This window comes from Tamandua tetradactyla, chromosome 2, assembly GCF_023851605.1.
Source record: "Tamandua tetradactyla isolate mTamTet1 chromosome 2, mTamTet1.pri, whole genome shotgun sequence".
NCBI lineage: Eukaryota > Metazoa > Chordata > Mammalia > Pilosa > Myrmecophagidae > Tamandua > Tamandua tetradactyla.
Window position 1 is genome coordinate 190,698,041 of NC_135328.1, and position 143,578 is coordinate 190,841,618.

General features: G+C 44.5%; 2 protein-coding genes across 6 annotated transcripts; both read left to right on the forward strand.

Annotated features, from left to right (window-relative positions):
* Positions 1 to 36,491: 36,491 nt before the first annotated feature.
* DLGAP3 (DLG associated protein 3) lies at positions 36,492 to 86,736 on the forward strand. Its single transcript, XM_077137168.1, has 12 exons — positions 36,492 to 36,588; positions 47,034 to 47,116; positions 48,656 to 49,810; positions 54,103 to 54,308; positions 54,660 to 54,732; positions 67,335 to 67,548; positions 67,895 to 68,208; positions 68,610 to 68,695; positions 83,888 to 84,372; positions 85,296 to 85,387; positions 85,675 to 85,818; positions 86,455 to 86,736. Exons 3-12 carry the CDS (start codon positions 48,707 to 48,709, stop codon positions 86,671 to 86,673), a joined length of 2,937 nt encoding a protein of 978 aa, XP_076993283.1. The 5' UTR covers positions 36,492 to 36,588; positions 47,034 to 47,116; positions 48,656 to 48,706; the 3' UTR covers positions 86,674 to 86,736.
* Positions 86,737 to 91,659: 4,923 nt separating this feature from the next.
* Positions 91,660 to 95,580, forward strand: SMIM12 (small integral membrane protein 12). 5 transcript variants are annotated; one of them, XM_077150376.1, is made up of 4 exons: positions 91,687 to 91,761; positions 93,736 to 93,790; positions 94,468 to 94,553; positions 94,641 to 95,580. In XM_077150376.1, the coding sequence occupies exons 2-4, from the start codon at positions 93,765 to 93,767 to the stop codon at positions 94,922 to 94,924; spliced, it is 396 nt and encodes a 131-aa protein (XP_077006491.1). In that variant the 5' UTR covers positions 91,687 to 91,761; positions 93,736 to 93,764; the 3' UTR covers positions 94,925 to 95,580. The 5 variants fall into 5 exon arrangements, with proteins under 5 accessions (XP_077006493.1, XP_077006491.1, XP_077006495.1 ...); XM_077150380.1 differs by lacking the exon at positions 94,468 to 94,553 and having other exon boundaries at positions 91,696 to 91,761; XM_077150381.1 differs by lacking the exons at positions 91,687 to 91,761; positions 93,736 to 93,790 and adding an exon at positions 91,785 to 92,008.
* Positions 95,581 to 143,578: the final 47,998 nt, after the last annotated feature.

Genomic DNA, 143,578 nt, shown 5'->3' on the forward strand with positions numbered 1-143,578 from the left:
TAGGCTTTGGTATTAGAGTGATGGTTTTATAGTACGTGTTAAGTAGTGTTCCCTCTTGTTCCATTTTCTGGAAGAGTTTGAGCAAGAATTGTATTAATTCTTCTTGGAACATTTGGCAGAATTCCACTGTGAAGTCATCTGGTCCTGGGCCTTTCTTTGTAGGAAGGTTTTTGATAACTGATTGACTCTCTTTACTTGTGATTGGTTTGTTGAGTTCTTCTATTTCTTCTCAAATCAGCATAGGTTGTTCATATATTTCTAAGAAATTGTCCATTTCATCTAAGTTGTCAAGTTTGTTGGCAAACAGTTGTTCATAGCATTCTCTTGTGATCTTTTTTTATTTCTTTGGGATCCATGGTAATGATTCTCCTCATTTCTGATTTTATTGTTTTGCATCCCCTCTCTTTTTGACTTTGTCAGTCCAAGTAAGGGTTTGCCAATTTTATTGATCTTTTCAAAGATCTGACGTTGCTTTTATTGAATCCATTTTTTTCTCCAGTTCATTCACTTCCACTTTAATTTTGTTATTTCTTTCCTTCTGCTTGCTTTGGTATTAGTTTTTTATTTCTCTAGTTTCTCCAGTTATCCAGTTAAGTCTTTGGTTTTAGCTCTTTTTTCCTTTTTAATGTAGACATTTTTAGGGCTATAAATTTCCCTCTTGGCACCACCTTCACTGCAGCCCATTAGTTTTGATATATTGTATTCTCATTTTCATTTGTCTTGAGATATTGACTGATCTCTCTTGCAATTTCTGCTTTGACCCATTGCTTTCTTAAAAGCATTTTTCTTTAACCTCCAAATATTTGTGAAATTTCTGGTTTTCTGGTTGTTACTGATTTCCAGCTTCATTTCATTGTGATAAGAGAAAGTGCTTTGTATAATTTCAATCTTTAAAAATTTACTAAGAGCTGTTTTATGCCTCAGCATATGGTCTGCCTGGATAATGTTCCATGAGCATTAAGGAAGTATGTATATCCTGCTGTTTTGGGTTGCAATGTCCTATATAAGTTTGCTGGGTCTAGATCATTTATTTAGAATCTCTATTTACTTACTGATTTTCTGTCTAGATGGTCTATTGAAGAGAGTTGGTGTGTTGAAATCTCCCACTATTATTGTAGAGACATCTATTGCTCCCTTCAATTTTGCTAGTGTTTGCCTCATGTTCTTTGGAATACCTTGATTAGGTGCATAAATATTTATGATTGTTATTTCTTCCTGATGAATTGCCCCCTTTATTAAAATATAGTGTCCTTCTTTGTCTCATAGCATTTATGCATTTAAAGTCTATTTTGTTTGATATTAGTATATCTACCCTAGCTTCTTTTTGGTTATTGCTTGCATGGAATATCTTTTTCCATCCTTTCACTTTCAACCTATTCGTATCTTTGAATCTAAAATGAGTTTCTTGTAAACAGTGTATAGATGGCTCATATTTTTAATTCATTCTGCCAATCTATCTATTCTTCCTCTAGTTCTTCCAAGTGAACTGTTAATTTTTCAAATTTTGCCTTCCTCTTTTTAAACATAGGCATTTAAGGTAATACAGTTCCTTCATAGCACAACCTTTGCTGCATCCCATAAATTTTGATATGTTGTGTTTTCATTTTCATTTGCCTCAAGATATTTACTGATTTCTCTTGTAATTTCTTCCTTGACCCACTGGTTGTTTAAGAATGTGTTGTTGAGTCTCCATAGATTTGTGAATTTTCTGGCACTCTGCCTATTATTGATTTTCAGCTTCATTCCTTTATGATCTGAGAAAGTGTTTTGTATGAGTTCAATCTTTTAAAATTTATTGAGACTTGCTTTGTGACCCAGCATATGCTATATCTCTGAGAATGTATATCCTGCTGTTGTGGGGTATAATGTTCTATAAATGTGTATTAAGTCTAGCTCACTTATTGTATTATTCAACTTCTCTGTTTCTTTATTGATCCTCTATCTAGATGTTCTGTCCATTGATGAGAGTGGGGAATTGAAGTCTCCAACTATTATGGTAGATATGTCTATTTCTCTTTACAGTGTTTTCAGTATTTGTCTCATGTATTTTGGAGCATTCTGGCTTGGTGCATGAATATTTATGATTTTTATGTCTTCTTGTTGAATTGTTCCTTTTATTAATACATAGTGTCATTTGTCTCTTTTAACTGTTTTACATTTGAAGTCTACTTTGTTGTATATTAGTATAGCTACTTCTGCTGTTTTCTGGTTGTTATTTGCATTAAATATCTTTTCCCAACCTTTCACTTTCAGCCTATGTTTATCCTTGGGTCTAAGATGCATTTCCTGCAGACAGCATATAGATGGATCCTTTTTTTAAATCCATTTTGTGAGTCTCTGTCTTTTGATCAGGAATTTTAATCCATTAATATTTAATGTTATTACTGTAAAGGCAGAACTTTCTTCTACCATTTTGTGTTTTGGATTTTATATGTCAGATCTAATTTTTTTTCTCTTTTTACTTTTATGATAATCCTCATTTATATACTCTTCTCCAGACCTCTCTCTCCTGCCTTTTCCTATCTGCCCATAGTGGTCCTGTTAGTATTTCTTGCAGAGCTAGTTTCTTAGTCACAAATTCTCTCAGTGATTATTTGTCTGAAAATATTTTAATCTCTTCCTCATTTTTGAGGGACAGTTTTGCTGGATATAACATTCTTTTTTTTGTTATTAATTTAAAAAAAAAGAAAAGAAATTAACACAACATTTAGAAATCATTCCATTCTACATATGCACTCAGTAATTCTTAGTATCATCGCATAGATGTATGATCATCATTTCTTAGTACATTTGCATCGATTTAGGAAAAGAACTAGCAAAACAGCAGAAAAAGATATAGAATGCTAATATAGAGAAGAAAATTAAAATAATAATAATAATAAAAATATATATATATAAAAAGGAAAAAGAAAAAAACAAAAACAAAAGATGCAAACAAACAAACAAACAAAAAAACTACAGTTCAGGTGCAGCTTCATTCAGTGTTTTGACATAGTTACATTACAGTTAGGTATTATTGTGCTGTCCATTTTTGAGTTTTTGTATCTAGTCCTGTTGCACAGTCTGTATCCCTTCAGCTCCAATTACCCATTATCTTACCCTGTTTCTAACTCCTGCTGGTCTCTGTTACCAATGATATATTCCAAGTTGATTCTCGAATGTCGGTTCACATCAGTGGGACCATACTGTATTTGTCCTTTAGTTTTTGGCTAGACTTACTCAGCATAATGTTCTCTAGGTTCATCCATGTTATTACATGCTTCATAAGTTTAGTCTGTCTTAAAGCTGCATAATATTCTATCATAGGTATACACCACAGTTTGTTTAGCCACTCGTCTGTTGATGGACATTTTGGCTGTTTCCATCTCTTTGCAATTGTAAATAATGCTGCTATAAACATTGGTGTGCAAATGTCCATTTGTGTCTTTGGCCTTAAGTCCTTTGAGTAGATACCTAGCAGTGGTATTGCTGGGTCATAATCCATTCTGCCAGTCTATGTCTTTTGATTGGGGAATTCAGTCCATTAACTTTTAGTGTTATTACTGTTTGGATAATATTTTCCTCTACCATTTTGGCTTTTGTATTATATATATCATATCTGATTTTCCTTCTTTCTACACTTTACTCCATACCTCTCTCTTCTGTCTTTTCGTATCTGACTCTAGTGCTCCCTTTAGTATTTCTTGCAGAGCTGGTCTCTTGGTCACAAATTCTCTCAGTGACTTTTTGTCTATAAATGTTTTAATTTCTCCTTCATTTTTGAAAGACAATTTTGCTGGATATAGAAGTCTTGGTTGGCAGTTTTTCTCTTTTAGTAATTTAAATATATCATCCCATTGTCTTCTAGCTTCCATGGTTTCTGCTGAGAAATCTACACATAGTCTTATTGGGTTTCCCTTGTATGTGACAGCTTGTTTTTCTCTTGCTGCTTTCAAGATCCTCTCTTTCTCTTTGACCTCTGACATTCTAACTAGTAAGTGTCTTGGAGAACGCCTATTTGGGTCTATTCTCTTTGGGGTGCGCTGCACTTCTTAGATCTGTAATTTTAGGTCTTTCATAAGAGTTGGGAAATTTTCAGTGATAATTTCTTCCATTAGTTTTTTCTCCTCCTTTTCCCTTCTCTTCTCCTTCTGGGACACCCACAACACATATATTTGTGCGCTTCATATTGTCCTTCAGTTCCCTGATTCCCTGCTCAAGTTTTTCCATTCTTTTCCCTATAGTTTCTGTTTCTTTTTGGAATTCAGATGTTCCATCCTCCAGTTCACTAATTGTAGCTTCTGTCTCTTTAAATCTACCATTGTAGGTATCCATTGTTTTTTCCATTTTTTCTTCTTTGTCCTTCACTCCCATAAGTTCTGTGATTTGTTTTTTCAGATTTTCTATTTCTTCTTTTTGTTCAGCCCATGTCTTCTTCATGTCCTCCCTCAATTTATTGATTTGGTTTTTGAAGAGTTTTTCCATTTCTGTTCGTATATTCAGCATTAGTTGTCTCAGCTCCTGTATCTCATTTGAACTATTGGTTTGTTCCTTTGACTGCGCCATATCTTCGATTTTCCGAGCGTGATCCATTATTTTCTGCTGGTGTCTGGGCATTTGATCAGATTTCCCTGGGTGTGGGACCCGGCTGGTTGATAGGTTTTTCTGTGAAATCTCTGGGTTCTGTTTTTCTTTTCCTTCCCAGTAGGTGGCGCTCGTGGCACTCGTCTGTCTGCGGGTCCCACCAGTAAAAGATGCTGTGGCTCCTTTAACTTGCCAATCCGAATCTCATAGTCGGCCCGGAAACCGCGCGTGGAGGGTGTTCGCCGGCCACCGCGGCTTGGGGGAGTGCCGGTCCAAATTGCCCAGCTGGCCCGAGACGCCAAGCGTGGCGGGAGGGCCCCGCTATCCAACGTTCCCAGTTGGACCGGGAAGCCACGTGTGTGGAAGGGACCCTGGTCGCCAGCTGCCCTGGCCTGGGAAAGCGCACGCCCCTCGGGTATCTCACCACAGCGGATTCTCCCTGCCCGTTCAGCCGTTCCAGAATGGGGTACGCTGTCTTTTTGGTCTCTGTCGTGGCTCCGGGAGCTGTTTCGTATTGTTTCTCTTTCTTTAGTTGCTGTTCTGGAGGAGGAACTAAGACCCGCGCGTCTTACTAAGCCGCCATCTTCTCCAGAAGTCCTGGATATAACATTCTTTTTTTTTTTTTTTTTTTTTTTTTTTTTTTTTTTTTTTTTATTAACGGAAAGAAAAAAAAGAAATTAACACAACATTTAGAAATCATACCATTCTACATATGCACTCAGTAATTCTTAACATCATCACATAGATGCATGATCATTGTTTCTTAGTACATTTGCATCAGTTTAGAGGAACTAGCAACACAACAGAAAAAGCTATAAAATGTTAATATAAAGAAAAGAAATAAAAGTAGTAGTAATAGTAAAAAACAACAACAACAAACAAACCAACAAGCAAACAAAAACAAAAAAAACCCTATAGCTCAGATGCAGCTTCATTCAGTATTTTAACATGATTACTTTACAATTAGGTATTATTGTGCTGTCCATTTTTGAGTTTTTGTATCTAGTCCTGTTGCACAATCTGTATCCCTTCAGCTTCAATTACCCATTGTCTTACCCTGTTTCTAACTCCTGCTGAACTCTGTTACCAATGACATATTTCAAGTTTATTCTCGAATGTCCGTTCACCACAGTGGGACCATACAGTATTTGTCCTTTAGTTTTTGGCTGGATTCACTCAGCATAATATTCTCTAGGTCCATCCATGTTATTACATGGTTCACAAGTTTATCTTGTCTTAAAGCTGCATAATATTCCATCGTATGTATATACCACAGTTTGTTTAGCCACTCTTCTGTTGATGGAGATTTTGGCTGTTTCCATCTCTTTGCAATTGTAAATAACGCTGCTATAAACATTGGTGTGCAAATGTCCGTTTGTGTCTTTGCCCTTAAGTCCTTTGAGTAGATACCTAGCAATGGTATTGCTGGGTCGTATGGCAATTCTATATTCAGCTTTTTGAGGAACCGCCAAACTGCCTTCCACAGTGGTTGCACCCTTTGACATTCCCACCAACAGTGAATAAGTGTGCCTCTTTCTCCGCATCCTCTCCAGCACTTGTCATTTTCTGTTTTGTTGATAATGGCCATTCTGGTGGGTGTGAGATGATATCTCATTGTGGTTTTGATTTGCATTTCTCTAATGGCCAGGGACATTGAGCATCTCTTCATGTGCCTCTTGGCCATCCGTATTTCTTCTTCTGGTAGGTGTCTGTTTAAGTCTTTTTCCCATTTTGTAATTGGGTTGGCTGTCTTTTTGTTGTTGAGTTGAATAATCTCTTTATAAATTCTGGATACTAGACCCTTATCTGATATGTCATTTCCAAATATTGTCTCCCATTGTGTAGGCTGTCTTTCTACTTTCTTGATGAAGTTCTCTGATGCACAAAAGTGTTTAATTTTGAGAAGCTCCCATTTATTTATTTCCTTCTTCAGTGTTCTTGCTTTAGGTTTAAGGTCCATAAAACCACCTCCAGTTGTAAGATCCATAAGATATCTCCCAACATTTTCCTCTAACTGTTTTATGGTCCCAGACCTAATGTTTAGATCTTTGATCCATTTTGAGTTAACTTTTGTATAGGGTGTGAGAGATGGGTCTTCTTTCATTCTTTTGCATATGGATATCCAGTTCTCTAGGCACCATTTATTGAAGAGACTGTTCTGTCCCAGGTGAGTTGGCTTGACTGCCTTATCAAAGATCAAATGTCCATAGATGAGAGGGTCTATATCTGAGCACTCTATTCGATTCCATTGGTCGACATATCTATCTTTATGCCAATACCATGCTGTTTTGACCACTGTGGCTTCATAATATGCCTTAAAGTCAGGCAGCGCGAGACCTCCAGCTTCGTTTTTTTTCCTCAAGATGTTTTTAGCAATTCGGGGTACCCTGCCCTTCCAGATAAATTTGCTTATTGGTTTTTCTATTTCTGAAAAATATGTCGTTGGGATTTTGATTGGTATTGCATTGAATCTGTAAATCAATTTAGGTAGGATTGACATCTTAACTATATTTAGTCTTCCAATCCATGAACACGGTACGCCCTTCCATCTATTTAGGTCTTCTGTGATTTCTTTTAACAGTTTTTTGTAGTTTTCTTTATATAGGTTTTTTGTCTCTTTGGTTAAATTTATTCCTAGGTATTTTATTCTTTTAGTTGCGATTGTAAATGGGATTCGTTTCTTGATTTCTACCTCAGCTTGTTCATTACTAGTGTATAGAAAAGCTACAGATTTTTGAATGTTGATCTTGTAGCCTGCTACTTTGCTGTACTCATTTATTAGCTCTAGTAATTTTGTTGTGGATTTTTCTGGGTTTTCTACATATAGTATCATATCGTCTGCAAACAGTGATAGTTTTACTTCTTCCTTTCCTATTTTGATGCCTTGTATTTCTTTCTCCTGCCTAATTGCTCTGGCTAGAACTTCCAACACAATGTTGAATAATAGTGGTGACAGTGGACATCCCTGTCTTGTTCCTGATCTTAGGGGGAAAGTTTTCAATTTTTCCCCATTGAGGATGATATTAGCTGTGGGTTTTTCATATATTCCCTCTATCATTTTAAGGAAGTTCCCTTGTATTCCTATCTTTTGAAGTGTTTTCAGCAGGAAAGGATGTTGAATCTTGTCAAATGCCTTCTCTGCATCAATTGAGATGATCATGTGATTTTTCTGCTTTGATTTGTTGATATGGTGTATTACATTAATTGATTTTCTTATGTTGAACCATCCTTGCATACCTGGGATGAATCCTACTTGGTCATGATGTATAATTCTTTTAATGTGTTGTTGGATACGATTTGCTAGAATTTTATTGAGGATTTTTGCATCTGTATTCATTAGAGAGATTGGTCTGTAGTTTTCTTTTTTTGTAATATCTTTGCCTGGTTTTGGTATGAGGGTGATGTTGGCTTCATAGAATGAATTAGGTAGTTTTCCCTCCACTTCGATTATGTTGAAGAGTTTGAGGAGAGTAGGTACTAATTCTTTCTGGAATGTTTGATAGAATTCACATGTGAAGCCGTCTGGTCCTGGACTTTTCTTTTTAGGGAGGTTTTGAATAACTAATTCAATCTCTTTACTTGTGATTGGTTTGTTGAGGTCGTCTATTTCTTCTTGAGTCAAAGTTGGTTGTTCCTGTCTTTCCAGGAACCTGTCCATTTCTTCTAAATTGTTGTATTTATTAGCGTAAAGTTGTTCATAGTATCCTGTTATTACCTCCTTTATTTCTGTGAGGTCAGTAGTTATGTCTCCTCTTTCATTTCTAATCTTATTTATTTGCATCCTCTCTCTTCTTCTTTTTGTCAATCTTGCTAAGGGCCCATCAATCTTGTTGATTTTCTCATAGAACCAACTTCTGGTCTTATTGATTTTCTCTATTGTTTTCATGTTTTCAATTTCATTTATTTCTGCTCTAATCTTTGTTATTTCTTTCCTTTTGCTTGCTTTGGGATTAGTTTGCTGTTCTTTCTCCAGTTCTTCCAAGTGGACAGTTAATTCCTGCATTTTTGCCTTTTCTTCTTTTTTGATAAAGGCATTTAGGGCAATAAATTTCCCTCTTAGCACTGCCTTTGCTGCGTCCCATAAGTTTTGATATGTTGTGTCTTCATTTTCATTTGCCTCTAGGTATTTACTAATTTCTCTTGCAATTTCTTCTTTGACCCACTTGTTGTTTAAGAGTGTGTTGTTGAGCCTCCATGTATTTATGAATTTTCTGGCACTCCGCCTATTATTGATTTCCAACTTCATTCCTTTATGATCCGAGAAAGTGTTGTGTATGATTTCAATCTTTTTAAATTTGTTAAGACTTGCTTTGTGACCCAGCATATGGTCTATCTTTGAGAATGATCCATGAGCACTTGAAAAAAAGGTGTATCCTGCTGTTGTGGGATGTAATGTCCTATAAATGTCTGTTAAGTCAAGTTCATTTATAGTAATATTCAGGTTCTCTATTTCTTTATTGATCCTCTGTGTAGATGTTCTGTCCATTGATGAGAGTGGTGAATTGAAGTCTCCAACTATTATGGTATATGTGTCTATTTCCCTTTTCAGTGTTTGCAGTGTATTCCTCACGTATTTTGGGGCATTCTGGTTCGGTGCGTAAATATTTATGATTGTTATGTCTTCTTGTTTAATTGTTCCTTTTATTAGTATATAGTGTCCTTCTTTGTCTCTTTTAACTGTTTTACATTTGAAGTCTAATTTGTTGGATATTAGTATAGCCACTCCTGCTCTTTTCTGGTTGTTGTTTGCATGAAATATCTTTTCCCAACCTTTCACTTTCAACCTATATTTATCTTTGGGTCTAAGATGTGTTTCCTGTAGACAGCATATAGAAGGATCCTGTTTTTTAATCCATTCTGCCAGTCTATGTCTTTTAATTGGGGAATTCAGTCCATTGACATTTAGAGTTATTACTGTTTGGATAATATTTTCCTCTACCATTTTGCCTTTTGTATTATATATATCATATCTCTCTTTCCTTCTTTCTACACTTTTCTCCATGTCTCTCTCTTCTGTCTTTTTGTATCTGACTCTAGTGCTTCCTTTAGTATTTCTTGCAAAGCTGGTCTCTTGGTCACAAATTCTCTTAGTGACTTTTTGTCTGAGAATGTTTTAAATTCTCCCTCATTTTTGAAGGACAATTTTGCTGGATATAGGAGTCTTGGCTGGCAGTTTTTCTCTTTTAGTAACTTAAATATATCATCCCACTGTCTTCTAGCTTCCATGGTTTCTGCTGAGAAATCTACACATAGTCTTATTGGGTTTCCCTTGTATGTGATGGATTGTTTTTCTCTCGCTGCCTTCAAGATCCTCTCTTTCTCTTTGACCTCTGACATTCTAACTAGTAAGTGTCTTGGGGAACGCCTATTTGTGTCTAATCTCTTTGGGGTGCGCTGCACTTCTTGGATCTGTAATTTTAGGTCTTTCATAAGAGTTGGGAAATTTTCAGTGATAATTTCTTCCATTAGTTTTTCTCCTCCTTTTCCCTTCTCTTCTCCTTCTGGGATACCCACTACACGTATATTTGTACGGTTCACATTGTCCTTGAGTTCCCTGATACCTTGTTCAAATTTTTCCATTCTTTTCCGGATAGTTTCTGTTTCTTTTTGGAGTTCAGATGTTTCATCCTCCAAATCACTAATTCTATCTTCTGTTTCTTTAAATCTGTCATTGTAGGTATCCATTGTTTTTTCCATCTTTTCTACTTTATCTTTCACTTCCATAAGTTCTGTGATTTGTTTTTTCAGTTTTTCTATTTCTTCTTTATGTTCAGCCCATGTCTTCTTCATGTCCTCCCTCAATTTATCGATTTCGTTTTTGAAGAGGTTTTCCATTTCTGTTCGTATATTCAGCATTAGTTGTTTCAGCTCCTGTATCTCATTTGAACTATTGGTTTCTTCGTTTGACTGGGCCATATGTTCAATTTTCTGAGCGTGATCCGTTATCTTCTGCTGGCGTCTGGGCATTTAGTCAGATTTCCCCGGGTGTTCGACCCCACAGGTTGAAAGATTTTTCTGCGCAGTCTCTGGGTTCTGTTCTTCCTATCCTGCCCAGTAGGTGGCGCACGTGGCACACGCCTGTCTGTGGGTTCCACCAGCGAAAGTTGCTGTGGGTCCCTCAACTCTGGAAAACTCTCGCCGTAGGGGAGGTTCGGCAACCGAAGCGTCTTGGAAGAATGCCAGCCGGCCCGGGGTTCCAAACGCGGGGAGGGTCGCCGGCTGTCGCAGCACAGGAGAGCGTCCGGCCAAATTAGCTAGTCGGCCCGGGGCACCAAGCGTGGCGGGAGGGCGCCAGCTGTCGCAGCCCGGGAGAGTGCACTGCTCCCAGCCGACGGGGGAGTCACGTGTTTGGAAGGGATCCCCCGGTCACTGTTCTCCGCAGTCTGGGGATTTCCGACCCAACTATCTCAGTTGTTCCGGGGGGCCTCGTGTGGTGGGGGCACCAGCCGCCGCGACCTAAGGGGACCGCCTGTCCAATTCTACCAGCTGGCCTGGGAAGGTGGAAGGGAGGGACTCCGGTCGCTTGCTGTCCCACCCAGGAAAGCCCGTGCCCCTTGGTGATCTCACCGGAGCTGGTTCTCCCAGATAGTCAGCCGTTCCAGGATGGGGTACGCTGTCCCTTTGATCTCCCTCGTGGCTCCGGGAGCTGCTCTGTATTATCTCCACTCCCCCAAGATTGTTCTGGAGGAGGAAAGGTGAGGGCGGCAAGGCTGTCGAGGCTGGTGGCGGAGGAGCACGGTGAAGGCGGGGAAAGAGGGCACCGTGTTGGTTGGAGAGCAGCCGGGGCAGGAGGGGGAGGAGGGGGGTAGGGAGGTCGGGCGGCTCGGCTGCTGCGGGGCGCGTGCGCCGCGCGGCGGTCCGGGGGAGAAAGAGAGGGGGTAGGGAGGTCGGGCGGCTCGGCTGCTGCGGGGCGCGTGCGCCGCGCGGCGGTCCGGGGGAGAAAGAGAGGGGGTAGGGAGGTCGGGCGGCTCGGCTGCTGCGGGGCGCGTGCGCCGCGCGGCGGTCCGGGGGAGAAAGAGAGGGGGTAGGGAGGTCGGGCGGCTCGGCTGCTGCGGGGCGCGTGCGCCGCGCGGCGGTCCGGGGGAGAAAGAGAGGGGGTAGGGAGGTCGGGCGGCTCGGCTGCTGCGGGGCGCGTGCGCCGCGCGGCGGTCCGGGGGAGAAAGAGAGGGGGTAGGGAGGTCGGGCGGCTCGGCTGCTGCGGGGCGCGTGCGCCGCGCGGCGGTCCGGGGGAGAAAGAGAGGGGGTAGGGAGGTCGGGCGGCTCGGCTGCTGCGGGGCGCGTGCGCCGCGCGGCGGTCCGGGGGAGAAAGCGAGGGGGTAGGGAGGTCGGGCGGCTCGGCTGCTGCGGGGCGCGTGCGCCGCGCGGCGGTCCGGGGGAGAAAGAGAGGGGGTAGGGAGGTCGGGCGGCTCGGCTGCTGCGGGGCGCGTGCGCCGCGCGGCGGTCCGGGGGAGAAAGAGAGGGGGTAGGGAGGTCGGGCGGCTCGGCTGCTGCGGGGCGCGTGCGCCGCGCGGCGGTCCGGGGGAGAAAGAGAGCTGGATATAACATTCTTGATTGGCAGTTTTTCTCTTTCAGTGTCTTAAATACATCCTACCACTGCCTTCTCACCTCCCTAGTTTCTGCTGAGATAGTCACACATAGTTTTATTGAGCTTCCTTTGTATGTGGTGGATTACTTTTCTCTTGCTGCTTTCAAAATTCTCTCTTTGTTACTGACATTTGACAATCTGATTAGTAAGTGTCTTGGAGTATGTCTATTTGGATCTATTCTATTTGGGGTACACTGCTCTTCTTGGATCTGCAATTTTGTGTCTTTTATAAGAGATGGGAAATTTTCAGTGACTATTTCCTCCAATAGTCTTTCTCTTCCTTTTCCTTTTCCTTTTTCTTCTCCTTTTGAGATGCCCAAAACACATATATTTGTGCACTTCATGTTGTCATTCAATTTCCTGAGACTCTGCTCATATTTTTCCATTCTTTTCCCTATATTTTCTATTGTGTGTCAGATTTCAGATGCCCAGCCCTCTAGTTCACTAATCCTTTCTTCTGCCTCTTCAAATCTATTGTTGTAGGTTTCCATTGTTTTTCATCTCTTTTATTGTGACTTTTATTCCCATAAGTTCTGCAATATGTTCTTTCAAACTTTTGAGGAGTTCTTTATGTTCTCTCAATGTCTTCTTTATATCCTCCTTCAACTTATTGATTTGATTTTTGATGAGATTTTTGTATGTCTATTTGAACATCCTGAATTGGTTGTTTTAACTCTGTATCTCGTTTGAACTTTTGGTTTGTTCCTTTGACTGGGCTTTATCTTCGATTTTCTAGTATGACTGGTTATTTTTTATTGGAATCTGGGTATTTGATTTCCTTAATTTGTCTATTCTAGAGGTTGTTTTCACTCTTTTACCTGTTTTTCTTGCTGGATGGCTTTATTCTCTATCTGTTCTTTGACATTCATTTTGACTTATGCTAAACCTTTAGCATAGATTCTGTTTAACTGATCAGAATTTTTCAACTTCTTATTTTTCTGTTTCTTGTCCTGCCTATATGAAGCCTTTTTTGAGGAGGGTCTCCTCAGATATTATACATCCAAGTCAGATTTTCCAAGACCAAACAGGCCAACATCTCAGGAGGAGAGAATAGCCAGCATCAGTTTCCCCTGAAAGTGAGACTCAGTAGGCTGTCAGACTTTCCTATGGAGGCTCTATACTCTGTGCTTTTCCTATCCTGCCCAGCTTGTGGTGCTTGTTTGCCCATGGCTTTCCACCAGCTTAAAGTGATGTGGTGCCTCTAATTTCAGAATACTCTCTCTGCCAGGGGCATGGTTGAGACAGAGGTGAGGCAGTAGATGGGCTTTGATTGCTTCCATTTTCAAGCCCCTGGGACCTGAATTCCTTGAATGAGGGAGTCCACTTGAGCTCAGCCCCACTTCCTTTTCTTGAGGAAGATAGGCCAAGGGAATTAACCCCTTTCACTTGACTCATTACTTTGTTTCTTAGAGATGCCTTAGTTCAGCCCTTGCTTGGGACAGTGCTGGAGACTGAGAGTGCTTGCAGTTCTGTTAATGAACTGTTTAAGAAGTCAAAGAAAGCAAAAATGCCTTTTCAGAGTTGGATCTCTGCTTCTCAGGTTTGCCAATCAAGGGCTTGTGTTGGTTCATGGCTCAATGTATTGCCAGGCTCTATGTGCCCCCCTTTTGGGAGATTTAGCACTTTTCCAGTATTTTGTGCTGTTCAACTAAAAAACCCTCTTCCCCCCACCCCCCTTGAGCCCTGCCCCCTCTCTTTTGGGGCAAAAACTCCTAGTTCCTATAGTGCTTATTCCAGGTTTATCTGTGTTGGGTACCTGTTTTCAGTAGTTAGAATTTGCTGATTAATTCTGCAATTGGGGCTTGGTTGAACTAAGACTTGCTATTAGTGAAGTCTATTTACCCTTCCCTCAGGGAACCAAACTGCTGTGCCCATGGGAGAGGGTCACTAGCCTCCAGGGCTTTGGGGGACTTACAGTTCTGTGTGGGATCTCAGCTGTTCCACTTGGCCTAGATTGATGTATGTCACATGTTTCATCACTGATGTTCCCCCAGCAATTGTTCTATACCATTCCTGGCTATTTACTAGCTACTCTGGAGGACAAACTAAATTCCACACCTCGCTATGCTGTTATCTTCTCCCCCTCACTTTTGAAGGACACTTTTGGGGACAATTTTTCTCTTTCAAAATCTTAAACATATTGTACCACTGCCTTTTGGCCTCCACAGTGCCAGATGAGTAGTCAGTGCTTTGCCGTATGTGGCTTCCCTTGTATGTGGTGAATTGCTTTTCTCTAGCTGCTTTCAGGATACTCTCCTCTTTGGCATTTGACTGTCTGAACAGTATGTATCTTTGAATGGGTCTACTTGGATTTACTATATTTATGGTATGTTGGGCTTCCTTAATTTGCATATTTATGTCTTTTGTAAGGGTTGGGAAATTTTCTGCAATTATTTCCCCAAATATTCTTCTTTGCCCTTTACTCTTCTCTTTTCTTTCTGAGACACTTCTGATTTATGTATTGTGCACTTCATGTTGTCAGTCATTTGCCTAAGATCCATTTCAAACTTTTCCATTTTTTTCTCCATTTATTCTTTTGTGCATTAGATTTTTTCCCTTTTTTTATTAATTAAAAAAAAATTAACTAACACAACATTTAGAAATCATTTCATTCTACATATGCAATCAGTAATTCTTAATATCATCACATAGATGTATGATCATCATTTCTTAGTACATTTGCATCGATTTAGAAAAAGAAATAGTAAGACAACAGAAAAAGAAATAAAATGATAATATAGAGAAAAAATAAAAATAAAAAATACAAAAAATATATATAAAAAACAAACAAACAAAAAAAACTATAGCTCAGATGCAGCTTCATTCAGTGTTTTAACATAATTACATTACAATTAGGTAGTATTGTGCTGTCCATTTTTGAGTTTTTGTATCTAGTCCTGTTTGTGCATTAGATTTTGTTTGCTCCATCTTCTAGTTTGCCTTGCTTTTCTTCTGCTTCTTCAAATCTGCTTACAGATTTCATTTCTGTAAGATCTGATATTTTCTATTATTCTTTCAAAATTTTCTTTATATTTTTCTAGTGTTTTCTTGATATCCTCTATCTCTTTAACCATCTCATTGAAGTTATTTAGGAGATTTGTTTGAACATCTTTGATTAGTTGTTCCAAATTCTGTGTCTCCTCCAACTTTTTAAATTGATTATTTGACTTGGCCATATCTTTTTGTGTCTTCATGTGACTTGTGATTTTTTTGCTGGTTTTTGGGCATCTCATTAACTTGATAAGACTGTTTTGAAAGTTGATTTCCCTCTCTTGTCTAAGATTTTATTTTTGCTTCAGTTTGCATTGAAGGCCTCCTTTGGCCCTTCATTTGTCAGTATTTGCTAGCCAAACCAAAGCCAAAATCTCATACAGGGGTTCAATCCATTTTGGAAGGCTCTTAGAGGATAGGCAGAAAAACAGCTTGCTAGATTGTATTTTCTGAACCTTCCAAGCAAATGGCAATCTTGGGCCACCTATTCCCCACAACCCCACCTCTTCCATACTGCAGAAGCCTGCTGGGCAGGGTCCAGACCAGGTCAAATTCTGGTTCAAGGCTGCAGGACTCAGAGAGTCACCCTTTCTAGCCAACTGTTAGGATCAGGACTATTCTATGTCTCCCTCTTTTCCTGAGGGGTGGACCTCCCTGTCTCTACCAGGTCCAGGGACACCTGAAGCCACCAGCCTTGGGGATGGGAGATTGGTACTGGGTGCCATGGTGAGGACTCTCTGTGGTTACAGTGGAGCTGGTGGTCCCCAGACTCCCATGTAAAAGACTCTAGGCTGTGGGACTGACAGGATTAACTTCACCCCAGTGGTTGAACCAGGAGTGTACTGTTTCACCAACTGGCAAAACCCAGGCCAACACATAGTCACCAGCCTCAGAGTGGGGAAAGGATTCCTGGTGTCCCGGTGGACTCCCTCACCCCCATCTCTCCATTAGTGGAATCAGTCAAGCCCTGAGTGTCCTGATCCCCTGCACAGAAAGGATCAAGGCTGCGGGACCCAGATGATCTCCCTCACTGGCCAACTATCAGATCAGTACTGGGCTGCATCCCCTCACCTCCCAAGAGGAAGACCTCCCTGTCTCTCCCAAATTTGGGTGCCCAAAACAGCCAGTTTTGAGGATGGGGTGGACACCAAGGAACATGATATGTGGATATAATGGATCTGCTCGCTCCCAGACTCCTGCATGGAAAGACTCTAGGCTGTGAGCTGAGAGGGTTAACTTCACCAGCCAGCAGCTGAACCAGAAGTGTGCCTCATTTCACCAGCTGCAAGACCCAGGCTGATGCACAGCTGCCAGCCTTGGTGGTGGGTGCATTTGAGTTCATTCATCTCTATTTCTCAATCATAGTTTCTCTGCTTTTCCACCCAGCTTTTCCTTACATGTTACAGTGTTCCTTTTCTGTTCTCCTGAGCCCAGAATTGCTGCTCTGAATAGTTTCTGCCTGTTATTTAGTTGTTTTTGGTGGAGGAATGAGTTCTGCCTGTCCTTATTCTGCCATCTTCTTGGAAGTTTTCTGAAGTTTCTTTTTGATCTGATGAAAATGTTCTACAATAGACTGTGGTGTTGGTTACAAATTTCCAAATTAGTGGAAGGTGGGAGGCAAGAGACAGGCCAAGAATGAGGACAGGAGGTTCTCCCTCATTTCTGAAAGACAATTTTGATGGATTTACAATTCTTGGATGGCAGTTTTTGTTTTCAGCAGTTTAAGTATGTCATCTTATTGCCGTCTTGCCTCCATGGGTTTTGGATGAGAAGTAGACACTTAATCTTATCGAGGCTCCCTTTTATGTGATGCATTGTTTTTTTGTGTGTGTGGCTTTCAGAATTCTCTCTTTATCTTTTGCATTTGACTGCTTGATGATAATATGTTGCGATCTGCATCTATTTGGGTTTATTCTTGTGCTGGTTTGAAAGGATGTATGTACCCTAGAAAAGCCATGTTTTAATCCTAATCCCATTTTGTAAAGGCAGCTGTTTCTTCTAATCCTTATTCAGTATTGTGTGCCCGAAACTGTAATTAGATCATCTCTCCCGGAGGTGTGATTCAATCAAGAGTGGTTGTTAAACTGGATTAGGTGACGACATGTCTCCACCCATTTGGGTGGATCTTGATTAGTTTCTGGAGTCCTATAAAAGAGGAAACATTTTGGAGAATGAAAGTGATTCAGGGAGAGCAGAACAGAATGACATAGCCATGAGAAGCAGAGTCCACCAGCCAGTGACCTTTAGAGATGAAGGAAAGTGTCTCCCCAGGAGTTTCATGAAACAGGAAGCCAGGAGAAGAAGCTAGCAGATGACGCTGTGTTCACCATGTACCCTTCCAGATGAGAGAGGAACTCTGACCATGTTCACTATGTGCCTTTCTGAGATGAGAGAGAAACTGTGACTGTGTTCGCCATGTGCCTTCTTGAGAGAGAAACCCTGAACTTCATCAGCCTTGTTGAACCAAGGTATCTTTCCTGGATGCCTTTGATTGGACAGTTCTATAGACTTGTTGTAATTAGAACATTTTCTTGGCCTTAGAGCTGTAAACTAGCAATTTATTAAATTCCCCTTTAAAAGTCATTCTGTTTCTGGTATCTTGCATTCCAGCAGCTAGCAAACTAGAACAATTCTGTTTGGAGTTTATTGAGCATCATTGGTGTGTATATTCGTATCTTTCATTAAATTTGGGAAGAACCTTTCAACCACTATTTCTTTTAATATGGTCTCTACCCCTTTCTCTCATCTCTGTCTGAGACATCCAAAACACGTATACTGATACTTTTATTTATTTATTTATTTATTTATTTATTTATTTATTATCTTTTAAATAACAAAAACACACCAAACAAACGTAAATATTCATAAATTTTGATCATTCCGTTCTACATATAAATAATCAGTAATTCACAATATCATCACATAATTGCATATTCATCATCATGATCATTTCTTGGGACATTTGCATCTATTCAGAAAAAGAAATAAAAAGAAAACAGAAAAAGATTCATACATACCATACCCCCCATCCCTCCCCATCACTGATCACCAGCATTTCACTCTAAATTTATTTTAACATTTGTTCCCCCTATTTTTCATCTTAATTCCATATGTTTTACTCGTCTGTTGATAAGGTAGATAAAAGGAACATCAGCCACAAGATTTTCACAATCACGCAGTCACGCTGTGAAAGCTATATCATTATACAATCATCTTCAAGAAACATGGCTACTGGAACATAGCTCCTCATTTTCAGGCACTTCCCTCCAGCCTCTCCATCACATCTTGACTAACAAGGTAATATCTATTTAATGTGTAAGAATAACCTCCAAGATAATCTCTCAACTCTGTTTGGAATCTCTCAGCCATTGACACTTTATTTTGTCTCATTTCACTCTTCCCCCTTTTGGTTGAGAAGGTTTTCGCAATCCCCTGGTGCTGCGTCTCAGCTCATTCTGGGGTTTTTCTCAATCCCTTGATGCTGAGTCTCAGCTTATTCCAGGATTTCTGTCCCATGTTGCCAGGAAAGTCCACACCCCTGGGAGTCATGTCCCATATAGACAGGGGGAGGGTGGTGAGTTTGCTTGTTGTGTTGGCTGGAGAGAGAGGCCACATCTGAGCAACAAAAGAGGTTCTCTTGGGGGTAACTCTTAGGCCTAATTTTAAGTAGGCTTGACCTATCCTTTGACATATACTGATACTCTTGATGGTGTCCCACAGTTTCTTCAGGCTATGTTCACTTTTCTTCATTATTTTTCCTTCTCCTCAGACTGGGTGATTTCAATATTCTTATCTTCATGTTCACTGTTGGTTTCTTCTCTCAGCTTCATTCTGCTGTGGAATCACTCTAGGGAATTTTCAATTTCTGTTTTTGGAGTCTTCAGCTCTTCTGTTTCCTTTTCATAATTTCCATCTATTGACATTCTCTTTGTGTTCATCTATCATTTTCATGAATTCTTTTAGCTTTTTGAGCATATTTAGGACCTTTTAAAAAGTCTTTATCTAGCATATCCCTCATTGATGGTTTCTAATGCTTTAAGCTTCTTATTTGCCTGGACCATTTCTTCTTGTTTCCTTATATGTTCTGTGATCTTTTGTTGCAATCTGGACATTTTGGTATTTTAATATATTGTTGCTGGAATTTAGACGCTAAGGAATATTTTCCTTAATGTTGTATCTAGCTAGTGTTATTAAAGAACTTTTCCCAGAATGCCAGTGGTTAACAGAGAAAAATAAAACACCTTTCCCATTCTGTGCAGATTGACCTGCACAAATGCTGTTCTTCAGAGCATATCCATACAATGAGTATAGAGATTAGCTCAAGGCCAAAATGTAGGGGCTGCCCTGATCCTTTCTGCACATGCAGCTTGTCTTGGGCAGGTGCATGTGGCCCTAGGAATTCTGTTTTCATGGATATAAATGTCCCTTCTTTCCTAGGAGACAGTTTCCTTATAGTCCCTTATGAATCTGAATTGTATGTCCTATATCCAGCAATCCCTTACCTCAGACTTCCTTCAAAACACAGGGCATGTTCTAAGATGATGATTTTATGACAAATTTCCTGGTTCAGTCCCTCAGGCCACCAGACAGATTGGGCCAGGCATATAAGCTCCCTGTATGTGCACAAAGATTACTCTATTCTCTGGAACCAGGACCAGGTATCCACACTTGGAGCATGACCTGGATCTACATCAAACTGGTGAGGGGTGGGGTAGCGGCCAGCTAGGGTACCATGAGATCCTGCTACTTTAAGTAGTCTTTTTTTTGATTTGGCACTCATCCTGTTACTGAAGTCCTTTAACTGTTTTCTGGAGCTTTGAGAAAGAAGCTTCTGCTAGTTCTTGCTGGTTGTTCAAAGTTTCTGTGGGGGGATGGAGTCCTGACGTGTAAAGATCCTCTTTTGAGAAGTGCTCATTCAGGTTTTATTGCCCATTAATATTTTTGTTTTGTTGGATTAGTATTGATTTGTAGGAATTCTTTACATATTCCGTATATGAGTTTTTATGGATGCAGGTGTTGAAAGCATCTTCTCCAGATTTGTTATTTGCCTTTCATTCTCTTAATGGTGGATTATTATGAACCTAAGTTTTTAATTTTAAATGATTACATCATGTGAAAAGAATGATGGTCTTATTTTTTCATTTTTAATCCTATGTACCTAGCAAAGTAGGATTAAAATACATAAATAAAATGTGATAGAACTACAGGGAGAAAAATGCAGACTCACTATCACAATGAGAGATTTGAATACATTTCCTTACCTTGTTGATAGGTTGAGCAAACAAAAATCCAGCAAATATTGAAGATTTTAACAATAAAATTGAACAACAGAGCCCTAACTTATACATAGTTCTGCTTCCTACAATTGAAAAGTACAAAATATCCTCTAGAAGTATTTTAGTTAACTACTGTTGCACAAACTCAGGTATAAAACAAAAATAACTATTTATTATTTCTCAGGTTCTGTGTTTCAGGAATTCAGGAGCAGCCTGACTGGGGGATTTTGGCTCAAGGTTTCTCATGCTAGTAAGAGAGATGTTGTCAGAAGTTACAGTCCTCCAATGACTTGATTGGAGCTGGAAGGTCTGCTTCCAAATTAGTTCATTCATATGACTAGCAATTTGTGCTGGTGATTTGAAGGAAGCGTCAATTCCTCCCCATACAGGTCTCTCCACATGGCTACTTGCGTAGCCTCACGTTCACTCTGGGGGAAGCAGCTGGTTTCCCCCAGAGTGAACAATCTAGGTGGAAGGTGCAATGAGTTTTATGACCTAATCTAAGAAGTCACACACTATCATTTGTGCAATGTCCTATTGGTTGTACATATCAGCCCTGTTATTTTATATGAAGCGGGACTACTAAAGGACAAAAATACATGGAAGTGAGGATAATTGGGGGCCACCTTGGAGACTGGCTACCACGAGCATACTTGGGACATTTACAAACATTGATTATATCATAGTCACAGAGCTTACTTCAATAAATTCCAAAGAATAAGTACCACAAAGGCCAGATTCTTTTTTTTTGACATAGGCAGGCTCTGGGAATCGAACTTGGGTCTCCGGCATCACAGGTGAGGATTCTGACACTGAACCACCATTGCACCGCCCAAAGCAGTGCAATTAGGTTTGAAATTAATAACAAAAATATAAACTAGATATTGCTACTTGGAAATTTAAAAACACACAAATACTCATGGGTCAAGGCAGAAATCATAATGGAAAATTTTAAGTACTTAGAACTAAGTGATTGTGAAAACATGAGATGCGGTAAATATTTCTTCAAGATAATTTATAGTCTCAAATATTTACATTAAAAAAGAAGAAAATATGAAAATTAAGGAACTGAGTTTCCCACTTAAGCAATAATTTGAGGAAACACTCCAAATACAAAGAAAGTAGAAGGAAGTAGATGATAAAGATAAGAGCAGAAATCAATAAAGTAGAAAAGATACAACAGAGACAAACAAGGCTAAGAAGTTGATTTTTGGAGTGGTTAAAAAAGGGACAAACCTCTGGCAATGCAAATTGAGAAAAAAAGGCTACAATTAAATATTATGTTTGAAAAGAGGAACACAACTAAAGATGAGACAGAGATTAAAATGATAATAGGAAACTTTTTTTGACAACTTTATGGCAATGCATAAGAAAACTTAGATAAAAAATATATATCTAGAAAAATACAACTAAGAAAAATTGACTCAGAGAGAAGTAGAAAGCCTGAATTAGTCTTTTAAATAGTTCTTATAAGGAAACAGAAGCGATAGTGAAAAATCATTCCACAAAGAAAACATCAGTTTCTGATGATTTTACTAATGTGTTCCACCAAATTTACAAATACCATGTCATTCCAATCGTATACAGACTTTCAGAGGGGAAAAAAAAAAAAAAAGAAATGATACTCCCCAACTCATTCTATGGGGCTAGAATAACCTAGATCCCAAATCATAAATAACAAAGACAGGCCCATTTTATTCATTAATATAGAGGCAAAAATCCAAAACAAAATATTAGCAGATTAATGCCATGATACTCCATGAGTAAGATGGGTTTATCCCAGTATAGCAAAATCTCTAAATATTTATCACATCAACAGATTAAAGGAGAAAAACCTTATGATCATGTCAAAAGATGCAGAAAAAGTCTTTCATAAAATTCAACATATTTATGATGAAAAAACTCTTGATAAATTAGAAATTAAATGAAATTTACCTTACCTGATCAAGAAGAGACTCCAAAGATCCTACAATAAACATAATCCTAAAGAAGAAATATCAGAAGCATAAAAATCATGAGCAAGAAAAACATACCCACTATAGGTAGAATGACTATAGTCATTTCTATCTAACAATGTGCTCTAACCAGCACAAAAGTAACCAAATGGAAAAAATTATTGTATTTCCCTAACTATATTAAACATAGTTATTTTATTCTGTGTCTGGTAATTCTAATAGTTGAGTTCTTTGCAGGTGTGTTTCTGCTATTTATGGTTTTTGCTGGTTCTTATTCATGGTGTCATGTTTATTTATGTGCTTAGTGATATCTGACAGTGAACTGTTGATTTTCTTTGGACCTTTATCTGTGGAAATCATTCGAGGCCTGAGATGAAGGTGAATTTCTCTAACAAAGGTTTACATTTGCTTCTGCCAGGCATCTGGGGGCACTACCACTCTGAGATTAGTTTATTCTAAAGTCTTCGTTTGAGCTTTTTTTTTTTTTTTTCAGATCACTTAGGTAAGTGAATTTGATTGCAGCTGGTATGAGGCCGAGCATGTAGTTATGGATTCTTGGAGGTAATTTTCCCCCTACATTCATTGTCATTGCTGTGGTTTAACACAGGCGATTTTCCTTACAGTTTCATGGGTGTTGGATGGGGTGAGTTTTTTCTAATTCACCTAAACGCTAAGAAGACACTCCTTTGGGGGTCATAAACTTATGTAAGGGGTATCTGCCCACTTTGGGCAGACCCTGAACTTTATCTTCTTTCCCTCTTGCCGTGAGAGATCATGAAAACTGAAGTTCAAGTTCATCTGTCAGAAAATGCCCCTGAATCAGTTATTTGTTTGCTACAATATTGTGTCATAACACACCATTCCAAAATGCGTTGGCTTAAATTAATAGCACTTATTATTTTTGAGTCCTCAATTGGCCTGATGGTTCTTTTTATTCAATTGGGTTCACTTATGTTTCTGTAGTCAGTTATGGTCAGGTAGGCAGCTCCGCTGCTCTTAGCTGGACCCTTTTCCATGTTTGGAAGGCAGCTGACTATTGGCTGACCTAGGATGGTCTTGGATAGGGTGGTTGGGAAGGCATGGTTCTCTTCCACCTTGTCTCGTTCTCCAACAGGCTGTCCCAGTCTTGTTCTCATAATGGAGGGAGAGACCAAGAAAGGGAATAGAAATATGCAAGCCTCTTAAGGCCTAGGCCTGGAGCTAACACCTAGTAACTCCCACATTCTATAGACCAAAGCAAGTCACAAGTTCAGTCCAGATAAGGAGTGAAAATAGAGTTCACTTTGGTCACATGACAAAGGGCATGGACTTAGAGAGAGGTGGACAATTGGTGCCATTTTGCAATCCATCACAGTCCCCAAGGCTAAAGATGGCTTCAGTGCTCTGCTAGCTTCTCTGGTTCTGTGTTCACTTAGTTTTAGGGCAGAGTGATTCTTTCTTTCTTGCCAGCTCATTGATGCATTTAAGAAGATTTAAAAAAAAAAGTATCTATCATTTTAATTAGCTTGCAGTGAGGGGCTCACCCAAGGCACCTTCTCTGCTATACTGTTTGATTGATGTTTTGGTGACTCTGCTTTTGCACATGTGGTCTCTACCTGCAATTATCTCTTGTGATCTTTGGCACTCTGATCAAATGCCTCTCTCCACTCAATCAGAGCTGACTATTCCAAAAGCATTCTGGACTAAGGGATAATTCCTTATGTAGCAATTAAGAGCAGCCACAAATTTGTGGAGTCCAATTTAAAATGAAAATTCAGTGTCTCTTTGTTCAAAAATTTCAAGACAGTGACAGCAGAGCAATAAAGCAGAGCAGAACCCTTCTAAGTGTGGGGCCCTGTGTGATTGTACAGGTCACGATCCCATGAAGCTCATTCTGATAGTAATTATTGGTTTGTTTCCACCCCTGGGTGAGTGTGAGAGAGCACTGTCTAAGGTAAGCCTGCCTGATTAATCTTTATGCCACAAGAGGCTAGCAAGATGCCAGGTACAATCAGTAAATGATTGTTAAATGAACAAATGAAAACTACAATATGCTTTCAATTCTAAAACATGCCAGCTCTTCGAGAACTCTTAGGAGAAAAGCAGGAAACCCGTATTAAATGTCCCCTTCCATTGTAAGATGATTTTCAATGTCAGAACAGTTAACAAAAATACACACCTTAGAACTGAGCAAACCAGTGCTTTTTAGCATCCTACATGATGACTGTGCTCTTGCACCACGGAAAGTGAGATACTTCTTACAGTTTTAAAGTGGGTTCCTGGGACCAACTTTCTATTTTGTTTTCTCTAACATCTATTCTTGGCTGAAACCTGAGCTGGGAATTGTCTGCAACCTTAGCTCACGATTGAAGGGACAATGAACTGACTGGTCTTGTATGCAGCAGGATAAGTAATCAGTCTGCCTATCTCCCACCATACTGTTTGCCTTCCTCTGGGGAAGGATGTTCCAAGCCCTTTTAGATCATCTATGTAATGTGTCATCCTTAAACATCTTCTAGGGCAAGAAAAGAGGACTTGGCTCCCAGTTCTAGTCCGCTGCTTTCTGTGCCTCAGTTTCCTCCCTAATATGGGGAGGCCCCAAGAAAGTACAGAACCAAGGGAGTTGTTGAGTGAGTTCTGAGTCAGAACAATTGTCGAATCTATTCCTAGAGACCTGGACAGCGAGTTTCCCGAGCCTGGGGTATGGGTTTCCCATACCTCTCTTTAACCCCAAAGCTTTCAAGACCAGAAAAGTAGGAGGGAAGGGTAAGGTTGAACATACCCTACACCCAACTTTTAGCTCCTGAGGCAATGTTTCCTCACATCCAGAAGTCAGAATCCTGAACCATTCCCCTTTCCCCATATTAAGCCCCTCTCCCTGCGGCTTCCCCAACACCGCCCCCTTCCCCCCCCCCCCCCCCCCCCCCCCCACAGCACCACTCTGAGAGCCAAGACGGATTCAAGCCAAGGACTGCTGCAGTCAGCTCTCCTCCGCCTTTCCCGGTTCCTGCAGCCTGAGTCCTGGCTCTGCAGCCTCTGGCTGTGCTTCGGACAGTCCACCTCCCTCCTCTCCCCACGTCCCCGCCCTGGCACAGCCCCTGGCCCAGGGTCCACAGATGGGCGAGCACAGTGGGCACGTGTGGGGTACCCAGCAAAGACGGCAGGGATAGCGGGGTTCTCCTTCCACATTGGGGAGTCCTCGGCTGTGCCAACAGGGGTTGGGGGAACGCCTGCCAGTGGCTCTGAGACCCAGCACAGCGCCCCAATCTGGCAGGGGCTGGGGCAGAGGAGGGCCGTTCCTAGATTCGAGGCCAGCAGCTGAAGCCGGAGAGCAGACTAGAAAAACCGAAGGAGAATCTCCTAAGGCGATGTGCCTGGAGGGGCTGTGTGTGACATTGAGGGTATGCCTGTGTTTCAGTGGGGCGTGAGACCGTGACTCTAAAGCTGTGTGACTGTCACTCTTCTGGTCTTGGGTCTCTGTGCCTGGGTCAGCTGTGCGTAGCCGCAACAGTGTGCCAGTTCCTGGGTCCCCAGCGGACACTGACCCGCTGGTCCCCGGGGAGGGGGATCTCATTCGCAGCTCCAAGCTGGGCCTCCCCAGCGCTGTCCGCGAAGCGGGTGCTCCTCGGGGACCCCGGCAGTCGTCCGCCGGCTGCGACCTCGGCCCTCCCCCGGCCGGTGCGGGGGCGGAGAGCTCGGTCCCCCTCCCTCTCACGACTCCAAGCTCGGCAGTCCTGCGCGGGGGCGGGGGCGGGGGCGGAGCGCGCGGGCGGGATCCCCCCGCCTCCCCTTCCTGGTCCCCGGGAAATCCAGCCTCCGTGGCTTGGCCGCCTCCCGCTCCCGCGCCCGCTGCTGCCAGGCGCTCGCTCCGGGCTCCGCAGCCGGCGCGGCCCCTTCGCTGGGGTCTCCGCAGTGCCGGGCCCCGGTCCCTGCTCGCCAGCCGGCCGCCGCAGAGCCCCCGGCCCGGGCCGCCGGCACCATGTAACCCGGCCGGAGCCCGAGCCGGGCCAGGTAAGCCGTGGGGAGTGGTAGGGATGGGCCCGCGCTCGCCGCGCCCTCTGCAGCGCCCCCCAGGCTCGGCCTGGCTGCGGCCCGGGCGCCGCCCACGCCCGGGGGCTCGTGCGGCCTCGGCTTGGAGCCCCTGGAAGGGGGAGGGGCTGGGCCTCCTCCACTGCCCCCGCCCCCGCCCTCGCCCTCGCCCTGGCCTGGCGGTCCGCGGGCCTGACCCACGGGGAGGGAGGTGGGGACCACGCGGAGGACCGGCTTTCCCGGGAAGGGCCGCTGGCAGGCCAGCCCCGGCCCAGCCCTCTTGGGCTGGGGGCTTGGATGTGAAAGGGGTAGTGAGCTGGGTTGGAGGTGGGGTGGGGGAGTGGTGATGTTGGGAGATCCGGAGAGAAGTTTCCTCTGCAGGTGTGTGAGCGTGAGTGCGTGTCTCCGTGTGTGTCTGATGAGTGTGTGTGTCACCGTGTGGGTCTGTGGGTGATCGTGTGTACCTGTAAGTGTATGCAATGTGTGCGTGCCACTGTGGACGAGCAAACGAGTGTCAGTGAGTGTGTGTGTGACTGTGTGTCTGTGGACATGTGTGAATGTGTGTGTGTGTCTTGGCACCATGTGTGCCTCTACAGGTCTGTGAGTGTGTATGTGAATGGATGTGTGCGGTGTGACTATGTCTCTGTGGCCTGTGCCGGTGAATGTGTGTGTGTGAATGTATCTGAACAGGGTTCACTCTGAATCACTGAAACCTGGGCTTTGTTCCTCCTCTCCCAGGGGATTCCTGGTGGTGGGAGGGCATCTGACAAGAAAACCAGACTTTTCAGAGGCCAGAATATCTCCCCACCAGGGGCTCCTCAGCCCTGACTTGTACAAGAACTGCATAAGCGCCCCACCCCCACTTTCTCACCCCCTTTTCCCTCCCCCAAGGAGTACCCTCTGTGATGCTACTGCTGTGTCCTTCTTGGCATGTGGGTGCCCCTCAGGGAGGTGGGGCCTGGGATGGACTGGAGTGTATGTGCTTGAATGTGCTCCTTCTCCTTCTTGGGACCTGGGAACTTGTGTTATCCCAGGAATGTTTCACTGAGGGCCCTTCAGGGCCAGAAGCTGAGATCAGGTGGAAACTTCTGCCCTATTCTTAGTTATCAGAGCAGGTGGCTCTGTCCCAGACTTCCAAGCCCCACAGCTCCCAAGCTTTGGGTCATTGGTTCAGCCCACTGTCTCTTGATGGGTCTGTGCTAAAACTCTTTGAAGTAATAATAATGATAATAAGTAATGCCTTTATAGTAGTCCGTGCTTTTTAAAGAAAGCTCCCCTCACAATTCTTTTTTTGTAACTCTCCAGCAGCTTCTGGAGGCAGGCAAGGCAGTTATCAGGTTAGGTCATGTGAAATTGACAGTATTTAGTTGTTTTGTTTTTTGTTTTTGACTTACAGAACAGCAATTTCATGTGATTCAACCTAAAATAATCCCAACTTACAGATGGGAATGTTGAGGCTCAAGAGGTGAATTGCATTTCTCACAATCACTCACTGTTTTTCAGTGATACCATAATTCTCCAACTCAGCCTGAACTGGGCAAGGATTGGAGAGTAGTACTTCCAAGTGTGACTCCCGTGACTCTGGGGACGCTGCCCTCCACCTCCTCCCAGCATACCCTGAATGTTGGGGCTACTTCTACACCCAGCTGTCAAAGCCTGAGAGGGAAAGAGAGAAGGAGAGGAGGGAGGGGAGAGGGAGGCTTCGTGAGTTGGCAGTGAATCAGGGTCTAAAAAGGGAGCTGAGAGGGCTAGGGTGGCAGGTGTTTCTAAAAAGAACATGAACATAGGATGAACAGCCTCAAATACAACCCCCACATCTCCCACTCCGCACTGCCCCACTGATCTGGCAGGCATGGCCTATTGCGTTTTGTGCCAGGGGGCTCATGTCCAAGAAGTGAGCTTCTATGTAGTTATAGAATGATGGCCAGGGGAGGCACCTTAGAATTGACTTGGTCCAACCTCTTAATTACAAAGTGGGAACACTGAAGCCTAGAGAAAGGAAGGCACTTACACAAGGTTACAGCAAACTTTTGGGTTCCCAGGCTAGTCTTAGCCCAGGAACTTTCAACCCCTTCATGTTGCCTTCCATTTCAGGAACCACCAACACCTCCCACAACCGGAGCTGAGAAGAGGGGATTTTGGGAAAAGAAACGAAGACTTTATAAACCTAAGGCTGTAGATTTTTCAACCTAAGGCTCCTTTCTAAGGGGTAGGGAGGCAGGTCCAGATGTTTTTGGAGATGGTGATTTTCAACTATACCCACCACCAAGGTAGGCTATGGGCTTGTCTTGGTATCTGCCCAGATTTTTTTCTGTGACGGTGCCTGCTTTCAGCTGCTGCCTAGCACTTCATCTCATCTCTCTCCAACTGATGTTGGGGCTTGAGCTGGATAAGCTCCATTCTCCTTCAACCCATCCAGTTTCTGATGCCTTTTGCCTCTAGCCAGACTGACAATTCCTGGGTTCCTCATAGGCAGAGAAACTTCTGGGGTTTGTCTGATTTTAGAAGGATCTGTAGTTATCCCACACCATTCCTAATTAAGCCTCCAGGTGTCTGAGGTGAATGAAAAGATGATTGTCCCCATTTTAGAAGTGGGGAGCCTAAGATTCAGAGAAGGGTCTCCTATTTGGTTGGTTTTTCTTTTAATGTACTCTACTCAGATTAGTAGAAAAGGTTCCTGGAGTGAGGGGATGAAGGGAACAAATGAAAATAGAGGTTTTATATAGAGGGGCGTCCAACCCCCCACGTCCAATGTCTTACAATTCCCATGGTCAGGAGACCTTCCCAGAATCTGATTTCATTCCTACCTAGTGGAGATACAGCTTTGTCTCCCAGTGGGAGTTGGAAGACCAGCTGGATACCCTCCATTATTGCAAGCATTGTGTCTGGATTCCCTCCTTATCCCCCCACTCCTCCCCCTCCAATGTGAAGCCATACTGGCTCAGCAGGCCTCCTGCCGTCTGGGAAGTCTGGGTTTGAGCTGGGGTGAGGCAGTGACACCATCGTTATGGTAACGAGCTGCCACCTCATCGTTGCTAATAGTTTGTCAGGCCCCTGGGCTTAATGCAACATCCCTTCCCACCAGCCTTTCTTCCCATGTCACGGACAGAAAAAGTGAGGCTGTGAGGGACAAGACCTGTGGCTAAGGGAGCCTGGGGAGGTGGGTGGCTTTGTTCTTGGGGTCGTAGTTGGAGAGCTGGGGGCAGGTTGCTTAGAGGCTGGTTTACACATGCGGTTACATAGGTTTGCACATGATTGCATGGGCTGCTACACATGAATACACACAGGACATGCTTGTGTGAACCTGATATGCTAGCTGACATGTTTGTGTGCTTTTATACATCAACTCACATGCAAACATGCTTCCAAGCATCAGGACATTCTTGTATATGAATATTGCCTCTACCATCTGCACATAAGGCACCCAAGAAATCTGGGATTGTGGGGGTGTCCAGGTATGTGGGTGGAGATCTGATCTTTTTTCTGAAGCAGCTTCAAAGTGTCTTGTTAACAAAAGGACAGAATGGTCCCAGGGTTCTTTCTATTTCTTTCCAGTCAAGAGCTCATAGTGGGAGTGGGCTGGGGATGGTGTGGAGGGCCCAAGCTTCCAGCTCCCACAGGCCCTTGCTTCTATGCCCTTTGAGCTCAGGTAGTCTCTATCCCCCTCACCCTCTGTTCTCTCTCCTCCTCTCCTCCTCCTGTGTGTAAATATTAAAGAGCTGAGCCTGCAGGGCTGATGTAGACATGGGGAGGGAATGAAATTAAAAAGGATTCCCTCGCCCCCATCCTGACACCCCCGCCCCACAGTCCCCCACTCCTTCCTCCTGCCTTCTCCCCTCCCCTCACTCAGTGCTTCCACATGTCTCTCCTCCCCCCAGTCCAGATGGGAGCTGGCTTCTTCAGATAGGGGGCTCAGCACAGGGTGTGGTGAGCTACCTCTCTCTGCCTCCCCCACCCACTCCCCACCTCACCACATCTGCCTAGTGGGCTGGGGACCCCACGTGAGTATTTCTTTTATTTTTGGGGTGGTGGTTAAGAAGAAAAGTGGTTTATAGAACCAGCTGTGAGTGGCGTTGAGAAACTCAGGGCTGAAAGGAGGTGGGTGGGGTCCTCTCTCTAGGCTCCCTCAGGGAAGCTCCGTGTCTGGGTTTCTTTTCTCTTTCTGGACGTAGAGGGAAGAGAGAAGTCTCGGGTTCCCCCGGTGGGTGGGAGCAAGTGCGAGAGGTTCAGAGGGAGAGGGGCTTCTCTTCTGAAGAGGGTATGTGATAGGGTAAGCCTGCTTCTTCCTGGCATCCTGGGGTTTCTAGCCCAGGAGCGGGAGGGTTCCTGGGAGCTGTCCCGAGTGCTGAACAAGGACTCGGCAGCGTTGGAGCTGTCCCGAGTGCTGAACGGAGCTGCGCTCGTATTCTGGCCTGATGATGGGAAGGCTGCTAGGCAATGCAGAGGGCTCACTAAAAATTCTCCAGATGACCCACTTTTCACGGGAAGAACCCCTGGATAGAAAACTGGGGTCCTCCTTCTGGTTCTGGGCCTCACAGTTAGTGGTATATGGGAAAGGAACTCACCTTTCCCTGCTTAACATCCCCCCCACCCCCTTTCCAAAACAATTTTGCTGTTAGTGTGGGGGTTGGGATGGAGAATGATATTGTGACTGTGGGCTCTCTTCTCTTGGGATCATTTTAATGAAAAATCTTAGGGGTACTGGCACCAGCCTTTCCCTAGTGGGTCCCAGGAGTTCAGGCTCAAGGCAGTTTTGGATTAGGAGAGCTTGAGACTCCCTAGATAGGCTGGGGTGGATAGAGATCAAGAGTTCAGGATAATTTGATTGACCAGGTGATATTCCACTGCTTACCGTTCTTTGTAATTCAGGACAGGGGGTACTGAGATACTCTGTTAGCCTGTCTCATGCTCAGGTCATTTCAACCATAGATCAGACTTCTGGTGGGGAGAAAGATTTCCAAGCAAAGGATTCATGGAGTGGGTGGGGTTGTTCAGTATCTCAGAGCAGAGAAGGAGGAGGCTACTGTAGAAAGGGCAGTGGGAAAAGAGGAAGATCTGTGGGAGTAAAAATATTCAAATTGGGAGATAGAATCTGGGTTTCAGTCCTCAGTTCCTCTGGAAATCTTTTTTCTACTGACTTAGGGTCAGAATCACCTCAGTTCTGACTTCTTATGCTCTCTTTGTAACCTGAAGGGAACAGAGCAAGGAGTTCATTTCTCCCGGTCCCTTCCATTGTCATCCCAGGGGGATGAGAACCAAATGTCAGGACATGCAGATGAGACTGTGGGGGAACAACAGGCAGGAAGGGTTGATGGCAGTTTCACCTCCATTCCCCAAGAGCACAATCAAATATTCAAATGGGATCTTTCCTGAGAGGAGAGTAAGGAGAGGGTTGCCAGATGATGCTGGACAAAAATTGGGTGTGGCAGGGATTTCAAGAAAATGGGGATGTATCTAGGGAACCCAAACTAAATCTGTTCATCCCTTCCCAGATGTGACTTCTGGCTAATAAAGAGCCCTTCACCCATCATGTTTTTGATGTAACCCATCAAGATGATTTCTCCTCTTTTCTAGCTGTTTGGGAGGAGCTGAGTTTTCCTATGCTGTGGGTGCTAGGAGGTGGTGGGTGTGGGTGTGGGTGCCTGTTTGGGGAGGGGAGGTGTTTGTGCTTCACTCAGCTCCCTTGGTTACATAACACCTTTGATAAGACTTTACTTTGGAGCTGCTGCTACTGCCTGAAGCAGTCACCCCTCCACCCCCACATAGAATGCTGGATGTCCACCCCCTTCTCCCTGGCCCCTTGGAGAGTCCTGCTATTCATGATACAGTGTTCCAGCAGCTGCTTTCCTGCCAAGAGGTGTCTGTGGCTTGCTTCCTTGATCTCTACCCAGTCTCTACTTTTAAATACTTGGTTCTTTTGTTATCTTGAACCCAGGTCACCTCGCTACACTTTTTTTTTTTTTTTTGTATGCTGTATGGTGGGGTCACATTTCATTCTTTTTCCATGAGAGTAGCCCATTATTGCAGCACCATTTGTTGAATTTTTTGTTTTGTTTGTTTGGGAAGTGCATGGGCCAGGAATCGAACCTGGGTCTCCTGCATGGCAGACGAGAATTCTACCACTGAACTACCCTTGCATCCCCCTATCTATACTTTTAAGCCTCCAGGTTTAGCCTCTCCCTGGGCAGGGCCCCCGGGCTTGTCTAGGAGAGGCTCCCTGAACATCATGAAGTTGCCCTGTAGGGAAGGAGAGGGGGCATCCAAGGAGACTTTAGGGCCCAGAGATAATTCCTCATAGTTTCTTTCTCTGTTCAACAACTGTTTTGGAATTTGGGGGAAGTGGACCATACCCAGAGGTATTGAGAGTAAGAATTCTGGTCTTAACATTTTCCCTTTGAAATGAAAAGTTTGTGTTTATGGGGGAGGGCCTGCCTCTTGGGTGGACTCCAGGGTGCCTATTCCATTAGTAACCCCACCCAGGTTGTAGAGGAAATATTGTTTTTTCCAGGAATGAAACAAGGGGAAAACAGAGCCCTTCTTTAAAATGCTTTTTTTTTTTCCCTTCTGTGAATAGGTGGGAATGGGGTGTGTCCAGGAGTGGGTATGGCCTACTGATAATAGGAGCAATTATCGAAATGGAGAAGTGGGAGACTCAAGAAAGAGGAGAGAGCAAATACAAACTTGTGATGTCGCTGGGAGGAAATATGGCCTGGTTTTGTGAATGGGGTAGAAGTCAGGAGAAGGTCTGGGAATTCCTGCAGGACCTGTGATTCCAGGGCATAAGCACATGTATTTCTGCCTGTGAGTGGGTTTATGACTGTATATGTATACATAGGTATGTATGAATATGTTATATCTACATGTACAAACATATTTATAAGTTTACATATATGTGTAAACACATGCATACACATTTATACAGTATACATGTGAATATGAATTTATGTATGCCTTCATGTATATATGAATGTGAAGGCAATTGTTTAATTCAGCCTCTGTATGTATGTGGTGTGCTCGTCCAGTAATGCATATATGTGAGTTTAAGTGTTGGTATAGATGTGTGTAGGTACAGATATATACATGCATGAATTAACATATGAGTATATGTATAGCAGTGGGGACATAGCACATGAATAAATGTGTGTGTGTGAGAGGGAGAGAGAGAGCGAGCGAGAGAATGAGACTGATCATTGTGTCTCCCCAAAAGTTGTTTTCTTGACAGCTTGAACTTGATCCACCTAGTTTCTGTGGCTCTTCTCCAGAAAGCAAGCTCTTTGAGGCTCAAACTCTCATGTGCTGGGGAGCCAACGCTTCTTTTCCACCATCCATATGAGCAGTGTTTGCAAAAGAAAAACCTTGAAGTGCCTTGGGGCAGCTGAGTAAGGGAGCCAGGCCCAAGGCTGTTCACAGCCTATAGTGCTCAGGATTGCATGCATGGAAAAGGTTTGGGAGATGAAATTTTCACATTACTACAGAGGTTTAAAGAATCATACAGAGGTGGTTGGCCTTAGTGGTTGAAAGGGGCAAGGGATTTTAGGGAAGCCCAAGTGGGTGTATAAGCCTCACACATACAAGGTACATGGCAATATGTGGATACATGTATGTGTAATTACTTTGATTATTACTTGTCTGTGCTATTATTTGCACATCTCAACAGAAATGCATGTTCTAATATGTTCATACATGAACAAATCTGCATAAGTGTACATACCAATACAGGGATTTGTCAATCTGCACATACATATTAACACACATATGCTCCAGAACACAGTGTACAGAAATATGCTAACACAGACCTGAATACAACCCATGACCCCATACAAGTGCACCCCTCTCACCCAGATTAACAAGGGCCTGCAAATCTCCCTTTCCCATCACGTGTGCCTTACCCAATACATACATTTATTCAACCAATCTTTTAGTTTGCTTGTAATGCGCCATGTACTGAGTTAGACTCTGGGATGGTTCTTGACTTCATGTGGCTTGATGTTTAGAGAGGGTAAAAGACCTGGAACCAAGTAAAGAAAATGTTAAGGTAGGAGAATATAAGTGGTTCATGGGGGGCGGTAGGAATATAAAGAAAGAATGGTAAATTCTAGGGTGGTGAGAGGAGGGCTTTGGTAAAGTATCCATTGATTCTCCCATAGAATAGGAGCCTTTGTAATCAAGGTTTAACAGATGCACACGTGTTGCCCAGGTGATCAGCTGCTGGAGAGGGGGTATTTCAGGGAGAGGAAGTGTCCCAACTGGTTTCCCTAGTTCCACCTTTGCCAGCCACATCTCAATAGACTCTTCACCAAAAGCAGTCAGAGTAATATGAGATCACATCTTTCCAACAGCATGCATCTCACTTGGAGTGAGAACCAAAGTGCTTAGTGAGGCCTGAGAAACATAAATGCTACTTATAAAATAGTCCCCCATGACCACCCTGATCTGAGGTGCTTCTCTTCTCCCTCACTCTGCTCCTCCTACACAGGTGCCCTTTCTGCTCCACAAAGATGCTGAACACAGTTCCACCTCAAGACCATTGTACTCGCTGTTCCCTCTGCCTATAGTACTCTGCCCTCAGATATCCATGCAATTTGCCCCCTCACTTTTGCTCAAAAGTCACCATTTCAGAGAGGCCCTCCCCTAACAGTTTATCTTAAGTAGATCCTTGTCATTCTATCCCCTCACTCCACTTTATTATTATTATTTTATTTTATTACAGCGCTTACCATTGCCATTATTTCATGTATTTGTTTATCCTCTTCTTTTTTCCACTAGAATATAAACTTCACGAGCATGGGAGCTTTATCTGTTTTCTCACTGCTTCCAGAAGAGTGCTTGGCTCGGAATGGGCACTCAGTACATATTTGTTGACTAATCTCGTCTGCCGTTCCCCCTTCCTTTTGGGCCTTGTTACCAGCACCTGCCGGCCAGGGCTGCTGTGCAGGGACCCTCTGTTTCCATCCCTCAGTGATACAGGGTTTTTGCTTTACGGAGTAGGGGTAGGGAGCAGAGCCCTGAATAATATGAAGGACCAAGGGAGGTCAGAGCCACAAACAGAGATTGAGAGAAACGCAGTGTGTGGACCCCAAAGGAGAAGTGCTGACTGTGGAGGGTTCTGAGCTGGTAGCTCAGGCGTGGCCTAACCTTCATCAAGCCAGGTGTGGTGGGAGGCAGGACAGAGTCCTCAGGCACCGTCCACTGTCCAGCCCCTGCTTCCCTCCTTCCTCTCTTCCTTTCCCTGCTCCATTCCTGGTTCACTCTCCTGAGGGGGTGGAGCCTTGCACCCCCTGTGGTTGCCTTGGCCAAGTATGGGGTCAGGAATAAGTGATCCCCTGAGGCTGTGACGTGAGTTCAGGAATGTGGGGTGAAAGCAGGAAACTTGGACTGGATCTCAAATAGACAGGCTGGTGTTTGGTGACAGGGGAGGAATTTCTCTGAGCGCCTCAACTTTGATTGTTTCCCTCTCTCCCAAGAGAGCGTGGAGAATTGAGTTTTTGTTGCAGAGTGAGAAACTGAGGGTAGACCTCTGGCAGGACCAATCAGCTTCTAGGAAGGGACTAAGACATAATTACGTGGGAAAAGCTGCCAGGAGATCTCATGAGAAAAGGAGGAAGAGGTGGGAGTTATGGGTCAGCCCTGCCTCATGCCACTCCCTGACCTCGGATGGGGAGGGGCATCAAGGCCTAAGGATCCCCTTTGTGACTTCAGCTCTCAGACCTCCAGGCTTGGGACTGGGGTGCCTCATCCCCAAGAGACCAATGCTAGAGCCCCTTTCTGGTTCTGGGCCATAGGGGGGCCTTTTGCCTCTCTCCTCCCTTCTCTCAGGCTAGGGATGGGGGCCCTGCAGCCGCTCCCTCCCACCTGGGCTCTTTGCATGGGGGTTGGGCTGAGACAGCCGCCAGAGCCACCCACCTGCCCGCGGTGTCATGGCAACGACTCTGCCCACGTGGACGATGAGGAAAGGGAGGAGAAGAGTGGAGAGGAGGCATCACGACCGTGTTGATGGGAGGGGGCTCTCAGGGCCCTGCTTGCTGGACCCTCTGCCCCTCCAGCTGGGCCTCAGCCCTGGCATCTCTGCCCCCTGGCCCCCAGGGCAGAGTGGGGCTGGTGTTCCAGCCCTGGCCTCAGGAGGGTGCCTGTCCTTGGATGTCCTCGGCCTCCTGCACTGTGGGATGTCGGCCCCAATGGGGGTCCCAGGGGAGCTGTGACTTTGGCAGGTGTAAGCCTCTCCCTCTCTCCCCAACCCACGAGTCAGGATGGTGCCTGGGGCTGAGGGGATGAGAGCCCGACCTACTTCTCCATTTTCTCACTATTTTTCAAAAGGAAAATGACCCAATTTCCAGCCAATCGGACTGGAGCCTGTTCCCAGGCTGATTCTCTGAGCCCCCCTACCCAGGCCTCAGCCTTAGCCACGTGCAGGACCCACTTTCTGAGGGAAGCAGTTACACTTGTGAAGGGGTCTTTCCCTGACATTCCATGTCAGGCTGGGGCAGCAGCCTTCCCTGGGTGGGGCAGGGATGCACCAAAGCCCGACTGACCCTACCTCAGCCTCCCTTTGGGCAGACTCTGCTTCTTTTGGCTACTATAGACCTGGGCACCCTAAATGTCCTGTCTGCCATCCCCATACACTCCCAGGATGCATCCTACAGAGGGGCAGGAAGGGCTCTGGGCAGGGTGGGAGAAGGGAGCTGTACCCCTGGCCCTCCCTCTCACCCTGCCCTGGGTGGTGGTGGGTTGTCTTCCCAAGCTGTTCCATTTCCTCGTGAAAACCACTGGAGAACCAGTGCTGTTTGTCTTCTGTCTGTCTGCCTAGCAGCCAAAGATCCTGCCAGGGCTAGAAGGTTCTGTCTGTACCTCTCTTCCCAGGCCCCTCCTCCTCTCTAGGATATTAGTCTGGGCCACAGAGCCCCCTCCCTCCCGCAGCTATATTGGCCTGGGCTGGCTTGGGGGGTGATTAGGGATTTAATTATTTAGTTTCTCCAGCTCAGTAGATTAATTCCATCCATCACAGGCAGGCCGAGGCTTCTTCCCCTCTCAGGGCTGCCTGGCCAACCCCAGAGAGAGGGATCTTCATTGCTCAGCCGGGCCTAGTTTTGGATCTGGGAAGAATGGATGAAGTTCTCACTGGGGGAGGATCTGGGTATGTGACATTGAGCAGATGTGGGTGCCTAAGTGATGTGAAATGACAGGGCGTATACCTGTCATGTGGGGATAAACATTGAACATGTATGTAAGGTTTTGTAGCTGTGAAGGCTCGGTGTGAATAAACAGGTCTGTGCACGTAAGCATCAGTGCCCATTGGGTGAAAATTTACATGTGCATGAACTCTGGGGGATCAAGAATATGTGTGTCTGTGTACATGATGTGACAGGGACTATGTGAGTCATATAAAGTGGTGCATGGATGACTGTGTAATTTGTCTCCAGAACACATGTGTATAAATTGGGAATGAGCAGTTTGGGGAACATATATTCCCATGTGCAAGGGAGGAATGGCAGGGGTGGAGTTTTCTTGAGACTGGGCACTGGGTCAGGGCATGGTAGGGTCCTCCTGGGAGCTTCACATAGCACTGTGATCAGAGAGCCAGGCTTCTAATTGCTGAGAGTATTGGGCCCGGCCTCAGACCCATATTGAAGTCCTTCTTTCACCACTTGTGTGACTTTGGGCAGTTTCTTTATGTTTCTAAGCCTCATCTTCCTCATGTGTAAAGTGGTACTTCCTGCATAGGATAGTTTAAAGACTGCATGAGAAAATGCATATCAAGAACGTAACATAGGCATTAAAGAGCTAAACCTTAAATCTCAGAGTTGAAAATCAACTGAGGTTGTCTAGTCTGAAATGTGTTCTGTGCTTGAATTCCTTCTGTATCATCCTTGAAAGTGGTTCTCCCATCTCTGCTTGCATGCCTCCCTGGATGGGAACCTCATGGCTGTTCAGGAAACCCATGTCAAACTGGACCAGCTCTATCTGCTGGGGAGGGCTGCTTTAGCTACAGAAGGTTACTTCCCTTCAGTCTTCTCTCATTTCTTCCCCTCTCCATATGCTTCAACCCTTCTAAATAGCTCAATCACTGACTCTGAACTTCTGGGGCATCTACTGTATGCCAGATATTATCCATACAGACCTATCCATAGATCAGATGAATCCTAGACTTCTCAGAGCTCACAGCCTGCTAACAGAAGTAGGGGATCCAAGAGGAGAGAAAACTGTTGTGCCCAGGACTTAGGGTGAGGGCACTCCTAGGAAAGACTTCTTGGAAGAGAGGATACCTGAGCATTGTGAGAGGGCAGAATTGGGAGGAAAGGCTCTCCACACACAGGGACCTCACAGTCTCCTTCTTCCTTTCCCTACACCTTCCCCACTGTGTCCCTAGTTCCTGCCAACCCCAGAAATATAGAGAGGATGCTCAGACACCCCTCAGGTTTGAGCAGAGCTAAGTAAAATTTCAGCTTGAGCTGAAGGGTGGGAGGTGTCACCATGTGAACCAGGGAGTCAGCCAACCAATGAGGCTTTTTGGGGTCCTGGGTGTGCCCAGCCCTGTGTTTGACTTCCCTATGGGAGAGGCCCAGAAGGAGGAGATGGGCCTGGTGTTGGCAACCCTTGTTCCAGCTCAGAAGGGAGCTTATAGGATAGTGTGCTAGGCCAGAAGACAGTTCTGAGCTCTGGCTCTGGTTGGGAGACCTGACACCTGGGTCAGAGTAGGAAAGCCTGTGGGCCTGGCTTGGCAGAGAGACTCCAGTTCCATGGGCTTGAGCCCTGTTGTCCTCTGGTGACCCAGGCATGCTCGGGTCTTGCGGCATTCTTGAGGACAAGGAAGCACCAGCACAAATCTTATAAACACATACAAATGAAAGAAGGCTGTAGGGTGCAAAAGTTGGGAAATCAACCTATGGAGACATATGTGTAAGTTGTTCTGGAAGGTCAGCTTTTTTATTCATTGCCTTAAATTTAGAAGGTAGATATGATTACCCCTATTTTGCAGATGAGGAAATTGAGGCTCAAACAGATAAAACAAGTTGTTCACGTTCATGAAGGTAGGTTGTTATGTAACGACAGGTGGCAGGTAACTGTCTCTCCAACACCCAGCAATGGTTTCCCTGGACTTTTCCTTCCAGATTCTTAAAGTTGGGAGAGAGAACACCAGCCCTGGCTGCATGGGGTTCTGCAAATTAAGTACCTCGAGTTCTCTCAGATGCCACCATCTTTGACCACCAGGACTGCTCTGCTGTCTTTCACAGGCTCAGGATGTGGGAGGTCTTCAAAAGGAGCCCAGGCAAACAAACTTGTAGATATGTGAAACAAATGAGTTTCAGAGTACCCATTTCAGATCCAAACCTGACTCAGATATGACTACAGCCTTTATGCAGGGTTGTCTGAGAAGCCTCTTGGAGGCCCTGTTTCCAGATCTCAGGCACTGTGCTTGGCATTTTACCTGTGTTATCTTATTAATCCTCACAATATCACAATGAGAAAGGGGCTCTTCTTACCCCCTTTTGAAAAATGAGGAAACTGAACTTGAGAAAGCTAAAGGGACTTACCTAAGGTCACACCTCTAGTAACTGGTGGACTTGGGATTTGAACCCAAATGAACAGCTTAACTTGAGATTCAGACTCCGTAGTCTCTCTCACTAACTGTCCACGACCAGAGTCCTACAAGAGTTCTGGGCCTGGGAGTTCCTCCCTCTTAGCAGTGGGCAGGTATGATTTCATCAAAGAAGGCCCTGGAGACCATCACAAGGGGGAATGTGGACATGGTCTGAGAATTGGTTCAGCTGTCAGAAAAGAGGAGGTAGCTGAGAATGGGCAGAAAGTAGTTTGCCAAGGCTGTGATTGGGGGCATCATGGGGTAAGGCCTGTTTAGCATGGGGTGCCACCTGAATTGCATCTCAGTGTGCCCTTAGCAAGAGGAAGTATGGACTTCGCTGCTGATGCATCTTGGCCACACGGCCCCAGCTGGGAGAGGATCTGAGGCCCAGCGAGTCTGAAGAGACCTGCTGGGGGCTGGGTGGTGGACTCTGCACCCTTCTCCTGAAGCTCAGCCTTGGAGCCCCTCCTCTCAGCTGCACTTTTCTTCCTTTTACCATCCCTGACTCCACCGGCTGCTTTGAACTACATAAAGGGGCACACCTGCCAGTTGAGAGGGGCTAGATAAGCAAAATGAGCAGGATTGGGTTTAGAGTTGGATTTCTAAAACCAAATCCTCCAGATGCTCTGCAAAGCCTTAAGAGGGAAAGGAGTGGAGGTCCTTTCTGTGGGCTGTTGTGTCAGCAGTAAAGTGCATATGGGTGGCAAGTGAGTAATAAGCATGTTTTGAGCAACTGTTACATGCTAAGTTTTGTTCTAGACATTCAGGATTCTGCAGCAAATGAGACAGACCTAGTGCCTGCCCTCTTGGAGCTTATGTTCTACTCTTGGGACACATATTATAAACATGTAATAGACAAAGAAAATAATTTCACGGAGCAATAAGTGCTATGAGGGCAGTGAAACAGGCTGATGTATAACATACCTGGGGGATGGGCTCGATTTTGGTTAGAATGAGTGGTCAGGGAAGGCCTCTCTGAAATGAAGGAGGAAGACATGGGAATATCTGGGGCAGAGCGTTCCAGCAGAGAGAACATCAAGTGCAAAGCCCCCTGAGGTGGGATTTTCAAAGAGATTATAGGTGGTATGGGTTTTTCACAGACTGAACACTATGCTATAGGTCAGAAGATGGATTTAGACTTGGAACTGCCTAAATGTCTTCAGTGTTTGAGGACAGTAAATCTGCTTTTTGGTAAAATTTCTACCCTAAGCTCCTAAGAAGAGTTAATTACATAAAATAAAGTAATAAAGGTGAATGAAAGAGACCCCAACCTCCATCCTTCCATTCTCGTTCTCTTTCCTTCTCTGTTCTCTAGGTCAGTGGGAGTAGGAGAAGGAGTATTTTTCCTGGGGTCCTAAGGAGTAGGTATGGGTATAAGGCATGCTGAGCCTTCAGTAGGGCTAGATGGTGGGTTTGGGGGAGGCCAGCGCGGCCCAGTTGCAGGGGTCTTGCCTAGAGTAACTGGGCAAAGTCAGCATCAAAATGGTCAGAGAGGCTCAGGTAGAACTGGATGCAGGAGCAGGCCGGCAGAGGGTGGGGGCAGGGAGTGCCTACCTATGGCAAAGGTGAACAATCAGGAGTGTGAGTGTGGGCTGCAGGGCAGAGGCTCTGGGTTAGGATACACAGTGACCAGCCCTTTCACAATGGACATATAGCCCCAGCCACCCAAGCTACTGTCCAGACAGGGGATGGTGGGTGGCTTGGCAGGCAAACAGGCAGAATCCTGGCCATACTGGTTAGTTCAGCACAGCACAAGGGAGTGGGTGGGGGAAGCTGGAACTTTGGGATTCCAGGGGCACACATGGCTCACCCATAGGCATAGTGGAGCCCAGCCTACATCAGCAAAATGAATGCTAGACCTCACTTGCTGTATGTTCTGCATTGTCAGAAGTGGTGTGTGGTTGACCTCAAGGGCTCAGTGTGGGGAGATAGGATAGAGCTGACCCCCTCAGCACGAAAGCACCTGTATCCCCTTACTGCTGCCTGGACCATGATGTCTAGCTTGTAGCCTTCCCAAATAGCTTCCCGAGGGAGAAGTCAATCAGATATTTGAATTTGGAAATCTTCATCTTTGCTCAAGGCATCATTTCATGTCAACTACTGAGATACTGGCCCTTGTCAAACACATCTGCAGTCAGATGTGGACAGTCTTGAGTAAGAGCGTCTTATTTTTTTTCCTAGCAGAGTACCTTTGGTCTGCTATGGCTGGCCCAGAGAAATTGAGTGACCTATCCTAGATTGTGTTATAAACTGATGGAGAAAGAAATAAAAATAAATAAATATTCAGCATGTGCCAGGTATGGTGGTAAGGGATTTATATGCTTTGCCTCATTAACCATTACATCATTAACGCCTTTAATATGGTTCTAATGTTATTCCCATTTTACAGATGGGAAAATAGGTTATAAGAGGGGCATCACCTGCCCAAGTATATACAGCTAGTAAGTGAGTGAAGAGGGATTTGAATCCAGATAGCCTGACAATAAGAGTCCGCACTGAAAACTGCTTTAATCCAGAGAGTGCAAAGTGCCTAGGTCTTAAGAAAGAAAAATCAACGATTTGCCTGGGTGCTGGGGAAGAGATAGAGAAAACAGTTCTTCTTCTGCAGTCCTCTTCCTTCCCCCATTTTCCATTCTTTTTCTGGAAGGTAATTGCTTGGGGCAGTGACAACCTCCTGGTGAATTACACAGCTGGCTTCCCAGTGAGATTTGTAACAACAACCCCGCCAGCCTGGCAGCCCCCAGCAAGTTCCGGTTTAAGAAACTAATTGCTGGGTTGTGTAGTTGGTGCTAAATTGGGTAATTTCTTGGTGACGGCATGTGTGCCACTTCTTCCATTCCCACATAGATTTGAACTACATCAGAGCAGAATTTCTTATGCATGGCAGCTTCCCAGACTCCTTTGCTTCCCACCTTCCAGCCAGCCACAGGTAAATTGCCAAAGCCGCTGCTTCTCTCTGTGTCCTGGGACAGTAGGTGGGTGACATGATGCAGTAAAATGGGGGAAAATAACACCCAGCACCCAGATTTGTTGTCATAGGACTTCAAGAAGCTTCCTTTATTTTGTGCTTATCCAACCTTGACCTTGAAACAAACTCAGTACCTTCATAAATTGGAAAAGGCTAAACCACACTCTGGTTAGCTCTAAAGTATGTGGGTTTTGTGAGGCCTTTATGTTTGTTTATTTGTTTTACCAGATTCATTTTCATTAACATGTTTACCTCAGAATGGTGTTTAATAGTTTGACTTCTCTGAGCTGGGATCACAGGTAGGAGAAAAGTTGAGGCTTTGGTCAGGCAGCGCTGAATGCTCTTGGGCAAGCCGATTACCTCTCCAAATCTCAGTTTCTTCATCTGTAAATTGGGTGGGGAGGATAATATCTATCCTTTGAAATAGTTGTGGGGATCAAATAATATACCATAAGTGGAAGGATCTTGTTCCTTGGTAGTTTTGCATTCAATTACCAAGCACCTGCCTTATGCCAAGCATTGCTCCAGGGGTTTAGGATAATGCAGTGAAGAAGAGGAATAAAATCCCTGCTCTTACATGGAGTTTACCTTCCAATGAGAGAGACTTACAACCTCAGAATTGCACAGATTTAAAATGGTAACAACGGTGAGAGCTATACAGGTATGTGGTCCTTGAGAGAAAATAGCAGGGAGATCTGACCTAGTCAGGGGAGCCAGAGAAAGTTTCCCTGCGAAAGTGACAACTGGGCTGAGATCTGAAGGGTGTGTAGGAGTTAGCAAGGCAGAGGTGGGAGGAAAAGGCTTTCTGGACAGGGAAATAGGCCCCATGATGTAGGGGTGCATGGGACTGAAAAAAGACTGGCCTGGTTGGAGCAGAGAGAGCAAGGGGAGCCTGTTGTGAGAGGATGTTGGAAAAGTAGGAAAAGCCAGATCTTTCAGGCCTTGTGGAACAGGTTAAGGTTTTTTATCCCAAGCACCACAATAAGTCAAGGAAGAGTTTTAAGCAGAGAAGTGACATGATCATATTTTTTTCAAAATGATCGTTTGGATTGGAGCAGGGTGAGAATGGAAGCAAAGAGACTAATCAGAAGACCCTTGCAGAAGTTGAGGCTGCCTATGATATTCTGAGGTGGTTGGATTATTAGCAAGGATCTTGGTTGCAAGTACAGAAAACCTGACTGACAGTGGCTTCAATAAAGATGAATTTATTCTTAATCACATATAGGCCTGGAGGAAGGTAAATGGCTATATTGGTTCCATGGCTCAGTGATGCCAGGACTAGTTTCTCTGCAATTCTCTAGGTCTTTCCCTCATGGTGGGAAGAGAGCTGCCATAGCTCCAGGTATCATGATTGTAGTCATGCCAAGGAGAGGAGGAGTGGCATTTGCAATCTTCACCCTTTTTAACATGAAGTCAAAATATTTCCCAAGCACACTCATCAGAACTTTATGTATATTTTAATAGCCAAAATGAAATCATATGGCCTCTGGTTACAGGCAAGGCTGAGAAAGAGAAAAGGAGGTTGGGAATGAGTTTTAGCTAGTCATCCAACAATGATTTGGTGGATATGGTAATAAGTGGGTAATCTGAGATATTTTTAGGAGGCAAGCTCCATAAGACTTGATGAATTATTAGTCTCCTCCTCACTTGTTTTTCCTAAGCACATCAATAAGTCCCTCGCATTGATTATTTTTAGTAGTGGGGTGGGGACAGGGTGTGTGAAGGAATGTGATCCTAAAAACATAATATATAGGACAAACCCAGGTACTGATTAAATCTTTTTGCTAGGAAATCCATAAATTGGATACCCCCTTCCAGTAATTTGGATTTGACTATATTGCCTACTATTTGGACATTGTGGATTTGGAAATCCAAAATAAAGGCTTTACATGAAGGATTGCATTGTATAATCTTTTAAAGTTTATAAAGTGATTTCATATGGATTTGATATTCCATCATTTGATATTCTGATCTAATTTTCATAGGTGAGATAGGTGAGCAGGTGTCATTAGAGAGGTTGTCCAGTGTTACACCCTTCTGATCTCAGGCTTGTGCTTTCTCCACTAGATAATACTGCCTTATAGGACATGGGAGCCTAAGGTTATGGAGTCTATTGGTGGTTTGTCAGGAGAGGGGCAATTACAGGGCCCAGTTCCTTTGAGACTGGATTATCAAGAACATGGATTGTTGCCAAACAGACTGAGGTGTGATAGAATCTTGAAAGCTCAGCAGCTTGGCAGCAGCGCCTGTACAGGAGTTGGGGTGGGGAGCACCTGAAGTGTCCATTATTGGAAAGCTCACTGTGAGGTCCAGCTCGATATGTCCACCAGCAAAGCAAGTGGGCTGGTCTTGGCTTCTGCCAAAGTGGCCCTTATTTCTTGTGAGTCTCAGACCCAGGTCCTGCCTGGGACAAGAAGAGGAAAAGCATGCCAAGGAGGAAGGATCAGGCAATCAAAGCTTCTTTCCAAAGCGAGGGTATGCTTGGCCAGATGCTTTTCCAGTGGCTGCTTGAGAGGCCGTTTTGGTCTGACATCACCTCTGTTTCCCCAGAGAAGGGCACTGGAGGAAAAGGATTGTTATCTACAGCAAGGCAGTTGGTATCTGTGAGGTCACCGCAGTCTCTCTCCAGGCAACATATCCAGCAGCTTCTCCAGTGCAGACCACAGGGTGGGCCAGGGGCTGGGCATGTTTCATCCTTGCCTCTATGAAGATTCCCAAGAGACTCCACAATCTTCTTCATTGTCTCACATCTCTGAGTCAGGAAGTTCTTTCTGCTGTCTAACTGCATCTCTTCCTCTACTATTTCTCATGCCTGCAAAGCTAGCTCATCTTCCTGACATCCTGTGTCTAATAATGGTATCATTAGTCTTCCAGTCACTGCTGTGGAAAACTTCAGAGTCGTCTTCCTTTCAGACTTTCTTTTCTTCCCAGTATTTGCCAAACCCTAACTGCTGGAACTCTCCCAGCCCACCCCTCAGAGTTTCTTATCTGAGCACTTTTGTGCCTGCTGTTTCCTCTGCTTGGAATGATCCCCTCCTCCTGCCACTTTTATCTGCAGAACACACAACCATTTATTATTCTATCTTGAACATCCTCTCCTCTGGGAAGCTTTCCTTGACTTCTCCTTATTGAATATGGTCTTGCACACATTTAAACTAGCCTAATACTTTGGTACCTCTTTCAAGCATGGCCATTCATTCATCTACTTAGTAAACACTTATTAAGGATCTTCTTGGACAAAGGCCTGCACTAGGTGCTGGAGATCAAGAGATGAATAGGATTCTGAAACAGACCATTTCAATGCTGAAACAGAAACTGAAACAGGCCGTTTCAATGCAGTGTGATGGTTGCTTTCAGAGGGGTGGGGGTAGGGAGGGTGCAGAATGGAGGGTGTTATGGAAGCCCAACAAAGGGGCATAACCTAGAATAAGAATACAGAAAATACTTGAGGGAAGGTGAAGATTAATATGAGTAAGTGTTAACCAAGAGAAAGGTATGGGGTCAGGGAAAGGAGATTCTGGAGAAAGGGGCAGCTGTACAAAAATACAGGGGGCTAAAGAAACTCTGAGGGGTGGGCTGGGAGAGTTCCAGCAGTTAGGGTTTGGCAAATACTGGGAAGAAAAGAAAGTCTGAAAGGAAGACGACTCTGAAGTTTTCCACAGCAGTGACTGGAAGACTAATGATACCATTATTAGACACAGGATGTCAGGAAGATGACATCTGTTAGACTATAAGTCCCTTGAAGACGGGGACTGCATTTGAATTACCTCTGTACACCTCTCACTCAAAGTCTTGCTTGTGATAGCTGCTCAAAAAATGTTTGTAGAATGGAATCACATTTAAGGGCGATGAAAATGCAATGGCTCAGCACCATAGACAGATCACACAGACACCTGCAGTTGGAGGTAGTCCAACCTGTGAGCTCATTTGCATGTATTTGCATAATGAAGCCAGCTTCATTTCCCTGGGGGTCCAAAGGCTCTGCATCAAGAGGGATCCAATCAGTCCTGGTTTGGGGGGCTGGGAAGGAAGACTCTCAGGGCCCAAGATTAGTCCTCTGAGCACTGTGGAAGAACTTTTGCTTACCATCCTTTTTTTTTTTTTCCATCAGGAGCCAGTGGTCCTGAGCCTTCTGAAATTAGGATTCTGCCTGGTGGTGGGGACCCTGACACTAAGGATGGGACACCCTAGATGGTGAGTGGTAAGAAAATCTGAGAGATGGGGAAAAAAATCAGGTTCTCAAGTCATAACAACTCAATATTTGAATCTAAATTCAGAGTGACTCACCCACTTACAGGCTTTGTGACCTTACCATTTTAAGCCTTAATTTTTTCATGGGCAAAAAGTGGATAATACTTACATTCCAGGATTTCAGAGGGGTTAGAAAATATTAGGTATGCATAGTACCTGCTACATAACAAGTGCCCGGAATTATTGGGAGTTGAGCTGAGCAAGATCTGGAAGATGCCTGAAATGGGGTGGGTCTGAGGACATGGTGGTGGGGAGGGAGGGAGGATGGGAGGACGAGTTCTTGGAGGTGCTGCTGTCTGGAGTCTTTGAGGCTGCCATCCCTTCCTAATCAGCAGATGGCTCAGGAGCCTGGTCTGGGATGCGGGAGGGAGCTGTCTGCCAGCTCCTCAGTCCCTGTCCTTCCTGCTGACACCCCCTCCTGCTGTAGCTCCTGTCCTGGCAGCTTATGGAGCCCTGACCGGTGGCAGCTCTTGCTGAGAGCTGACCTCTCTGTCCTGTAGCCTTGGCAAGCCTGGGAGGGGGACCAGGGTACTGGTTTCAAAGCTTTCTCTCCATTATCTCATTGCCCTCCCACCTCACTATTCCTGGGAGGCAGAGACTCCTGGGCTCCAATCCTAGGTTAGGATTTTTTTTGGGTGGGGGCAGGGGCTCATGGTCTGGGAATCGAACCCGGGTCTCCCACATGTCAGGCGTGCATTTTACCACTGAACTACCCGTGCACCCCTTGGTTAGGATTTTAATGCTGCCTCATATAGCCAACTTTCCCTCCACGACTCCATCCAGGGGAAGTGAATTCTTCCCGGGCAGGGTTGGTGTGAGGGTGGGTGGAGGTAAAAGGTGAAAGGACAAGTTTCATTGCGGGAATGTTTGGAACCCAGAGGAAGAGTCATTTCAGGTTTTTCTTCCTTGTTCAGTAATGGGAGAAGGAAGAGTGAGCCTGCAGCCAAATGGAAGGAACAGGATATAGAAGGAAGGGGAGGGATTTTTCCTGCTAAATGGTCCTGGATATGTGGATTTGGATCCAGTGTTCTCTTTGGTCATGGCTGCTGGGAGCTGTGACCCTGAGTCCTGGCTCTTTGCAGCAGTGGCAAGTGGGGGCAAGGAAGTACATCTCAGAAAGCTAACTCACCTAATGACGAGTTTCTTTGAACATTTTTGTGTGTGTTTGGGTATCTTTTCAATTTTGCTAATCTAAAAATTGTTAAAAACCCATTTGGCTGAGGGCTTTACCCTTGTGAATAAGAATTCACCAAATTTGCCGCATTTGATGAATAATGGAATTATTTTTGTGCTTTTGTGAGTGTCTTTTTCTATTATGACTATTTTAAAGATTTTGGGGCCTTTTGTGGAAAGATGGTACAATTAATTGCAGTAAATTGACATGCATTATCTAAAGGTATACAGTTAATACCTAATAAAAGATGGTTCTCGGTGAAGTGGCTTGTGGCTTAGTCCAAATTCCTTTTCTCCCTGTATTCCCAGGAGGTTCCTGGGGCCTGGCCCCCAACATTATGAAGAGCCTTTGCTGAGGCCATGAGGGGTTACCATGGCAACCGAGGCAGCCATCCCCGCCCAGCCCGCTTTGCTGACCAGCAGCATATGGACGTGGGCCCAGCTGCCAGGGCCCCATACCTGCTGGGCTCTGGGGAGGCCTTCTCCACTGAGCCCCGCTTTTGTGCCCCGAGAGCTGGCCTGGGACACCTTTCTCCTGAAGGGCCCCTGAGTCTGAGTGAGGGGCCATCAGTAGTTCCTGAAGGAGGGCCAGGGGGGGTTGGGGGGGGTAGTAGCACCTTCCCCAGGATGTACCCTGGCCAGGGCCCCTTCGACACCTGTGAAGACTGTGTGGGCCACCCACAGGGCAAGGGGGCCCCCCGCCTGCCTCCCACACTCTTGGACCAGTTTGAAAAGCAATTGCCGGTTCAACAAGATGGCTTCCACACCCTACCATACCAGCGAGGTCCGGCAGCGGCAGGGCCTGGGCCAGCGCCAGGGTCTGGCACTGCCCCAGAGCCCCGCAGCGAGAGCCCCAGTCGCATCCGGCACCTGGTTCACTCTGTGCAGAAGCTTTTTGCCAAGTCCCACTCTTTGGAGGCACCAGGAAAGCGGGACTATAATGGGCCCAAGGCCGAGGGAAGAGGTGGCTCTGGGGGAGACAGCTACCCCGGCCCGGGCTCTGGAGGCCCCCACTCCTCCCACCACCACCATCATCACCACCACCATCACCACCACCACCAGTCTCGTCACGGCAAGAGGAGCAAGAGCAAGGACCGCAAGGGGGATGGGCGGCACCAGGCCAAGGCGGCGGGTTGGTGGAGCTCTGATGACAACTTGGACAGTGATAGTGGCTTCCTGGCGAGTGGGCGGCCTCCTGGGGAGCCTGGTGGTCCCTTCTGCCTGGAGGCTCCAGATGGGTCCTACCGGGACTTGAGCTTCAAGGGGCGCTCAGGCGGGTCAGAAGGCCGCTGTCTTGCCTGCACTGGCATGTCCATGTCACTGGATGGACAATCAGTCAAGCGAAGTGCCTGGCATACCATGATGGTCAGCCAGGGCCGGGATGGATACCCAGGGGCCGGGCCAGGCAAGGGGCTCCTGGGTCCGGAGGCCAAGGCCAAAGCCAGGACTTATCACTATCTGCAGGTGAGGCTTTGGTGGGAATGGGGGTATAGGGTCCTTGGCTCTAACTGGTGTTGTCACCCAGGGAGCAGTGGGAAGGGTTGGTGGGAACCCGCTGTCCCAGTAATGGAGGCCCTGAATGCAGGCAGACTCTGCATTGCTTCACTGTGTCTCCCTGAACAAAGCTCTTCCTCTTTTGGAACCTAAGTTTCCTCATTTGTGCAATGAAGGGAGCCTTCTATTCTGACATTGTATGTCAGTGCCAGGAAGATGTCCCTTTGGCGCTGTTTTGGACAATCTGTGCTGGTCTGTTTTATGGGGATGAAGGGAGAATGAAGTCGAGGGGAAGCCAGGACAGGACAGCATGGTACCGCCTGGCTGTAGCTTCCCTCGAGATTGGAGGTTGGCAATTAGAAAGTGGTTCTCCTGCCCCAAGGCCTTTCCAGAGCTCTTTCTGCTGAAATCTGGGAGGTCCAGATGTTGTTTGAATATAAAGGTCAGTTATTTCCAAAATAGCTGTTGGGGTTTGTCATCCTATGGAACGTATGTTGGGACAACCCATGAGGCTGTAGGGGAGACCCGGGAGTCCTGTTCTATGGGTTTTCTTAGGCTTGGGGCCACACTGAAACCTGAGTCCAGATATAATGCCTCGGCAGAGCCTCCTGGGGATAGATGGAATGCTGTCCATGTCTTGTCCCACTACCTCTATCGTGTCTGCAGGGGAGGTTAGGAGCTCTGATCCCTTCTTCTCATGGATCTTTCGTCCCAACTCATCCATCGCAATTGTCCCCTCTCCATCTTCTTATTGAGGTCAGGTCAGGGGCTTTTTTCACCATCAGCCTTCTTCCTCTCTGCCTTAGGTCACTCATGTTCCTGACATGTTTTCTTGTGTCCTCCCATAGTTTTAAGAGGAAAAGTTGATACAAGTCTGGAGGTCCAGCAGACATAGGGTTATCACTAAAACTTACATTCCACAAAGTTAATCTGTATTAATTCATTCAATGAGCATTTCCGGGGGCTGTAGATACAAAGGTGGAAACAAAGATGCTGCTTGTGAGGCATTTAGAGGGGAGATAGACAACTAAAGAGAATACAGCATGATGAGGCTGCAATAGGAGAGAACCCCTAGTCATTGTGGGAGCACTGAGGAGACATGTCACCCACCTGGGTGAAGGTGGCTGGTGGGGGGTTAGGAATGGCTTCTAGGAGGTATGTCCCCTGAACTGAATTTCAGGGGAGGAGTTGGAGTTAGTCAATGCAAAAGTAGATTAAGGATGTTCCAGGAAGAGAATACAGCATATTCAAAGCTATGGAGAATTAAGACTGCATGTACTTGTTGCTATCTTTTGTCACTTGTCACTGGCCTTGCTGGTAAGTTGTTCTCATGTTAGGGCTCTCCTGGGGGTAACCCATGAAAGCCCAAGGGGGCAAGTAGGAGCACACTGAAAAGTGGGAGGGAGTGGCAGACAGGAGGATGGAGACTTTGGAGATTCTGGACATTTGGGTTGGCCTTTGAATGACACTCCCTGACTGGGAATTGAAGGGTACAGCTAAAGAGGTCAGGGGATGGACTACCCACTCCTCTACTCCCATCACTGAGCCCTTTCCATCTCAGAGCCTTGCTGCTACTCTGCTGTTCCCTTTTGCTTCTCCAGGGCAGCCCTGACTTCCCTAGGGGCTTCCTTTTTAACATGCACCTCACAGTGTCCTGCAGAGGAGCAGGGAGCTCTGCAGTGGCTGTGGAGTGGGAATCCTGCAGTGTGACAGAACATGCCCCGGTGTCCCATCTGCTGGCCATGACTCTCCACCTGCTTTGTAGTTCCTCTCTGTAGAGTATGGGGTTAGGGAATGTTATATCCAGGATCTGGGGTTCTGGTGCATTTTAATACTGGGAGACCTGGGCCTATATTGGGGAGGACCAAGGGACTGCAGGAACCCTACAGACAGCCTCCTGCTCTTCTGCAGCATGGGGGACTGGTCCCATAATACTAGGCCTCCTTGTTGGATTCCCAACCCCTTGTTGAGACTCTGCTTTGCTCACTCCAATCCACCCTTCAACCCTCTTCCATAATCCCCATTTCTATCCTGAGCCCTTTTTCCTTCATGGAGCGCTCTTCTCCCTGTGCCCTTGTTTTCTCCCTGTACTTCTGTCTTCTGACCAGGTCTTGTTCCTCACTCCAGATTCCTTTATGGAACACAGTTATTGTAAAGAACAGGGTACATGGGGTAGAGATGGGAACTCTGAGGGGGCAAGGGCTCAGGGTGGGTATAAAGGTTTGGGGAGGGATAGAGCCTCTGGGAATGGGGCAAGGCAGTGGGACAGAGAACAATGTGAGACCAGGGACCTAAGGATGAGAGAGGCTGCTATGAAGCAATCCTAAAGCGAAGGGACAGAGACCATTCATTCCTGGGTCTTTGTTCTCACACTGATCCCTGTCCCTCACCTAGCCCCATCCACAGGCATATTGAAATCTTTGCCACCACCCCACGCCCTCTTCCCAAGCCTGTACCTCATTTTTCACAGTGCAGACCAACCCTCATGGACTCCCTTGGCTTCCTGTTACCATGACTGTAGCTCATCTAGATCCCAAGCTACCCTCATCCCCTTCCCTCCTGGCTCAGAGGAAAAGACAGGGGTCTTGAGTCCATCTTCTTTGGTCCCCCTCCTTCCATGATCTGTCTTCTCTTTGCAGCAACCCCCTCCATATGTAAAAATTATCTTTATATTTAGTGGCTCTTTTCCTCACCTTGAAAACATGCGAAAACCTCTCCCATTCTAAAATGCCATGACTCCTTCCACCTCCTTTCTTCCCTTCGTACCCAAGTTGTTAGATTATAGACTTTACTTCCCCTTCATTCTCCCCCTCACTGTGGTCTGGCTTCCACACCCACTCTCTGAAATGCCTCTCTGAAGGGCCTCTCCAGAGCTATCCTCAAAAGGTACCTTTCAATGCTAATAATAATAATAATAATAAAACATTGATTGACTACTTACTCTGTGCTGTGCACTCTGTATCGACTCATTTGTCTCTCCTATCAACCCTATGATGCAGGCATAACTATCATTACCAATTCACAAACCAGGAAACTGAGGCTTAGAGAGTAATCAGTTTTGCTCAAGAGATGGTGCCAGAATTTGAACATTTATCTGTTTAACTCCTAATCCTGAGTTACTAACCTCTGAATGCACTGTGGCATTTGACATTATTGACTCCTTTATTCTTGAAATGTGTCCTGTTTCTATGACATGGCATTCTCCTGATTTCCCTCCTACCCTTCTGCCCACTCCTTCTCAGGTAACTTCACAGGCTTCTCTTTCTATGGCAGTCCCTTTTTAAATGTCAGTGGATCCCTCCCCACCCCTTTTCTCCTTCCCCTTGGGCCATCTCATTCATTCTGATGGATTCAGTGACCATCCATGACTCCCACATCTCTGCCTCTAGTGCAGATCTTCTCACTGAGCTCCAGAACCAAATATCCAGCCATCTGCTTGGCAGATTTATGTGAAGCTCAAGATGCTCAACCCTGAACCCATCACCTCCTTTCCAAACCAGTTTCTCTGGGATTCTGTGGCTCAGTGAGCAACGGCACCATCCCCCAGGTCCTCAGCCAGAAACTTCCCAATCATCCTTGACTCCTCCCCACCCCCTCAGCCCCCACGTCTAATCAGGCTCACTGATGCTCCTGAACATCTCTCATTTCCATCTCCTCCACTTCCCCCTCATTGTCATTGTCTTAATTTAGGCCTCATCATCTCTTGCCTGGAAAACAGCATCGACCTAATTGCTCTCCCTGCCACCACTTGAGCCCTTGCCCGGCCCCTGGTCTTCTGCAATTCATTCTCTACTTGGACTGTTGAGTGCTCATTCTGAAACACAAATCTGATGTCACGCCCCTGCTTAAAATCCTCTGTGCCTCCTCGCAGAAGGGAGGGATGGGTTGGAGGATTGGGAATGTAGGCATGTTGAGGAGATGAAGGAGAAGGAGGGGCAAAAGGTGACTGAGGGCAGGTGATGCTTCAATTCTGGGGATCAGATTGACACGGCCACCATGGCCTCTGATTTTCAACCTCTTGGCCCTGCCCTGCTCACCCCACAGACTAGGTAACCTTTTGAGTGACAAGCAGTCCAAGGAAGATGAGGAGGTGAGGGAGGGTTACGGCTGAGACCTCAACTCCTGCCCTGCCTGCATTCACAGCGGGGTGTGGCGTACTCGAGCTGGGGCAGAGAGTATCCTGCTGGCTAGAGGGAAAGAGGATCCTGGCGTCTAGACTTAGTAGGGACCAATTTGAGAGACAGAGACCCCTGTCCCTGCAGGTGCCACAAGATGACTGGGGGGGTTACCCAACTGGAGGCAAGGATGGGGAGATCCCCTGCCGCAGGATGCGGAGTGGCAGCTACATCAAAGCCATGGGGGACGAGGAGAGTGGAGACTCAGATGGCAGCCCCAAGACATCTCCCAAGGCAGTTGCCCGGCGCTTCACCTCTCGCCGCTCCTCCAGCGTGGACCAGGCCCGGATCAAGTAAGGGAAAAGAGGACTGGGGCCACGGTGGGAGGTGGTAGGGCGGGGCCTGGGAAGTTGATACCTGGTCCCTGCAGGAGATGTGTGTACAGTGGAAATCAGTGGGCACCTAGCCCTGCTTAGGGTTTCAGTGGGGTGCCTCACTCTGCCCCAGGTATAGGAGGAGTCTTTGGTGATAGTCCCTTTTGGAATGCCTCTTTGGGGAAGTCTCTTTATCAGGCTTCTGGGGGGGATCTCTGCCTGGGGACTTTTGGGGAACAGAACCTGTTCAGGGGCCCCAGTGCTATTATTCCCCCTCCCCCATCTCCTAGCTGAGTTCTATTCTGACTCTGAAATCTTGACCTTTCCCAGCTGCTGTGTCCCACCCCGGATCCACCCCCGGAGCTCCATCCCTGGCTACACCCGTTCTCTCACCACTGGACAGGTAGGGAGAGGCCCAGGACAACTAAAGGAAAGGGTGGGAATGGAGATTCAATCCCATGCTGAGCCCAAGCCTTAAAAATCAGAGGATCTGCCCTTGGAGAAAGCTCAGAATCTGGTTCCAGGGAAGCTGGGATTCCTGGAGCAGACTCTGGGGATGGAAATCTCAGAGAATCTCATCCTTAAAACTTACCAAGGATCCTCAAAGTGATGAGCTTGTAAGGGCAACACCGGTTTTCTGAGGTTCCCCAGCCTTATCCTGGCATCCTGGCTTCCCACCCACCTCCATGCAGAAGGTGGGATTGATCTGTACAGACAAGCCTTAGGCAAAGCTGAGGTCTCGGGATCTGAGTGATTTAGGCTTGAATTCTGCCTCTACCACCTCCACCCAGCACGACCACCAGCAAGACACCTTACCTCAAAACACTTCTATTTTCTCATCCTAAAAGCAGAATGGTAGTAATAAGAGGAGTTTTTTGAGGGTTCAGTGAGAAAATGTATGGGAACACAAGGTGCCTGGCCCAAACTGGTATTTTATGAATGTGGGTTCCATATTTATCTACCTTAGTTTACACTTAGAAATTCATATCTACCTTTGTCTGCACTTAGAAAACCTTTTTCCTCTTAACTAAACTGGGGCAACTGCAGTTTAGTAATTGAACAGGAGATTGGTTTGAATTCCAGCTCAGCTACTTACCAGCTGAGTGACCTGGGGCAAGATACTTCACTTTTTTGAGCCCCACTTTCCCTATTTAAAAATAGGCATCATAATGGTGTTCTTGGCACACAGCCAACACTCAGTAATGGTTAGCTATTTTTACTGCTTGCTGAGGGGGGAAAAGGCAATGCAAAAAAGCAATGCTAAAGACTGTCCACACTGGCATCTATTGTTTTGCTTGTTGCAGTCTCTGGGTAGTCCTTTGTTCTATTTCCTGAATCAGGGAATCTTATTGGCTCAGCCCTTTCTTCACATCACACCAGCCAATGCTGTTAAACCCATTAGTTAATGCTCTGTCCTCATTTTACTTGGCCAGCAGCAACATCTCACATAGCTGGTGATTCTCTCTTACCTGGGACACTTGGCTTCTAGGATACCACACCCTATAGAACCCCAAGTTCTCTCCCTGGCTGTTCAGTTTCAATCTCTATCATTGGATGCTCCTCAATGCCCCAGGGTATAATGCTGGAGTTTTCCAGGGCTCGGTCCTTGGATTTCTCTCTACACTCACTCCTTAGGTGATTTCATCCAATTTCATGGCTTTGAATACTATCTAGAGCCTGATGACTTCCACATGTATGTCTTCGGTCCAGACCCTCCCATGAACACCAGGCATGTCTATCTAACTCACCTGGATGTTTCATAGACCCCACAAGCTTAAGATGTTTGCTGATACCTATCCCCCCCCCCACCCCCAAAAGAAGTCCCAGCTCCAACCCACTGTCTTCTCTATTTCAGAGAATGCCAACTTTATCTTTCCAGAAGCTCAAGTCAAAAATTTAAAGTCAATTTTGACTCCTTTCTTGCTCTCACATCCCACGTCCAATTCTTTAGCAAATCCTATTGGTCCCATCTTCAAAATGTGTCCAGAATCCAACCACTCCTCACCACCTCCACTGCCACCACCAGGTCTGAGTCACCATTGTCTTTTTTTTTTTTTTTTTTAACTTTTTTATTGTCTAGTATAACACGTATACAAAGCAAAGAAATATAAAAAAGCAATAGTTTTCAAAGCACTCTTTCGCAAGTGGTTACAGGACATATCCTAGAGTTTGTCATGGGCTACCATACCATCGTCTCATATTTTTCCTTCTAGCTGCTCCAGAATATAGGAGGCTAGAGAGCTTAAATATTTTTTTATCATCACAATTGACTTTTTTCCTTCTTTTCTTTGTGAAAAATAAACATATATACAAAAAAGCTATGAATTTCAAAACACAGCAACCACAATTAGTTGTAGAACATATTTCAGACTTTGACATGGGTTACAATTTCATAATTTTAGGTCTTTACTTCTAGCTGATCTAAACAACTGGAGACTAAAAGAGATATCAATTTAATGATTCAGCAATCGCATTTTTGTTAAATCCTATCTTCTCTATATAACTCCACCATTACCTTTGATCATTCCATACCTCTCTTTAGGGTTGTTCGGGCTGTGGCAATTCTAAATTTTTGATATTGAAAGAGTCTGTCACTAATATGGGGTAGGGAGATGGAACTATCTGATGTTCTGTAGAGGCTGAGCTAGGTTTCAGGACTTCTCTGAACCAGGGACCATCTGGAGGTTATAGGTTTCTGGAAAGTTACTCTAGTACATGGAGCCCTTGTGGAATCTTATATATTGCCCTAGGTGTTCTTTAGAATTGGCTGGAATGGTCCTGGTTGGGGGTTGGCAGGTTATGATAGGTAACAAGGTCTACCTGAAGCTTGCATAAGAGCAACCTCCAGAGTAGCCTCTCGATTCTATTTGAACTCTCTATACCACTGATACTTTATTAATTACACTTCTTTTCCCCTTTTTGGTCAGCATGGAGGTGTTGATCCCATGGTGCCTGATATGGATTCATCCCTGGGAGCCATCTCCCACATCTCCAGGGAGACTTTTACCCCTGGATATCATGTCCCACGTCGGGGGGGGGGGCAGTAATTTCACTTGCAGAGATGGGCTTAGAGAGACTGAGGCCACATCTAAGCAACAACAGAGGTCCTCCAGAAGTAACTCTTATGCATGCCTATAGGTAGTTTAAGCTTCTCTGCTACCTACATAAGCTTTACAAGAGTAAGCCTCCTGATCGAGGGCATGGCCTATTGATTTGGGTGTCCCCAAAAGTTTGACCCAGTATCAGGGGATTCCTGGATGGTAAGGTTTAATAGTTCTGTATTCCTTCTCCCCTCTCTTAGGGGACTTTGTCAATACTTTTTGATTATCCGCTTAATATGCTCTAGGTTGTGTCCAGGCATTACAATAATCCATACAAGATTAAAAGGCCTCTTTCTTATTCTGTGCTCCTTGTGTTTCAGTTGTTAAAATGAGCTATACAGATAGGTTGAATCAGATTATGCACTACAGAAAATTTCACCATTGTCTTCTGTCTGGATGATTACACTACCTTTTAGTTGCCCTCCTACTTTTGCCCTTGCTCCACTTTATTTTCTCTCGAGATAGCCTGTCTTAGTTTTCCAGAGCTGCTATCAAAAATACCACCCAAGGGGGTGGCTTAAACATTGGGAATTTATGGTCTCACAGTTTTGAGGTTAAAAGAAGTCCGAAATGAAGATATTGGCAAGGCTTCCTTTCTCCCCAAAGACTAGCGTTCTCGTGCTGGCTGCTTCCAGTTCTTGGGGTTCCTTGGCTTTCCCATCGCAATGTCCTTTACTCTCTGTTTTCTGTGACTTCTGGGTTCTCTTTATAAGGCCTCCAGTGATCCAGATTAAGACTCACCCTCATTCAGTTGGGCCATACCTTAATTTTAAATAACATCTTTAAGAGGTCCCGTGAACCCTCAGGAATGTAGACTAAGATTAAAAACATGTATTAGTTGGGGTACATAAATCAACATACCACACAGCTACAGTAATCATTTTAAAGTATAATTTCATTCACCTTACTCATCTGTTCAAATCCCTCATTGAACTCAGAGTAAAAGTCAGGGACTTACTATGACTTACAAGGCCAGCATGATTTGGCCCCAGCTTCCTCCCTGAGTTTCTCTTCTAACACTGTTCACCTCCCTCCACCCTGTTCTTGCTGCACCTCAAACAAACCAGGCATGTTCCAACTTGAGAACACATAAATTTAATCAGCTCTTCCCTTCTTACATGTACCTATTTCCCAGTATTTTAGTCTCACCTTATTTTTGCCACTCCAAATCAATCCTTATTATTATTGTTATAGTACTTGATTATATTTACTCACATATTTACCTTTCCCCCTCATTATACCTTTCCTTGGTAATTTTTTTCTGTGAATGTTTGTTAGTAGTAAACTTCGTTTTTAAGTGTCTTTATTTTACCCTCACTATTTAGTACAGTTTAACTTATTATGCAATTCTAGATCAACATTTATTTTCTTTCAATATTCTGAAGATATTCTTTTGTCATGTCTTCTGTTGTTGCTGCTGAGAAGTCTATCAGTCTAATTGTCTTGCTGTGTAAGTAATCTTAATTTCTCTCTAGTTCTAGTTTCTCTTTGCTTTTAGTGTTTTTCAGTTACAATGATGTGTGTGTGTGTGTGCTCTCTGAATCTGAGGATTCTTGTTTTTCATCAGTTTTGGGAAATTCTCTCATGATTACTGTTTGCATAGTATATATATTTTTCCATTTTTTTACTTTCAGCCTATTTGTGCATGTATGTGTGTGTTTGGTGCACAGTCTGGGACTTGAACCTGGGTCTCCCGCATGGAAGGCAAGCATTCTACCACTGAACCACCCATGCACCCTCCCTTTTTGTGTTTTGCATCTAAGATTTGTCTCTTGTAGTATGTAGTTGGGATGTGCTTTATTTAAAATCCAGTCTGTCAATCTCTACCTTTTGAAAGGGGTCCATTCATAACAAGAGAAAAACAATTCATCACATTTATCTGAAAATGTCTTTATTTTGACTTCATTTTTTTTTTTTTTTTTTTTTTAAGAGAGAGGGAGGAAGGGAAGGAAAGACAGAGAGAAGGAAGGAAGGATGGAAGGAAGGGAAACATCTTTAAACATTTTCTTGTTTTATTGTATTTTGTTTGTTTGTTTGTTTTTTACATGGGCTGGGGCCGGGAATCGAATCGAGGTCCTCCGGCATGGCAGGCAAGCACTTTTGCCCGCTGAGCCACCGCGGCCCGCCCCTTGACTTCATTTTTGAAGGATAGTTTTGCTGTATCTAGAATTCTTGATTGACTTTTTTTTTTTTTGGCACTTGGAATATAGCATTTCACTGCCTTCTGGCCTTCACTATTTCTGATGAGAAACCAGCCATTAATCATATTGTTATTCCCTGTATTCGAAGAATTGGTTTTCTCTTGCTGCTTTTAAGATTTTTGTCTTTGAGCATTCTGACTATAATGTGTCCGGGTGTGGATCACTTTGTGTTACCTATTTTGGGTTCATTTTGCTTCTCTGATCTGTAGATTATTTTTCATCAAATTTGGAAAGTTTTTGGCCATTATTTCTTCAAATATTTTTTTCTGTCACTTTCTCTCCTCACTTCTTCTGGAACTTCCATTACATGTGTGTTGGTAGCTTGATGTTGTCCTGTAGGCCTCTGAGATTTTCATTTTTTTAGAGGAGTTATGGGTTTGCAGAAAAATCATGCATAAAATGCAGGGTTCCCGTATACCACCTTATTATTAACAATTGCATATGTGTGGTACATTTGTTACAGTTGATGTAAAAACATTTTTACAATTGTGCTATTATCTGTAGTCCATGGTTTAATTTAAGGGTACACTATTGTGCAGTTCCATGGATTTTTAAAAAATTTATCCTAGTAACATATATACAATGTAATTTCCCCTTTTAACTGCATTCAAAAATATAATTTGGTGCCATTAATTAAGTTCACCATGTTGTGCTACCATTACCACCATCTGTTACCAAAACTTTTCCATCATCCCAAATTTTTCAATTTTTTTCTCCCCTGTTCTTTATACTGGATAATTTCTACTGATAACTTCAGTTTACTGGTTATTTATTCTGCTTAGCTGTCTTGTGGATTTTTCAGCTCATTTAAGGTATATTTCAACTCCAGAATTTCCATTTGGTTCTTTTTTATAATTTCTATCTCTGTTGAGATTTTGTTTTCATGAAGTCACAGTTATGCTTTCCTTTACATCTGTAAACATCATTTCCTTTAGTTCTTTTTTTTTTTTTTTTTTTTAGAGGAAAGGAAGGAAAGACAGAGAAGGAAGGAAGGGAGGAAGAAAGGGAAACATTTTTAAACATTTTCTTGTTTTTTATTATATTTCGTTTGTTTGTTTATTTTTTACATGGGCTGGGGCCGGGAATCGAACCGGGGTCCTCCGGCACGGCAGGCAAGCACTCTTGCCCGCTGAGCCACCGCGGCCCGCCCTCCTTTAGTTCTTTGAACATATTTATGATAACGCCTTTGTAGTCTTTGTCTATTAAATCCAACATTTGGAGATATTCACAGTGTCTTATTTATTTACATGTCTTGTAAATTTTTTTGTTGATCACTGAACATTTTAGATAGTATAATGTAGCAACTCCAAATTCTGACTCTTCCCTCCTGAAAACTGTTGGTGTTGTTTTGTTTGTTTGTTTAGCAACTTGCCAGAATTAAATCTGTAAAGTCTTTCTTCTTCATAGTATGCAGCCTCTGTGGCCTCTTTTTAGTTTTTTTTTCCTTGTTTTTATTTTTAAGTCTGGCTTCCTAGGGGTCACCTCTGTGTCTGCATAATTTAGTGTTCAGCTAAAGATTGGTCAGAGGTTGTGCTTAAAATCCTGGAGACTGTAAAACTTCCTCTCTTTGCTTATGAATCTATGTGTGGGATGGGAGTACACGTTTCAGGCTGTTTTCACACCTTCCTTGGCTTTTAATTTTGCTAGGCTCTCTTGTGTCTTTGCATGTTCACACAGGTCCCATTATCCAGGTATGTGTGGATGGCTCAGGGTCTGTCTGGTGTTTGATGTTCATGCACACAGTGTTTCATCAACTTGGAACATGTGTAGAGTTTATCAACCCCCCCCCCCCCCATGGCTTTCTTTCCTCCTAGAGATCACCATTAAATCCCCAGTTAGCCTGCCTGTTAGTGGTTTGCCCAAATAATACTTCACCTTCAGGCTAACTGAGCTGATGGCTCTCTGCCCTGACACTATAACTTAGAATGTTCCAAATCAAAGGATTCCTGTCCAGCAATAGCATTAAAGCAGCTGAGTTTCATAGCTTGCCCCACCTGGTTGAACTATTGCACTGATAGAGCTGGGGTATTGGGAATGGAGAAGCTCCAGGCAAGGACATCACACACTCATGTTAGTCTTGCCTAAGATTCAGTAATTTTTATGAATTTTTGTTGTTGTTGTTATTTTATGCTTTTGGTCGATTTTCAGAGTGATGAAATGGTCATTTTTGACAGTTTTGCTCAGCTTTGTGGTTGTCTTGGGCTATAGGATTTGGTCTCCTCTTCACTCTATAATGCTGGAAGTCACCAGTCTGGAAAATTTTCAACTACCATCGTTATTCAAATATTACTTCTTCCACAAGCTATTTAGTCTTTCCTTCTGGGACACCTATGAATTGTATGTGAGACCTTCTCATTCTTTCCTCTGTGCATTCTGACTGCTCTACTATATTCTCCATTTCTTTGCCTCTTTATGCTGTCTTCTGAGTAATTTTCTTATATCTACTTTCCAGTTCACTAATTTTCTCTTCAACTGCATCTCATATGCTATTTAAATCATTATTTGTGGTTTTTATTTTGACTATTATTTTCATTTCTAGAAGTATTATTTGTTTCCTTTTCAAATATTTCCAGTCTTTTTTTAAAAAAATTTTAGTTCTCTTCTTATGCTTTCAATTTTATCCTTTAGGACTTAGAAGTTTTAAGCATAGTTTAAAAACTACTAGATTTTAGTTAAGATAATACTGGTTGCTATAACAGATAAACTCTGAATTCTCAGTGGTTTAACTCAATAAAAATTATTCTAGCATATGTCTGCCTTAGCTATCTATTGCTACATGATAAATTACCAGGAATGTAGTAGATTAAATATCTGTCTTGAAACAACAGGTATTTATTATCTCATGGTTTCTGTTATTCAGGAAGCTGAGTGTAGTGTAGTTGGGTGCCACCTGGCCCAGGGGTCTCATATGGTTGCAGTCAAGGTGTTGGCTGAGGTTGCAGTCATTTTAAGGCATGTTTGGAGGAAGATCTGCTTCCAACCTCACCACATGTAACTGTTGGCAGGCCTCAGATTCTTGCTGGCTGTTGACCAGAAACATCAGTTTCTTGATACTTGGAACTCACCATAAGGCTCTGCAGTATAGCAGTTTGTTTCCCCCAGAGTGAGGGCTCTAAGAGACAGGGCTTCCCAGATGGAAGTCACAGTTTTTTTTTTGTAACCTGATCTCATAAGTGACATCCATTGCATCTGCAATATTTTATTTATTAGAAACGGGCCAGTAAGCCCAGTCCACACTCAGGAGAAGGGGATTACACAGGGTATGAATGCCAAGAGGTTGAAAATCCTTGGGGGCCATTTATTTACTATATAGTCCAATATTAGCTCATCTTCAGCAGGGCTTTATCTGTGAGAATCTTGAGCAGCCTACATTAGGAGTGAGACCCCCCAGGAAATATTATGTAACTGCTTCTTTTAGACACCCCAGGTATCCCTAGTCTGGGAACATCTTAATAATTTTTAATTATGGGGGTCTGACCTGCACAGGCTGTATAAATTGACTCCTGTGTCTACATGAGGGCCAGCTTGTGATTACAAATTTTTAGGAGAGTTGGCTTCCCTCCAACCAGTACCTATGCTATAGAATTCCTTGTCATCGATTTTTTTTAGTCTACTTTTTTTTTTGAGTTTTTTCTTTTTTATATATATGTATTTTAAAAATATAACAACAGACACAAACATTCTTAACTTATGATCATTCCGTTCACATATATAATCATTAATTCTCAATGTCATCACGTAGTCGCATATTCATCATCATGATCATTTCTTAGAACATTTGCATTTATTCAGAAAAAGAAATAAAAAGACAACAGAAAAAAATTCATACATACCATACCCCCTCCCTTTCATTGATCACTAGCATGTCAATCTAAATTTATTTTAACATTTGTTCCCCCTATTATTTATTTTTATTCCATATGTTTTACTCATCTGTTGATAAGGTAGATAAAAGGAGCATCAGATACAAGGTTTTCCCACAATCACACACTCATATTGCGAAAACTATATCATTGTACAATCATCTTCAAGAAACATGGCTACTGGAACACAGCTCTACATTTTCAGGCAATTCCCTCCAGCCTCTCCATTACATCTTGTTAGTCTACCTTTTCATCAAAGGTTTCCCCTTTCCTAGCTTTATGCAGATTTTCATTTCCAATTCCCAGCCTCACATGGACCCAATCCTTACTCCTGTGCCTGAGTGGGTGTTAAAGCCTGAGCTCATTTGTTACTGAGACCAGCACCTCCCACTCCCACCTCCCACCTTCACTGGACTGTTTGCAACATTGGCTCAGTTGGTTAATATTCTGATTCTCAGTCTCCTCTTTGCTTTTGTCCCCTGGAGACTTATCTTGCTTTCTTGTGAGCTCAGCTATGCATATAAAACAATGTTTGTTATATTTTATCCAATGTTTTAAAGTGTTCTGAAATGGGAGCGATTTCAAAAGGTTATCTAAACTAAATAACATATGTAAAGTGTAAAAAATGTTTCCTGGTCCAGATCCACCAACTCTGGCATGGATACTTTTCAATTAGACCCAAACAAAGTATTTTCTTCTAAATATCCTGCACCCTTGGAAATGACTGCTGATGCTGAATTCTGGTTTGGAGAAAGACTAAGGTTCTCATTCCCCAGGAGGGTTATTTAACTTGTATCAACCCATTAGAGGGGTCTGGGGTAAGCAGTGTGGAAGGTGATGGAAGACAATGGAATTCACACCACAGTGCTATGATTCCATAATTGCAATACAGTAAACATCAACTCATGTGCAATGTTCTTCTCAGAGTCTCTGTGAGGTCTGGATTTCTCTTGAGTTTGGTCCCTTGTTGGAAACCTGAAACTCCTCTTGGCCAGACGAGATGGGAAGTGTGTGGCATGATAGAATTCCATGATACCAGGGAATTGCCCACCCTCCATCTGTCTTGGATAGAGTTGGTTAAGGTTATAGCTTATGGGAGGTATTTCAGGAGATTCAGAACCTCTGGGAAAGAGAAGAGGACTGCTCATTCTGAGAGGTATTCTGTGATTTAACAAACTCTTGCCACTATTAATAGTAGCTAATGTTTATTGAGCATCTACTATATGCCAGATATCATCCCTAGTTCTTTTTTTTTAACTTTTAACTTTTAAAATTGTATAATATAACATACATACAAAGCAAAGAAAGAAAAAAGCAATAGTTTTCAAAGCATTCTTCAACAAGTAGTTACAGGACAGATCCCAGAGTTTCTCTTGGGCCACCATACCGTCATCTCAGATTTTTCTTTCTAGCTGCTCCAGATCATTGGAGGCTAGAAGGAATATATATTTTTTTATTATCACTTTTTTCTTTTTTTGCATGAAAAATAACATATATACTAAAAAAACAATAAATTTCAGAGCATAGCACAACAATTAGTTATAGAACAGATTTCAGAGTTTGGATAGGTTATGGTTCTACAACTTTAGGTTTTTACTCCTAGCTGGAGACTAAAAGAAATATCAATACACTGATTCAGCAATCATACTCGTTTGTTAAACCCTATCTTCTCTGTATAACGCCATCATCACCTTTGATCTTTCTGTCCCACTTTTAGGGGTATTTGAGCTATGGCCATTCTAAGTTTTTCATGTTGGAAGGGACTGTCAATAATATGGGGTAGGGAGATGGAACAAGCTGATGTTCTGGAGAGGCTGGGCCCTCTAGGTTTCAGGACTTATGTGGTCTAGGGACCCATCTGGAGGTTGTATGTTTCTGGAAAGTTATCCCAGTGCATGGAACCTTTGTAGAATCTTATATTTTGCCCTAGGTGTTCTTTAGGATTGGCTGGAATGGTTTTGGTTGGGATTTGGCAAGTTAAGATAGGTAGCAATGTCTAACTGCATACCTAGTTCTTTTAAAACACAAAAGAGGTTGGGGGTTATGGAGGTGTGCTGCAGAGTGAGATTCCTTCCATCCCATCTGGTATCCAGACTTGAGACCAGAATGCTCTCTATTGGGATTAGATCAGATTCCTTGTACTTCAGGAGGTACCTCTGAGCTGGATTGGTTCTAGCTGGGGAGTGTTCCAGTTTGTAAACTGCCAGAATGCAGTATACCTGTAACGGAACGGCTTTTAAAAGGGGGAGTTTATTAAGTTTCAAGTTTATAGTTCTAAGGCTGTGAAAATGTCCAAATTAAGGCATCCAGGGAGAGATACCTTGGTTTAAGAAGAACGATGATGTTGAAGGTTTCTCTCTCAGGTAGAAAGGCACATGGTAACATCTGCTAGCTTTTTCTCCAGGAATCTTCAAGGCTTCCTTGGGGCACCATTGGTTCTGTTGGCTCTGTCAGTTCTGACGACTCTAAAGCTTTTTCCCAAATGGTTCCCTCTTAAAGGGCTCCAGTAAGCAACCCCACCTTGAATGGGAAAACCTGGGATTTAATTTTGGTTTTACTGCTTACCAGTTGGGCATCCTTGGACAATTCATTTGCCCTCTCTGAGTCTCAGTTTTCCCATTAGTAGAATGAAATGCAAACTCTTGGTCTATCTGAGGTGGGAACTAATGAAATCATGTTATACTTCAGAGGCTGTATCATGGAAACATTGAGTTGTATTTTACACATGGATCAGACCATGTGTTGGGCCTCTGTTGACTGCACATAAATATGATGCCATGAATCTTTCCTGGGGAATGTCACAAGATGCAGCCATGGAACACTTGCTGTCACATTCATTGTACAGATGCAGCTGAGGACCTTGTCCATGATGTCATCCAATGCCCTTTACATAATCATCCACAGGAGGGATTTCTCTTGGGCTCAGCCGGGCTGTACTCCTCCCTGCTTTGACTGCTTTGAAGTGCACCCATTTTGAGCAATGTGTAGGACTTCATCACGGGTGATTCTTACCTATGCAGAGCTTATCTATGGCCCTACCTACTTTTCATACCTTTGCTTTTTCTTTGAGCTAGTTTTCTCATGTAATGCAAATGAAGCTGCCACTTCTGTGGCAGATTTAGCCTTAGTGCAGTGTTCTGAGACACAGTTTTGTGAACACAATTTTTGCTTTGGTTCTTACTTACTTTCACTTTTTTAACATCATGGATTCTCCACCACAGAATATTAAAAACAAAAACAAAAACCTCATCTGACAAAAGCTGAGCTTCCCTCAGTGGTTGAGCACAAAGAAGGAAGCAGCAGGCCAAGCCAGCACTTTCCTTAGTGGGCAGGGGGTGGGGGAAGGCTCGAAAACTCGTAGGCTGATAAATTTTTGCTCCATCACTTACCCATTAATTTCTACCCTGCCGCATAGTATAAATCTCTATAGGTTGATTTCAATAAATTTGTAATGTAGTGGATTATAAATAATAAAATAAAAGTGGCTTCCCCTGCATAGCTGGCAGAGGGTGGATGCCAGGTCCCTAATCTCGAGAGGCTGGGACTTAGTGGAGAGAAGAAGATGGAGTGATTTGGAGCCTGGGCTAGGGAGACACACAGGTGGGGTGGGATATTTAGAGGAAAGACGGCCCCAAGATAGACCCGGGAGGCAGCACAGGGCTGAGGTGCCCCCATCTTTCTTTGCAGAGAGCTGGGGTTGCTTTTAGTCCAAATGCAGAAGAGGTACAGCCTCTGCAGATCGACATATGTTCCTAAGGCGAACCAGCGCAGAGCCCCACCCTCCACCCCCGAATCCACCCCAGCACCCCAGTAACTGTCCTCCCTGCCCCCTTTCCCCAGCTCAGCGACGAGCTGAGCCAGCAGCTGGAGGCCGTGTGCGGGTCCGTGTTTGGGGAGCTCGAGTCCCAGGCCGTGGACGCCCTGGATCTGCCGGGCTGCTTCCGCATGCGGAGCCACAGCTACCTCCGGGCCATCCAGGCCGGCTGCTCTCAAGACGACGACTGCCTGCCCCTCCTTGCTGCTCCTGCCTCTGTCTCAGGGAGGCCCGGCTCTTGTGAGTACGCCCTTCTCTGCCCCTGGCCCTAAATTGGAGAGCGCCCTGAGTTCTGGTTCTGATTCCCCTTCTCTGCCCCTGACCCTGGCTCTAGGCTGGACAGCGCCCTGACTTCTGGTTCTGATTCCCCCACTCCGCCCAATTGAGCTGTGTGACATTGGGCAGACCGCTTGCCTCTCTGGGCTTGATGATGGGGAGAATAATCCTTGGCCCTGTACGTAGCAGCACGTGGACTATGCGTGGCCGCAGAGTCCTGTAAAACCTCGTGGGTGGGTGGGGTAGTCCGCTACAGACCGCTGCGGTTAACGCGTTTCTGAACTGCGGCGTCTCTGCTGCCTGTACACAGCCTTCAACTTCAGAAAGGCCCCGCCCCCCACCCCGCCGGGAAGCCAGGCCCCACCCCGCATCTCCATCACCGCCCAGAGCAGCACCGACTCCGCCCACGAGAGCTTCACGGCGGCGGAGGGCCCCGCCCGGCGCTGCAGCTCCGCCGACGGGCTGGATGGCCCCGCCATGGGCGCGCGTACCTTGGAGTTGGCACCGGTCCCGCCCCGGGCCAGCCCCAAGCCCCCCACACTCATCATCAAGACCATCCCTGGCAGGGAGGAGCTGCGGAGTCTGGCGCGGCAGCGGAAGTGGCGGCCGTCCATTGGGGTGCAGGTATGGGAGGAGGGGCGCCAACGAAGGCTCAGACCCCGGCCGGCTGGGATGGGTTGAAGGGAGTACAAGAACCTTTTGGTTGCACAGACTTTCCCCTTGGCTTACTATGAGCTTCACATCAACCCTTTGTCTAGTCTGCTCCAACCAGTTCCAGCCCATTGCCTTGACCCTTTTCCTTGCGCCCATGTCCATAGTGGCAAGTGGAGAGCATGCCTAGTGGTTCCCACCCTAATGCTTCCTTTCTACTGGAGGTCTCATTTTGTTCAGGCAGATTGTCCTTGTAGGATCTGCCTGCTGGCTTAGGGCTCAGCCATTGCTGGCTCTTCTGCCTGGGAGGGGCTTATGGGGCAGTAGGTCCCCTTGGCTTTCCCCAGCCACTGACACCCCCACCTTGCCACCAGGTGGAGACTATTTCAGACTCCGACACAGAGAACAGAAGCCGAAGAGAGTTCCACTCCATAGGCGTCCAAGTGGAAGATGACAAGAGGTAGGTTAGAGTGGGGGCATCACTGGCCTCCTTGGGGAAGAAGAGGTGAGAGAGTTGCATGATATCCTCAATGCTCTCTCTTCCTGGAAGTGAGACTAAGAAGGGAAGGAGGGGGAGAAGTCAGAACAGCCGCAGAGGTTATCCACAGAGGTATCACCGGGCCAGCCCTTAAATCTAAAGCAAGTCTTCGTTGTACCCTCAGGTAGACAGGAGATGTACAGTGTGTTGGGGTATGGTGGGGCAGACATAACAAGGAGGTGCTGAGCAGGCTCCAACAATTGTCCTTTCCAGGGCATAACAGAATTCTGCTAGTCCCTTGTTTCATCCTGTGGTGTACAAGCATGAGAGCTCAAAAAGAAACAAATAAACACCAAGATTGCCTCTCAAGGGTCCCTGGCAGTTATAACACTCCTCCTCACTTGGCTTACGCAAGCACTTAACCAGTCGGGGGTGCTTATTATATCTGAGTCTGTGGCATAGCAGAGATAGTAGCATTACCAGCAACCACTATTCTGGCATTAGAATAGTGCTCAGAGACGTTGCTTCCTTAATTTCCAACTGAAAAATTAGTGCTGCAAACTTTAGAGGGAATCCTGGGAAGGGTCCCTCTGTTGTTGGGTTCTTGTGAGAAGATAGTTTTCTAATGACCATGTGACAGTGCTACAGTGGCCCATCTGTTCTCCTTGCTGCAATGTCCCCAGGCCCCTTGGCCCTAGGTGTGTCTAGGAACCCACCTGGGCTGGCTTTAAGGGTTTCATGGTAATCTGTGCTTCCCAGGCCATACCCACTGGAGGAATAATACTAAAGTCACAATAGCAGTCCCATGCAACTGCTCTCAGTTGTCATTGTGGGACGTCCAGAAAGCCTTCAAGATCCCTCCAACCATTTCTTGGGAACACTTGTGAGTGCATTGCTTGTGTGCCTGATCAAGTCCTTTTGGGATTCCTGTGGGATTCACCATTTTTTGCCACTCCTTCTTTGGCTTCCTGTGGTTCCATCTGCTCTTGAGGCTGTAAACGCCTCCCACAAGGGCGCCAAAAAGCCACCCTTTGTTTCCCTATCACTTCTGAAGCTTCTGTCCTCCAAACTCCTGGTGGTCCACACAGATCACAGAAAAGTGACTCTTTACAGCAAACCGAATCCCACAAATCCATGACTTAAGTTCTTTTTTTTCTTTTTTTAAATTAATTTTTAAATTTTTAAAAAATATAACAACAAATAAACCCAAACATTCTTAACATATGACCATTCCGTTCTACATATATAATCAGTAACTCACAATATCATCACATAGTTACATATTCATCATCATGATCATTTCTTAGAACATTTGCATCAATTCAGAAAAAGGAACAAAAAGAAAACAGAAAAAAAATGAATGTATATCATACCCCTTACCCCTCCCTTTCGTTGATCACTAGCATTTCAGTCTACTAAATTTATTTTAACATTTGTTCCCCCTATTATTTATTTTTATTCCTTATGTTTTACTCGTCTGTTGATAAGGTAGATAAAAGGAGCATCAGACACAAAGTTTTCACAATCACAGTCACATTGTGAAAGCTCTATCAGTATACGATCTTCTTCAAGAAACATGGCTACTGGAGCACAGCTCTACATTTTCAGGCAGTTCCCTTCAGCCTCTCTATTACATCTTGACTAACAAGGTGATATCTATTTAATGTGTAAGAATAACCTCCAGGATAACCTCTCGACTCTGTTTGCAATCTCTTAGCCATTGACACTTTATTTTGTCTCATTTTGCTCTTCCCCCTTTTGGTTGAGAAGTTTTCTCAATCCCTTGATGCTGAGTCCCAGTTCATTCTAGAATTTCTATAACTTGAGTTCTTGAGAAACAGGATGAGAGCCATGGATGGAAACCCCTCTGTGTTTAGAATCCTGCCCCCAACTCTAGTGCTGCCCCACAGACCATAAATCAAACGCATATGCTCCTACTTGTTTCTTCAGGAGGGTTCTTGGTCCCTCATCCAGACAGGCTGTTGGGGTTTCCCCCATTCCTCCTGAGAAGCCTGAATTTTGGGAGATGTACAGCAGGCACTCTAGCTGAGACTTCTGCTAAATCAACAAACTCTGTAATTCGTTTATCAATGACAAATATTTATTAAGAATCTATTAAATGACAGCTCTTGTGCACTGTGTTAAATGTTTGGGTATACATCACAGACCTGACTCTTGCCCTTATGAAGCTCATGGTCTAGAGGGAAATCAAGGTTTGAATAAACAATCCATGAATAAAATATAATTCCATGTTATGGTATAATATGTAATAGAATATTGCTTCACATTGTGGTGGGAATATGTAAGGAAAAAAGAGGAATTAAAAGAGTAGGGACTTTATTTAGATTGAGTGAGTGACATTTACACTGAGGCTTGAAGGAGGACAAGGAACTCTCAGGAGACGATTTGGGGGGAAAGTGTTCCAGGAAGACAGAATGGCATATGTCAAGGCCCTGGGGCAGGAAAGAGTTTAGCGTACAGCAGGAACCGAAAGAAGTTTGTGTGGCTGGTGTGGAGTGAATAAGGGAATGGGGCAGTGTGAGGAGCTGGACTGGAAAATAGACAGGGACCAGGTCATACAGAGCATGGGCATTATAAAAGAACTGGTATTTGTCTATAAGTAATGAATAGCCAATAAAAGGTTGAAGAAGGAAATGATGTGATCTAATTTGTGTTTACAAAAGATCACTAGCTCCTGAGTGGAGAATGGATCTGAGGGAAGTAAGAGTGGAAATGAAGAGCCTTATAAGAATTTTTTATCATCCAGAAGAATGAACTAGAGTGGATATTGTAATGTAGTTTATAATTGGCTGCTACTATTAAGTTATGTATATTAATGTATATTAATTTTGTGTTCAGCAGCCTTGCCACTCTTTTTATTGGGTCTCATCATTTATCTGAAGCTCATAATAGATTTTTAAAATATGGTCAGTTATATTTTACATGAATGATGATAATTCTTTTCAATCTATATTCTTTTAGTTTCTTTTTTGTGATGCATTTAATGGGACTTCTGTTTCATTATTGAGTTGAAGTATGTTTATCCCATTCCTGACTTCAATGGATATGTTTCTTAAGTCCCACTGATAAATGTGATGTTTGCTATAGATTTTGATGGATACTTTTTATCAGGTTACAGAAATTTCTTTCTATTCTTAGTTGACTAAGAGATTTTTAAAAAATAGGAAATGAGACTGAAATGTTTTTGAATGCTTTTGCAGAATCTACTTAGATAATCATAGATTTTTCTCCTTTGACCTGTGATGTGACCCATTCTTTTATTCCTGGGCTGTACCCTGCTTGGTTGCATTATCAGTTTGGGTTGAGTTTGGCTGTAACAAAGCTTCAACAGTGTCCTAAACAGGATAAAAATTTGTTCCTTAGGCTTCTTCCACATTTCTGTTCCACCCCCTTTGGGTGCTACCTCATGTCTAAGAAGGTGAAGTTTAAGCTCCAGTCTCCATGTCTGTATTTTAAGCAGTGGGAAGGAGAAGGGTTCTTCCCCTTCCTTTTTACAAAGACTCCCTGAAATCTGCGATACTTTCAGTTGCATCACCTTGACTCGAACTTTGTCACATTGCTGCACTAGCTGCAAGGGAGGTTGGGAAATGTCAAGGGACATACCTAACAAGGGAGCTGGGAAATATGTGCGATGTGTGTGAAGTATGTAGCTCAAAGTCAGGACTTTATGGTGAAGAGAAGAATGGATATAGGGAGCCCTAGCAGTTTTTGCTACAGACTTGCTGTATTGTGTTTATAGACATTGCTTAATTTGAATACTTGCAATTTAAAAAATTTTGTATCTGTATTTGTAAATCATATTGATGTATAATTTTGTCCTTATTGTTGTCAGTCAGTTCAGGTATTAAGGTCATGCTAGACTTCTAAAATGAGTTGGGTAGTTTTCTCTGGGTTTCTGTTCTTTGAAACAATGTGTGTATAATAGGAATTATTAATTTCTTAAAGGCTTTGTAAAGGGTGTCTATAAAACTATCTGGGCCTGATGCCTTTTTGGAATAAGAGAAACTTTTTAAACTGGGAAAGTTTCTTTATTATTGATCTATGCTAGTTTCCTTTTACATCTTGAGTCAATTTTGGTGATTTATATTTTTCTAAAAATTGATCATTTTACAAAGATTGACAAGGTTTCAAAATTATTAGCACAAAATATTCTTTCTCATAGTAATGTAATTCTATAAATTTTACCCTCCCTCTCAGTCCTAATACCACGTATTTGTGCCTTTCCTCTCTTTCATGATCAGTCTTGCCTGACATTTGTATACTTTATCATTTTAATAGATTTTATAAATTCTAGTTTATTAGTCTTTTAAAAACTAGCTTTTGGTGAACATCTCAGTTTTTTCTTTGTCTTTCATTTTTAATATTTCCTTTCTTGTACTAGTTTTCTGTTTATTATTTATTTTTACCATATTTGTCTTTTTTCCCAGCTTCTTGAGTCGGTCATTAACTTTCATTGTTTCTTATTTTCTAATATATGTTTCTAAGGCTATAAATTCCCTTCTAACTATATGATGTAGCTGTGTCTTATACATTCTGAGATGTAGTATTTTGATTGCTCAATTCTACATTGCTCGGAACTTTAATCATAATTTCCTTTTTAACCCATGAATTATTTAGACGAGTTTTTTTTGTTTTGTTTTTTTATTAGTTTCAAAGTTTTTTTTTTGTTTGTTTGTTTATGGAGAGGCTATCTTTTAACTATTAATTTCCAAATTTCCTACATTGTAGACATGGTGTGTGGTCTATGTGAGTTTACTTCTTAGAATCTGTTGAGGCTTCTTCCATGTCATTTATATGACCAACTTATAAATTATCTTTTTCAAATGTTTATCTGTGATTATTTTGGGGGCACTTGATCTACCAGTTCTGAGAGAAATTTGTTAAAAATCTCCCACTGTGATTATGGATGATTCATCTTCCCTGGTAATTTTATTAATTTTACTTTCATTTGAGTGTGTGCTGTTTAGGAGCCCTCAGACTTGACGATTATTATATCTTTTCACCGAGTTGATCCTCTTCTCATTAAATAGGCTATTCTTCATCCTTACTAATGTTTTTTGCCTTAAAATCTATTTTGAAAAAAATCTATTTTGTCTAATTTTATTGTCATAGCTGCTCTTTTTTGATTAATTACCCAGTATATCTTTTTCCAGCTCCTTATTTTCAATCTTCCTATATCCTTATGTTTTAAATGTGTTGCTTGAATATCAGTATGTAGCTAGAATTAAAATTTTTTTTAAGGATCTCTGCCCCTTGGTAGACAGATTTAATCCATTTCTATATATTTTGATTACTGATTATTTCATCTTATTTCTACCTCTCTTTAAAATTTTTCTGTATGACATGGTTTTTCTTTGCTTTCCTCCTCCTCTACTTTTTTTGCCTTGTGTGGAATCAATCAAGTATATTTCCTTTTCCCTCCCTTGGTTTGGAAGTTTACATTTTAGTTATGATCTCCCTGAATTTTTTTTTTCACATGGGCAGGCACCAGGAAGCAAACCCGGGTCTCTGGCATGGCAGGCGAGAACTCTGCCCCTGAGCCACCATGGCCCACCCTCCCTGAATTTTTTTAAAAAATATATTTCATTCCATATTTTTCAAATAAAGTCTAAAATTAACCAGTACTTCTACTCTTCTCTGGAACAAAACAAGGACCTTGGAACACTTTAATTTTCATCTTAACTCCCTTCCATGTTATATTTATCTAGTATTTGGATTCTAATCCTATGAAAGTTCAGCTAAATTGTTAAAACTCTGCTAAATGATGTAATTGCTATATCATTTATGGTTTGATATTTCAGATTTACAAACATATTTTAACAATTTATGTGTTCACTGTTGCTTGGTACTGCCTACACCTTTTTCCAGCGTTCAGTTTCCTTCATGCCGAAGTACTGTTCAAGCTTGGGAAGTTTTAAAGTTAGTCTCTCAGCTTGTGGTTTCTGTATTTCCCTGGTAGTTCTCATTTGAAACCCTTCCCTCGCACCCTCCAGCACATGCACAAAGCTGCCTTGATATAATTTCTCAGTGTCCACTTTCCTGAATCTCTGGTATGGGCTTTTTTCAGTCCAAGTTTGTAAACAAAGAGGGCTTTCTTGGTTGCTGCCTTTCTGCAGGGGACCTCTTTCGAGCTCCTTGTGATGCACAGGTTTAGGTCTGTCCTCTCATCCTTCCATGGCATTACCTTCTAGCTTCTAGCATTTGTCTGACCCTGTATTCCTGAGGATCGTTTGACTTAGAGTTCTTCTCACTTTCTGGCTTTGCATCTCCTTTTTGTATCTGGTAGCTGAGAATTTCTCTTTTCTACTTCCAAGCTTGGCATTGTAGTCAAAACACCTTTTTGATTTTATTTTATACAGCATTTCTGTGTGTTTCAGGTGAAATGGGAACTTCCCAATTGGCTCAGTCCGTTGTATTGATGGATTGTCTGGACTTAGGCTGATAATAACAGAAATGGATGGATTTGAGAAGCATTTTAGAGTGGAAGTCAGGGAAGGGCAGGAGCAGGCAGAGGATACAATTTTCCTTGCTCTCGTGTAGGTGCTTGGTGAAGTCTTGGTGGGGTGGGGTGGCAGGGAGGTGGTGTTTAATAAGTCTAAAGAACCGAATTGCCTGGGACAGGTTATCACAGTGGGAATTCAGAGGGACTGACAGGTGGGGAGAAGAGCAATCTGGCACGTCCCTCTGGCCAAGCTCCCTTGCTTGTCTGCTGAAGGCATCCTTAGGTATGCACAAGCACTATCCTTTCTGTCCCTTATGTCCCTGGCACTTTAAGTCTGACTCACCACACACCATGCCCCAACTGGTACATAACAGCGAGCCATGCATGCCAGCAGCCTTTCTAGGCAAACATCCAGGACTAGTCTTCTACCCATTGCTGCCCCATTTTCCTGGACTCTGTTGTCTTTACTTCTGTCTCCATGGTCCCATTGTCTGCTTCTCTCTATTCTTTTGTTGTAAACATTGCTGGGAAGGAAAAGACACCCATTTTCTGTCCTTCTGGGCGTCCTTTGCTAACCTATTGGGTGAGGAATTTGGACTTAATGTGCTTATGCTGGGGAGCTGTCTCTGGGTCCTTCCAGATGCTTATTGTCAGAGTTGACTTGGCCTAGAAATATGCAGGGGTGGTCCTGTCAGCTCCATCTCCACTCAGACCCCCACTTGAGATTCATCTGCCCAGAGATATTTATTGGATCATTATCATTTGTCCAGTACTATACTGGGTACTGAGGATACAAAGGTGAGTAGAACCAGACCCGGTCCCTGCTGTCGTGAAGCTCACTGCCATGTTCATCTAAGAATCTCATAGATGATGTAGAACTGCAGGTGTGACAGGTGCTACAAGAGAGAGGAATGTGCACCACGAGAATGTATAATAGGGGGCTTTAACTCAGTCAGAGGGTTCAGGCCTGGCTTCCCTGAGGAAGTGACACTTGGACAGAGATCTAAAAATCAGAAATTAGCTAAGTTAAAAAGGTAGATGAGTGTTCCGTTTAGAAGGATCAGGATGTGCTAAGGCCCTGTGGTAGGAGGGAACATACTTAAGAAACAGTTACAGTCTTGTCTCAGGGTGTCTTTCCTCACCTGCCTTCCAGCACGGTCTGGGTCATGATTTAAAAAAATGCATCAAGTGCTCTTGCTGAAAATTAAAAGACTGCTCCTGTGGCCCTCTGAGGTCATAAAATCATGTTATTTTTATCTCCAACTCTCTCTAACCATGGGGATTCACCTGTGCTTTCCACTACTGGATCCCTCCCACTAAGATGATATATTTCCAGATTTAGCAAAGCAAAATAGCAGGGTGCCCAGCTAAATTTGATTATCAGATAAGCAATGAATAACTTTAAGTATGTTAAATATTTGAGACACACTTATACTAAAAAAATTGGTAATTTATCTGAAATTCAAACGTAAAATCCTGTATTTTCTTTGACAACCCTCCCCATACACACTTGTACCCATCCAGCGCAACCTGAAGAGCTCTGCATAGGAAGGCCTCACCTCCTTCTGGTCCCACCTTCACCCTACAGCATGGTCACTTTTAGTTTTGGGACCTTAGTAAGGGCCTGTGCTGGAAGAACAGAGTCCCTTGTGCCCTGGAAAGGAAGCTTTCATCCTCATGAAGGTCAAGAAAGTCCTGCAAAAGCACTGAGGAGCTGAGTGCCTTGGGTGTGGATGCTGCCTCCATTGCCCAGCACTCAACTCCAAGGACAGTTCTTGAGCTTCATGACTCCTCCTAAATCTCCTACCCAGTCTCTCCTCAGCACCACTGCATGAATCCCAGGCTGGGGTGATGGACTCTTGTACCCCTGCTTGGTTATACGTTCAAGCTTTTAAGTGCTTTCTCAAATAGGGGCTTCTGCAGAAACTGATACCATGCCTGTGCTTTCCTGAAATGTCACTGCCCACTCTCCCTCCCACCCCTTCCACCTGTGGCCAAATGCCCCTGGCAAGACCGCTTGACAACACCTGATGTTGAGCATTCCTTAGACATTGTGGCTCTTGTGATAATCCAGTTTTTCCCAAGGTTTTTGTGCTATCCTCTAGAAATCACAGCAGAAACGTCTCCCTGAAGTAACCATAATAACAACTCCCAGAATCATCAGGAATGTGCTCGAGTCACCCTGAAGGAACTTGAAGTGAGGAGGGTTCCTCAGCCCTGTTTCAGAGCTTTGAGAGAAAATATTGTAACCAGTGTTGTTTTGAATTAGCCATAATTCACAGATGAAGCCAGTTCCCATCCTGTGCTTACAACATTTGGTGAAGACCAAAGCAAATACTGCCAAATCTGGAACTAAATATGAGCATAAACCCTGAACTTCACTCATCTGTAAATTTGTCTGTTATAGTTAGGATTAGGTTTAGCTGTGAGTTACCAAAAAACCCCAATGGCAGTGACTTAAAACAAGGCAAAAATTTATTTCTCTCATGCTTAGAGGCAGTCCATAGGAAACCCATAGGGAGCCCAAATTTGAGGATTGGTAGACGTCACAGTGACAGAATCCAGATTCCTCCTATTTTATTACTCCACCATCTTTAGCACTTGGATTTTTCCTCATGCTCCAAGATGGCTGCTTGAGATCCAGCCATCATATCTTATATTCTAGTCAGCAGAAAGGAGGAAGAGACTAAGAAGAGCATGACACCTTCTTTTAAGAACACTTCCGGGAGGTTTCACATATCACTTTTGCTTATGTCTTATTGGCTAGAATGAAAACACATGGCTACGTCCAGCTGCAAGGGAGAGGGGTAAAATAATCTTTATTCTATGTGGCCATGCCTTTAGTTAAAAACTATGAGGGCCTCTTAAGCTAAAAAAGAAAGAGAAAATGGATATTGGGGGAAAACTAGTGGTCTCTATTATCCTTCCTTCCATCCAACTAGCCAGTGTTTATGTGTGCGGAACTGCCCTGTTTAGTGAGGGAACAGATATGCAAATAACTATAATACAGTGTGATATAGAGTATAAAAGAGGTTTTGTTCAGAGTGCTGAACAGATGGAAGTGATCAACAGCAATCATAGTAATAAATAGCTACAATGCCTGAGCTGGGTCCTCAGTGCTACATTCTGATCATTTTCTTTGTCTAGCTTCTTTTCTTTTTGGTGAGAGCTCCAAACCTTCCTACATCTCCATAACTGCTGACACTTACAGTGGCAGGCCAGGTGCTGACCTAAGTTCTTTATGTAGATTGCCTCACAGTAATCCTGGGAGCAGGTATTATTCTCATTTCCAGATGAGGACACAGAGAAACAAAGAGGTGAGGAAACTGAGGCACAGGCCATAGGGCTGAGTTTTGGATTCAGGCAGTCTGACTCCTGGTTATATGTGCTTGTAACCAGTCTGCTTTGCTGCCTCCCTTAAGGCTGCTCACCCACCCCTCACAAAGCGCCAGCAGATAATCCCTCCAGTCCCTTTATTGTGAAGATTGAGGACATCTGGTGGGACCTCTCGCCACTTCCATACCTTCTCCAAGTTTATTTGCATCTCTTCCCTTGCCTCCTTCATCAGCCTCGCCTCAGAGGTTAGAGGCACCTGTTGTCCAGAAGAAGCTGCCCCTCTTGCTTAATCCTAGGGAGGCAGTAGAGTGTTATGGTTTAAGAGCTGACCTCTGCTTCCAGCTGCACTAATCTGATAACTCTAGGTTCTAGGGGAGAATCCATTTCCTTGCCTTTTCAGCTTCTAGAGGCTGCCTAGGTTCCCTGGGTCAGGGCTCCCTTCTGTCTTCAGAGCCAGCAGTGGCAGCTTGAGTCCTCACACTGCATCACTCCAACCTTGCTTATGTCATCACATCTCCTGCTCTGACTCTGACCTTTCTGCCTTCCTTTTTTCACTAATGAGGACACTTGTGGGTCCAATTTTGGGCCCAATTGGAAAATCCAGTGCTCTAGGTTGCTAGCTGCTGGAATACAATATACCAGGAACAGATGGCTTTTGAAAAGAATTTAATAAGTTGCTGGTTTACAGTTCTAAGGCTGAGAAAATGTCCCAGTTAAAACAAGTCGATAGAAATGTCCAATCTAAGGCATCCAGGGAAAGATACCTTGGTTCAAGAAGGCTGATGAAGTTCAGGGTTTCTCTCTCAAGTGAGAAGGCACATGGCGAACACAGTCAGGGTTTCTCTCTCAGCTGGAAGGGCACATGGCGAGCATGGAGTCATCTGTTAGCTCTCTCCTGGCTTCTGGTTTCATGAAGCTCCCTGGGAGGTGTTTTCCTTCTTCATCTCCAAAAGTCGCTGGCTCGTAAACTCTCTGCTTTGTGGTGCTGCAGCATTCACTGCTCTCTCTGAATCTCTCTCATTCTGCAAAATGTTTCCTCTTTTATAGGACTTCAGAAACTAATCAAGACCTACCCAAGTGGGTGGAGACACGCCTCCAGCTAATCCAGTTTAACAACCACTCTTGACTAAATCATATCTCCAGGGAGATGATCTAATTACAGTTTCAAACATACAATACTGAATAGGGATTAGAAGAAACGGCTGCCTTTACAAAATGGGATTAGGATTAAAACATGGCTTTTCTAGGGTACATACATCCTTACAAATCAGCACATCCAGGATAATCTCCCCATCTCAAGATCCTTAACTCACATCTTTAAAGTCCCTTTTTCCATGTAAGGTAACATGTTCACAGGTTCCAGGAATAAGAATGTGGACATCTTTGGGGGGCCATTATTTTACCTACCCCATGTTCTCTCTCCTCCAGATGTGGCATGCAGGAACCATCTTAAATTAAACACCCCCCCCCGAATGATATATTCCTTTCTCTCTTCTTCGCTTCTCTACCAAACTCCTTGAAAGAGTTGTCTTTTGTAATTTTATCCATTTCCTTATAATCCATGGGAGTCTGCATTTTCCCTCACCAGTCCACCAAAGCTGCTCTTGCCCTGATCATCAGTGGCTATCCTATTGCCAAATCAGTGGACAACCATTCACTCTCAACTGGTTGCATTTCCCATGTTGGCTGTTCTAGCTTGCAAGCTGCTGGAATGCAGTATACCAGAAATGAAACGGCTTTTAAAAAGGGGAATTTAATAAGTTGCAAGTTTACAGTTCTAAGACTATGAAAATGTCCAGATTAAAGCAAGACTATAGAAATGTCCAATCTAAGGCATCCAGGGAAAGATACCTTGATTCAAGATGGCTGATGACATTCAGGGTTTCTCTCTCAACTGAAAGGCACATGGCGAACATGGCGACATCTGCTAGCTTTCTCTCCAGGCTTCTTGTTTCATAAGGCTACTCCGGGGGTATTTTCCTTCTTCATCTCCAAAGGTCTCTGGCTGCATGAGCTCTGAAGCTTTTTCCAAAATGGTTCTCTCTTAAAGGGCTCCAGTAAACAACCCCACCTTGAATGGGTGGAGACACAGGTCCATGGAAAACATCTAATCAAAAGTTACCACCCACAATTGGGTGGGTCACATCTCCATGGACACAATAAAGAAACTCCCACCCAGCAATGTTGAATGAGGATTAAAGGATATGGCTTTTTATAGGGTACACAACGGATTCAAACTGGTACAGCTGTTCATTTCTTCTTGAGCTCCTCCTCTCCCCTCTCTGCCTTTAGGTCACTTTCTCCTCATCTTCTTCCTCTTCCCCTCTGGCTGAGACTCTTCTGTGGGCTGTACCATCTCTGCCTGCCCCTGAAATGTCCGTGTTCCTCAGGGCTTTGGGTCTTTGATCTGTTGCTTTTTCTCACCGGTGTTGCTTTTTTCTTTGTTCGTGGGTGATCTTGTCCAACACTGCTGGTTTTAAATACCAATTGCGCAAGGATGACTGCCTCCTGTTTGTGCTGTGCAAACATCTGATCCCTGGTTGAGAGTGTTCATGAGGACTGTGCTTCCAGTAATCCCATAAGCTCCTCCACTTCTTTGGCCCTCCTTGAAGCAGACACAGTGAGAGAGCTCAATGGGGCGCTGACTTGAGAACCATAAAAACCCCTGGGGCACTTGTGCTTCTATTCCAGACTGTGTGGCCTGTTTCCATTAAGTCCAGGATCTGATTCTTTCAAGACCCCCTGAAGGACAGGATGAAAGTCAGCAAACCCAGTGGTGCCAAAGGACAGATCCATGTTTAGTGGGGGTAGCAGGAAAGCGAGCAGCGATGGTAGATCTTCAATCGTGAATTTACTGGGGCAAACCCTACCCTTACCTTTGCCATTTGCAACTGCTGGAGCGCCAAAGGAGCTAAAGGCTTACTGGAGCTCAAAGGCCCAGAAATATTCAAAGGGAGCCAGGGTGCATCCTGACAGTTCAGTAAGAGGAACAAGACTTTCATCAGACACAGAGAATAATATAGGCAAATGGTGGCACTGCCTCCAAGTGCGAGAAAATTGCTGAAGGAGATGCAGCATTTAGGAGTGATCTTGGGAACAGTCAGGAAAGTTTACAGAGGAAGAGAGGACTTGAACAGGGAGTGAGGAAGAGAAAGGTAATTCAGGCAGGGGAATAGCATATGCGAGGGCGTAGAGTCAGGAACAAGTATATCTACTTGGGGACAAGGAGAATGCAGGGGAGATGAGAGGAGGAGAGGCTAAGAAGTCTAAACTTTATTTTATTGGCAGTGGGGAGCTATGGCTTGGGCAGAGCTCAGATTTTGGAAGCCTACTCTGCTCTCAGTGTTCTGGAGTTCATAAGGAATTGTGGGGCCCCAGATCTTTAAAAATGCAAAGTATAGTTATAGAAAAGGGAGGGACTTTGGCAATGACTGGTCCATTCTATAATTTTCATATATATGTAACAATTTTATATAATGTCTCTATTTAACAGATGTCCTACATGGAGGGCTAATGACTTCCCAAAGCCAGTATTAGACTTCTAAACCAGCAGCAGAACTCGGGTCTGACTCTTAGTCCAGTGTTCTTCTGTGCTGTACTGAGTGAGACAGAGGTTTTGGAAAGGAGGCTGATCCAATAGTCAGGGCACATGTGGGTCTTGACCAAGGCAGGATAGGGCAGACACCAAGGTGAAAGCATGTGGGAGGCCATGGGCATATATTCTCTCTGTCTCTGTCTCTCTCTGTGGGTGGGGGTTGGGACATAGGGCTCTTTGGAGACTGCACATCAGTGCATCTTTCTTTCCTGGGTCCTGCAGCATCCTTCTGGGCCTGGTTACTATGGTAACAGGCTCCCAGCAGGCAGCCCACCAGCTGGAGGAAAGCATGCAGGCAGGCCGGGAGAGAAGGCCTGGGCAGGAAAAGGAGAGCTGAAGTTGTTGGGGGTGGGGGAGTCTCCTCAAAAGCTGACCTTCCAAGTCCATCTCTCATCTGACCTTAGCCCATAAGGGGTAGTGGTGACTCAGGAGACATGGGCTTTTCTTTTGTGGCCCTTGAATTTCCAGACCTCACACTTCTTTTTGCCACCCCTTCCCCTTCTTCTGACTCCCACTTCTTTAAGTATTGTCTGGTCCCAGCTCCATGCATCTCAGGGACCACTGCTTTCTAGAATAGTGCCCCCACTCTGAACTTGGGGGGAGGGAGGAAGAAGATCAACTGATTCTCTGTTTTGCATAGACTTTGCATATTATTAAGTCAAAGATGGGAAATTTCCAGGCCCTGTGTCATTCCTGCCAACAACTTAATTCAGTTCTGCTGGCACTGGCTGGCTGTGTCTGGCCAGCCTATGGGCTGAGCCATGGGGGTCCCTAGAGGAGAAGCCCATCCAGCCACAGGCCTTCCCACCCCCAGCCGCCCCAAGGCATCCTGTGCTGTTTCTAACAGCGGGTATAGTCAGAAATGTTTGGGCTGTGGAGCCCAGCAGACCTGTGTCCAAATCCTGGCTCTGCTACTTTGTAGCCGGGTGCCTGTGAGCCTTTCTGGGCCTTAGTTGACTTACCTCTTGGCAGTACCGAGGATATGCTAGTATAGCTGGTATAGACTCACAGAGCCATTCCATTTGTTAAAATATTGAAATATTTCTGTATTCACTGGTAAATAGCCACCTTCCTGGACCCTCCCTGGGAACTCTGGTCCACTCCACAGTCCAGCTTCTACCGGAGAGCACAGACCAGTTCTATAGCACTGTGGTCTGTGTCAGTTCTGATGGGTGCGTGCCAGCATCGGTTCTGCCTCTGTAGTGCTGGTTGTTAAATATTTTGAAGATCACTGCTGTCTAGAGATTATGCAACAGGAAGGTATATTATTGTTTTAATTTCCTGGGCTGCTCAAGCAAATACTGTGAAATGGGTTCGGTTAAACAAGGGGAATTTACTCTCTCGTGGTTTTGTGGCTGAGATAGAAGTCCAATTCATGGTTATCATCAGGGTGATGCTTTCTCCTCCAGGACGGTGGTGTTCTGGCTCTGGGTCTGGCGATCCTCAGTCCTTAGCTTGTCACATGGCAAGGCACGTGGCAGCATCCCCTGGTCTGTCCCTTCTCTTCCAGGTTCCGCTGATGTTCAGCTTCTGACTGCTCCCTCTGTGGTTTTCTTTCTCTCTCTCTGAATTTCATTCGGTTTATAAAGGACTCCAGTAATGGGATTAAGATTAAGTAATGGGCAGTCCTATTACAAGGAATGATATATTTATGGTGCATGGATTAATGTCCGTCACTTTGTAGGTTCCCTTCCTCATACTTTTCCCTTTTGGTCTGGGGTGGGGCAAGGGCTGGGATGAGACTGGCCTGGGCAGAGATGACAGCCACTTCTCTCATCAGGCGTGCAAGGTTCAAGCGCTCCAACAGTGTGACGGCTGGCGTGCAGGCAGACCTGGAACTGGAGGGCCTGGCAGGCCTGGCCACAGTGGCCACAGAAGACAAGGCCCTGCAGTTTGGACGCTCCTTCCAGAGGCATGCCTCTGAGCCCCAGCCCGGGCCCCGGGCCCCCACCTACTCAGTCTTCCGCACGGTCCACACGCAGGGCCAGTGGGCCTACCGCGAGGGCTACCCACTGCCGTATGAGCCGCCGGCCACCGATGGGCCGCCTGGCCCTGCCCCCGCCCCCACCCCGGGCCCTGGGTCCGGCCGCCGTGATTCCTGGATGGAGCGCGGTTCACGTAGCCTCCCCGACTCAGGCCACACGTCCCCCTGTCCCCGGGATGGCGAGTGGTTCATCAAGATGTTGCGGGCAGAGGTGGAGAAGCTAGAGCGCTGGTGCCAGCAGATGGAGCGTGAGGCGGAGGACTATGAACTGCCCGAGGAGAGTGAGTGACGGGACGCCGCATGCCACTGGCCTCTTGTGTGCAGGGAGGGACCATGGCTGGGTCAGAGGCCACTGAGAGCTCCGGGACAGCAGCAACATAATAGGAGATCCCATTGGTCGAGCATGAGTTTGCCCTCCTTACTATTGGGTTCTTTAGCACCAGAGCTTATTTGGTCACCATTGACAGCAGAGCATGCTGGGCATTCTTGGAAGGAAGTAAGGTGCAGTGTCAGAGGCCAGGGCTAGGATTGGGGAAACCAACCAGGCAGAAGGGGTGGGCCTTCTGGGAAATGGCTGCCAGTCCAGTCACCAAGTCCATAGGGGCAAAGGAGACTGTCCAGATCTGGGCTGGCATGGGGACCAGCAGTAGGACTTCAAGGCAGAGGGGGAGGCAGTTCAAATATCAGGTCATGTACACAGTGATGTCATGTGTATGAAATTATGTAATAATTTTTTTTTTTTAAATGGGCAGGCACCAGGAATCGAACCCTGGTCCTCTGGCATGGCAGGCAAGCATTCTTGCCTGTGAGCCACCGTGGCCCTATGTAATAATTCTTAATGACCCAAGTCATCACTCACTGATGGTTGATAGAGTTCAGCCAGTGGGTGGTTCTGTGGCTAGTGCCCTGGCTAAGGCTAGAACTGGTTTCTTCTCTGACATGGAAGGGAGGAAGGATTCAGGAGGACAATTGCTCAGTAAATGTCAGACATACGAAGGAAGGAACATCAGGGTGAACTGCCTTCTTGGGGAAATAAGATAGGAGCTGCTTTTTGGGAACCTGAGGACAGGGTGGGAAGGGGCTGGAGGAGAGAGGATGGACTTAGATCCACATCACTGAGCGGTCAGTCATTCACGGTAGACTTCTTGGAGGCTGGGGAAGGAGGTGCATCATTCCCCTCCCTGAATCTCCTTCTGCTCTCTAGTCCTGGAGAAGATCCGCAGTGCCGTGGGCAGCACACAACTTCTCCTGTCCCAGAAGGTTCAGCAGTTCTTCCGACTGTGTCAGCAAAGCATGGTGAGTGTCCCCTGTGAGTAGAACTTACCAGTTAACCCAGAGTGGAGATGACACCAGGTCTTGGTGCCCGTAGAGGGGGCTCTCAGTATTGTGTTTGGAGATGGGAACAAGTGTTTGTGCCCAAGAAGGAGAGGCCTGGGTTCTTTCTTGTCCTTTCTCTTGGTCCCCACCCAGCTCTCCCAGATTGAGCTTCCTGACAAATGAGGATGGGTATGGTTTTTTCTGTTCCTGTCTGGGGCTCAGACCTCCCTGACCTACTGCCTCCCCTCTGACTCTCTCTGCTGTAGGACCCCACTGCATTCCCCGTGCCCACCTTCCAGGACCTGGCGGGTTTCTGGGACCTCCTACAGCTCTCCATAGAGGATGTGACCCTCAAGTTCCTGGAGCTACAGCAACTCAAGGCCAACAGCTGGAAACTCCTGGAGCCTAAGGTAGAGGGGAGGGCTCCTTGCAGGCCCAGAGGCCAAACTCTGGAAAGTGCCCTTCTTCAGAGAGGTTTGGGGGGAGTACTCATCACTCACTGCCTGAGCTTCCAAAACCTGGAGGCTGCCCCAGCTACCTTGGGTCAGCTGTGATTTGATGGAGCAAAGATAGAGCTTCCAGAGGGGTAGACTGCCTCCTACTCAGGTCCAAACACACAGGGGCAGGGCCTCGAGGGTCCCCTCGACCCTCAGTTTCGGGGCTGATGGGGCCCAGAGGTCTGGTGTGTGAACCCCCATTATCTGGCCTCGGGTGGGGGCTCCCCTCTCCCAGACCTGGAGTGAAAACCTTCACACTTCTCGGGAGCTAACATTCTGATTAGAGTTGAGAACGGCTCCACCAGGGGGCGCTCGAATCCATCATCGTTCCGGAGGAAAAATATAGTAGGGCTTTGACCTTGTCAGAACAAATAGCTCCCGGTCAGGGCGTGTGTGGCCGATTCTAGACGCCATCACATGTCAGATCCGTATGAGTTTTAATCCCGCTGGGACGCGGGATCGTACACTGGAATCGTTGGTGTGGCCCTCCCCCCTCCCCTCAAACGAAGTTCCCAGGTCCAAATCAGCAGCCGACCTCTTTCCCGGCAGGAGGAGAAGAAGGTCCCTCCGCCGATACCAAAGAAGCCCTCGCGGGGACGGGGCGTGCCGGTGAAGGAGCGCTCCCTGGACTCCGTGGACCGGCAGCGGCAGGAAGCGCGCAAGCGGCTCCTGGCGGCCAAGCGCGCCGCCTCCTTCCGCCACAGCTCAGCCACCGAGAGCGCCGACAGCATCGAAATCTACATCCCCGAGGCCCAGACCAGGCTGTGACCGGCCCGGCCCGCCCAGCCCGGGCCCGGCCCCGCCGTTTTCTACCCGTACTGTACACCCAGCGTCGAGGTCACTGTGAACGCGGGCCGCCCCGTGCGCCCGCCCGCCGGCTCCGCACGCCCCGGCCCCACCTGCCCGCCACTCTCTCGTGGGTTTTTTACCTTCCTGACCCCACGCGATGGCGCCCGGGCTGGGCTGGGGGCCGTGCCTCTCCGCCCTGCGCCTCCCACCTGGAACACCCTTCCTACTGGTCCGACGCTTTATCCCCACCTCCTACCCATGGGCACCATCTCTGCCATTATTTCCCCCCCACGGGCCAGGCCGGGCCGGGTCCCCCATCTGGGCTCTGCGTCACCCCCCCACCCCACCCCCCCACCCCGCGGGGCTGGGCTTCGTGGGGATCAAGCTTCGTGGCTTTTTATGAAGAATCCCGAACCCTGTCTAGGAGCCAGCCCCATCCCCCCCGGGGCTTCACCCTCAGCCCTCAGCCCGCAGGGCCCAGGGACCACAGTGGCTGGACCAACCCAGGACCAGGGCGCCTGGGCCTTTCCCCTTTCCCGATTGCTGGGGAGGGGAGATGGGGGCTTCCCCTCACCACACCTGTGGCTGTTCCCACATCCCCTTGAGTATCCCAGGAAAAATAAAACGGCAGAACTGCACTCGAACCAGCTGCTCTCTCCAGAAGAGGCCACCTTTGCCCCATGTCTGGGGAAGTGGGATGAAGGGAGGGAGGAATGAGGAGCGCATGCTCTTGGAATGGGGAAAGCAAAGGGTGCCTGAGCTCCTTCCAGGATTGACCAGCTGGGAAAAAGAGGATTCAGCCGCTTGGTGGCCACAATAAGGATCTGGGCCCTGGATGGGCCAGAGCAGAGTGAGGACGGAAGAGCTTCAATCACTGCCCCCTGGTTTCTGTCTCTTTCCCTCTCCCCTCTCAGTGCTCTGATTCCCCTCTCAGGTTGGTCCTGCTCTGGCTGCTCTACTTGTTCTGCCACCAAGGGAGCACGGAGCTCAATGACTGGCTAAGAGCATATCCTCAATGAACAGAGTGGCCACCACTATTATTAAGTGGTTAGCAAGTATTGGTTTCCCATCCCTTAAGGGCACAGTGTCATTCCCTCTCCTCCAGTTAGTCATTTCTGATCAGCAGCAGAAAAACTGTTTGATATAGTGCAGTCACAATTCCAGAGCCTGTTATGGTAGAGGAAGTGGGGTGGAGACTAAGAACAACTTTCTTGTAAAGCTGAATGCAATCAAAATCCAGTAGTGGTGGCTAACATTTATTGAATGCTGACTGCATGTCAGACAAGGGGTGAGTGATTTATATGAATTAGCTCAGATCATCGTTACAAACTGAAATTCAGGAGAGACTAAGTGACCTATCCAAAGTCACAGGGCTAAAAATGGTGGAGCCAGATCTGTCTAGTGTAGAATCATGAGTTTTTAGATTCTGCAGCCCTCCCAGCCCAGAAGGAGCTGCTGAGCCAAACTTGACTGCAAGTCCCCCACTTGAGAAGCCCCCTTTCCAGACTTCTGGAATCCCTCTCCTCTGGGATTGATGTGTCACCTTGAGGCAGGGAGGCAAGAACAGCCTTCCAGGAATTTGGCTACTCTTCTGGTCCACACTAGACCAGCCAATTCTTCTTATTCATTTCTTCAGCAAACATTGATCAGGAGCCACTGTGCAGCACTGTCAGGCACCAGAGAGAAAACCCCAAACAAGATATAGTCTCTACTTTTAAGGAGCTTACGGTCTTATGGGGAAAACAGACAAGAACACAGGTAGTTAAAATACAGGGGGAAGTACAGAAAAGATGACTAGGAGGGCTGGGGCTTGGAATAGTGTTCCAAGCTGAGGGAACAGCTTATGCAAAGGCTTGGAGAAGAAAGAGGTATTGGGAGTGCAGGGTTGTGATCATGCAGGGCTTTGGGGGTGTATTGAAGAAAGTGGACCTGGGTCCTGTTCACCACGGGGATCAGTGGAAGGGTTTTAAGCAGGAAAGTGGCATGAATAGATATTTTATAGGCTGGTTTGGGAGACCACTTCTGAGAAGCAAGAGGTCATACACATATACTTCTATGAGACAAATGAAAGGTGAAGACTGCCATGTGAGCCATGCTCCCCAAAGCCAATCTTCTTGGACCTGACCCCGTACAGATTCCTGGGCCCCAGTGAAGACATGGTGAATAAGCTCTGCCTTCAAGTGAGATTTTTAGCAAGTGCTCCAGTTGATTCTGATGGGCAGCCAGGTTTGGGAACACCTAAATTGGGTAATAGTCCAAAGATTTCCACTAGAAATGTCATTTGTCTTTATTTCCTGTAGATTTGCCAAGCGACACATTGATTGGGCCATTTGACCTATCTGAGATTCTGTTTTCTCATCTGTAAAATTAGGGCCTGGCTGAGATTTGAACCAATATTCAGAGCAACCTTATGAAGCAGGTAGTGTTGCCATCTCCACTTTACAGATGAGAAAACTGACGCTTGGGGAGGTTAAACAACTTACCCCAGATCATAATGCTGGGCAATGGCTGAACCTGAGTTTAGCCCTCTACATAATACAGCTTTGTTATGGGGTCTATGGCTTTTCTCAGAAACCGGGCCATGTTTTCTGGGATCTTGAAGTATGTGGGAATGGGCACAGAGGAACAGGTCAGCGCTTGGAATTGTTTGGCCATCCTGCTAGGGACATGATGCCTAAAGTCTCCGCGGGTGGGGGTGATGTGAGGGAGTCTTCTTTGTGTGTTGCATCAAGGATATGGCGCTGGGCCCCATGGATAATTGAAGAATCAGATCCAGTTCTTGCTCAAATGACCTTTGGTCTGGCCATAGGAAGGCACATAAATGGAAAGTTACTACATAGGGAGGACTGTTCTCCTAAAGGGGATGTGGAAACCAGAGGAGGGGGCTCCCCAGGAAGCCTAGGAGAGCTTCCTGAAAGAGGGTCCTTTACAACTGGGTTTTGCAGTTGAGTTAGAGTTTTGTAGCCAAGAAAGATTGGGGAGGACGTTCATTTCAGACCAAGGGACCAGCTTGGGCAATGGCATGGGAGGGCATGTGTGTAGGGGAAAGGTGGGAAGAGCAGGGACTGGAGATAGAGAAGGGAGATGGAGAAGGGTGACAGGCCCAGGACAGAGGCATGGAGGGCGCAGAGGAGATGTGGCCAGAAGGGATCCATGGGGGATTTAAACTGGAGATGTCATGGTTTTGTTTATGAAAGACACCTCTGTCAACAGAATGGGAATTTGGAGGGGGCAGGGAAGAGGAAAGGATGCCTCTGAGGTAGCCGCAAACGTAGGTAAGGTAAGAGATGGTGATGCATTGAGAGGCATTTAGGAGGCATAAGTGCCATAAACTGACGATGAGCTGGATCTGAGGAATAATGCAAAGATAAGGAGGCCTTGAAGATGTCACTCAGGCTTTTGGCTTAATGAATTAGTAATTCCATACATGGACATAGGCTATTATAGAAGGAGGAACATGTTTGTGGAATGCCTAACACATTAATATCACTTACTGAGTCCTTAGGAGGTGCCAAAAAGTGCGCCAAGCATTTAAACACATTAGGTAATCTAATACAGCATTCCTGGGGGAGAAGAAGTGATTACTTTTAATGTCTTTTTAAAAATAATAATAAAGAGTGTAAATAGGTTTTCTAAGGTGAGCAGGCAGCAGAGCCAGCATTTGACCATGTCTGATTCCTAGGTTTATACTGTTGAGCCCTACTCAGTTCTGCCTGACAGAACTGCTGGCATCACTCAAGACAGCTTTTCCTGGCCTGGCTGGGGCTCCTTCTCTGTGCTACCTGTACATAATTTTGCTGTATCATCTCTCATACTCTGTTGACATTTTGTGGACCCCATCCACTTGCCCTGTCAGTCAGAGAACTCCACAACTGCAGGGATAGTCCCAGCCACGTTGCATTCCCAATGCCTAGAGCATGTTGATTGGCTGACTAAATGGTACTCATTCTAGGCAATTCAGTTCCTTTCTTCTCCCTTCATATTCAATTAGTGAACACGTTCTGCTAATAGCTGTCTCCTAAATAGTTCTTGACACTTGACACCTGATAATGCATTAGAAGCCTTCCTATGAATGGGACCCTTAAGCTTGAAAAATGAGACAGAGCTACTTTGGGAAAGACAGGTGGAGAGGACAGTCCAGGTAGACGAACAAGCATAGGTAAAGGCAGAGGTGTGAAACAGTTTGGCCTGTATGGGAAAACATGAGGGTTTTAGTACCGTGTTATTAAAACTAAATAAATATGCCAGGCTGACATCTGTGGGTTGAGGATGCAAGGCAAGGCGCAGCAGGCGTACTAAGGGACTGGTGAGATGTGCTAAAGAGCTTGACTTTGGTGACTTTTCCCCCATAGGTAATAAAATTGATGTCTACGCAGGGCACAGAGAGGGCACAAAGAAGAGAGTATATATTTGTACCTGAGGAATCAGGCAAGACTCAGGTTTTACTATAATTCAATTATTTGTAGACTAACTACCATTTATTTCCCTGCTTCCTGTGTGCCCGGCACAGCAATTTACGTACGTTATGTCATCTAGTCCTCACAACAACTCTGTGAAATAGTGTTATTACTATTATACAGAAGAGGGCAGGAAGGACGGGACAGGTTGATGTTTCCTAGGTCACACAGCTAGAACGCTAGCCGGGATCTGAAGGGGTCTTAAACACTAGACTATACTTTGCTAAGGAGAGCTTCTTGAGGTCTGGGAGCATGGTTTTTGTTTTTGTGTGCCCAAACCTGACTGTTAGAAGACGCCCTAAATAAAAGTCAATTGAATAAATGGATGGATGGCCTTTCGAAAAGCACGTGCCCACGTCACTGGGAAAACCTCCTAACCACGAAGCGGCGCGCTCGCCATCTCTGCAGAGCGCGGCTCGATGGCGGACGCCTAGCTTCTTGCCGGCCTTTCTCTGGGGCTCAGCCAATCCCTGCGCGGCGAGAGGGCCGGCGGCCAGTGGGCGGGGTCACGCGGCGAGATCCCGAGGGCCGCTGGGAACGGCGATCGCCGTGCACCCGGTGAGCGCTCGTAGAGCCGGGCTCCAACCGAGTAGCGCGGGCTGGGGCTCAGGTGAGTACGTGATCCCGGCCGGCAGCTCCCTAAGCGGGGGCGGCTGCTTGGACTGTCGTGGGCAGGGTGACCGCCCCGGACTGTGACCTTTGGGAGAGTTGTTCGAGAGGGTCCTCTCCGGCCCTGGACATACCTGACTGCGCCCATTCTTCCCGGGTCTCAGAAGCGGAGTTTCGGTTCCCAGCGGGGGCCCTGAGGCCCTGAGCTGTCGGCCTTAGGCACCCGGGCGAGGCCGGAGGCTGACGAGGTCATGAGCCTGGGGGTGATAGGGGTAGAGGACCACAGCACACAGAAGAGGGGGAAGGGTGACACTTGCACTCTAACCTCACCTGCCCTCCCGTCCCTGGACTGGGGCCTGAGTGACGGGCAGTTAATTCTTCCAGTCTATTCTGGCCTCTTCTGCCCGTGTTAGCAAGTCTTGGGTCCAGGACTTCGGCTTCGGGTCGCCTTGGGCCGTCGGGGCCTCGGCACAAGGGCTGGTGTTCCGACAGCCCCGTTGTCCTTAAATGGATGTTTTGGCAAGCTCCCTCCATGACGAGCTGTAAATATACGTCACAATATTTGCGAGATATTCTTGTTTATTTCCTTTTAATACCCTGGGAGCGACTTGATTAGTACTTGTAGTCAGTGAAGATATTTGCTGTGTCTGTCATCTTTTGAGAGAGGGTGGGTGGGTGAACTGTAATGGTTTCACCCAAGTTGAGTTGCTTGAGCTGTCATTAATAAATTCATCCAACAGACTTTTTTTGAGCACTTTATGTCAGGTGGGGTTGAGGGTGGGGTGAAAAGGTGGGGTGGGGCCTAGTGGCAGAGAGGACAGTCATAGCCCTTGCCCTGCTGCGGCTTGAGAACCTTTGAGAAATGCAGGCAAATGGGCTAAACACAGTGCCTGATGAATAAATTAATGAAGTGACTTATTTAGGGATGATTAGAATGTGAGCAGGAGGACAGAGAGAGATCTTGTGCTGTGGGAGAGATATTGTCAGTGTGAACGGGTGATTGATGTGTTTGAAGACAAATTGAAAATCTGAATGAGGAGTTGCTGTCTAGGGAAAATGTTTGCTTACAGTGAACCTGCTTAAAAAGGTGGAAAAGGAAATGGAGAAGTATGGGATTCCTCAGGGGTGCCCTTTTTAAACTTCTAAATCTTAGAATTTCACAAATCTCTGAGTATAATCTCAGTTTACAAAAAGGGAAGTTTTAGGTAATGAAATGCCAAGCTGATGGGAGAAACTTCAGAGAGCGCTGCCTGAGTGCAGAATTCGGGCAGAAACCGTACACATATCTACTGTGTACTCTTTCCACTAGAAAGGGCACAGACTTTGAAGTTGGAGAATCCTGGGTTCAAACTTAGTGGCTTCATCACTTCTAGTTATCTTGGGCAAATTAGAGACACATATCTCTGCACCATGTGACTTAAAAAATCTGGGCTAATAATACCTACTTCATAGAGGTATTGTGAGGATTAGGTGATGACAAGTATATGAATTGCCCAGCATAATGCCCAGTTCTAAGATAAAGGACCATGAGGGAAATCTTGGAGCCACTGCAGGTTTATTGATTTATTTGGTGTCCATTATAGTCCTGGATTCACAAAATGGCTGGGATTCCTCCAAAGAGAACTGGAATCAAAGAGAGAGGAGAGGATTATTTTAGGCTTGGTGAAGTTTTGATTGTGCATTTTAGAGCAGATATAGCTGGGTTGGATAATACCTACAGGGAAACAAACGGAATGATCTTTTAGGTTAGACTTTTGGTCAAGTTACTTAACCTTCTGATTATGTGGCCCACTTCATAGGATGAATGTGAGAATTAAATGAGATAGTGTACATAAAGTGTTTAGCCCAAGACCTGGCATGTAATACGTGCTTAATAAATGGTTGTTATCATTATTTTTCTAATTGTAAATAATCTTTGATGACTGTTAATCATGGTAATATGTTTTTTTTTATTTTATTTTTTTTGCATGAGCAGGCACCAGGAATTGAACCCAGATCTCTGGCATGGCAGGCGAGAACTCTGCCTGCCGGTAATAAGTTTTATATTACTTTGGTGTCCTACTTCATTTCATTTTCATTCCGCTTTTTTTCCCCCACCCTCCCCTGTCTTGTACAGTGGTTTGTACAGTGAATTGTCAAGTGCTAGCGTATCCGGAGTATGAGAGTATGTATAATAGGTTTGTAGTACTTTCAGGAACTTGTTAGAGGAGGATGTGTGTATGATTGAAGAGAATATATTTTGACAGGGGGTGGGCCAGCAGATTTGTAAAATATAGGTTTGTCTCATTATTAGAAAAACAAAGTCAGAATATGAAAACAACTTTATCTACCTAAAAGCAAAAATAGTTGGATAATGTGTTAGGATTTTGGCTAGTTAAATATTCTTCTCATACTTTACTTGAGGAAAAGAAACTACTTCTCATCCTGGAGCCTGGAGACTCACAGTGGGACTATGCATGGTAGGGAAAGAGTGACTGTCTGTGCTCACAGAAAAATTGCATAGAGCAGAGAAAGACTTCTTTTCCCTTCTTGAAATGTTGGCAAACTGTAGAGGCCAAGGTGAACTATAGGCTTAGAGCTCTGTTAGGTAAGGCATTTGTGTGGGAAACATTGCCATACCTGGATATGCAGTTGTCCGAGTGTAGTACATAAAGACTTCCCTCATCCCCAACAATTGACTCTTTCAAAATTTGCTAAATTGTTTCAGGGACTCAGCTGCTCTGCATAAGCAAGGTATCCTCTTAAATTGCTCTGTATGGGGTGGATGCTCACTAAATTGTGCCAGGCTGCCTGGTAAGTGGACATACCTGGTGGGCTGTCCATATCTGGTGTGGGAGGGGTACTGGTTTCTCCCTAATGCTGCCTTGTGTTCTTGTGCAGATGTCATGTGGCCTGTACTGTGGACCGTGGTGCGGACTTATGCTCCCTATGTCACATTTCCTGTGGCCTTTGTGGTTGGGGCTGTGGGCTACCACCTGGAATGGTTTATCCGGGGAAAGGATCCGCAGCCAGTGGAGGAGGAGAAGAGCATCTCGGAGCGCCGGGAGGACCGCAAACTGGACGAGCTGCTAGGCAAGGACCATACCCAGGTGGTGAGCCTTAAGGACAAGCTGGAATTTGCCCCTAAAGCTGTCCTGAACAGAAACCGCCCAGAGAAAAATTGATGGAAGACACAGTGCCCTGTGGGTCCTTCTGTGGACCATGTTGACCCAGCCCTAGAACCCACAGCTGATTTGCTTTGTTGTTATTTACTCTGGCCCCTCCCACACACCCATACATACTGGCTGCTCTTCTCCTATGGCCAGGCAGACCAGCTACTGAGGGGCCAGTGAAGAGGAAGGCCCTTGAACGTTCTGGCCTGAAGGCTGCATCTGTTGTATGGTGGCCACAACTGCTTAGGCTTCTGGGCTTATGGGCATGCTGCTGGGAGAAGGTGGGGAACCACCACTGCCCCATCGGTGACTGTTATGAAATGAACACTGTCATTCTCCATGGGAGGCAGGTTGTGTCAAGAGGGAGTGACTGGGATTTGGTGTTCCCTTTAGGAGACCTACAGATTCAGAAGAATTTGAAAATCTACTGGCTCCTTTCACTAGTTTGCCCTATCCTTTGTGCTTGTTTTTCCTGAAATCCTGTCCTGCCAGCTCAGGAACCCATTTCCCTGGGAAGGAAAGCATATTTTAGTTTTTGGAAATCCAGGCTATTTACCATGGGACAGGGAGTAGCTTCTGCCTAGTGAATTTGCTTGAAAACAATCACCATCTTCCTTCCCATCACTGTATAGGGCAAAACTTGATTAAACTGGCATCTGAGAACCATATTGATTGAATCCTATCTTCCAGGTGGTGTTTGGGGTCTCCTTAGAATTATGCAAGTGCAGACATTTCAGGGTAGGATAATATGGTGTTTAAGGATTCCTGGGCAAGTGCAGGGTAGGATAATATGGTATTTAAGGATTCCTGGGCCCTAGAAGCTTTGTTTACCAGTACTCTAAATCCTGGAGGTGGTGGATTCTGGAGGCACAGGTTCCCAAGAACCTTTTTACATAAGACCTTTCAAAGTCTCAATTGGAGTAGGCCAAGGGAGCTTGACAATTACAGTCAGATTTTCCAATTTCATGTTGTTCTAGTTTGCTAGATGCCAGAATGCAATATACCAGAAACAAAGACTTTTAAAAAGGGGAGTTTAATAAGTTGCAAGTTAACAGTTTTTAGGCTGTGGAAATGTCCCAGTTAAAGCAAGTCTATAGAAATGTCCAATCTAAGGCATCCAGGGAAAGATACCTTGATTCAAGTAGGCTGATGAAGTTCAGGGTTTCTCTCTCAAATGGAAAGGCACGGGGCGGACACGGTCAGGGTTTCTTTCTCAGCTGGAAGGGCATATGGTGAACATGGTGTCATCTGCTAGCTTCCTCTCCAGCTCCCCGGGAGGTGTTTTCCTTCTTCATCTCCAAAGTTCACTGACTGGTGGACTCTGCTTCATGGTTCTATGGCATTCTCTTGTCCTTCTCTGCTCTCTCTGAATCTCCCTCTTTCTCCAAAATGTTTCCTCTTTTATAGGATTCCAGTAAACTAATCAAGACCCATCCGAAAGGGTGGAGTTATATCCCTATCTAATCATGTTTAATACCCACATTGGTTGAGTCACATCTCCATGGAGATAACCCAGTCAAGTTTCCAACCTAAGGTACTGAATAGGGATTAATAGAAACGGTTGCTCTCCCAAGATTGCTTAGGATTAAATCATGGTTTTTCTAGGGTACATAAATCCTTTCAAACTAGCACACATGTATCTACACTCATACACATGCATTTTGCTCTACAAAAGTAATATATGCATATTAAAGAAAATTTGGTAGGGATGGAAAAAATACTCAGTAGGCTAATATCACAATCAACATTTCATTGTTTACTAATTCTCTGGATGGTTTTTTTGGTAGTTATCATTTCTGTACTTGATTTATGTTTTTTCACATAGCATTTTATATCATAATCATTTTTCCATCTTACCACATGGTCTTCATAATTATAATTGTTTTTCATGGCTGCGTAATTGCCCATCGAGTGAAAATATAGTTTGCATTTAATAATTTCCCTTTTGCTGGGCATCTGGGTGGTTTCTGATTATTCACTAGTATAAATACTGCAATGACTACTTATAGAAGGATTTCTCTGCATTTTGGAGTAAATGATAGGAATAGTAAATGGCATTTTTGATGAAATGGGAAATGAGCAGATTTAAGGGTCACAACCCATAATACCAAATGTCTTTCTTAAAGGGCTGTAGGAGTTTATACTAAATGCTACCTCTTAAGATATTGCTGGTGAGTCTATAGGAGAGTGAGAGCAGAGGGCAGAAAGGAGCATAGGAAATTCCAGCCTCATGAAATGAACTGATGTTTAATCTAAGTAATCAAAGAGAAGTAGTGAGCATTTGATGAAGAGTGAATCTGCCATTACAGTGTGGGGAAGATGTTTGCTCTGCTTAGTACGTATATCAGTTTCTTTCTCCCTATCCTGGGAGGTGGGGACTTTTTGGGTGAGAGAATGGTGTTAACAATTGGGTGAGAGTAGGATTTCTGGAATAATGATGCTGGTTGTAGAGTGAAGGTGCTGGGAGGACGTGGAAACTAGTGGCCAGAGAGGAGGAGCAAAGCAAGCTGGTCGCTTCCCTTCACTGTTGCTGAGGCCTGAGGTTCATGTTGCACCTCAGGGAATAAATTTGGGGAGTGTGGGGAAGGATTGTCTGTTTCTGAAGTAAGGGATGAGATGTGTTCCTGGCCCTGGCTGATGGGTAGACCTCATTGGCGGATCAGTGCTGCCCCTCTGTGGCTGTGTGGAGCATCAGCAAACTTTGGCTCCCTTCGCTGAGCGAAGTGACAAACTCATCTGCCTCCAGGGGTCAGTCAGGTGACTTAAATGAAAGCATAGGTCTGCTTAAAGGGGGCAGTGGCTAGTCAGTTCCTTCAGTACGTGTTGCTCTCCCAGTGTTATTCAAGTTCCCAATTTTTTTCCCAAGAAATGCTAGAAATTCAGATTTGTATCTGTAAACTTCTGATTTTCAAGTATTGACAATTCTTTTTTTTTTTTAATTCTTAGTCTGTTAGCTTACTGAGAATTAACATACCCGTGGGGTTAATTTGTTTTTATTTATTTATTTATGTTTTTTTTATCCCCCCATGGGGTTAATTTGATCCAGTGGCTGCCAGTTTGCTATCTCTAACACTGCCCCTCTCCTTTTAATGAAATATGAGAGGTATGCATATTTTAAAAATGCATACTTAAGTTAGATCCTAGGATTGGTTTCTCGAAACACGTCTGGGCATCCTGCATGTATGCCGTTTATTATCAGCCTAAGCAAAATATCTGGAGGAAAGAAAACCTACAGAAACAAGACCAAAGAATTTTTCCCACAGACTGAGACATTTTTGGCTTTTCAGTTATTTTAAAATAACCCTGTCACCACTGATGTACCTCCTTCCAGTGCCTGAGGAAGTCCTTTCTTTGGAAATCCAAGTTATTCCCATTTTCCAGTCTTGCTATGATTGTGCCCTTTTAAAATAATTTAATTTCCTAGGGCATGTCTTCACTGAATTTCTGCCTCTAGCACGTCTTGATATTCTCAGCTAGATCTTTCTCTCCCATGGCCTGGCTGAAATCTGCTGCTGCTGCTGCTGCAGTGACTGTCAGATAGTGCATGCTCTCTTGCCTCTGCTCAGTTGACTTTAAGTAGCAAAATGTATATGGATGTGGGCAAAGGCAGGTCCTGATTTTTGGGATGAACCAGGGTATGGGCTGGTTTTCTTCCATGCTTGCTGACTCACCTTGGAGGCATGTGTCTTTTGGAGGACAGGCTTAACATTCATGATTCACTGAAACTCATTACGAAGTGGACAAGTGGAGGTGCTTGGAGCTTTTTTGTGTAGTCCCTGCCCCCTCCCTGGTCTCCTGGCTGAGTGATAGTGGTGTCTTCAGAGCAAGGTTGTCCTGTCTGGGCATGACAGGAGTCACTTCTTTCCACTCAGTGGCTTCGTGTCTGGTGCTTTTCCACTCTCTAGATCCTTTCCTTTGCCTGTTGCTGTGTTAGCACAAGTCACCTGGGCAGCTGCCAGGACAAAGCCTTCCAGGGAACCCTGGAAGCTTCCCAGGGCCTTGTGCTTGGTGGACTGTAGGTGGAGTGAAACACCAGGAAAATCAGCCTTGCCTTTTGGTTGGGAGGCCAAAATGAAAAAGCTCCCATCTTGCCTCACTTTTCCTCTTCCACTTTGGTGTAGGTCTCTGACGTCTAGAATCTGATGGGTTTGAGTTATGGATGCTAACTTGTTACCAGCTGAAATGACCTTGGGCAGGTCATTAGCCTTTTTGAAGCTTGGAATCCTCATTTGTAAATTGGGGTTTAGAATACCTGTTTTGTTAGGTTGTTATGAAATGAGGTGATGAATGAGAAGTTCTTAGCATAGTCCATGGCAACCAGTAGGTGCTCAATAAGTATTAAGTGCTTCAATTTTATTGCAGCAAAAGTGCATTTTCTGCAGTAGTTGCATATATCCTTGTGATCTTGTTGAAGTGGGGATCTAGAGGAGAGAGTGGCCTTGACTAGCAGAGTGTGATGATAGGGAACTTTATAGGGCCTGGGGATAGTTTACATAAAGGACTGGCCTGGTATAAAAACCAAGCTCACCAGAGGGATTGCAGGCTTCAGGCTTGTGTTACTAAGTAGGCAGCGTTCCCTGGTATATTCCACAAGGTCAGAAAAGTGGAAGAAAGGTATTGCAGGATGCCCGAGGATAGCAGGTATCAGGAGATTGGAGTGAGGAAGGAGCCTTGGACTAGTTAGAGACCTGGATGAGCTGGGGCACACCATTCTACCTGTCCTGGTCTTGGTTTCCCCACCCGCAAAGTGGAAATAATAAAGCATTCCCTGCCGATCATGTGGGAAGATCGATGAACCAGATTAGAGAGTGCTTTGTAAACATGGAAGTGCTAGATGTTACATGACAGAAAAGCCTCACATTTTATCTAGTTGGGATGGCACCCAGATGAATAATGAAGTATAAATAAATGCTCTTTTATTCCTTTTATATGTACATAGTCTGAGAGTGTTTGCTAAATAGAAGTCTTTGAGGAAACAGCTTTAAGAGTAGAGTAATTAATTACTGCTGTAACAGTTTTAATCCACTTCCAGTTTTGTGTCTTATGTACTTAAAACATTTTTTTAAGTTAAATTTGTTAACATTATCTTTTTATCACATCCCTTTTACATAATGCAAAGGTAAACCCTGACTTTGTTTAAAAAATTCCAAGTGGGTCTTCTAAGTTACTGAGATTATTAAAGAAAAAAATTTTATTAACATCCCAGCAGGGGCAGCTCTTCTCTCTAGAAGAGCCCAAAGTTCTTTGTGCCCTATACCCTCTTTTCACTGCCTCTTTTCTCTCACTTCCAACCCGGTTCACCATACATTCCCTTCACTTCTTAGCCTGAGCTACAAAGTTCAGCTGGAGAAATTTACATAACCATGCTGTCTGGCACTTTCTCCGATTTATGAGACTTTAGACTCAGCCTAGCCTGAAATACTTCAAGGTGATGTTTTTCTAAAACCAAACTCCTCAAGCCCTCCAACCCCAGTCCTGTCCTCCTGTAGCTGACATTGCCGTCTGTTTTCAGAGAAAGAACTGACTGTTATGGTTGAAGCTTGGTTCCTCTCCCCTGTAATCTCAGTGATTCTCAAATGTGTGTGCATCAGAATCACTTGGAGGACTTGTTAAAACAGAGTTTTTAGTCTCAACCCTAGAGTTTTTGATTCAATAGCTCTGGTGCAGGGCCCCAGAATTTGCATTTTTACTAGGTTCTTAAGTGATGCTGATGCTGCCTTCCCCAAGTCTAGGAACCCACATTTTGGTTACCACTATTTTAACTTACCTACTATTCTAACTTGTCATCCAAGGCTTGGCAAACTTTTTCTATAAAGGGCCAGGTAGTAAATATTTTAGATTTTGCAGGCCACCCATGGTCTCTGTCTCATACTCTTCTTGAGGTTTTTGTTGTTATTCAAACTTTAAAAAATAGTAAATGTAAAAACTATTTTCAGCTGTTTACTCAATCAGTTGTTCTCTATTTCTATCCAGTTATCCTCTGTGATGTTACTTCTTCCCACCAGCCCATAACAGTACTAAAAAACAGAATCAACTTTCTTAGAGTCTACTGTCTGCTTAAGACTCACTTTCCTTTTCTTCATTGGAAAACAGTTCATACTCATAGCTTCCATAGAGGCTCTTTGCCTTTACCACTGCAATCACTTTGGCTAAAAGATTTAGTAATTGCAAATCTCATGCTCTTGTTCTGGTCCCAGTCACATTCTAGTTCTTTGCAGTATTTCACATTCTTTCCATGGAGTTTTCCCTTGATGTCACTCTCACTACCATCTCAGTTTCCCTATCTAGCTCTCTGTCCTCCCAGTACTCCCTCCTGTTGTAAATGTAGATATTCTTTCGGTTTCATTCTTGGCCCTTTTTTCTTTTTGGGCAGGCCTAGTCTTGTCCATACTTCAGCCCCTCCATATATCTACACTGATCATTGCCAGATAGCTCCCTTTAGTTCTGAACTTCCAGTTAAACTTCAGACCATAATCCGAAACAGTTTAACATACATCTGTCTAGATCTGGATCATTTGGTTTATTCAAAAAAGTGTGGTGATTAAAAGGGTCGACCTGGATTTGAAGCTCAACTCTGTAATTTAGTTTTATGACTAGAGAGTTACTTAACTTCTTTAAGGATTATTTGTAAAATGGGGATAATGCTACCTACCTCACAAAGTTACTGTGAAGACTGAGATTACTGTTTGTAAAACACCTTAGCACAGCACCTGGCAAAGAGTCAGTCTCCTCCATCCTGTTGTTCAAAATGGAAATCTCCAAGTTGTTTTTTATTTCTCCCCCTCTACCCCCTCTCATGGGTTCTATCACTAACCTTTGGTGACTCAGTTCTTCAATATCTGGAATTCATCCTCTGCTTTCCACCTTATTCCCTTGCTTCAGGCCTTTATCATCTCTTGCCTAAACTCTTAGTCTCTTCCTGCAAATTCTCTTTCTGCCAGCATATCTTTCTAAAACACATATTTGATGAGGTCACTCTCCCTAAAGACTTCTGGCTCCTCCCCCCAAAGAGTGAAAACCAATCCTCCGTGTAGGATCTTTCACCAACTTGCCTCAATTTGCTCCACAGACTTACCTCCCATCACTCCCCCTGACAAATCCTAATTTTTGCCATTCCCTAAATATGTGTGTTATGCTTGTTCTAACCTCGATGCCTCCAATGCACTATACATCATGTTTCTCTGGCTCTTCTTGGCTCCTTGTTATACTTTGAGATTTAGCATATATGGGTCCATTCCTGACTCTTCTAAGCATTCCCTTTCTGCTTCTCTCGCCCTTTGTTCATTCTTCAGTGTCATTTGTTACAAGATACTCTGATAGCTGCTAGACTGTAAGTTCATTGAGGGCAGGCACCAAGTCTTACCTCTGCCTCGTGCAGAGTGCTTGGCACATAGTCATTGTCAGTAAATGTTGAATGAATTAAGAGGCCCCCAATGTGATTGTGGAATGGAGCAGGCAGCAGGGCTGGGTGTGGAGACAAGCTTCTTTAAAGGATAGAAGCAAGGCTACCAGATTTGTGCCTTTGAGTTGCCTGGTAGCTTAGTGACAGTAGTGTTTTCCTACGATTTTGCCTTCCCCAAGGTTAATAACAAGTGAAATCAAAAGAATCTGCTGGCTTAATTTTCCCAGGGGAAATGGGGCTTGGGCAGAGGACTGGGATTCCCCACTGGGTAGGACCAGGACCAGGATAGCCCATGATGAATTTGACCCTGATGACTCTGTAGTGGGGAACAATGTCCTCAGGAAAGCATTCAGGAAACCCTTCGTGTAGTAGTGATCAAAGCTCTGCAGCAGCCCAGCAGGGTGGATGGGAAGACTCTAAGGAGTCGAGCAAGGCCCTGGGTCTGAGCCCAGGGAACCACTTAATATACTTACCAGGTGGAGCTGGGGTTCAGCCTCTCAGCAGACCCTTGGGCCAACTCAAAGATAAGGAAATCCTGGGAAGGAATGAGAATGACTTGCAGTCTGGGAGCGGTTATTTGTGGAGTGTCTGTGTTGTGCCTCCATTCTTCCCTTAGTGCTTTCCTTCTGGCTGAGGCTTGGGAGGGTAGGGTGGACTATTAGATAAGGCCTGAAAGCTTTGAAAACAGAGATGGGGCAGATTTTGGTGTCCCTATTACAAAACTGTTGTATTTATATGAAATCCTCTTTTCACTTGTCCTTCATCCCCAGATAAATTGAAATGGAGGGGAGAAGAGCACTGATTCTTTTCATGCCAACAGATGGAATCTGAGGCCCAGAGTGGGAAATGGCTCACCCAAGATAACAGGATTCTTGGCAGAGCTGGTCTTGTAGCTACCTCTGGACTGCAGATTGGTTGACTTGATGAGGAGAAACACCCTTGAGTGCTGTCTACCCATGGGGCACAGCCACAGCACCTCTGGCTGGTGGCTCACATGACTTACCTCTGATGAAGATTGCAGCCTGCTTTTTCTGCCTACTTCCTGGTTTCATTTTTCTGGTGCAGACACCAAAGATAAACTCTTGGGGTAGCTCTGCCTCTTTAATTCTCTCCAGGCTATTTTCCTCATGTGAGTAGGGTAGAAGGTCACAGTCCTGCCCACTGATGGAAGTCCCGGGTTTTTATAATTTGGTTGATTGATGGCAAGGCGAATTGTCCCTAGAGCCCTGTCCTTGGCTGGTTCTCACCTTGCTGACTTAACTTCTGGAAACTTACTGGTCTCAGTTCTCACCTCTGGCCTCTCCAGGAAGCTCATCTGTGGAGTTAACTGCTTTGGTTCAAAGCTCAGCACTGTCACTTAAAGCTGTGTGTCCTTTGGCAGGGTACTAACTTCTCAATGTTTCAATCTCATGCATCAAATGGGGCTCATGTATTACTTATAAAAGTTATTGTGAGAATTAAAAGAGAACCTGAGCAAAACATTTAGAACAGAGCTGCACATATAATTAGCACTTAGGAAGTTGGTTATTGTGATTAGCAGTATATTTTCCATTCCATGCATTTAGCTGCATTTCAAAACCTGGTCTTCTATCCAAGAAGGGGTACCTGAGTATAGAGGGGAAATTGAGGCCTATAGTAATGCTGAAACAGAGGGCTGGGGAATGGCGAGGACCTAATTCTCAGTCCTGAAGCCCTTTGACTGCTATTTGATGTTTCTCTGCCTCTTGTTTCACTGCCTCCCCAACCCCCCCAGTCTCTTTATATGTGACCTTTGTATCTTGCAGCATCCCAAAGTCCCATGTGGGTCCCCCAACTCACACAGTCCTGCTGTTGGTTGGCTCTCTAATTGGCCTGCTGGCAGATGGAGATTTCTGGAGGCAACTGTAGAAGCTGGGTAGCAGAGGGGTCGGGCCGAGCACAAGGGACCCTGCCTAGATTGTCTTGGCACTCTCTTGGAGCACTTTCCCATTGTGAAGATCAGCTGGGGGTTTGTGAGGAGGAGGGCCTCCCAGGCCTTGCCTCAGGAACGCCTGGGTGAGCAGGAAGGATAGAGCAGCTGCATACCTTCGGCACACATTTGGAAAGAGCTGCCCTTTCACAGAGAAGAGTGCCATTAGCCTGAGCCTTGAGCATGGGGGTGCTCCACTTCCTGAGGGCAGGAAATGAGGCTAGTGCTGGGTGAGACTAGTGCTGTCTCCTCCTTTTCTTCCCCCAGGAGACCTTAGGGTGGGAGTGAAATGTCTTAGGCAGGAAGGCTTGTGAGCTGATTATCCTTGTGGTCTCTGGGGTGAAGGAACAGTCATAGGCCCCACAGTGGTCCTGTCCTTCCCTCTGGCCTTATCAGAGCCTGAACGCCTTTCCGCCTCTCTAGGCGCAGGCTGATACAGGCCCCGGTTGCAGCCCCAGGCTCTCCCAGTGGGAACCCACTGCCTTTGAAGGGGATAAGCCATGCTGCCTTTGTATTAGCTGAGCTCTGCAACTCTTTTTACCCTGCCAGATAGGGAGTGGCAGAAACAGCGTTAAGAATATAAACATCAGTTTGATTGTTTTTTTCAGGTAATTTACCTGCCTGATTGGTTTGGTTCAGGCTGATACTGTAGTAAAAACTTTTTCTCCAGAGTGCATGGTTTTTTTGATAAAATCTGAGGGCAGAGTGGGGAAGTAGCTCAGAAGTTTGCCTGGATTCAGAACTGGCCATAGAGAGTAGCAAGTGAGCACCTTGTCTCCGTGGAGCTCACCTGCCTTTCATCCGGCCCCATTAGATTGGCTAAAGGCTATTTCAGGGGCCTTCTGAGGGTATATTACACATGCCCCCATCCCAGTGTCTTCCTGGGTCAGCAGCCCTGGATCTCTTCTGTATTCTTGTTCCCCATGAGATCCAGGAGCCAGCATTAGAGGAGCAGGGTAGGTGCATTCTGGCCTTCTGCCCAGCAATTTCCACGAATCCCAGAAGAGCAGAGGTTCCCTGCTTCTAGGAAAAGAGGCTAGAGGGCAGCCACCCTCCTTTTCCTGTGGAATTCGACAGTTTCAGGAGCCTGAGATAGACAAATCTCAGAAAAGAAGAGACGGGAACACTCAGATGCTCATTGAGCTCCTTCAGGCTAATTAAGCCTTGAGCTGGATACTTCATATCTCATTTAACACTCTCCAGATTCTGCAAGACAAGGATTGTTTTCTCCATTTTCATAGATGAGAATTGTTTCAGTTTGCTAAAGCTGCCAGAATGCAATATACCAGAAATGGACTGACTTTTAACAATAGGGGCTTATTAGCTTACAGAGTACAATTCTATGGCCATGAAAATATCCAAATTAAGGCATCAATAGGAGGCTACCTTCTCTGAAGAAAGGCTGCTGGCATTTGGGCAGCTCTGTCACATGGGAAAGCACGTGGCCCTGGCGTCTGCTGGTCTTTCTCCCCCAAGTTTCATTGCTTTCAGCTTCTGGCTTCACTGGCTCTTTCAGCTTCTGTGGGTCCTTGCTTTCTTCTCCAGGGCTTTTGTCTCTGCTTTTTCTGTCCTTTATCCTCTCATAAAGGACTCCAGTAAAAGAATTAAGACCCACCTTAAATGGAGTGGGTCACAACTCAATCGAAATAACCTAACCAAAAGGTCCTACCCACAACAAGTCTGCACCCACAAGAACGGATTAAAATAACATGGTCTTTTCTGGGGCACATAACAGCTTCAAAGCAACACAAGGATACAGTCTCAGAGAAGTGAAATAACATCTAAATCACAGGTTGAGAAGGTGGTCATGCTAGATAGATCTGGCTTTGGCATGCTTTTCTGTCCCTAGTAATGCTAGCTGCCCTCCAGACTTCATTACTTCCTCTGCCTTTCTTCCCCTTTGACATTGGAGGATGGAGGGTGGGAAAGTTGTTGAGGGCTTCTTCCCTCCTTTCCGTCTTCAGAGACCTCTTTTCCTTCCTATTCCCAATTCCCAGACACAGGGTCTGGAGCTTCTGACTGGCTGAGCTGCAGCTATCACATTTCAAGGGCTTAGAGGGAATTAATATGTTGTCACATCTTGACCTGTCCTGGCCTCCCACACCAACTCCTCACCCAATTGACCACAATGGCCTGAGGCTGATTCAGTGTCCGCTTTATTGAAAGTGGAGAACAATACTTCTGGGGTAGGCTGTTCTCTGGCTGGATGTGCTGCCACCAGTCTCTCTCCGGGTTTCTCTAGCACCAGAATGTTGGGGAAGGACTTTCAATGTCTGAGATATGGATCAGGGATCCGGATGGGTGTGAGAGGAGGAGACAAATGGCATCATCCCTCATCTCCCTCTACCTGAATCTATCCCCCAGTACCAAGAGAAGCCATGGGTAGGATGGATTGCCTTGTATTAGGGTGTAGGTGGTGTGGTCTACATGTTGTTACTAGGGTGTGGGTAGTATGACTTTGCTTTTCATTAGCTCTGTGACCCTGGGCAAGTGACTTAACATCTCTTTGTCTCTGTGTTCTTGTCTTTAATATGGAGATATGGAGATGAGTATCTGTTTCACCAGGTAATTGAAGGGAAAGCTTTTTAGCATAGTGCCTGACTATGTAGAAAATCCTCAGTACCTTGGTTCTTGCCTGTTCTTCCCACTAGTGGGTAGGTGGTTTTGAGCTCTTTGACCAGCTTCTGCTGAGAGGACAGGTACAGTGGGGGTGCTCAACCTGAAAAGCCTGTTCCTGAATCTAACTCAAACTTGAAGATAAAGGAGGCCTCTTTCTACTTCCTCAGCTCTCCTTTTCTTTTTGCAACATGGAGTAAGCTGAAAACAGGAAGCCGAGGGAATCATGATGATGTACTCTGAGAAGATATAGCTGAAGGGGTGACTTAATAAGCATTTGTAAGCCTATCATTCAGAGCAGAGTGACCAGAAGACAAGGGGAAATGTGTTTAGTGTGCAGCAGAGGTATGCAAATAGACATGAGAAAGCCTTTCTCAGCAGTATAAGGGCTGAGATCCTGAATTAGGGTGGGGGAGACTGAGGAAGACTGAAATCTTCAAAAAATAGGTACAATTTTGATCTGACTGGACTGGGTGGAGTTTGATGCTGATCAGAGGGCAGCAGGGATTCACCCTTGAATCACAAATTAGTGTGGGACTGGTGGCATCTTTAGGTACAAGAGTGGGATTTTGTAGGGGACCCTAGGCCAGTGGATAGACAGGGAAACCCTGCTTCTGCCTCCGCCCCTGCCGCCAGCTTTGCCTTGCTGTATTCTCAGAGACGGCACAGGAAGTGGGCCTTCACAATGTCAGGATACAGGAAGTTATCGGACTATTGAAGGCCACTTCCTGAGAGCTGGTCATTCACATACATTTTTCACCAGCTATCAGGACTTTTGGGCCCTGCCATTGTCTGGAGGGGCTGCAGAAGACTGGGGGCCGCCAGCCGAGGCTCTTGGACATAGAATGTACTATTGTGCTGAACTGGCAGCACCTCATGGGGTGGGGAAGAAAGTGGTGGGTAAGAAGAGGACGCCTGCCTCTCATTGTCATTAATTGCACAATGGGGTGGGGGGGCTGGGGTCCCCTCCTGTTCATGGGAGTCTGAACTTGGAGAAAGAATGGCTGCAGCAGGAGCCTGGCTTCAGGCATGGCGCCAGCTAGATCCAGGAAGGTGTTTGAGCCCTTTATTAGCAGTGGTGGGTTTTCTAAATCTCTGCTAAGAGACAGTATGATACAGAAAGGACTTCGAGTCCTGTAGTTCTAGATTTTGAAATGATTTTGTGCCACTGTTGACTGTGTGACTTTCAGCAAGTTATCTCACCTCTCTGAATTTCAGCCTTGCTCCTGTGAAATAGGGATAGCCATAGGTATTTCATAGGGTGAACATTACATGAAATGATCTGTGTGAAGTTGTTAGCTTGGTATCTGGCACATATTTGGTGTCTAAGAAACGTTAGTTCCTTCTCTACCCTTATCTCCTTCCCTTCCAACTCACTTCTGACCCCATTGTTTCGTCCTTCAGTGAGTGAGTGAGTCAGTGCATGCATGAGGTAGGGAGAGTTATTTTAAATTAGCCCAAACAAATCATCACTGTGCCCTCTTTCATGCTAAGAATATTAAATCAACTACTAATTATCTGCATTAATGGACGACACAGAAGCAGATAATTTTTTTTTGGCCATATGCCGTTGGCCTTATGTGTGAACCTGGGTGTGTCTGAGTTCTAGAAGATCATTTCAAGTCAAATAGTAAACTTGTAACAGGGCAGACCTAGCTCAGGAAGAGGGGAGTTAGAGAACTGTCTAGAAGCCCACTCAACTGCTCAATTCACTCTGCGCTGCTCAATTCACTTTGAACCCTTCAGTGCCAGAGAGATACCACTTTCTTTCTCTACTATACAATGAGATGGAATAGAACGGACTTTGTAGTCAGATACCTGAGTTCAAATCTTGACTCTGGCCCTTACTAACTGTGTGACTCTAGGCAAGTTATTTGTTTTTTTGAGTCTCAGTTTCTTTATTTGTAAGGTAGAGATAATGATATTTACTTTTGCAGGGTTTCTCTGAAGATGAAACAAGGTAACATATATGCCTATCAACTGGTTGTGTTTTTCCTTCTTTTCCAGAGAGCCCTTTCTGATTATTCCTGCCATGGACAAGATTAAGTGCTTGGTTTCAGAAAATCTTACTGCCTCATCGCATGGAAGGGCCAAAGTTGCACTGTCCGAAATGGTAGCCACTATTTCAGGTGCTCAGTAGTGATATTGTATTGCACTGGACATTAGCGACAGAACATTTCCATCCTCACAGAAAGTTCTGTTGGGCAACACTGAGCTAGAGGATATGATATACCATGAATCCCAATAAGCAGCAGGAAATAAGGGAGAGAAGGATGTGGATAACTGAGAGCTCAGTCGAATATGCCTGTCTACTATTTGGAATGTGTGTGGGGTTTGGAATCTTCATACTGATACTTTTCCTCCATCAGTGAAATTGGTCCAGAGCACAGTTGGCCCAATACTCAATTGCCAGGGCTGAGAAAAGCCACCCAATTAGAACCCTTGCTCCAGGGCTAGGTCATATCTGGCTTTACAGACTAACAGTTTGCCTTGTCTTTTGTAATCCCTATATGGATGTGAATTGTGAGTGTTGAGGCCTGGGGAAGCTGCCACCACCACCACAAGATTTTATCCCAAATGCTGCTGTTCTAGACCATCCTCCCCCTTTGTCTCCCATCCTTGGGGTAGAAACCATAGCCTCTAACATGGCTCTGTCTGGACCTTGGTGACACAAATCATCTCTAAAGCACAGATTGTAGTTCTTGCTTATGGCTCTTAGTCTCTTCTTACTCACCATGCTCAACTATAGATGCCAAATCCTCCAGTGAGCTTGGCTTATCCTGGTATGGTCCCTGAGCCTGTCTTTACTATGGCAGACTATTGAGCTCTGGAATGAGTTTTGTTGTCAACATCCTGGCATAATGAGTCCTGGTCACCTCTGGGCCTCAGCTGTCTAGCCTTGGCTACACTTTCCTAGTTTATATGGTTTATAAGCTTGCATTTCTGCCTGGCAGCCTCATTAGTTTTTCTAGTATTCCTCTCCTTCCCTGCAAGAAGGGGTTTCTGTAGTCCTGAGCTTGGTCTGAGATCCTGTTCTGAACATATCCATCCCCGGAAACTCTGGTTCCAAAATCTGTCTGTTGGAACATCAAACTGGCCCAAAGACATTAGTGTTGGGCTGGGTGGTACCTTTGGTGTAGCCCACCCTCCTGCCCAAGTCTCAGCTTCCTTTCTTTTCCCACCACTTTGCACCAGCAGTAAAGTGCCAGCATGCCTGACAACTGAAACCATTGGCATTTAATAGTTTTGCAAGTATTCAGACAGCCATAGCAGTCAGAGTTCAAAGGAGCTTGGTCGGTGCTAAAGTTAGAGCTGGTTTGGGATCCCACATAAGGCCAAGTTGTCCCAAGCTTGGGAGAGATCAGGGTTCTTTAGACCAAAGTATGTTCTGTTGCCATTGCTTGTTTCACAGTTGGGGGGCATGGCAGGCAAAAAAGGGAGAAATGCCTGAATCTGGACCACAATGAGGGTCTGAATAGGGATCAGGCATCCATCTTGGTGCTATTGGTCAGAGATCATCGAGCTCCTTTTGCAAACCTGGGGTCATGCCTTTCTTCCTTTACACAGAACAAGCTGTCCTCCTGTCCCCCATCTGACCTGCCTACACGTTCAAGGAAAGTGATCAGTTGTGGTCAAAGAGATGGTCCCCAGAGCAACAGAAGGTTCCAAAGACACTAGTAACTACGCCTACCTCCCATTCCTGCCTTTGCCAGCTAAGGGGTGGAGCTATCCAGGGAGGTGTCTCATTCCCAGAAGCAAACAATGTTGCTGCCCATGCCATTGTTGGAAGGAACCCAAGGGACAGCTCAGCTGGCACTCACCCTCCCAAGGGCTTTTCATTTCTCTGTTGCTGCTGCTGTTTGTACTTCCTATCCTGGGAAGGATGGAAAAGGGCATGTGGAGGCTGGACAGAACCTTAGGCAAGTGACCAAATCCAACTTGTACTTGCTTAGGCAAAAGAACCTTGACAGTTACAGACAGGTTCAGTGACTGACGTGAAAGTCACCATTTCTCTTTCTCTCTCTCTCTCTCCTTCTCACCTCTACACCTCTTTCTAAGGCAGCTTAAACCTCTCACTGCAGACCTGTATCTTCTATGTGGTGGGAAAAGGGAAGAGGGTCTGACTTTGATCCCTGGTTTCCAAATCCAAAAATCTCAAAGAAGACACGTGGGCCCAGACACCCGTCCCTTGATAATTGGTAGTGGCTGTGGAAGGGATGGTGCTTGGTAAGAACATGGCAGCTTCAGCAGTGGCCTTGCGGATGGGGCCACAGTTCCCAGAAAAGCAGCCTCCTAGGTGGCATTACAAGAAGAGAACAGGTGTAACCATGCCTCTTGGGTAGGGTGGGGGCCCGCAGTGGTGTTCAGTCTGCTCTACTATGATGATTCCTCAACAGAAGAACATTGGCCTTAGAAATGAAACTGGATTTCTATAGTCTTGGCATTGAAATGGGCCTTAAAGATGGCCCGGGTAGACTGGTGTATTGGAAAAAGCATGGCTGCAGAACCAGAGAGACCGAAGCTTGGTACTGGCTCCACCACCTCCGTAAGTGACTTAGCCTCTCTGAGCTTGATATCTGATCTCTACAAGTGCAGGCAATGTGAATTTCCCTGACTTAACCAATCTATGAATACCGATAAAATCATATTGACCTAATGACCAACCTTTTCTTCCTTATAGCCCCCCAGTGATAGGACCCCAGACTTTACCTACTTAGACAGTCCCCAGGGTATCTCACTTGTGTCCATAACCTCTCCTTTCATGATCGACCATGGCCTGTGAGCCACAGAAGGGCTACAGGGCCCCTGAAAGAACCCTCATCCCATGCTCAGTGCTCTCTGTTTCCTCAAATGTGCAGACTGAGTATCAGGTGGCTCTAGGTTTCACTCAGTCCTCATTGCACGGGATCCACTTGGAGTTCCATCGAGAAGGTCCCTCTCCCCAAATTTGGATTATACTTTGTCACCAGGCCCCAAAGCCGTATGGCTTGCGGGCCTTTTCTCATAAAGTCCCCCAGGAAAGAAGCCTCCTTTGCCTCTACTAGCAGTTCCTCTCTCTTCCAGGGTACTGACCCAATCCGGGGAGCTGGGCTCAGGAAAAGTCATCCTCCTTTTTACTCTAGCCTCTTTTCCCCCAGGTACCTGCCTTAATACTCCTTCCACATCAGAACCTCCCTTTGTGAATAGATGCTGGGAGTGGGGAGGGGAGGGAGGCTGTGTCCTTTTAATGTATCAACAACTACCAGACTCTGAGTCCTAGTTTAGGCTCATTTGGAAAATGCTGCTTCGCTAGAATAGCAGTTTCCTTTTAGAAGGGTTGTTGTGTCAATTAAATGAGATCCATGGTAGGTGTTCAACAAATGTTATTCTCTTTTCTAAAGCCAGGAGTTCATCAATCTCCTCCTTTTGGGATGGGGGGGAGGAGATGGGGGGGGAACCATAACCAACCTCTAATTTGTGTAGCTCTTGGGAGCCAAGGAGCAGCCCCAAGGCCAGGAAAGTCTGTCACGGCTCAGACAGATGAAGCTGGTGTTTCTCCTGCCCTGCATCTGTTCTGTGGTCTTCCAAGGTGAGCTTCTTGGGTCTCAAAGTGGTGGAATCAAGGATCCTGGCTAGTGATTACATGTGTCAGGGTTTGAGCCAAAAGGTCATGGAGAAGTTACCTTGTTTGAGATATGGGCAGGAGACCTCAGACTTAGTAGGGGAGTTAGGGAATGTAAATTCTGAGTGTTCTGAAAACGTTTTGACCTGTACTACTCTCTGCAATATGCATCTCTACCAGTATAAAATGAAAGCCAGCCTCCCCACTAGGCAGGAATCCCCTCTGCAGCAGTCCTTCTGCTGCTTCCCAAAAGATGAACACTCAACCTCTGCTGGAATGCATCTGAAAGGGGCTCCTTCAAATGAGAAAAACTCATGCACTAGGTCCTAAGACATCTCCACATGCTGGAATGATGAAAATCTAACAGAGTAGAGAATTAAAAAGAAAAACAAAACTACTTAAGGACAGGATTGGGAGATCTGGTTTTAAGGTAATTAATCAAGAAAGCAACCTTGATGATGGTGGGGACAGAGACTCAAGAAGGGGGATAGGTGGAGGGAGGGGCTAGGCTAAAGGCATGGAGAAGTCCCCCCCCCCCAAATTAGTTGGGAGATGTTTGGGATCTTTCTGAAAGGAGGATGTCCCCCCCAGCCCAACTAGATATGCTGGGTTCTAGGATTCAGACCCAACTGCCCCTACTCCCAACCCCTAGTCAAGGGCCCTCAGAGAAAATTTTGGACATTCAGTTCCCAGTGAAAGTTGAGACCAGGTCATTGACCTGTGAAGGGAGCAAGCAAGGTGGTGTCTTTGGGGCTAGGCAGGATGAAGAATCAACTGGCAGCAGCTCCAGAAACATTGAAACTGGCAGCTTCCGAGAGGTAACCTCTTGTGTACTCAAGAAGGCTGCTCAGAACTACCCTTTGCCCTGGGACCCGAGATAGGGAGGTGTTTTGGTTTGCTAAAGTTGCCACAATGCAATATGCCAGGAATGGGTTGGTTTATTCAAAGACGATTTATTAGGTTACAAATGTACAGTTCTGAGGTCATAAAAATGTCCAAACTAAGGCATTATTAAGAGGATACCTTAACTGAAGAAAGGCCAATCGTGTCTGGGGTTCCTCTATCACATGGGAAGGCACATGGTGATGTCTGCTGGCCCTTCTCTCTTGGGTTGGTTTCAAAATGGCTCTCTCAGCTCCTGTGGATCCTTCTGGCTTCTACGGGGCATTTTCTTTCTCTTTTAACTTCTCTCAGCTCTCTCCAAAATGTCTCTCCCTTAAAGGACCCCAGCAAGCAGATTAACGCCAACATTGAACGAGGGGGGTCACACCTCCACGGAAACAATCTAATCAAAAGGTCCCACCCAACAATAGGTCTGCTCCCATAAGATTGGATTAAAAGAGCATGGGTTTTCCTGGGGTACATTACAGATTCAAACCAGTTCAGGAGGTGACCACCATGACATGCTTTTGTCCCCAGCTTTCATTTTCCATGCACAGACCCACAGAATTCCAGAATTAACCATGTATGCCTATGGAGGCATAGTCACCCACATGAGCACAAACAAGGGCACACTGAGCATGCACAAGCTCACACTACCCATAATACATGGAACCTGACGTGCACACCACTTCCTTTCCAACTTCAGCCACTCTCGCTCTGGAGAAATTCCGGCTCAGAATGGCTTGCTCCACCCCCATCTCCACCTTCACCCTCATGCATACACCCCCCCCCCCACCAACCCCACCCCTGAGAAAGTACAGCTCAGGGGTCCCCAGAGCTACACAGGAAATGCTTTGCACACTGCGGGTCAGTCAGGCTATTTTCTGTCCCAGGACTGGAGGGAGGTTGGGCTGGGAGGAGCCAGGAACAACACAATCAGCTGTTTCTGCCTGTTTACTGTGGCTTTTTCTGTACTGCTACAGTTTCTCTTTTACTCTGTGTCTCTGCTCTGTGTCTACATTTCTCTTTCAGGCCCCAGGGGTCTTTTATACCCACAAGTCAAAACTCCTTCCCATCCCCGCCCCCACCCCTCGCCGTCCCTGGTAACTTCTAAACTACTTTTCTGTTTCTGTGGATTTGCTATTTCTAGGTATCTTGTACAAGTGACAATATATGTCCTTATGGGCTTTGCTTATTTGACTCAGCATAATGTTTTCACTAAGCTCAGTGCCACATTTTCCAAAATCCAGAGCTTTCCCCATCCCTCCTGTCCAATTTGAATTCTTTTCCCTTTGTGAGCAGGATACTCTCAGAGCACTGGACTAAGGTCCATGAGCATGTCTCTACCTCCTCAGCTGGACTCTGAGAAAATTGAGGGCAGGGACCTGACTTTATGACTTTGTTCCTCAGCATCTGCACACATACGTATGTCCACACATGCATCCATGTGTGCCTTATTTATTCATTTATTTATACCAAAACTGTATTAGTCAGGGTTCTCTAGGGAAACAGAACCAACAGGAGATATCTGTTATAGGGGAGATAATAAAAGTATCTCACACAACTGTGAGGATGAACAAGTCCACATTCTGTAGGGCAGGCTGGCAACTCTGATGAAGTTTTTCGATGAATTTCCCAGGAGAAACTGGTTAACTGAAGTAGAGATGAAAATTCTCTCAGTAAAAATGGTGCCTGGCCCATGGAAAACACTCCTAAATGTTAGCTATATTATATTTCACTCACAATAGATGGAGGAAATTGGATTTGTGTGTACTTCCTGTAAGAAGAATACTATGTTGGAAGAAACATTTCAATTAGTTGCTAGGTGTAAGCCCTCTTGCCGGGAGGTATCCTTGAGTAACAACTGTTTGACTGCCTCCCAAGAAGGGTAGATTTGGGCAGCTGCGGGACTTTTGTTTAGCAAAGTGAGGTGTACAAGTTTTGGGCCAGGTTGGAATTTCTTGAGACAGAAGTGTCTGGGCATGGTATAGGATAAAGGCCAGAAAGAAAACTATTGGTGGGAAAGAGACTGGGGAATAAATATGTTTGATGAGTATTTGGGGGATCTTGCTGTGGGGTAGTATCTCCTTTGTCTTCCTTACTAAATCTTCAATGCTCTGTCGATCTATATTGCTCAAATGCTTTGTGGAAGGCATTTTCTTTTAGGGAGATCTGAAGACTTCCAGAATCTTGCTTCATGGCAAAACTTAAGGATTCGTATGACAGGGAGCATGGATACTGGGGTTACACATTATTCCCTCAACCTGTATGCCAGGCTAGGCTCATAGTTCCTGCCCTCAGTTCTTCCATGGCCGATTGTAGGAGACAGGTGTGGAAACAGATAAGAATGACTCTACGGCATTGGGGTCATTGACAAGGACCTTCCTGAGGAGATAACCTCTCATTTGAGTTTTGAAGGATAAATAGAAATTCACCAGGTGAAGATGGGGTTGTGTATTTCAGGGCATAGCCTGGATGAAGGTGAAATGACATAGGGATGAAAGTAGAAGCCAGTGTGGTATGTATATGTGTGTGACTATAAGTGCAGTTCCTGGCACACTAGTGGCACCAGTAAATTTTTGGGAAATAAATACTTCAGTGTTGTTATCCTATCTCTGTTTCTAGACAGGTGTGGTCCTGCCCAACTAACCAAATAAGGGGCCTCTCGTTTGTGGGGAGTTCCCCCAGAGTTGCTAAGATTTACTTGAGAAGTCTTTTTCAGAGTCTCTCATTAGGAAAAAGGAAAGTTTGTTTCTTATCTGAAACCCCAATATGATAATAACTCTTCAACATCTGAAGAATCCTCCCCCCTTTACTGAATATTTTAATTTGAAATATCTCAACTGATAATTTTCTTCAGCTGAAAAAAGTGAGGCTCAGAGACTTAAACCACTACCTTTCCCCGGGTCACACAGCCAGTGCCAGAACCTGGACTGGACTCCAACATCCCTGCTTCACAGCCAGGCCTGAAGCTGCGGCTAATTGCTGGGTGTCCTGCTCCCCACTCCTGGTTGCCAAGGCAGCTGAGTTGCTGGGCCTGGGTTGCCTAGTGCTATCCACGACTCTTCTCCTCTCTTCCCTGGAAGGGGTTTTCTGAAGGTGGAAGTGGGTCGTGAAGGCCTTGGGAGTGCATATTGTTCAGCTGCACCTGGAGGGTGAGCTCATGTCGACAGGCAGTGGGGAAGACAGCACTGGGCAGGGGGTGGGGAGGTTCTAAGCAGTTCACTCAGCTCAGATCCCTACCTCTATCTTTGCCTACTTTCCCTGGGAGCTGGCCTCTTCTCTGAGTCCTGGGCTGACAGTTAGGAGGCCAGGGATCCTGAGACCAGGAAAGTCCTTCAGATTCCTTGTCTGAAAATGAGAGACTTGAATTAGGTCAGGCTTTCTTTAAGTGTGGTCTGCTGAACATTATTTCTATAGAATACTCTCCAAGAAAAAGATTGCATGGTCAAGTAAGCCAGGGAAAAGCTGCATGATCTTTCCTTCACCCCTGAACTTTCACAGTATACATTGGTATATTAAAGGCTCTGAGAAGCCCCAAAATAGAGAAATCCAAATAGCTCACTGTTACTCAGGTTACCTATTTGAGCACAGAACCTTTCTCATACATCTGTCCCCATAGCGCTTCTTTTTTTTTTTTTTTTTTTTTTTTTAACATGGGCAGGCACTGGGAATCGAACCCGGTTCCTTGGGCATGGGAGGCAAGCATTCTTGCCTGCTGAGCCACTGTGGCCCGCCCCCCATAGCGCTTCTTGATAAGATTTTGGGAACTATTGGAATTGATGATCTCTAAGGTCCCTCTCACTCCTAAGTCCAAAAGGTAAGTTCCTTGAAGTTAGGGACTACTGTTGATATTTGTCATATATTTTTGGCTTCCCAGCATCCCAAGCCCCCTCCTTGTTTTGAGGGGATCTTATATGAGTGTTGGAGGGAAGCAGAACTTTATCTTTCACTACAAAGGTCAAAGGAATCAAGATAACCTTTTTCTTCTCCATCTCTGGCAGCTTGGTTGGGGCATGTGATCTAGGCTCAGGACTTTGAATCCAGAGAGAGTGACCTAGAGATAAAGGGCCACCAGAAGGTTCATTCAGAGAGGCAATGCTCATGGTACCTACAGTACAATTCTTTACAGATTCTCTCCCCATACTGGCACCTCAGCTGGAGCGCATATTGCAGAGCCTCTCTTGATTTCTGGTTGTTCACCATGTCTTTGCATTGCTACTCTATATCCCTATGTTTTAGTTTCCTAGCAAAAGCAAATACCATGAAGTGGGTCAGCTTGAACAATGGGAATTTATTACCTCGCAGTTTTGAGGCTGAAAGAAGGTCCAAATCAAGGCATCATCAAGGCAATGCTTTCTTCTCAAAGACTGGCACTTGGGCTGGCTGCTGTCAATCTTGGTCCATAGTTTGTCACATGGCAAGGCACATGGCAGTGTCTCCTGGTCTCTCCTTCTCATCCAGCTTCCGTTGATGTTCAGTTTCTGGTGGCTTCATCTGTGGCTTTCTCTCTCTGTCTTGTTGAATTTCATTCTGCTTATAAAGGACCCCAGAATAGGATTAAGACCCATCCTGGTTGAGTGGGCTACACCTTAACTGAACTAACCTTATCAAACAGTCCTACTTACAATGGGTTTGCACCCACAGGAGTGGATTAAGTTTAAGAACATGTTTTTCTGGGGTACATACAGTTCCAAACCACCATGCCGTCCGGTATTTTTTGTTCCACTAATGTTAGCAAAGTTGTTGACAACCAAGCAGCTTGACTTAGCACATAATAGGTACTTAATAAATATTGGCTGATTGAATCTGCACAATTTCTGTCTCATGGGTGACATTCCTACTTTGCCAACAAGCCCCAGTTCGATCCAATTCAATTTGTCTGGTTTTGCAGCTACCAAGTGGAGTCCCTTCAATGGATGCAGCAGGAGAATCCAGAGATGGGTCAGATTCAGTCTTTTGTCTCCAAAGACCCCTACTTCTGGTATGGAAACTGACCTGGTCCAACCTAGAGGGCCTAAAAAATGTTGCGGGAGCACAGGAAAGTCTTTCTAGCTAAAGAGAAGACTTCCTAGAGAAGGGGCACCTGAGTTGGGTCTTGAGGAATGGATAGGTTGGAATGTGAAAGAGGACATCTGGCTGTGGCACATGCTGTGTGACCTTGGGGAAGGTGGTTGTTTAGTTCTCTGAGCCTCACTTTCTTCAGCGGAAGAAAATGATCAGTTGAGATACTTCAAATAAAAGTATTCAGTGAAGTGGCAAAGCATCTTTCAGATGTGAAGAGTTATTGTTACACTGGAGGACAGATAAGAAAGAATTATTATTACATTGGAGGACAGATAAGGTCCTGAGAGACCCTGAAAAAGACTTCTCAATTATGTTTCGGCAACTTAGGTGTCATGGTTAGGGACATGTGTCAACTTGGCCAAGTTGTCTTACCTGTTTATCTGATTGGGCAAGTGCTGGCCTGTCTGTTGCAATGAGGACATTTCATAGGATTAGGTCATGATCATGTCAGCTGCATCCACAGCTGATTCCATTTGTAATCAGCCAAAGGGGAGTGTCTTCTACAATTAGTGATACTAAATCCAATCATGGGAAGCCTTTTATGGAGGACTCAGAGGAAACAGGTTCCATTCCTGCTTCGGCTGGTGAGCCTCTCCTGTGGAGTTCATCCAGACCGTCCATCAGAGTCGTCGACTTCACAGCCTGCCCTGTGGATTTTGGACTCTGCGTTCCTGCGGTCACATGAGACATTTTTATAAATTTTATATTTGCAAGTGTTCCCTGTTGATTCTGTTTCTCTAGAGAACCCTAACTAATACAGACGTGTATATTCCTCCTTCAAAAATGTTGCTATTGCATCAATGAATCGGGTCTGGTAAAGCAAAACATTCAAACCCTAAACAAGCTAAAAAGAAATTTCTATCGCAGGAAACAGGAAACCTCCTCTGCCCTAAACTGGTTCTCCTCTCCACTAGTAGCATAGCTTCTCCCACTGCTAAGTCCAGTTATCTTAATTTGTCTCTTTTTTCTCCTAGCTCCTTGCCTCCTTAACTTCCTCCAAAGTCTTCCCCTTAGCCATCCAAAACACCATTCCAACAGATCTGGTATTTGCAAACTGCAGCAGCAGCACCCCACTCCTGGTACCAAAATCTGTTCTAGTTTGCTAGCTACTGGAATGCAACACACCAGAAACAGATTGGCTTTTAAAAAGGGGGAATTTCATGAGTTGCTAGTTTACAGTTCTAAGGCTGAGAAAATGTCACAACTAGAACAAGTCTATAGAAATGTCCAATCAAAGGCATCCAGGGAAAGATACCTTGGTTCAAGAAGGCCAATGAAGTTCAGGGTTTCTCTCTCAAATGAGAAGGCACATGGTGAACACAGTCAGGGCTTCTCTCTTGGCTGAAAGGGTACATGGCGAGTACGGCATCATCTGCTAGCTTTCTCTCCTGGCTTCCGGTTTCATGAAGCTCCCCGGGACTCTCTGCTTTGTGGTGCTGCAGCATTCTCTGCTCTCTCTGAATCTCTCATTCTCCAAAATATTTCCTCTTTTATAGGACTCCAATAAACCAATCAAGACCCACACAAATGGGTGGAGACATGTCGTCCCTTAATCCAGTTTAATAACCACTCTTGACTAAATCACATCAACCAGGGAGATGATCTCATTACAGTTTCAAATATACGGTATTGATAGGGATTATTCTACCTTTATGAAATGGGATTTATATTAAAACATGGCTTTTCTTAGGGGGCATACTTCCTTTCAAACCAGCACATTAGGGCAGAAGCAGCACAAGCAAAGGGAGGTGTCCTGGTATGGGTACAACAATGGGTGGGGCTTGTAATTCTTGCTAAAGAGATTGACTTTTATTCTGTTAGTTGTGAGAAGCCACTGAAGTTTTGAGTAGGGGACAAACAAGATGACAGCCTAAAGAACAACTTGGTGCCATATGAAGAGCCTGAGTTTTGGAGTCCAACTGCCAGATGTTGTCATTTAGGAGCTATGGCTTGGGCAAGTCACTTGAATTTTGTGAGCTTCGGTTTCCTCATCTGTGATAATGGAAACAATAAAACTCAGTAGAGTTGTTGCAAGGATTTGAGATATGTGAAATAAAGTTCTTGATATATAGTAGACATTGAGTAAAAGATAAAACTATCATCATCAGTTCTCTGTTCTAGAAAGATGAACTCTAAGTTCCTTTGCTAACTGAACTCCTTGAGAGTAGAGACTGCCTTTCATTTTGTTATCCTTAGCGCAGTTCCTGGAACAGAGTAGATGCGAGGTATTTTAGTTTCCTTGGCTGCTCAAGCAAATACCATGCAATAGGTTGGCTTAAACAATGGGAATTTATTAGCTCTTTTTTTTTCTATGCTGTATAGTGGGGAGTCACATTTAATTTTTTTTTCCATGTGACTATCCCATTATTGCAGCACCATTTGTTGATTTTTTTTTTTTTGGTGGGGGGCGGAGGGGACAGTGCATGGGCCAGGAATTGAATCCAGGTCTCCCACATGGCAGGCAAGAATTCTACCACTGAACTACCCTTGCACCCTTAGCTCATGGTTTTGAGGCTAGGAAAAAGCCCAAATCAAGGCATCATCAAGGCGATGTTTTCTCCCCTAAGACTGTGGCATTCTAAGGCTGACTGTCAGGAATCTTTGGACCTGGATTCCTCTGTCACATGGCAATACACATGGCAGCCTCTCCTAACCTCTCCCTTCTCTTCTGGGTTCCACTGACCTTTGGCTTCTTGATTTCCATGGCTATCTGTCTGAATTTCATTCTTCTTACAAAGGACTCCAGTAATAGGTTAAAGCCCAACCTAAGTGTTTTTCTGGACTATATATACTGGGTGTTATCGTTTGCTAAAACTGCCAAAATGCAATATAGCAGAAATGAGTTGGCTTTTACAATGGGAATTTGTTAACTTACAAGTTTACAGTTATGAGGCTGTGAAAAATGTCAAAACTAGGGCATCAGTCGTACAATACTGTTTCCCCAAAGACTGGCTACTGGTGATCCCCATTTGTTCTTTCACATGGCCAGGCACATGGGAATGTGTGTTGGTCTCTACCTTCTCTCCCAGGTTTCGTTGTTTCTGGCTTCTGGCTTCAGTGGTTTCCTCTCTGAGCTTCTGTGTGGCCTTCTCTCCCAGCTTCTCTGGCTCTCTTAGCTTCTTTGGGGATTTTTTCTGTGTCTTCCCTCTTGTCTTTTTTTTTTTTTTTCAGGTGGGTACATTTTTTTTTAATTGTGAAATATAATATATACAAAAAAGCAATAAATTTCAGAGCATACTGCAACAGTTAGTTATAGAACAGATTGCAGAGTTCTGCAATTTTAGATTTTTCCTTCTAGTTGTTCCAAGACACTGGAGACTAAAAGAAATATCAATATAATGATTTAGCATTCATACTCATTTGTTAAATGCTATCTTCTTTTTTATAACTCCACTTTCTCCTGTGAGTTTTCTCCCGATCTTTAGGGTTATTTGGGCTATGCCCATTCTAACTTTTTTATGTGGAAAGGGGTATAGGTAATATGGGATAGGGGGATGGAACTTGTTGATGTTCTGGAGAGGCTGGCCCCTCTGGGTTTCAGGACTTATCTGGCCTAGGAATCCATCTGGAGATTGTAGGTTTCTGGAAAGTATTCATAGTGCATGGAACTTTTGTAGGATCTCAGATAAAGCCTTAGGAGTTTATGGTTAGCGGAATGGTTTTGGCAAACCATGATAAATAGCAATATAGCAATATCTAGCCGAAGCTTGCATAAGAATAGCCTCCAGAGTAGCCTCTCGACTCTGAACTCTGTCAGCCACTGTTACCTTATTTGTTACAATTCTTTTCCCCCTTTTGGTCAGGAATGCATTGTTGATCCCACGGTGCCAGGGCCAGGCTCATACCTGGAAGTCATATCCCATGTTGCCAGGGAGACTTTCACCCTATGTAGGAGGGAAGGTAATGATTAGGCCACATCTGAGCAACAAAAGAGGTCCTCTGGAAGTAACTCTTAGGTATAGCTATAGATAGGCTTAGCTTCTCCACTACATAAATAAACTTCACAAGAGTAAGTCTCAAGATCAAGGGCTTGGCCTATTGACTTGGGAGTTCCTAATGTTTGAGACAGCATCAGGGGTTTCCCTGGTGGTAAGTTTGATATATCCATATTTTTTCCCCCATCCCTCAAGAGACTTTGCCAATACTTTTTAATTATCTGCTCAACATTCTCTGGGATATATCTGGCCCTTATGATAAGCTTAGAATTACAGGCCCCAACCTCATTCTGAGTTCCATGTGTTTGGGTTGTATAAATGATCTATCCAGGCAGGTTGAGTTAGATTATGTGCTACAAAAAATTTAGGTTTTAGACAGAATAAATCTCTCTTTGTTTGGTCTCATAGAGTAGGTAAAGTTCTAAAATACAGACAATGTCCTCCTTACCCCTGTATTCTGATTTACCTAGTCCTGATCTGATTGACTTTGTTCTTGACTCTAATTGAAGCCTGATCTCTTTCCAATTTCTTTAACAGTTGCATGTGGCAATGCTGCCTTTCAGATCTGCAGAACTCCTATTCTGAGTCTTAGATGTTACACAGGTACTCAAAGTTCCAGGGAAATAGCAGACTATACATATATAGCATAGCCTCTCTAAATCTAGAAATAACAATTACAGCTCTAGACCAAATGTGACTGCTATAGGATCTTACAATCTAGGTTCCAATTTTCTTATAAGTATTTTCTAAATGAGACCATACCATATTTGCTCTTTTGTTTCTGGCTTATTTTGCATCACATAATGCCCCACAGTTTCTTTCACAATGTTGCATACCTTATGATTTTGTTCCTTTCTGTAACAGCACAGTATTTAATCATATGTATATACCACTGTTCACCATTTTACTTCTCAGTCAGTATATCCTTCAGCCAGCCGCCTCCATCCATTGGGCATCATGTATAATGTCCAAAGTCAACAGTCCATGTCTCATGTTATCCTTACTTAGTGGTATAACTATCAACACTCTCAAGTTTAGACAATTTTTATTGCTCCCAAGAGAAAAATAACTGATAAACACACCCTCACTAAATAGAAAATCCAAACCTCCTCTTAACTCTTGTCATACACCTCAATTATTTACCCCTGTTATTGCTGTGGTACTGTTGATGTTTTTCTATCAACCATAACCCACTGCATGCAATAGCAGTTTTCCCCCTATACTCTGATCTTATAAACTCTTTGTACAAGAGTCATACCTTTGAAGTAGTTCATGGAACAACTTATATTTGTAGTGTTAATCGGTGGGACACATGGGTCTATATAACCCCTTTCAATCATGTTCACCTTCAATATGGCAATATTACTTACAGACACACTAATATTTGCCTTCACTTCTAACCATTCCCTTACATTTAAATTCACCCTTGTTCACCCATCTCTAGCTTCCATCTATCTCTAAGTCCCCCATATTCTGTATTATAAGCCTCTGAGTTTATGTTTACCAAGGTCATAAAAGCAAATGATATGGTATATATCCTTTGTATCTGGCTTATTTCATTCAGCATTATGTCCTCAAGGTTTATCCATGCTGTCATATGCTTCAGGACGTCATTTCATTTTACTGCTACATAATATTCCATTGTATGTATATACCACATTTTGTTATCCATTCATATGCTGCTGGGCTTTTGGATTATTTCCATCTTTTGGCGATTGTGAATAATGCTGCTATGAACATTGATGGCTAAATGTCTGTTTGTGTCACTGCTTTCATCTCTTCTGTGTGTATACTGAGTAGTGGTATTGCGGGTCATAGGGCAACTCGATATTTAGTTTTCTAAGGAACCGCCAAACTGTCTTCCATAGTGGCTGAACCACTATACATTCCCACCAGCAGTGCATAAGTGTCCCAATTCTCCACATCCTCACCATTTGTAGTTTCCTGTTTATTAGCAACCATTCTTATAGGTGTGAGATGGTCTCATTGTAGTCTTGATCTGCATTTCCCTTATAGCTAGTGAAAATGAGCATCTCTTCATGTGATTTTTAGCCATCTGCATTTGCTCTTTGGTAAAATGTCCACTCATCTCTTTAGCCCATTTTATAATTGGGTTGTTTGTTCTTTTGTTGTTGAGTTGTATGATTTTTTTTATGTATACAGGATATCAAATCTTTATCTGATATGTGGTTTCCAAATATTTTCTCCCTTTGAATTGACTACCTCTTCACCTTTTTGAAAAAGTCTTTTGAGGCACAAAAGGTTTGATTTTGAGGCATTCTCATTAATCTATTTTTTTTTTCTTTTGTTGCTTGTGCTTTGGGTGTAAAGTTTAGGAAGCTACCTCCTATTATTAGGTCTTGCAGATGTTTCCCTACATTTTCTTCTAGGAATTTTAGGGTATTGGTTCTTATATTTAATTTTCTTTTCCACTTTGAGTTAATTTTTGTGTAGGGTATGAGGAAAGGGTCCTCTTTCATTTTTTTTTTTTTTTGGCTATTGATATGAAATGGGTCTTTCATGCCCATTTACTGAAAAGACTATTCTGTTCCAGCTCAGTGGATTGGGGGCCTTGTCATAGATCAATTGACCATAGACTTAGTGGTCTATTTCCACACTCTCATTTCAATTCCATTAGTCAGTATTTATATCATGATGTTTTGACCACTGTGGCTTTATAATAAGCTTTAAAATCAGGAAGTGTTAATCCTTTCACTTCATTCTTCTTCTTCTTTTTTTTTTAGGATATTTTTAAGTAGTTGAGTTCTCTTTCCCTTCCAAATAAATTTGATAACTAGCTTTTCCAAGTCTTCTAGTAGGTTACTGGAGTTTTGGTTGGTATTGTGTTGAATCTGTTGATCAATTTAGGTAGACTTGACATCTTAACTACATTTAACATTCCTATCCATGAGCAGGGAATATCTTTCTACCTATTTAGATCTTCTTTGATTTCTTTTAGCAGTGTTATGTATTTTTCTGTGTACAGGTCCTTTACATCCCTAGTAAAGTTTATTCCTGGATACATGATTCTTTTAGTTGTTATTTTGAATGGAAATTTTTCCTTCATTGTCACCTCAGTTAGGTCATTTCTTGTGTATAAAAACATTACTGATTTTTGCACATTAATCTTATATCCTGCCACTTTGCTGAATTTATTAGCTCAGGAAGCTTTGTGTAAATTTCTTGGGATTTTCCAAGTATAGTATCATGTCATCTGCAAAATAATGAAAGTTTTACTTCTTCCTTTCTGAATTGGATGCCTTTTATTTCTTTTTCCTGCCTGATTGCTTTAGATAGAACTAGTACAATGTTAAATAATAGTGGTGACAGAGGGCGTTCTTGTCTCATTCCTGATCTTAAAGGGAAGGCTTTCAGTCTCTCACCATTGAGTACGATGCTGGCTGTGAGCTTTTCATATATACCCTTTATCATATTGAGGAGGCTTCCTATGATTCCTACTGTGCTGGCTTGAAAGGATGTATTACCCTAGAAAAGCCATGTTTTAATCCTAATCCCATTTTGTAAAAGCAGCCATTTCTTCTAATCCCTATTCAGTACTATGTGTCTGAAACTGTAATTAGATCATCTACCTGAGATGTGACTCAAACAAGAGTGGTTGTTAAACTGGATTAGGTGGAGATATGTCTCCACCCATTTGGGTGGGTCTTGATTAGTTTACTGGAATCCTATAAAAGAAGAAATATTTTGGAGAAAAAGAGATTCTGAGAGAAGCAGAGAATGACAGAGCCACAAGAAAGCCACAACAGAGAACGCCACAGAACCACGAAGCAGAGAGTCCACTGGCCAGTGACTTTTGGAGATGAAGAAGGAAAACGCCTTCTGGGGAGCTGGAGAGGAAGCTAGCAGATGACTCCATGTTCACCATGTGCCCTTCCAGCCAAGAGAGCAACCCTGACTGTGTTTGCCATGCGCCTTTCTACTTGAGACAGAAAGCCTGAACTTCACTGGCCCTCTTGAATCAAGATATCTTTCCCTGGATGGCTTAAGTTGGACATTTCTATAGACTTGATTTAATTGGGACATTTTCTTGACCTTAGAACTGTAAACTAGCAACTTATTAACTTCCCCTTTTAAAAAGCCATTCTGTTCCTGGTATATTGCATTCCAGCAGCTAGTAAATTAGAACACCTACCTTTTAAAGTTCTTTAACAGAAAAGGATGTTGGATTTTGTCGAATATGTTTTTAGCATCAATCAAGATAATTATGTGATTTTTCTCTTTCAATTTGCTAATGTACTGTATTACATTTATTGATTTTCTTGTGTTGAACTACCCTTGAGTTCCTGGTATAAACCCCACTTGGTCGTGCTATATAATTCTTTAAAGGTGTCACTGGATTTGATTTTCTAGTATTTTGTTGGGAATTTTTGCATCTATGTTCATTACCCTCGTGTTGAACTACCCTTGAGTTCCTGGTATAAACCCCACTTGGTCGTGCTATATAATTCTTTAAAGGTGTCACTGGATTTGATTTTCTAGTATTTTGTTGAGAATTTTTGCATCTATGTTCATTAAGAATATTGGCCTATAGTTTTCCTTTCTTATAGTGTGTTTAGTTGGTTTTAGTATTAGAGTGATATTAGCTTCATAAAATGAGTTAGGTTGTTTTCCTTTTCCCTCAATTTTTGGAAGAGTTTGAGCAGAATTGGTGTTAGTTCTTTTTTGAATGTTTGATAAAATTCCTCCGTGAAGCCATCTGGCCCTGCACTTTTCTTTGTAGGAAGATTTTTGATGACTGATTGTGCTAGTTTGAGAGGATGTTCGTCCCCTAGGAAAGCCATGTTTTATCTAAATCCCATTTTGTAAAGGCAGAATAATCCCTATGCAATACCATATGTTTGAATCTGTAATTAGATCTTCTCCCTGGAGATGTAATCCAATCAAGAGTGGTTGTTAAACTGGATTAGGCGATGACATGTCTCCAACAATTTGGGTGGTCTTGATTAGTTTCTGAAGTCCTATAAAAGAGGAAACATTTTGGAGAATGAGAGATTCAGAGAGAGCCAGAGAAGACCGACATAGCCACGAGAAGCAGAAAGCTCACCAGCCAGCAACCTTTGGAGATGAAGAAGGAAAACGCCTCCCGGGCAGCTTCATGAAACAGGAAGCCAGAAGAGAAAGCTAGCAGATGATGCCTTGCTTGCCATGTGCTCTTCCAGCCAAGAGAGAAACTGTGACTGTGTTCACCATGTGCCTCCTCACTTGAGAGAGAAACCCTGAACTTCATCGGCCTCCTTGAACCAAGGTATCTTTCCCTGGATGTCTTTGATTGGACATTTCTATAGACTTGTTGTAATTGGGACATTTTCTCGACCTTAGAACTGTAAACTAGCAACTTATTAAATTCCCCTTTTTAAAAGCCATTCCATTTCTGGTATATTGCATTCCAGCAGCTAGCAAACTAGAACACCGATTGAATCTCTACTTGTGATAGGTTCATTGATATCTTCTATTTCTTCGCAAGTCAGTGTAGGAATTTGTCCATTTCATCTAAATTGTCTAGTTTGTTGGCATATAGTTGTTCATAGTATCCTCTTATTATTATTATTATTTTATTTCACCAGGGTCTGTGGTAACGATCCCCCCACCTCCATTTCTGATTTTGTTCATTTGCATCTTCTCTTTTTTATTCTTTCTCAGCGTAAGGGTCTGTTGATTTTATTCATTTTCCTAAGAACCAACTTTTGGTTATTTTATTCTTTCTATTCTTCTGTAGTTCTCCAGGTTGTTTATTTCAGCTTTAATCTTCATTATTTCTCTTCTTTTATTTGCTTTGGGTTAGTTTTCTGTCCTTTCTCTAAATTCTCCAGGTGAGCAGTTTCTTTACTCTTCTTCTTTTTTAATATAGGCATTTATGGCAATAAATTTCCCTCTCAGTACTGGCTTTCCTACATCCCATAAATTCTGATATGTCTAATCTCATTTTCATTCATCTCCAGATAGTTACCGATTTCCCTAGAAATTTTTTTTTGGCCCATTGGTTGTTTAAGAGTGTGTTATTTAATCTCCATATATTTGTGACAGTTCTGGTTCTTTTGTGGTTATTGATTTCAAGCTTCATTCCATTGTGATCAGAGAAAATGTTTTGAATAATTTCAATCTTTTAAAATTTATAAATACCTGTTTTGTGCCCCAGCTAATGATCTATCCTGGAGAACAGTCCATGAGCACTAGAGAAGAATGTATATCCTGGTGTTTTGGGGTCTAATGATCCATATATGTCTGTTAGGCCTAATTCCTTTATCAAATTGTTTAAGTTTTCTATTTCCTTGTTGATCCTCTATCTGGTTGTTGTATCTGTAGAGGAGAGTGGTGTATTGAAGTTTCCCACTATTATTGTTGAAGCATCTATTGTTCCCTACAGTTTTGCTAATGTTTGCCTCATGTTCTTTGGAGCTCCTTGATTGGGAGCATAAACATTTATGATTCTCATTTCTTCTTTGGGAATTGTCCCTTTTATTAATATGTAGTGTCCTTCTTTGCCTCCTATGACTTCTTTACATTTAAGGTCTATTTTGTTTGATATTAGTATAGCTACTCCTGCTTTCTTTTGGTTACAACTTGCATGGAACATCTTTTCCCATCCTTTCACTCTGCATCTATTTGTATCCCTGGGTCTAAGATGAGTCTCTTGTAAGCAGCATATAGATGAATGCTGCTTACAAGCATATAGAGAATTCTTAAACCATTCTGCCAATCTGTGTCTTTTGACTGATGAAGTTTAGTCCATTAACATTCAAAGTTATTACGTAAAGGCATTTCTTGAATCCACCATCTTATCCCTTAGATTTTATTTGTCATATCTATATGTTCTTTTGCCTCTTTCTCTTTTTACCCTTTAAGTTACCCTTTCTGTACTCTTCAATTCTGTGCCCTCCTCTACACCTCCCTCTCCTGTCCTTTTTTTTTTTTCAGCCAACAGACCTCCCTTTAGTATTTCTTATAGGGCCAGTCTCTTGTTGACAGATTCTCTCAGCATTTGTTTGTCTGTGAAAGTTTTAATCTCTCCCTCACTTTTGAAGGACAATTTGGCTGGATGCAGAATTCTTAGTTGGAAGTCTTTCTCTTTCAGGATCTTAAATATATCATACCACTGCCTTCTCACCTCCACGGTACCTGCTGAGTAGCCTGAACTCTGTTTTATGTGGTTTCCCTTGTATGTATTATGTAACTTTTTCCCTTATATTTTCAAGATTTTCTGTTTCTCTTCAACATTTGATAGACTGATTAGTATGTGCCTTGAAGTAGTCCTATTTGGATTTATTCTATTTGGAGTTCATTGGGCTTTTTTGACTTGCATACTTTGGCTTTTTATAAGGGTTGGGAAGTTCCCCCACTATTGCCTCAGCTAATTTTCCTAGCCCTTTACTCTTCTCCTCTCTTTCTGGGACACCAGTGATTCCTATATTTGTGCCTTTTGTGTTGTCCATCATTTTCCTGAGATCCAGTTCAAATTTTTCCACGTTTGTTGCCATTTGTTTTTTTGTGTGCTTGAAATCAATTGTCCTGTCCTCTAGTTCACTTATTCTTTCTTCTGCCTCTTCAAATCTGCTGTTGCATGTCTCTAGTATATTTTGGGTCTACAGTATCTTTCATCTCAGTGATATCTGCTATTTTTATATTTATTTTTTCAAATTCTTCTTTATGTTCTTCTAATGTCTTCTTGATCTCCTCTATATTTCTTCTAATGTCTTCTTTTTTTTTTTTTTATGCAGTGTGTGTGTGTGTGTGTGTGTGTGTGTGTATGCGTATGTATGCATTTTCAATATATATATTTTTTTTAATTTTTTTATTAATCAAAAAAAAGAAAAGAAATTAACACAACATTTAGAAATCATTCCATTCTACACATGCACTCAGTAATTCTTAGTATCATCACATAGATGTATGATCATCATTTCTTAGTACATTTGCATCGATTTAGGAAAAGAACTAGCAAAACAGCAGAAAAAGATATAGAATGTTAATATAGAGAAGAGAATTAAAATAATAATACTAATAATATATATATATATAAAAAGGAAAAAGAAAAAAACAAAAACAAAAGATACAAACACACAAACAAACAAACAAAAAACCATATTTCAGGTGCAGCTTCATTCAGTGTTCCAACCTAGTTACATTACACTTAGGTATTATTGTGCTGTCCATTTTTGAGTTTTTGTATCTAGTCCTGTTGCACAGTCTGTATCCCTTCAGCTCCAATTACCCATTATCTTACCCTGTTTCTAACTCCTGCTGGTCTCTGTTACCAATGATATAGTCCAAGCTGATTCTCGAATGTCGGTTCACTTCAGTGGGACCATACAGTATTTGTCCTTTAGTTTTTGGCTAGACTCACTCAGCATAATGTTCTCTAGGTCCATCTATGTTATTACATGCTTCATAAGTTTAGTCTGTCTTAAAGCTGCATAATATTCCATCGTAGGTATACGCCACAGTTTGTTTAGCCACTCGTCTGTTGATGGGCATTTTGGCTGTTTCCATCTCTTTGAAGTTGTAGATAATGCTGCTATAAACACTGGTGTGCAAATGTCCGTCTGTGTCTTTGCCCTTAAGTCCTTTGAGTAGATACCTAGCAGTGGTATTGCTGGGTCGTAATCCATTCTGCCATTCTATGTCTTTTGATTGGGAAATTCAGTCCATTAACTTTTAGTGTTATTACTGTTTGGATAATATTTTCCTCTACCATTTTGGCTTTTGTATTATATATATCATATCTGATTTTCCTTCTTTCTACACTTTACTCCATACCTCTCTCTTCTGTCTTTTCGTATCTGACTCTAGTGCTCCCTTTAGTATTTCTTGCAGAGCTGGTCTCTTGGTCACAAATTCTCTCAGTGACTTTTTGTCTATAAATGTTTTAATTTCTCCTTCATTTTTGAAGGACAATTTTGCTGGATATAGGAGTCTTGGTTGGCAGTTTTTCTCTTTTAGTGATTTAAATATATCATCCCACTGTCTTCTAGCTTCCATGGTTTCTGCTGAGAAATCTACACATAGTCTTATTGGGTTTCCCTTGTATGTGACAGATTGTTTTTCTCTTGCTGCTTTCAAGATCCTCTCTTTCTCTTTGACCTCTGACATTCTAACTAGTAAATGTCTTGGAGAACGCCTATTTGGGTCTATTCTCTTTGGGGTGCGCTGCACTTCTTGGATCTGCAAATTTAGGTCTTTCATAAGAGTTGGGAAATTTTCAGTGATAATTTCTTCCATTAGTTTTTCTCCTCCTTTTCCCTTCTCTTCTCCTTCTGGGACACCCACAACACGTATATTTGTGCGCTTCATATTGTCATTCAGTTCCCTGATTCCCTGCTCAAGTTTTTCCATTCTTTTCCCTATAGTTTCTGTTTCTTTTTGGAATTCAGTTGTTCCATCCTCCAGTTCACTAATTGTAGCTTCTGTCTCTTTAGATCTACCATTGTAGGTATCCATTGTTTTTTCCATTTTTTCTTCTTTGTCCTTCACTCCCACAAGTTCTGTGATTTGTTTTTTCAGATTTTCTATTTCTTCTTTTTGTTCAGCCCATATCTTCTTCATGTCCTCCCTCAATTTATTGATTTGGTTTTTGAAGAGTTTTTCCATTTCTGTTCGTATATTCAGCATTAGTTATCTCAGCTCCTGTATCTCATTTGAACTATTGGTTTGTTCCTTTGATTGGGCCATATCTTCAATTTTCCGAGCGTCATCCATTATTTTCTGCTGGTGTCTGGGCATTTGATCAGATCTCCCTGGGTGTGGGACCCAGCTGGTTGAAAGGTTTTTCTGTGGAATCTCTGGGCTCTGTTTTTCTTTTCCTGCCCAGTAGGTGGCGCTCGTGGCGGTCGTTTGTCTGCGGGGCAGTCGGCCTGGGAAACCGCGCGTGGAGGCGGGGGTCGCTGGCCGTGGCTTGGGGGAGTGCCGGTCCAAATTGCCCAGCTGGCCCGAGACGCCAAGCGTGACGGGAGGGCCCCGCTATCCAATGTTCCCAGTCAGACCGGGGAGCCACGTGCGTGGAGGGGACCCCAGACGCCAGCCACCCCAGCCGGGAAAACGTGCACCCCTCGGGTATCTCACAGCAGTGGATTCTCCCTACCCGTTCAGCCGTTCCAGAATGGGGTACGCTGTCTTTTTTGGTCTCTGTCGTGACTCCGGGAGCTGTTTTGTATTGTTTCTGTTTCTTTAGTTGCTTTTCTGGAGGAGGAACTAAGACCCGCGTGTCTTACTAAGCCGCCATCTTCTCCGGAAGTCTCTCCTAATGTCTTCTTGATCTCCTCTATATCATTAGTCAACCCAATGAGTTTATTTAGTACAGTTATATGAACATCTTTGATTAGTTGTTCCAAAGTCTGTGTTTCCTCCGGTGCTTTAATTTGGTCATTAGGCTATGCTATATCTGTCTGCATCTTCATATGCTTTGTGATTTTCTGTTACCTTTGAAACATTTAATTATCTTGATAGGGTTACTTTGGAAGTTGATTTCTCTCAGTAGTCTAAGGTTTTGTATGTGTGGGACAGGGGGTTGTAGGGATCAGGGTGGGGGGCAGGGTGTGGATGTGCATGAGGGTGGGATGTGGGTATGCAGATATGCAGGGTGCAAGGGGTGGGGTGCAGGGGTTGGGGGGCAGGTGTGCATGTCACAGGAGGGTTGTAGTGTGGGTCAGGGATGCGGTTTGCGGGGGGGCAAAGTGGGGGTGCTGGGGAGGGGGTGTGTGCATGCCTGGAGTAGGAGGGGAAGAGTGCAAGGACCAATAGGGTGGGACACAGTTGCGTGGGGGCAGGGGCAGGCAGGATGTGGTGTGTGTATGTGTGGGGCAGAGGGGTAGCATGAGGATATGGGGTCCCCGGCGATTGGGGTAGGGGTGCTTAGGGTGCTGTGGGATGGGGCTCAAGTGCATGGGGCATGGGGTGGGGGGTGGCTTGCATGGTTGTACTGCATTCAAGGAGCATGGCTTGGCTTACTTTCTAATCCTTGTCTCCCTGTCCGTGCACTCCTGAGGGCTCTAGGCCTCCATTTGGAAAGGGGTGTGTTAGGTTCTTTACACTAGCTAGATGGTCTCTGATTCTCTGTGTCTCAATTCCCCAGCTTTTCCATCCAGAAGCTCCCTATGTAGTGCATAAGATCCTCTCAGGTAATTTGCACCCTGGAATCACGGTCACTTCTTCTATCACTTCTCTAGCTGTTCCTTGGAGCAGAGGTGAACCTGGCCTATCCTATTCTGCCATTTTCCCAGAAGCTCTTCTCTCTGTCTTTTATCCTGTCCAGTAAGAGGACCAAGACCCACCTGGGGCAATGCATCAACTGAAATAACCCAATCAAAACATCCCAATCCCAATAGGTCTGCACCCACAGGAATGGATTAAAAGAACAAGGTCTTTTCTAGGGTACATCCAACTTCAAACCATGACACTAGTAACATGTTTGAATGAAGGATGGATGGATGGAGTACTGTAGCTGGTATGAGGGACTGAATGAACAGGTGAGACTATTGGCAGGGAGTCAACTCTTGCAGGGATCTAGGCCAGAAATATGAGTTGAATCTGAGGGTGATGTATGACTCTGAGGAAATTGAATCTTCACGATTTGACAACTGTTTAAATGAAGGGAGTGAGGAAGAGGGAGGCTTTCTTGTCTGCGCAAAGAGCGAGAGAAAAATGAAACTTTCCCTCTTGGACATGCTGAGGTTGAAGTGCTTATAGGGCGGAATGAACATTCAGATGGGCCTAGGAGAGATACTATTCTACTTTTAAGTGCATCTAGGAATTTGTCCTAAGGGTGGAAGAGAGAGATTTTAACTCAAAATATGGAAAGATTTTGAAATAGGCTGCCTCTACAGGTAATCAGATCCCTGTTGTTGAAGATGTGTGAGCAGAGCAAGGTCAGCCACTGGTAGAGAGGCTAAAGCACAAAGGGATCCTATACTTAGTTGGGTAGTGTATTAGTCAGTTTTTGCTGCATAATAACTGTAAAACCTCAGTGATATTCAACAATAAGCATGCACTGATCATATGTCTGGAGTTGGCTGGATGGTTCTGCTAATCTTGACTGGGCTCATTCACATGTCTGGCGCTTCATTGGCTGTCGGCTGATGTAGATAGCCTTGTCTGGGGCAGCTGGGGTGCTTGGGTCTGCTCCATGTGTCTTGTCCTCCAGCAGGTTAGCCCCAGCATATTTTCTTGGTTGTGGTGGAGGTGGAAGAGAGCAGAGGGAAGCATGCAAGGCTTTTGGAGGCCTCGGCTCAGAACTCACACAGCGTCACTTCTGCTGCATTCTGTTGGTCAAAGCAACCACAAGTCCGGCCCAGATTCAAGGGCTGGGAAATTGACTCTCTTCTTCATGAGGAAAATTGCTAAGTCTCATGACAAAGGCTATGGGTATAGCGTGGGGTTAAAAATCTGGGTCATTAATGCAAAGCAAAATGGGTGGTTAGACCAGTAAACTTTTTCGCACCGGGCTCTGTGGAAGCCTAAGTTTTGAAGAGTTTCCTCAAGGAACCCTGTAGGGCTTGGGGGAGGCTGAGTGGGTTGGAATGTCTCCTCTCAACTATTGTAAAAGAGTCTCTTAATTTAGTATTAATAATGATAAATACTAAGTGTACATATACATCTGTCATATTTTAGCTCTGTGTTTAGTCCCTATAAGAACCCTATGACATAGGTATTATTACTTTTGTCATTTTGTTGATGAAAAGAAACAGAACCTTAGGAAGTTTATGTGACCAGCCCAGAGTCACATGGCTGGTTTTACCTGTCTGATTTCAAAGTTCTAGCTTTCAAGTACTCTTCCCTTTCACTTCTGGTTTTTCTATCCCTGGGTTGCTGAATGACTTGGCAGGTACTGGGAAAAGATGTAGATCCCAGGGAACCAGGGGGATGGTGAGAGCATAGGACCCAGCCAGGAGAGCACAACAGGGGCTGATGGACAGAGGATGAGGTGACAGAAGAGCTTAAGGTCCTCTGTGGGGTGCAGGGCAGGAGTGCTCAAGGGGGCTTAGAGTTTGAGATCCTGGAGGCAGAGCCTTTCTGAGTGTTAAGGCTACCAAAGTTAGGTCTGGGCCTGAGGGGCCAAAACATTGGCTTAGGAAAACTCTTTTATTTATTCATTCAGTTACTGAGTGTCTACTCTATTCTAGATACTGCTCTAGGTAGTGGAGGATATAGTAGGGAACAAGACGGACCAGGTTTCTGTCTTATGAAATTTACTTTTCAGTGGAGGGAGACAGACCCTAAAAAACCCATCATAACTGCAGGTTAAGCCTAAAGGCCCTGTGTCTCTTATGGGGATTTCCCAGAGCGTTCAAAGTTGGACTGATGACACAGTGCACTGGTGAGAAGTCAACCTTCTGTGCTCCTGGACTTCAGTCTTTACTGTTTGAGCATAGGGAGTTCATGGCCTAGAGGTTGGCCAGCAGGAGGCCAAGCCTTTTTTGGATTGAGTTCTCAGGCCTGGGCCCCAGGTATCCTGGGAGCTGGAAGCAGGTGTGTAGTTGGATAAGGACAGGGCAGAAATAGAGCTAGGACAGTTAAAGGAAGATTAGTGAGGACTATGAAATCAGAGGTGGGGGCAGGGATTGGGTTAAGTTTAGGAAAATGGGGGCCAGACCAGACCACCAGTGAAGAGAAGAGCCTACGGAGCACTTTCACTTGACCGCAGCTTGGGATAACAGCTCTAGGTCCCAGGAAAATCTGGAACAGGGATAGTTCTGATGCCAGCACAGAAATGTTGGTAGTTATTGAATAAAGTAATGTATTGGAAGAAGGATTTTGAGGCAACATCCCACTTCAGTTGAGAGAGAGACCTGATTGATTCATAATGTCTGCAATGGTTGCAGAATGGGAGAGGAGGAGCCCGTATGCCATAGTATACCAAGATGGGGTATGGTGGGAGCAGTCCTCCTTGGTGGAAGGACAATTTGATGAGGATAACATTCTGTAAAGTTGCCAGTACATAGTGATAAGAAAGAGCAGGTGGGTTGAGTCAGTTTTATTATTCTTTTTAAATTTACTGCAGATATTGCCCCCCCCCCCCTTATTGCCCACATGCTGGGTGAATCATTCCCACCCTTCACATTGTTATGCCCAGTCACATATGCAAATGTGGGAGAAAACTGACCAGAGCATCCCTTTCTCGCATCTGTAATAAACTTCTAGAGGCAGGGTGCTCACTCTCTCCTTTCCAAAGACTTAGAATAAGAGTTTCCTGTTAAAGCTAGACAAATCACTTGACTTTTTAAATTTTTCTTCATCTGCCCAATGAAGTATCTGGTATGGGCTCATTCCTAGAACTTGCACTGGAAACTCTGAGATTGAGTGGACAGGCAACCAGGGATCCTGTTTGCACAATAGCCCCTGGGCCTATGGGAGAAATGGTGAGGGGGTATTTGTGGATTGATAATATGACTCATGGACAGTAATAGTAAGACATTATCCTCCAAAGAAGGGCAAATAAATACTGCCCCAGTCTTTCAGAAGGGGAAGTCATGGATGGGACTGGAAGGCAGATGTGCAAGTGGGGAAGAATCAAAAGAAAAGGACTCTTTCTGGACAGCGTCAGAACTGGTGAGGATGGTAAGGCCTATAATCTCTTGGTGGAGTTCAGACCTTATGGGCTTGGCTGCAGGGGCTATAGGTAATTCTTTTACTGAGAGCTGAAGAGGAGCCCATAGGGCCAGAGTCCAGTGTGCACTGGGTATGAGGATGGTGAGTCCTGGGAGAATGAGGCCAAACCTACAAAATAGGGGTGCTACTCCCTGTTTTACTAACTTAGCAGGTGATATCGGTACCCCACTCATATCCTCCTAGCACTGACCATTTATGCATGTGCTGTCAATGTGCATTTCTCTACCTGAGGACTTTCTCTGGCTGCAAAAGCATGCTCAGCCCATTCTTGGAGCAATCTGGGAGCTGGAAGAGTTAAAGCTGCCAGGGGCAGCCCTCAAGAATTGATAGGCAAGGATGATAGGTAAGTATTCAGCTTTCTTACATTGCTGGTGGGACACCTCTGTTCTGTGTTGCTTCTCAGAGCTCTCCAGCAGGGCTGAACTCCAGTTTCCTACAGCAGTCCCTGCTCATTAATGTATCCTGTGCTGGTTTCTGCCCTTCTTTTTCCTCTCTGTCTCTTTGTGGGACCCTCCTGGGATCAACTCCCAAATAAACTACTTTGCATGCAAATCCTTACTTCAGTGTCTACCTTTGGAGTAAAAAACTAAGACATTAATCTTACTGGTCTGCTGTGACAGTATCTGTGATAGGCTGATAATGGCTTCTGAAGATATATCTATGCCCTGGTCTCCAGAACCTGTGAATGTTACTTATTTGGAAAAAGGATCTTTGCAGATATGATTACATTTAGAATCCTGAGGTAGGGAGATTGTCCAGGATTATCTGGACAGGGCCTAAATCTAATCATAAGTGTCTTTAGAAGAGATACCAAGAAGAGGTGCACATACAGAGGAGAAGACCGTGTGAAGATGGAGGCAGAGATTGGGGTGTTATAGTCACAAGCCAAGGTGCACCAAAGAAAGCCATCAGAAGCTAGAAGAGGCAAGGAACAGATTCTCCCCCAGAGCTTCTGAGGGTAGCAGAGTCCTTCCAGCACCTTGATTCCAGTTTTTTGGCCCTCTGAACTGTGAGAAAATAAATGTATGTTCTTACAAGCCACCAAGTTTGTGGTACTTTGTTACAGCAGCCCTACGAAATTAATACAGTTGCCTCATAAGTGCTTTGTGAAACTTATGAATATGAAGGGCTATGGGGGTGACCAGGGCATGACGCAAAGAACATGGACTGTGTGCCACCTGTTGCTGTGCGACCTTGGACAAGTCACTTAGCCTCTCTGAGCCTCAGTTTCCACATCTGAGAAAAAGTGACAGGCAGGAATCCTTACTTCTCATGGTCTTGATGGTACAGAGACTGGCAGAGAAACAGGTACCCAGCAAGTAGGAGCATTCCTGCTTTCAAGGGGTATCTGCATGTATTTCTGAGGTTAGAGATTGTATCTCTGGCCTAGCAGCCCCTGGGGTCTTCTCTTTTCAGTGAAGGCAGACTTGAAAATGGGTGCTTTATTTCCAGAGTGATCAGGAGCTCACTGTCCCTCCTCTGACTCCTATGCCTGGCAGGCTGGCCTTCAGGACAATGTCCAGGGTTGGTCTGGCCCTGTTGCTGCCTCTGCAGCAGTAGCTGGCAGCTTGGCAGCCAGACCTGTCTGTGCTTATCAGCTCCTGTGTTTGCTCAGGATGGGTACTGGCCTCCTCCTCCCCCTCAAAAAAACAAGAAAACATGTTTTGCTGGTAGTAGGGTAGAGTGGGGTGGCCTCTCCAGCTCCCGGGCCAGCCCCTTGTGAGGCCGCCAGTGGGCGGGCAGCCTGTTGTTGTTGGAGCAGAGAGCTGGCTCACCAATCGTCTGTTTCCTCCAGCTGTCCAAGCACGGTAGTCTGGGGAGGAAGCCCCTGGTCCGCGGGGCCCCAGGTGAACCCTCTGTCACAACAAGGGAACAATGGCGGGTGGATAGATGGAAAGGCAGCCCCCCTGCTCTCTGCTCCACTGGTGACAGACAGGTAGTCAGGGCTGGCAGGGGCTGCTCCCCCTTCATGCCATTCCCCCACCCCTCATCTTGTTTTCCACCTTGTTGGGCATACTGTCTCCCACCATGGAGCCAAGGAAAACAGTGGCTTCAGGAAGCAGCCCTGGGCTGTTGCTTGAGTTCTGCAGCAATGCAAGGTTGCAGAGCTTGGGAAGGGGCAGGAGAGGGACTGGGATTACACAGGTCCCATTCTGTGTGGGACTGTAGCTATTGAGTAAAGGGTCTGTTTCCCCCATGGGCTCTGAGCATCTTGTGGATTTTGTCTCTCTGCATCTTTATGTCTTCAGACCTGGCACAGGGCCTGGCACAGAGCAGATGGCAGAAATAATGAGCTGACTATATCAATGAGGATTGAAAATACAAACAAGTTCAGTTTCTAGCTCTGCTGCGCGGTGGCTTTGTGACTTTCAGCAGGTTATTTAACCTCTCTGAACCTTATTTTTCTTCATTTATAGAATATATACCTCATATTCATAGAGTTGCTGTGAAAATTAAATGTATTTCTAATATTCTTATTTTTTCCTGAGGGTTATATGACAATAAACCCAATAGATTATAACTATCATTAGAACATGATTGTTGCCATTGGTGTGTGTGATTTAGCGGCTGTCTCAATATTTCCTATAAGAGGTCTGTAGCTCTGTTTCCATAGATACATGAAGGGGGACTGAGCAGATGTCATCCCCACTGGGGCCAGGAGTACCTCCCCCCACCCTTTCACAACCCTCTTCATTGTAGGCTGGCAGCTGGGAGCTTGGTCAGCACATCCAGCACCTTAGTAGCCTTTAGGGTAAGTTTTAGGTCTATTGAAGGGCTTGTTTGTGTCAGAGGAGATACTGCGCCCTTACACATACATTATCTGGTTTAATCTTCACAACCCTGTGAAGAAAACATTATTATCATCGCAAATATTATCTGTAAGATTGAGACAATGGGGCTCAGAGAGATGGAGTCACACGGCCAAGGTCACATGGCTGGTAATTTATAGAGCAGGGATTTGAATCCAGCTTTTTGAAACTCCAAGCTGGGTTCATTTTCTTGTGCTTCACAGCCTAGAGATAAAGATGTGCAGCTTAAAACCTTGGATTGTACAAAGGATAGGTCAAGTCTACTTAAAATTTAGGCCTAAGAGTCACCCCCAAGAGAGCCTCTTTTGTTGCTCAGATGTGGCCTCTCTCTCCAGCCAACACAGCAAGCAAACTCACCACCCTCCCCCTGTCTACGTGGGACATGACTCCCAGGGGTGTGGATCTTCCTGGCAACGTGGGACAGAAATCCTAGAATGAGCTGAGACTCAGCATCAAGGGATTGAGAAAACCTTCTTGACCAAAAGGGGGAAGAGTGAAATGAGACAAAGTGTCAATGGCTGAGAGATTCCAAACAGAATCGAGAGGTTATCCTGGAGGTTATTCTTATGCATTAAGTAGATACCACCTTGTTATTCAAGATGTAATGGAGAGGCTGGAGGGAACTGCCTGCAAATGTAGAGCTGTGTTCCAGTAGCCATGTTTCTGGATGATGATTGAATAATGATATAGCTTTCAGAGTGTGACTGTGTGATTGTGAAAACCTTGTGTCTGATGCTCCTGTTATCTACCTTGTCAACAGATGAGTAGAACATATGGAATAAAAATAAATAATAGGGGGAACAAATGTTAAAATAAATTTAGTTTGAAATGCTAGTGATCAATGAAAGCGAGGGGTAAAGCGTATGGTATTATAATCTTTTTTTATTCTGTTTTTGTTTTATTTCTTTTTCTGTTGTCTTTTTATTTCTTTTTCTGAATTGATGCATAATGTTCTAAGAAATGATGAATATGCAACTAAGTGATGATATTGTGAATTACTGATTATATATGTTAATGTTGTAGTTTGTTTGTTAAAATTTTTTAAATTAATCAATCAATTAAAAAAAAAAAACCCTTGGATTGTGCAGTGAGAATTTGGCCCATTGGTGATTTTTGATTCAGCATTGTAACAGAATGGAAAGATGGAGGTTTGAGCATAGAGTCAGAGATGGAAATCAAAGAAAGGGAAGCTAAGCCTAACATGAATTAGGGCTTTTGAGGAATTGTGTTCCGAGTAGGAAGTTATAGATGGGTACAGAGAAATATTGTGTATGGATATACATATACGTGTGTGTGTGTGTGTATTGGATTAATCAGGTAGGCTAATCCCGTTACACTGATGACTACAACAAGAACAACAACAAAAACCAGCCTTCCATGGTTTAACATATTAAAGGTTAATTTTTTGCTTTTGTCACAGTGGAGGGAGCTCTTCCCCATATAGTCCTTCAGAGACCCAGGTTCTTTTCATGTGTGGTTCCATCTTCTAGAATCTCAGAGTCCTCTTCTGGAACCTCTGCAACCTCCAGCAAACCAAGAGGGTGTGGAGAAAGCAGCCTGCTCTTGCTCAGAGGTACCACATATCACTTCTACCCACCTTCTTTTGGTGAGAACTAGTTGTGTGGTCCTACCTAGATGCAAGGAGGCTGGGGATTGTGTTATGTCCAGGAAGAAGACCATACAATATAGGTGAGCTATAGCAGTCTCTGCCACAATGATAACAATGATTTTTAAAATATAGCTAACAATTACTGAACTTTTCCTTTGTGCAAGATAACTGTGTTAAGTACTCTATAAAGGTTATCTCATCTAATCCTCCCCACAGCCCTGTGAAGTAGGTACTGGTGGAAATGACTACTCACTTTACAGAGGAGGAAATCAGTGCTTACAGAGGTGGTTACATACCCAATGTTTACACAGAAAAGTGGTCGAGCCGAGATTTGAACTCAGTCACCACCCCCGTCCACCCTCCCACCCAAAGCTCATACTCTCCACCACCCTGCTGGCCTGGGAAGAATAACCAATACATGACCACGAGAGCATTCAGGCCTAAATTGAGTGAGACAGTTGGAGGCACCTGAATATTCCAAGTACAATCAAGTGTCCAGATCCCCTTTGCTGATTAGATTGCTGCTTATCTGCTGATGATATTTAAGATATCACAGAAATTGAGTTGAACATATACATACCTGCTTTATTAAAAGAAGAGGGAAGTTGCTATAAACTATTTCTTGGTGTAGTTGATGTTAACCTGGGGCTGGAGTCTAGACCAAATTCTCAAAAGATGGTTTGTAACTGGAGAAAAATGTGGAATTATTAAATTTCTCCACCTGGAGAATTCCTAATGTTCTCTCAAGCATTATGGACTCCCAATTTAATAAGCCAAGCCCTGGATCTTGAGGCTATAATGTTGAAGCTAAGCCTACTTATAATTATGCCTAAGAGTCACCCTCAGAGAAACTCTTTTATTGCTCAGATGTAGCCTTTCTTTCTAAGCGAGCTCTGGAAACTCACTACCCTCCCTCACTATGTGGGACATGACTCCCAGGGGTGTATGAGTTCCTGGCAATGTGGGGCATAATTCCCAGGGATTTGCCTGGTACTGGCATCATAGGATTGAGGATGCCCTCTTGACCAGAAGGGAGAAAACAAATGAAACAAAATAAAGTTTCAGTGTCTAAGAGATTTCAAATAGAGTTGAGAGGCCATTCTGGAGGCTACTCTTATGCAAGCTTCAGGCAGATTTCACACATTGCCCCAGTATGCAAGCCACAACCAACAGTATTCCTGAAAACCCTAAAGAATACCCTGGGCTCACTCTATAAAAGTCTTTCTTAGTAAGTTTATTTGTTCCAAAACTTAAGGCCTCCAGAGTGCTCCTATGCCAGATAAACCCTGAAACCTAGAGGTACCAGTCTCTCCAAGAATATCAAAGAGTTTCACTCCCCTACCCCATAAGATCAAAACTCCTTTCTAAAACAAAGAAGTTAAAATGGTCATTGCTTAGATATCCCTGAAGACTGAGAGACTGACCAGGGGAGAGGGTGGGGGTATAACTGAGAAATTAAGATTTGGCAAATGATCATGGCTACTGACTTAATAAATAGATATTTCTTTTTAATTTCTGGTGTATTGGAATAGCTAGAGGGAAATACCTGAAATTGCTGAGCTGTGGTCCAGTAGCCTTGATCTTTGATAATGATTATATAAAGGTATAGCTTTTTGTTGTGTGACTATAAAGGCCTTGTGACTGACACTCCCTTTGCCCTGTGCATGGATAGATGAGTAATAAAATAAAGACTATATATATATATATTCTTTAATAAGACTATATATACACTAAATATATAATAGGGGAATAAGGGGTATGGGATGTTTGGGGCATTCTTTTTATATTTATAATGAAAATGTTCCAAAATTGATCGTGGTGTTGAATGCATTACTATATGATGATACTGAGAGCCATTGATTGCATTCTTTGGATGGCTTATATGGTATGTGGATATATCTCAGTGAAATTGCATTTAGGAAAAAAAGATCATTTGTGAGGACTTAGAGAGGGGAGAGGTGATCATCGGGAGCCAGTTCAGGTTCACTGGTAATGAGTTCTGCCAGACTTTTAAAACTGTGGAATGATCATGCTGTAGCAGGAAATCAGGTAGTCTTTCAGGAAGCCTTTGTAAACAAGGTGGTGAGACACGGGCTGACTTTCACATGAGGTTGGTGCTGACTGGTATCAATTCGGAGCAGTGATTTTTGCTGAGAGGCAAAAAGGCGTATGTGGA

Coding starts and splice junctions, on each gene's coding strand:
- DLGAP3 (XM_077137168.1), top strand. CDS start 48,707: ATGAGGGGTTACCATGGCAACCGAGGCAGCCATCCCCGCCCAGCCCGC. Junction 54,733..67,334: donor GTTCTCTCACCACTGGACAG/GTAGGGAGAGGC, acceptor CCCTTTCCCCAG/CTCAGCGACGAGCTGAGCCA. Junction 68,209..68,609: donor GGCCGTCCATTGGGGTGCAG/GTATGGGAGGAG, acceptor CCTTGCCACCAG/GTGGAGACTATTTCAGACTC.
- SMIM12 (XM_077150376.1), top strand. CDS start 93,765: ATGGCAGGCGAGAACTCTGCCTGCCG. Junction 93,791..94,467: donor GGCGAGAACTCTGCCTGCCG/GTAATAAGTTTT, acceptor AAATTGTTTCAG/GGACTCAGCTGCTCTGCATA. Junction 94,554..94,640: donor AAATTGTGCCAGGCTGCCTG/GTAAGTGGACAT, acceptor GTTCTTGTGCAG/ATGTCATGTGGCCTGTACTG.